Genomic DNA, 144,179 nt, shown 5'->3' on the forward strand with positions numbered 1-144,179 from the left:
AACCAAAGTAAATGCAACCTTGAACAGAGGTGAAGTCCTGCTTCTCACCAGATTTGGCTTGCCTCACATTGATCCTATAGATTTCTCAAATACATCTCAAATTTCCTTTTCCCACTTCCCTTATTAGCTCATACTCTAGCCATTTCTCTCCAAGATTTGGGCTCAACTCCTAGTTTTCTCCCTCACTCAAATCTTTTCCAACTCTTACCTATTCTCCACAATGCCCCAGGAGCTATCTTTCTAGCATGTTGTTCGTTGAAAATCCTGGAATGGTTTCCCATCTCCCCCTGAAATAGAAGTCCTCTCCCACAGGCTTCTGCTGGCCTATCCACACCTTTGCACCTGCATCCTCCACACTGTGGCTGCACTGGCCATTCCCAAGCACTGTACGCTCTGTCTCCTCTACCGAGTGCAGGTGCCTTCACTCGCCCTGGCTCTCCCCCTGCCCAACTTCCCAACTCCTCTCCAATTGAGAACCTCCCTGGGAACACTCCACAACACCATCCCCCAGAGGTTTCAGAGTTCCTTCCTACTTGCTCCCATCATTCCTCCAGGGCATAGCCTCCAGGGTAGCCAGACCTCACCATATTTTATAGCAGGTGTTTCTTGACCTCTCTCCACCATACTGAAGGCACTTAGAGGACAGGCATGGAGGCTTTTCACCTTTCTTCTGACATGTAATTTGGGGCTTAGACATAAATGTTCAAGAAGTATTTCTGAGTAAATGGATTAAATAAAATAATGAACAAACAAACCAACAAATGACTGAATGGCACTGAAGACAATAGGTGTTCACCTCTAGGGTAAAAACCTGCTTCAATAGTGCTTAGGAATCCTTGCCTTTAGAACACTGAAATTGGACAGTGATGTTAGCCCTGTGAAGTTATTTGGGTTAGGTGGAAATCAGGGGAGTTGGGATAATCCAAAGAGGAAAAGGCATAAGAGGCCGGCCTGAAGAGATTTTCAAGTTTCTGCTGTATTGGTGTTTTTCCAATAGCCGCAAGGAGATATTGCAGCTCAAATCCACCTTTTCTTAGCAAATAAGCTCCAAAAGATGATCCAGAGAAAACAAATTCCACTGAAAGCAACGTTCCATTAATCAGGGGCTCTGAGATGTGACCTGCCCAGGCAGCTATTGGCCTCTTCTGCCATTTTATATTTCCTCTTTAATCAAATCCCTGGATGCTACAGTTCTCAACTTGCAGAGATTTAAAAGGCGCTTTGATTAATGGACTTGATCAGTGTCCGCTCTTGTTTAACCATGGTGCTCTCCTCTGCGTTTCACACCCACATCACATCCCCTTTTATTACAGGAAATGAAGAATGTGATGGCCTGCCAGACAGCAGAGTAATTTATGAAAAATATATTTTTAAAGGGAGAGTGTATTAAAGCTTGAAAAGAACTCAGAGCCTGTTGCTATTTTAATTTTAAATAGGCTATGCAAATAATTAAATGTCAGGTCATATTGACACCATCAAATTTAGGAGAGTATAGATGGTATACAATCCCAGAGTCCTAGAGAATATTAAATCAGATCTATCAGGGAACTGCATCATATCCTGCTTTTGACATGAAACAACAGTATCGATTGGGTTAAAAATGAGCCAATTTTCAGAAACCTTTACCTGCTACAAATGTTTTTACATATACCACAGCTCTTTAAAAAGAGATAAAGAGAAATTGAGATGAATTCATAAATATATTTAAGCACTAAATCCCTCTTTGTTTTTTTTATTTTTCTTAAGCCTCTCCTGCCTCACAAAAGCCTATTTCAAATATTGACTTCAAGGAGAAGATGGATAAGAACAGCCAATATTCAGGGCTAAGGTAATGGATGCTGTTCAACCTACTTTAGAACAGTTTAATTTGGATATTTACCTGAACTTCGCTCATGGCTTTGTACACCTGAGTCTCAATCAGGCACACCAATACGTACTGTGTACTGCGAGCTATATACTGTGTTCTGTGGTGCAGCTCTTTCAGATTAGCAGGAAAGTTTTAAAAAATCCTCTTAAAATGACATTGAGAATGCACGAATTATCAGTGAATAAATATTTATTGTGCACCTACTATGTGCTAAGAATTCTGCAACGTTGTAGAAGTGTCATGATGAATAAGACAATGAGGAGAAGAGATAGCAGAAAATGTGCCTTTCTTCTTTTAAGTTGCCTAACTAGTGATTCAGGGAATTCTTCCTTCCAGAGTATCTAATAACTGGTTATCCCACAATGGCCCAGAATTCAATTGAATGTCAAAAGGAAACCAGTCTTGCATCTGGGATTGGTTGGTTGGCCAATAACCACCAGTGCAAAAGCTTTGCGTTGACCCTGGTAATTTGTCTCTCCATTGCCCATGGCAGACGTCACTAATCAATGACAGCATTTGGACATCTATTCCACAATTATTTATCGAGTGACTCCTACATGTCAGCACTCTAATAAGCACAGCAGACCCTTCAGTGGATGAGATAAACAAAGTCCTTGCCCTCGTGGAACTTACGTTCTTGTGGGGAAATAAGACAATACACAAGGAAAAATAATTTTAGAAAATGAGAGGTGATAGGAATACAATTAGGTAAGGAAAGGGGATAGCATGTGCCTGAGGGAATGGGGGAGAGAGGACACTTTGTAGCTAGGGTGGTCAAAGTTATCTCAATAGAGGTCACATTTGGAGAGAAACCATGAGATCTATTCCACTGGCTCCTCCTCAGGACAGCACTCCAGGCAGCCATTACCAGTCAACTGCTGATCAGACATTTCTGTGCTATTAAAGAGCCCTGAGTAAGGCATACTAGGGAATGGAGAAGAATCCAAGTTAAAAAGCATTCAATGTAGCTATGGGATACATATTTAACAAAATCAAACGTTACAAAATTGAAAGAAGTCTTGAAATACTTGGATTCTAGACTTATTTTAACGTTTTAGACTCTCAGTTTCCTCATTAATGAAATAAGAAGGTTGGATGAAATAATCTATACAATTCCTTTTAGATCCTATGGTCAATAATTCTAAGAAGTAAAGTGGGGTTTTAGACAATTGGAGAGAGGGTAGATTAAGTAGAGAAGTATTTTTGTAAAAGAGGTCATTTGAACAGTCAGAGGAGAAATGAGATGTACTATGACTTCCTGGAGGCTTCTGGATGACCAGCAGAGCCACAGTCAGCTCCTGATTTTGCAAACAGCTTCAATTACCACAATCCAAATCAGTTTTCACCTTGAATTCAGCATGTAAGCCAATTGGTGTGGTCTTCTCAGCCGTGTGCACATTCAAAATCTCCAGCATCCCAATCTGTCATCTGCTCATCTCAGAACATAAAGAGCTACACAAAGGCAAATCATCATGTTGTGAGACAAAGAAGAAAGGATTATTAGAGATTCATTGGAAAGAATCCGCCTTTCACTGCTGCCTGCGACAGGAGAGCCACAATTTCAGAAGTGTCACAGGAGAGAATTACAGGTCTGCACAGTCATGATGGGTCTGGATCAAGACTCAGGTATTTATTTTTAAAATTCTTGATTTTGCTCCACAATAGCATTAAAAACAGGACTCAAGTGCATAAAAATGTCCCCTTTTTATACAGGTAGTAGTTCAAGTTTGGGTCCTTAGCCATAACCCAGATACTTACATGTTACTGTGATACTCTGAGTTTGGATGATAAATGATTCAAATTCATTTTGTGGGTACAAAGTGCTTCATAAATACTTAATCTCCAGAGTGATTTCAACTTAGAATTTCTGACTCTATTTGTACTTCTCTTTAGCCAAGTCCCACCAGGTCCTTGTTCTATTTGTAAATATGTAATGTTCCACACCAGCTTCTGCACCACTCCCCCTGCTGCTGATGGGTGCTGACTGGGGTCCCACATCCGGGCAGCCTGAGAGATGGAAGAGAAGCCAGGAATGGTCTTTTGAGTAGCCTATGATCCCAGAATAGCCCCACTGATTTACTGTATCTCCCGTTTTCCATGCTCTGGAGCAAAGATGGAACTGTCTTTGTTACCTCTGCCAGATCACAGGGATGGATGTTTTCATGAAAGGATGCTCTCTCCAGAGAAAAGCACATGATAGCAATCCAGCATATTGGACCCACCAACTGTTCATCCACCAATCACAGTCCCCACCCTTCTGCCAAGAATGAAACAGAAGGTGATCAGGGACTTGCTTTCTCTGGGAACATACTAGAAATGGAAGTACAGATATCATCTCTTCTATTTCCCTCCTAAAATAGCACTCCTGAAGACATTCACTCAGCATGGCTTTGGCCTACACTCCAGAGAGCCTTGAGGATCAGGCTGGAGTCTACTGGCCAGAAAATGCATGGTTAGTTATAGAGCACAGCAGCAAAACTACTTAATCTCTCTGGTCTTCAGTCTTCCCATTTATAAAATGAATGTTTAAGTCTGTCTCTTAGGCATTAACCTCATGGTAGCCTATCTGGTAAATAAGCCTGGTTTGAAATCCCATCTGGCACTTACTGCTTGTGCTGCCTGGCCTCAATTTACTTGTCTGTATAATGGAAATAATACTCACTTCAAAGAGTAACTGTAAGAAAGAGATTAGTTAAGCACATGGCACAATTGTTAAACTGCACCGAGCTGTTTCATCTTATTTCTGTAGACAGAGTCCTCTTACATTACCATCCAACAGAGTTCTCTTTCCCATGGAGGTGCTTGCTAAACCTGAGCACCTCCAAATCCAATTTGACAACAAAATTGCAGTGCAGCCCAAACCCTGTTTGAATGAAGAGTTTATCTGTATTGTTTCTGTTGAAGATGAATATCCCAGGCTCATCACACCTCCCCACTTGCGAAATCTGTGAGAACAACCAGGCATGCAACACAAAATGGAGAAAGGAAAAGCAGACCCCCAGGAGAGAGTGTTAAGTGCGTATATATCTGCTCTATTATCTTAGTGGCTTAGGACAACAACCATTTTAGTTTATCTCATGATTTTGTGGGTCAGTTTCAGGCACATTTTAACTGGGTGATGGTATCAGCTGAGGTCGGTCTGTGGTATTTAGATGTTGAGTGGGCTGGACTGGAGGGTCCAAGACAGTTTCACCCATGGTTTGGGGGTGGGAATGGCTGGAGGGCTGGGCTCTGCTGGATCCGTCTACTGGAGCATCCACCCATAACTGTGCCAACATAGCGGTCTCAGGGTGTCAGACTTCTTACACGGTAAGTTGTTTCAAGAGACCAAGGCAGGAACTTCAAGGCTTCTTCTGATCTAACCTTGGAAGCCATGCACCGTCACTTCTACCACATTGTAGTGAGCAAGTCATCAAGGCTGGTCCAGACCCAAGGAGGGGAATAAGACTTCACAGTTCAACGGGACAAGTAGCACAGAACTGGCAGCCATCTTTAATCTACCTCAATACCTGAGCCTCAGTTCTGCTCTGTAGAATGAGCTATGGGTAGACCTCTCCCATCTTCGCATGCATTCCAGCGTCACTGCCAATGTCTTTAATACCTAATGAGGAAGGCAAAGGTGAGAGGTCACAGGGCAACCAAAAAACTCCAACAAGTAGGGCCTAGAGGCTCCCCTGACTTGCCACCATCTCAAAATATCTACTATGTTCAGCTGCCTTTCATCAGCCTGGAACCCGGAAAGCCAAAGACTCCTCGCGATGTCTACTTCACAGAGACCTGTACTGTGGATGGGAGGCTGTCCGGAGGCTGGCGCCCCCCCGGATGCTCTCTGTCAACTACTGTTTTCCTGACGGCGAGCCTGCTGACGTGCGGAGGGGAACTCCATTTTCTCAGGAAGGACAGGGAAATTGGGTGTCTGAAAAGGCTGTGTCCTTTTGCAGCTGATAGCTATTGTGCAAGAGGAACTCAGGCCCTGTTAGGTTTCTCAGGGTCCCCAAGCCCTCCCCATTAATTGAGAGCATCCAAGGGCTTGCAACAACAAAAGGTTAATTTTTCATGTGCTGCCTTCACTGTGGGTCAGTTATGGCTTTGCTCTGCATCATCTTTACTCTAGGACCAGGACTGAGAAAGCAGCTTCTGTCTGGGACAGTGCCAGTTGCCATCACAGAGGGGAAGGTAAACACAGTGATTCTTAATCCTTCTGCTCAGAGGCTACACCTGTCACTTACACGTGTGTGTCATTGGTTAAAGCAAGTCAAACGGTCACACTGCATTCAACAGAGCAACGATGCAGAAACTTCCCGCTGCAGGGAGAAGCCCTGCAGAGGAGGGTGACACAGTATTTGGTGAACATTCATATTGAGGTGACAGCGTGCTGGCAGTCCTCAGAGCCCTCGCTTGCTCTCGGCACCTCCTCTGCCTGGGCTCCCACTTTGGCGGCACTTGAGGAGCCCTTCAGCCCACCGCTGCACTGTGGGAGCCCCTTTCTGGGCTGGCCAAAGCCGGAGCCCACTCCCTCAGCTTGCAGGGAGGTGTGGAGGGAGAGGCGCGAGCGGGAACCGGGGCTGCGTGCGGGCGCTTGCGGGCCAGCTGGAGTTCCGGGTGGGCGTGGGCTTGGCGGGCCCCGCACTTGGAGCAGCGGGCCAGCCCTGCTGGCCCCGGGCAATGAGGGACTTAGCACCCGGGCCAGCGGCTGTGGAGGGTGTACTGGGTCCCCCAGCAGTGCCAGCCCACCGGCGCTGCGCTGGATTTCTCACTGGGCCTTAGCTGCAGCCCGCCATGCCTGAGCCTCCCACCCACTCCATGGGCTCCTGTGCAGCCTGAGCTTCCCTGACGAGCACTAGCCCCTGCTCCACAGCGCCCAGTCCCATCGACCACCCAAGGGCTGAGGAGTGCGACCGCAGGGCGCAGGACTGGCAGGCAGCTCCACCTGCAGCCCAGGTGCGGGATCCACTAGGTGAAGCCAGCTGGGCTCCTGAGTCTGGTGGGGACGTGGTGCGTCTTTATGTCTAGCCCAGGGATTGTAAACACACCAAGCAGCACCCTGTGCCTAGCTCAGGGTTTGTGAGTGCAGCAATCGACACTCTGTATCTAGCTGCTCTGGTGGGTCCTTGGAGAACCTTTATGTCTAGCTCAGGGATTGTAAATAAACCAATCGACACTGTGTCTAGCTCAATGTTTGTAAACACACCAATCAGCACCCTGTGTTTAGCTCAAGGTTTGTGAATGCACCAGTCGACACTGTATCTAGCTGCTCTGGTGGGGCCTTGGAGAACCTTTATGTCTAGCTCAGGGACTGTAAACACACCAGTCAGCACCCTGTGCCTAGCTCAGGGTTTGTGAGTGCACCAATGGACACTCTGTATCTAGCTTCTCTGGTGGGGCCTTGGGGAACCTTTGTGTCTAGCTCAGGGATTGTGAATACAACAGTCGGCACTCTGTATCTAGCTTCTCTGGTGGGGCCTTGGGGAACCTTTGTGTCTGGCTCAGGGATTGTGAATACACCAGTCGGCACTCTGTATCTAGCTCAAGTTTTGTAAACACACCAATCAGCACCCTGTGTTTAGCTCAAGGTTTGTGAATGCACCAATCGACACTCTGTATCTAGCTGCTCTGGTGGGGCCTTGGAGAACCTTTGTGTCCATACTCTGTGTCTAACTAATCTGATGGGGACGTGGAGAACCTTTATATCTAGCTCAGGGATTGTAAAGGCACCAGTCAGCACCCTGTCAAAACAGACCACTTGGCTCTACCAATCAGCAGGATGTGGGTGGGGCCAGATAAGAGAATAAAAGCAGGCTGCCCGAGCCAGCAGTGGCAACCTGCTTGAGTCCCCTCCCCCACTGTGGAAGCTTTGTTCTTTCACTCTTTGCAATAACTCTTGCTACTGCTCACTCTTTGGGTCCACACTGCTTTTATGAGCTGTAATACTCACCAGGAAGATCTGCAGTTTCTCTCCTGAAGCAAGCGAGACCACGAGCCCACCAGAAGGAACAAACAACTCCAGACGTGCTGCCTTAAGAGCTGTAACACTCACCTCAAAGGTCTGCAGCTTCACTCCTGAGCCAGCGAGACCACGAACCCACCAGAAGGAAGAAACTCCTAACACATCCGAACATCAGAAGGAACAAACTCCAGACACGCCACCTTAAGAGCTGTAACACTCACCGCGAGGGTCCGCGACTTCATTCTTGAAGTCAGTGAGACCAAGAACCCACCAATTCCGGACACAATATGATTCTCCAGAGTCTGTTCTCTGGTTACCAAATACACAGTTCTCTCCCCTTCTCTCACAGTGGAACACATTTACTGCTCCCCAAGGGACACAACCCAAAACTCTCCTCCAGGCACTGCTTGGAGCTGTGCCAAAGCACAAGCCTGTCTAGAGCAGGTTTGGACACGCCTCCTTTAGATGGGGACTCCTAAGAAATAACAAGGCAAGTCACCTGCTCCCACACACAAACCCAGTATGCAACTGGGGACAGGGACACGATAAACACTCTCACTTGGAAAAAGAAGCATGGGCGGCACACAGCAGTCACTGAGCCATGTCATTTTAAAGTCCCCCCAGGGGACATCGTAAGCAGCCCTTTTCCTAAGGGTGGGGAATATTCCTTGATCAGCCCCACTGGTTGTTTTCCCTGGGAGAAACTTCCCGCCCCATTGTTATCTCTGGCCTCAGGCTCTGCCCACTGGGAGGGCCTGTCAATTTCCTACTCGCCTGAGCTGTAGCTGAAAAGGGCCTTAAAGAATGTGCACTCCCTGGGGCGCCAAGCTGGCCTTCAGCCAGCTTCCTACCTACAGATGTTGGAGTCCAAAGGCTGTTTTAAGTCTCAGATAGGCATAGTCTCTTTACTCCAGCCACTGGCTCCTTTGCCTGTGCAATTCTCTTACAATGTAAATTGCTTTCTTCTATGTTTGAGTCTAGTCTGTATCTAGAACCACAAAATAATAATAAAATGAGGCCGGGCGCGGTGTGGCTCACGCCTGTAATCCCAGCACTTTGGGAGGCCAAGGCGGGCAGATCACGAGACCATCCTGGCTAACATGGTGAAACCCCGTTTCTACTAAAAATACAAAAATTAGCCGGGCGTGGCGGCACGCGCCTGTAGTCCTGACTACTCGGGAGGCTGAGGCAGGAGAATCGCTTGAATCCAGGAGGTGGAGATTGCAGTGAGCCGAGATCTCACCAGTGCACTCCAGCCTGGGCAACAGAGGACTCCGTCTCAAAAAAAATAAATAAATAAAATGATTACTTTTGCTCCAAGACCCTTACTTTTAGGTTAGGTTGTTATGCAGCGCTAGATAACAGAAGAACATTGTTTAAAAAATACAGATACCCAGGCCTTCTCAAGGCCTATTCAATCAAGAGTCTGGCAGAGAAGCCGCGGCAGCACTGATTAATTTCTCCAGGTGCTTCCACTGTGGTTGAGGGTTGAGAAGCTGCTGATCTTCTATAGGCGATGCCGGTGAAGAAACCCAGGGGCCTAGGCAAAAAGTCATCTTTGGATTCTCCTTACCAGAAACTACTTTTTAAATTTTTTCTCCCACTGCATTCACTTAGTGAATACAGCCTGCTACAATTCAGTTAGTATATATTACCAATGGTAAATAAATTTCTGGAAACTACATCATATGAGGAAAGTGTGGTAAAAAAAAAAATGAGGAGGCACGTAATCCTGACAAGAAAAGATAAGGGAATGCAACATTTACTTATTTTCACATATTTAAGTGGGTATGGAAAGCTTTTTTCTGCTCACTAGAAAGCAATGGTTAACCACTAGATAGAAATTACAAGGAAAAAGATTATGCTTAATACAAATTTCTGTTTTTTTCTTTTGCCTTCACCCCCACCCTCACCTCTATTTTTTTTTAATAAGATGGAGAAATCACTTTTTCCTAAGAGCAGTTATGGAAATATCTCTAACCATGGTAGTGATTTGGGCTGTTTACAAATAACCCAGTGCTCACTCCTTCTGAGCACAGGGTAGGACTTCATTTCCCCACCCCTTCCAGGTTACGAATGGCCTCCTGGCTAGCCTTGACCAAAGGCATGCGATTGGAAGTGTTGTAGATTACTCCACCCAAAAAAACTTCAAGAGCCAGTGTGCAAATTACCACATCCCCTTTCTCTCTTCTGCGATATTGACGTGTGGAGGCACCGTTAGCCTGAGTGCTGAGTGAGGACACGGAGCAGACCCCTCAGCGAGACTGTCAGCTCAAATACAGGATGCCCAGTTACATCTGAATTTTAGGAAAAAAATAATAATTTTTAGTATGCAATATTTGAGACATACCTATACTAAAAAATTTGCCGACCATCTGAAATTCAAATTTGAATGTCTTATATTTTCCTTTGCTAAATCTGGCAACCCTATCCTTAAGTGATTCACGGTAGTCGTGAAACATCAGGAAGAAATAAACCTTGTTATTTTAACCCACAGAGATTGGGGATTGTTACTGCCAATAACTTAGCCTATCCTGACTTAACTACTTCCCATCTCTGATGAGGGAATACGTTGATGAGGCCTAAGTGTAGCCCCAATATTTGAAAGGAAGAAGGCAGTTTCTGTACATAATAAAAGAGAAACTTGGGAGCCCTGGGACATAATTTAAGAAGGAAGGACGGGTAGAAAATTGGTATAACACAGCCTCAGCCATCGGGGAACTTCACGTCTACTTGGAAAATAAAAATTTAAAAAAAACGAAAAAAATAATGGTAGAGAGAAGTCTTGAGAATAAAGAAGCCATGTGGGTTTGGAGCAGGCAGGCATGGAAGGACTTCATGGGGAAAGGAGGTTTGCCTGGCCAGGAGGTAACCAAATAAGTAGGACTGGGGATGTAGAAGGGCTGAGAGCAACCATGCCCCAGGGAAATGAGTAATCATGGTTTGTCTGTGAGGTTATTGTCTAGAATTGCCAGAGTCTACAAGACCAGCTGTCCCTGCAGGGCTGGAGATAAAGTGCTAGGTGGTGTGGAAGTTGTAAGAATCAAAATGGAGTTACTAATGTTTTTTCTTAAAAAAAAAAAAAAAAAAAGCTCAACAGGCTGTGCGCAGTGGCTCACACCTGTAATCACAGCACTTTGGGAGGCTGAGGTGGGTGGATCACCTGAGGTCAGGAGTTCGAGACCAGCCTGGCCAACATGGTGAAACCCCGTCTCTACTAAAAATACAAGAATTAGCTGGGCGTGGTGGCAGGTGCCTCCCAGCTACTCAGGAGGCTGAGGTGGGAGAATCACTTGAACCCAGGAGGTGGAGGTTGCAGTGAGCCGAGATCGCGCCACTGACATTCGCCCAGCAACTGCCTGTCTAACCTTGGACTGGCAACCCCTTATTACTGATCTTTGTAGCCAAGGATAACCATTTCAAAACAATTATGAAATCCTCCTTATTTTTTCTTTGAAAACCTTTCTCTTCCTTTCTTCCTTTGCCTCCTTGAATATTCACACAGTTTACTATGACATGCGTATTACCATTGCAATGCTCTGCTCCTGAATAAATGCCTTTCTTTAGAGAGCCTCTCACTGGGTGGTTATGTAGGTTGACAGGGGCCAGCTGGACCCAAGTTTACTGCCTCTGGCAGTCAGTGATGATGAGAGGGAGTAAAAGCACCTTGGTGGGGAGTTGAAGGGAAAGATATTTCAACGCACAAACCCAGGCACTTTTACTACCTTTTGTTTGATGCATTGGTGTTACAGGAAAGCTCCTTGGCAGCCAGGGCCTGGCTCTCTTTATCTCCATGTGTCCCCACCCCACATGGGTCCCATGCTTAGCCCACGGCGGGTGTTCAAAAAGCATAGAATGTATGGCGGGAAAGGGCCCGCTGTGTATATACTGCGACGCCCCTTTAGCCGCGACAGTAACTCCCTTCGGCCACCAGGGGGAAGCATGGTGCCTCAAACTATAAACGGCTCGGGGCTTCAGAATCCGGGCGGGGAGCAGTGAGTGATTCGTAAAAGCCAGTTGGTGCCTGGATGCCAGTCTCTGCCAGCATTTTCATGGGATCACGGCAAAGGGGGGTAGAAAACAGCAAAACAGTCATTTTTCTTCCATAAAGCTATATACATCTAATGTAAAGGATTATCCTACTTGGAGATTGTCTTTTTCACTTTTTTGTCATTCAAACATCCTTTCTTTTGTGAAGGGTGGTGACTAAACGTGGTAGAGTTTATTGTTAATATTCTTATGTAAGTAAATAAATAGTGGGAACCTTTTTGCATTCCAGAATGTTTTTAGAAAACTGCTTTTTAGTCTTGTAAAATCAAAACACAGAGACCCATTAGCGTGGAATGTGGGGATCAGCTCGGCATCACGGGGGTGGGGGCAGTGACCCCATCCTGGCTCCCTAGCCTTCTCTCCTGCCACCCACGCCTCCCTCCTTTCTGCTTACTCCTCTCCTGGTCTACAGGTCACCTCAGGGTCCTGCTTCCAACCTCCTCCTCGTAGTTGAAGCCAGTTCTCAGGAAAGAACCTGCCATTCGAAGCTTACACCTCGGCAAGAATTTAAATCACTCTTTTCCCGTCCCAGGAAAACTTGCCTTTCCAGTGTTATCTCTGATTCCAGAACGCAGGTCTGTGTGGCCGGTTCAAGGAATTTCAAGCATCAGCAGGCAAAGGAAAGTACCAGAGTGGAAGGCAGCCCACAAGGTGTTGAAATCAAGCCACCCAGGGAGCCTGCAGATCCCGCCTTCTCTATTAGAGAGTTTAGTGGGGAGCACTTCCAATGCAGGGAACAGAGTCACTGCAACCTCCACCTCCTGGGTTCAAGAGATTCTCCTGCCACAGCCTCCCAAGTAGTTGGGATTACAGGCGCGTGCCAACATGCCAGGCTAATTTTTGTATTTTTAGTGGAGATGGAGTTTCACTATTCTCTTTTTCTCTCCCCAACCCGGGAATGTTGTATCTGTTTACCACATGTTCTCCCACATCTACTCGGTTTTACCTCTGTAAGGCCTGAACTCAAAAGCCAAGAAAAAACCTCTTTCTCCAGAATTTTACCTTTTCTGACATATGCCTCCCTGGCAAAATGAAGCAGGGAGATCTGCTAAGAAAATGCCAAGAATAAAATGATTAATAATGTGAAGATAGTATCTACCACCTCAAATCGCCCAGCTCATTGAAACTGTGTGAGGATCCAGCATTGTCCCTGATGTGTACAGCTCAGTGCACCAAGATGACCAACCGCCTGGGTTTGCTTTACTGTCACTGCTAAAGGCAGGAAGGCACCTGCCAAATCAGGACAAGGTGGTCACCCCATAGTGAACATCAGTTACCCTCCCTAGCCCACATAGGCAAACAACCTGGGGAGACTATGGCTCAGGGCTTAGAACCCAAAGGACTGAACAAATGAGGAAGTTTCTCCAACGAAGGCTTTCTTTGACAGAGTAACCAGTCATAATTTCTGAGCATTCCAGGAGCGCTGTGCAGACTCACAGGTATTTGGCAACTAGTGGGATAAAACAAAGGTGCCATTGAGGATGTTTACAACCAACCCCTCTCAGGAGATAACCTCAAGGTCTTTCTCTTGCACATGGCCTTTCCATGACTCATCCACAGCAGCTGCCTCCCTCCACCACACAAAGGACCCTGCAAGTTCTGTTTGGTATTCTTGAGAATAAAAACATCGTGGGTCGTTCCCTGGAACTGGTTCTCACCCATTTTCTTTCCTTTGACCATAGCCAGGGTAGGTATCTAATTCTATATCTTGTCCGTGGAATGGAAAAACAATTTGGATTTTCACAACCTGAAACCTAATTTCTGGTAGGAAGGTACCATCTGGTGGATATTTGTGAAACTGCTCACGTCCTGTGTTTGAAAATGAGCGTCTGGGGGCAGCGTGCCTCTCCGAATGTCAATGGGAACATTGCTCCAAGAGGAGGAGAGCTCCACACTCAATGTGGCTGATCCCCTTAACTAGGTGACGCTATGTATGTGACTATGTCATAAGCAGCGTCATCCCTGTTTACAGTTTGCTCAGTTTACAATGAATTCAAATAGCTACTCATTGTCTCTTCCTCTCAAGCGTACTCCTTGCTCCTCCGTGACAGGCACATTGATCTATGAGAGTTGTCTCTTGGGAAATCTAGTCATATCTCATGCAAACATTTTCTAATTGGTGCGCCCACCCCTCTGTGGGCATGTTCGCACAGTGTCATGGGCCCTTTTTGGAGGGTTGTCCCCTTTGTTCACCACAGCCCCTCTCTCTGAGACTCTGCACCCCCTATAGGAGGTCGGGGGTGTCTGCCATGTTTGTGGGACTAGCCCCCAAACAGCAGGGTGAGCAGGGTTGACCACTTGCTCAAGCTGGGCAGTCAGATTCTCACTCTCTTGAGATCTGGAACCAGTATTCAGAAACCACGAACAAGTGCGGCTGGATCTGCAGTGGGGTGGACCCCAGCGCTCAGGGGCATGCTGCTGCTGCCATGTGCACAAAGCAGCAGCCCTGCCTGGCCTGCAGAGTGAGTACCAGCCCAGAGCAGAGACAGCTGGAGAGGCCCTTCTGCCTATGCCCTGAGGCAGTCCACATCCCTGGGCTGCATTCTGGCCCTTGAACTTCATGGGTTATTCTGTTATAACAATGAATTCCCCTTGAATACTGAAGCAGGATCTGGTGGTTGCTTACATTTAGACACACACACACACACACACACACACACACACAGAAACACACACACCCCTGCTGATGAAGGTCTATCAGCAGATCCTGAAACCTGACCCAGGGAGTCTCACAGAAATTTAAAAAAAAAAATGCTTCTAATCAAAAAAATGTCAAGGGATTCCATGTTCCGTATACATCTGCTGTTAACGGGGAGATAAACCAACCTGCCCCAAGCCTGTTTGAAGGTTTCAGCAAGGGAGGCCACTAAGCCTCTGCCTCAGCTGAAGAGCAGGCTGTCTCCACAGGAAAGATCATCCCCTGTGATGTAAACGGTTTGTGGAGGAAGTGCATGGTGCAGGAGGAAGGAGGCACTCCCTAACCAAAAGAAGGAAGTTGGAGTTCTGGTGGGGAGAGATGAGGCAGCCGGAGAGAATCTCCATGACGCTGCGTGGGCTCCCCAGAAGCCGACTCTGAGCAGAGTTCAGTGGGCAGGAGATTTATTAAGGTGTGTTCTCTGATCCATACCTGTGGAAGGAAGGGAGATGAGGCAGGAGTGGGTAGAGGGAGGAGTTGAGCTGTGAGAGGGCACAGCAGGAGTCTTGGCCCACCCTACAGGGAGCTTTGGAGTTTTAATGGCCTGTCAGCCTTGCCCATGTTGGGCTAAAATGGCCTGGCTTTGTCCTTCTGTGTCAGTCAGTCACTGGATGTGGGTTGCCCCATGAAGGCTGCGACCTTGGATGAGGAGGGTCTCTGTAGCATAGAGCTGTCTGCTGTCTGCTAATGGGGTCCTATCAGTGTCTGCTGCATGCTGATGGGGCTGTCTTCTGATGGGGTCCTAGCAGTGGGGTGGCAAGTCTTTCCCTGTGGGAGTTCCTGATCTGTGAACACCAGCTGGGTTCCTCATGAGATCTGTACTACCTTGTTAAAGTCTCGTGCTCTCTAGGAGATGGCATTGCTCTTGTTCTGTTCCTTAAATGAGAAATTGACAGAAATAGATGGTTTAAATTAAACTATATCCAAAAGGCCAGGGACTAGGTGAGGAATATTGTGAAGTCATCATCAATTCTGTTCCATTTCTACTTTTGCTCCTTTGCCCTTCCCTTTACATACTATTCCTCCCCTCTTTTTTATTTTCTCCCCTCTCCATTCCTTCCTTCAGTTGTTTTTCTTTTCCCACAGGATAAGCAACAGGACAGGCTAATTCATACTGTGGAGTAAATGACTGCTAACTAATCATTCCAGTCCAGTGCCATCTTCTCCATTCCTGCTGCAGTCCAGATGTGCATCACAACTGGATTTAGATCATGTCCTACCTGGTCTCCCTTCTCCATTTCTTCTCTAGTCCACCTTAACCACTGAAGCCATATGAAGCATCACTAAATGCCACCTTCATCAGGTCACTCCTTTGTTTAGGAGAGTACCGTGTCTCCCCAATCCCTTCCAGGCCCGGTTCAAGGACAAGCAGCACTGGCCCAGGAATTAGAGGCTCAAGGGGCCATGTAGCTGAGAGGTTAGGAGCATAGGCCCTGGAGCCCAACTGCTGTGCAAGTCTCATGATTTCCAACAATTACCAGCTCCATGACTTTGGGCAAGGTACTTACCTTCTTCTGTCTCAGTTTCTTCATCTGTCAAGCGAAAATAACCTACTGTGAGGATGTGATTAATCTAGTGAGTACATCTAAAGCACTTAGAATAGGTGCTTGATCATCTTAGCCTCTGGTTATATTATTTGTACTATTCATCACCGAGTATCAAGTACCTAAGAGACCCTGACCTTGGACAAGTCACTTCACCTTGCTGGGGAGGGATCTCAGTTTCCTCATGCTTAAATTGAGGGGATTGCCTAGATCACCCCTAGGGTCCTGGCCAGCCCCAGCATTCAGTTTCTCTCATTCTTATCATGTCATTCAAGGCTCACCCATCCACACACATTTCCACATTACAGCTATAATTTTGGGCTCACTCTCGTATAAGCCTTTGTTCCTACTCCTATTCAGCCTAGCATTGTCCCTGCTCCCTTCAGTGTGTGGTCAATCCTACTATAGGACAGAAATAGGTCTCTTTTATCTTTGTGTGCACACACAGGGTCCGGAATAGCTTCTTCTACATAGGTTTTCAGGAAGTATTTATTGACCAAATTGATGCGGAGCACGGAATGCTTTTGGCCACTTTCCAGCTATTCATCTTGCCTGACTCTACCCCTCTGGAACCACTCCTCTAGCAGAAGCCCTGGAAACACTCTGGCTTTTTCAACTGCCAGTTTAATTTGCCACCATCTTTCACAGAGTATGAGTTCCTGGAGGCCTAGAGCACATCCTCTCCCAGAGGCTTAGCACAGTGCCACATCCAACCCCAGACAGAGGTAATTTATACACACAAAAAGGCCAGGGTCATTTTGGGAGAGGGAAAGGAAGGCTGAAGTTGGAAGGAGACAAACCGTTGCAGCCTTCAGTTTCCGAATTGTTCCCACTCAGTTTGCAATGACAGAATTCTAGGAATTCATTTCTAAATGTTTAGAAAAAGTAGTGTCTTTGCGTACGGTAATCTTCCAGAAAGAGGAGATCATCCTAGCTATATTGTTTATTCTTTTGTATATTAACACCTGTAGCACCCACTGTAAGTTGTTTGGGGTTAGACCACGACAAGAGAAGAAACTGACAAAAATTCTTAAGATCCACAGGAATGGGAAAAGGAGGTGGGAAGTGACACTTTTTTCTAGAGGTATCAGTGATAAAATCTGTAATACAGAATACAGAAGCCACCACAATGTGAGTGAGTGCGGCAGCTTTGGACCCATGCCTTCTCCCTAGAAGGTCAACAAATGCATTCCTATATGTTTAATAGATGTATATTTGGGCCTGTTACACTGAGCATACTGAGAACACTCACTAGAATTTCCAAGAACTGTAACATTCCTTTACAGAGTAGCCAAATTTCTAGCAACCACAGCCCTCCAGCACATAGCCAGGCCTGTGGAGGTCAGGTAGAAAACACCACAGCATCACTGCTCCCCTGTGTGTGCCACCAACGGATGTGCAGTCAAGAAGCACAGAACAATTCAAGCCTGAGCAAACCGTGTGCTTGCAAGCATCATGTTAATTGTGAAGCCAATTCAATCTGCTGGGAGTCCCTTTTGTGCTGCAGATATAATTCTGAAAACGAGTGCAAACAAGTGCCTCTGAATCCAAGGTCTGGTATTTCCCACTTTCACCTTGCCAACCTACCCAGCCAATGCTAATCTCCATTGTTAATGCTGTGTAGTTTGGCCTCTGATTAATCTGATCAAAGAACATGTGCCCAGTGTCTCTTATTAACGCTTCATAGTACGGTTCCTAACCTAGGGCTTGCTGCCATTTGCTACGAACACAATAGAGCGGTTACAGATTGACTTTTGGGGGATCATCTCTACTGTCTTGCCTGGAGCTGTTGGAAAAGGCCTCCTTTACAGGTGCTGCTTCAAAATCCTGCCTCCTGGTCCTTAAAGGGCACATTTTGTAAATCACATGTATTCAGAGTAAATACAGCAAAAAAATCTCTTGAGGGGTTGTGGTCATGCTGGAGACAACCAGAGCTGGGACTGCTCCCTCTTCATCCTGGAATGTATTACCCATCCTCTCCTCCACTGCTTTCCAAGAAGAGGACTGACCCCTCACTCTTTTCCAGAATTAATCCACTTTTCCCTCACTTTCCATCCCACCATCTGTTACCTTTTCTGGGAGCTTGAGTCAAAACCCGCCCCTTCTCACTTCTGCCTCCTTTGCCTCAGCGTACAGGTATGCTCGAGGCTTCCAGGGGAACAAACCCAAGCAACCTGTTTCCAACCTATCCTCCAGCCCTCATGCAACCACTGAGCTTTTTTCCTTCTTTAAGTGCATGTTTCTTGAAAAACAAAAAATAAAAAAAGCTGTTTCCAATGATTGGAGCTGTCTCATTATTCTCCCTCACTCCAGGTCTCCTCGCAATCCTCTTCAATTCCCATTTCCCTTCTTAAGTTGATCCCTCAGAGGCCACCAGTGATCTTCCAATTGGGAAATGTAATGACCTTTTATTCAGTCTTTATCCTTGTCATCTCTCTGTAGGCTTTGGCATTTCTGCCAGCTATTTCTTTCATGTCCTTTGCTCTCCGGGTTCCCAGGACACCCTGCTCCCACTCATAATACTGTGGCACCCCCTCCTTCCTTCTTTGGCTCCTCTTCTTCCTTGGGTCGCCTGCATGCCATTCCCCAAAGCCCTGTTCTTGGCTTATTTCCCTCCTTTACCTTTCCTTTCTCAAGGTTTCAGCATTCACCTCTTCATGTATTACTCTTCATCTTCACTTTCAGTTCTGAAGATGCTATTGAGCTAGCGATCTGTTTCTAGATAATGGATATTATCTCCCATATGCCCCTCAAAATCAACAGGTACCAAACTGCACTTACCATTTTCCCTCCTAAATATACTCCTCTTATTTTAGATATTGTACCAACATCCATCCTCACCTCTACACCAGTCACCTTAGTCACCTCCCAGGCTAAATAACTCAGGATTGGCCTTCCTCCACTGCCTTTCCCCAGGTCTAATTATGTCCTAAATCCCATGAATGCCACCACTGTACTAGCCTTCTCATAACCCTCCTCCTCCCTCTTCCCATGCTCCACCCTAATCCAGGCCTTCACAGTCTCTTCTCTGAATAAATTATGTGGCAGACCAATTGCCTGAGATACTAACTGTGTTTTTTGTGCTGCCTTTTCCCTCTTCTATTCCACGAAGAAATGAGCACCCTGTGCATCCTTGGCTTCAGGTGAAGGCTTCCTGGCTTTTATTGAAGAAAGCACATTTAGTGCTTTTGATGGCAACAAGAGGAGAGGGAAAGACTTAAAGATAAAAGAAGTGGAATACTACTCAGCAACAAAAAAGAAATACTAAACAACCAAATGGTATGAACTATTGATTTCTACAATATGGGTAAGTCTGACATATACAATGTTGGGTAAAAGGAGCAGGACGCTATAGAGTGTATCCTGAGTGATTTTATTTATATGAATTTCTAGAACAGGCAAATTAGTCCATGGGGATAAAATTTAGAAGAGTGACTGCTTTCAGGTAGGGAGGGGATGGACTGGAAGGAAGCACAGGAGAATTTCTAGAGTGATAAGAATGTTCTATATCTTGATTGGGGTGTGCTTATGTGAGTATTCAATTCCTCAGAGTACATCAAACTATAAATAAGGTCTATAAATTTCACTGAATGCAGTTTACAAAGAGGTCAGAGACTGACAGGGTGAAGGGAGCAAACTCCTAAGCCATACTGATGGCAGACCCGAACAGGCAGCACTACTTCAGAGGAGATGGCTGTGTGGTATCTCTGGAGAGCCTGGTCCCTAGAGACCAAGCTCCTATGCCCTAAGCCACAGGAGGCCTCCCAGCTTCAAAGATGTCCACGGCAACCATGATGGGATGGAAATTAGGAATCCTTCCCAGGACTCCCAGACTCCTAGTCATCTTTCCAGATTTGAGAACATACTTGTGAAAGCAGGAGTACCAAATCATGATTCAGACTGAATTTCCTACAAGCCCAGCAGAATGGAACTTGAAACACAACCTGAAGAAAATAATAGGCATTTCTTGCAAAACAGACTCAGACTCAGGTGACTGAGTCTCATACCCCCTACAAAAGTAAACACCTCAAATTTTTCTCTCAATTCTTCTCATCCACTTCCGACAAATTAATTTCCTAATTATAGCTTGGGTGATGTCTTTCTCTGGATAACACTTTCAATGATTCCATATTCTTTAGGGAACATAAAAATCTATATCCTTTAACCTAATATTCAAGGGCCTCTTCTCTCTCTCTACCTTTCCAACCTCATTAGCCACCACTCCCCAGTAGGGGAGAGAGAGAGAGAGGGACACTATATTAAAAAGATGATTAACACTAGATAGAAGGAAATAAATTTTAAATGCTTTAAGTATTAGAAAGCCACACTCTGCAAGACCATAACTAGTTCCACACACCATTTGGCCAATGTTCAAAGTGAACAAATTTTAATATTTATCTAACCCAAATATAATCTTAAGTGTAAATTGCTCAAAATTTGGGGTTTATTACAACCCTATTTTTCATAATAGCCAAACACAGTAAGCCCCCATATGTGTGTGACTTAGGGAACGAGACACGAACGCAGGTTTGAGATGAGACAGACTGGGGTTTGAATCCCTGCTCTACTCTGTGTGTAGCAGACAATGCTGGTGTGTATCCAACAATGAACATGTACATTCCCCACCTCTTCCAAACAGAGAGAACTGGTTTTGTTCTAGTAGGACACACCCTTTCACTTGGTGTCTCACTAAGCCTGTCTTTGAAATCTATTCAACCTAGACACATGGTGCAGTTCTGACCATTAAGACATAAAGAACTCTTCTGGAAGACATTTTCTTTCTCTTACAAAGGGCCACCCAGGAAGAAATCTCTTTTCTTCACATGGATTTGATTATGTCTGGGCCTGAAATAGCAACCACTGTCTGTCAACAAAGGGAGGAGACAACCTTAGGACAGAGCCTCCATGCTGAGAATGACACAACAAAAGGTGGGAAAATACTGGGCCCCTGATGATGCTGGTGGCCCACTAAATCAATCAGTCCTGGAGCCACCTACCTATAGACTGCTTTGATGTGAGAGGACATTCTTATTTAATTAATAATTGGTTGGATTTTTCTGTTACTTGTATCCAAAAGGGTCTGGGCAATACTCTCTGTAACCTTGGTCAAGTCTTTTATCCTTACAAATTGTCAATTTTCTTCTCTGTAAATGGAGTTAGCAATGCTAATTCATGAAATGGTTGCAGGATCAAATGCAAAATATCTAAAACATTGCCTGGCACATAGTAGATGCTTGATAGTAATCTTTACCTACTTGGCAGCTTTGTTTTCCGGATGTACTCCTTTAAGTACTTTCTCTTATTAATCATTTCTAAACCCGATTTATCTTAAATAAAGAATTTAACTTAATTAAATAATCTTTCATGGAAAAATGATCAAAATCAGACTTAGATCATGACTGGGAAGCTTAGTTATTTTTAATTTAACACAGTGCATTCAGGGCTTGCTGATGCGTGTAGACTGTTTCTGTCAAATGTGAGAAGAGGAGCTCGACACAGTCTGACAATCTCTGGCAATGCATCTGGTCCTGAAAACTAGACCCATTCCCCAGAGAAGGACTGGGGCAGGCAGGACTTGGCAGAAGGTGTAGAAAGAGACCCAGCCAGGAAGAAAACCATTCTGGAGACCTGGAGACGTTCTGTTTAGCATCAGCAAACTCCATCAGCAGACACATAAGATAGTGATGTATAAAACAGTAGTTCCCAACTAGGGCAATAAAGACAGCTGCAGAGGGAGAGAGCATTACCACCTCACAATAATTTTCTTCTCAAGAATGGTTCTCTCTCCTTCCCACGGTCCAAGGGAGAAATTCAGTTTGTCCCCCAACTCCCATCCACCCAAGAAAATATTTCCGGTGTTTGGAAATGTCTGCGTTTCACCCACCAGTTGGAGGTCTGGCCAGCCTCAGAGTTGAGAACCGAGGCTGTGATGAGATAGGGGTTTGCAGGCTCGTGGGGCTGCCACAGCAGAAGGGAGCGGTGTGTGCTTCAGCTGTGGCTGCCTCTCCCAGGAGGCTCATCACTGTCAGAGGAACCCAGGATGGCTCCATTGTCATCAGGGCCCAATCTTCCACCATCTAACCTTAATAAATCTATAGCATTAGGAATCAGATTGGCAGCAACAAGTCATCACAAAGAGGACAGCAAATTCCCCAACCTCTCACCCTTAATGGAGCAGGAGTAGGGAAGCAGGGAGAGAAGTCAGACCCTGGGCCTCTTAGCCCCAAGTTGCTGGAGCAGTCCCACCTAAGTCAGCTTGTAGTAAAGGATAGGAGCTCTGAAATGACTTCAGACTGCAATTTTAATATACTCATTAGAACACAAAAAAGTGGACTGCAATGGATTCAGCAGGTGAGACGGGTTCACTCCCTCCTGTTTCCTTCAATGAGTTGGGCAGGGGAGGGGCAATAAAACTCTTCCAGGCCGTTCTCAGCATGTATATCTCTGAGGTACTCATGTTTCATCAAACAAGTTAGAGCCTAGAAGGATGTAGAACAGGGACAAGGTAAGTCCCTTGTCACTAGCTCAAAATATAATATAGTGGCACTCATTAGGGAACAAATACCAGAGAACAAAGCTTCAGAACTTTGCATCAAGCAAACAAGAACTGAGGAGACATACTATGTGGTAAGAGAACAGGCTAACTTAGAATATTAACTTTATCAAATCCTTTTTCGCTACTCAAAAGCCTTTTTCTACTAATTCCCACTTCTGCAGGTTCTATGAGTAGGTGAGGCCACTGTATACCCAAGTTTCAAGTAAGGAAAAGTGCCATTGTAGGTAGGTCAATGACATAGATCCACTTCTAGCCACAGAGAGGCAGAGATTTCTGTTCTCCACTAATCCTCTACCGAAAGGGCATGGTCCACCTTGAAGGCACATCCAGTAAACCAAAGCTTTTTCTATGCTACTATATTCAGATCTATTGATTCTTCAGTGGTATGCTGAGCTATTTTTAATTTATGGTTTATTTCACTATGCCATGGCTAAGGTAGTGGATGTACAAATGTAAACATGCAAAGCTTTGAAAAACAAATTAGATTGGGGTGAAGAATTGTCCATTTACTTCTGCACACTTTCAGGTGCAAATGACATTCTGTATTTCCTTAGAGTAAAATCTGACAGCTTATGACCTCTTAGTTCCTATGCATCTATTTCATCTCTAATGACACTACTAACAAGGGTTATTTGCACTTATCACACACTATGACAAACACATCTATCCACTGACATTTAGGTGACTGCAGACAAATGGAGCTATAAAAGGCTTCAATTGCACAGCGCCTCATTGCTTAAGAGTAATTTGTGCTTTATTAGGCAGAGGTGAAACTGTGATGAGGACGTCACTGATGATCTGTTAGGTTTCAAACTTCAGGAAAGTTTCAAGGAAATAGCTAAGATGGGAAACTTCTTTGATTCAACGTGGAAAATATGTATTAAACATTTACTGTGTGTCCAATGCTGGCCAACGCAATTTTAAAAATCAGGTGGAACTGGCTGGGCACGGTGGCTCACGCCTGTAATCCCTGCACTTTGGGAGGCAGAGTTGGGTGGATCCCTTAAGGTCAGGAGTTCGAGACAAGCCTGGCCAATATGTTGAAACCCCGTCTCCAAAGTACAAAAATTAGCTGGGTGTGGTGGTGCATGCCTGTAATTCCAGCTACTCAGGAGACTGAGGCACAAGAATCACTTGAACCCAGGAGGCAGAGGTTGCAGTGGGCCAAGATCATGCCACTGCACTCGAGCCTGGGTGATAGAGCAAGACTCTGTCTCAAAAAAAGAGAAAAAAAGAAAAAAAAAAAGGAAAAAAAATACAAAACCATTAAAAGTGGAAAAAACAGGATAAAGGGATATATGTTACATATTATGTAAATATACACACATATATAATGCTAAGTTAAGAATTACTGAAATAAAAAAATCAGTAGTTTTCTTGGTCTCATGTCTGCAGTATCAAATACTGTTAACAAACCTATAGTCTGACAAAGATGACCCATTATCATGAAGGAAACTATACACAGAGGAACCACAGAAATTAAGATTTAAGGGTAGGGTAAAATTCAAATGAATCAGCATTTCCATAGGCTCAGAACAAAGCAGGGCTGTATCTAAAGGGATCAGGTGTGCAAGTGGGCCTAGGATCCTGTATCCATGGAAACTGTAGTTAAGATAGATGTGGAATGTGTGTCCAAGAAGTCCTTATCTGAAGTTCTGCATTTCCTTTGGGAATCAAGGCTGCTTCTCTGTGTCAAAGTGAATTATGTAAAAGTGGGATGTTTCATTCTTACTGATAGGACTTTCAACAGTAAAATTTCTGATAGTCTATGATTTTAGAGAACAAAGTTTCTCAGTGAGTGAGAAGGGAAATAGTCACTCAAAGGGAGTTATGACAGGTTATAGCTGTAGCAGGTCCTTGGGAGAAATACTGTCTCCTGGCTTTATCTGTGTGTGAGGAAGGACAAGACAGATTTATACTTTCTCAGTCTGAGTTAATTTTTACTTACTCACTTCCATTACAACACTAAACACACACTGTCCTGCATTTTGGTTAGTAATATTCAGGGCTGTCTCCATGCTAGGCTGTAAATACAAAGTGCACTGTATTCCCGCCAAGGTCTAGCAGTGTGTCTCTCATATGGTAGATACTTAGAAAAAAATTTTGGACTGAACCTGATTACCAAGAAGCAGCAGTATTTCAAGTTCATCAACCTAAAGAGGTTAGGTCAAGTGGCAGGTTAGGGAGCTCTTCTAAAATTAGAAGAGCTTCCCACTTGCAAAACTGAAGGCAAGCCACTTCTCCTCAGCTGGAGAAAACATTATTTTAACAGGATTTCAATAGGAATCCATTCAACAAAGTTGCTCCTACAAAGAGAACTTTTCAAAGGAAACAGCTATGCACACAGGATAGCCTTCTGTGTAAATCCTGTTTATATAAATATATTTTCAAACCTGCACCTTTTAGATTTTGCTCTTTTTATGGAAAAGACAGAAAAAGACGAGCCTCTTCTGTTTTATCTTACCTTAGGCATACATTAACTGCTTAAAAAGGCATAGCCTATTGAGTTTTTATTACTCAAATAATGTATGTTCAATCATCTCAGCTCAAATATGTCATTATTAAACAATCGCACCCATTATAGAGAACATAATGACACCATTCGGAGTGGAAAGCTGTTCTCAACCCTGCAGTACCCCTTGAGTAAAGGGTTTTTGTGTCATAGGAACACTTTCCACTTCATCTCATCATGAAATGTTAATACACTGCAAGGAGTTGTTTGTAAATTAGTCTGGTGGGTGTAAATCAGAGAACAGATAGTACAAAAAGCTGTTGTTCAGAAGCGTGAAAGACATGAAACTAGAACTTCTCTGTGTTTTTAATAATTCTAGGGTAAACTTACTGGGATTTAGTGAACATGAGACAAAACTTCCCATCTGATAAAGCAGTTCAGCTCTGCACCAAAATATAATCAAGTTCATCAATGTTTAGATTACTTAATTAAAACTAGATTAATACATGAAAACCATTCCTAAAGAGAAGTCCTTACCAAGTATTCAACCATGTCCTGTTGATCAGTCACACGTATTAGAACTGGCCCTTATCTCAGAGATGACACATAAGGTACACATTCAAAGGCAGCAGTGATGACAAGTGTCAGGAAGGCTTCTCCATGTAAGATTGCTGTTTTTACTCAATGTGTGGAGCCCCCTCTTGAGGTCAGGAGCAACATCACATATGCATTACTACAGCTGCTGCTTAGAGCCAGGTGTGTAAGACATCTTAGAGCAGGAGTCCTACTTAGCACAACGAGATGCTAAGGGAAAGGTCCCTCACGCTAAAATAACTCAAGGCTACCTAAAAGACTTTTGTACTGTCAGAACACATATTTATTCCATTTTTCAAAATATTTACAAGCCTTCATATGTATCTAACCTCAGGCAGCTTTTATCTCAATCTGAAGTGCTATCCCCAAAACTCACAACCTGGGATGAGGATCTTCTTTATAAGTGTTAGCTTTAAGCTATCAATTCTGAGTCCATTTTGCAGGTTTTATAAGGATACTCTAAAAGAATTTGGCAGCACATGGAAGAAAGCTGCTTGCTTTCTTGATAAGTGTAGCTTCAGCTCATTTGCTTACTACTTAAGCTAAAATGGCCCGCATCCACTTTCTTAAGGGACTTTACTTCCTTCTATAGTTGCTCATTTGTAAGTTTATAATAAGCCCAAGGAGGCCAGCTGCTTTGGAAAGGGTAATGATCTAGCCAAGGATGTAAGGGACCCCGAGCACATAATGCCTGGACCTCAGAACACCATACATTTTGAGTTAGTTCTTAACATAATTTTGTAACTTTGAGCATTTTTAAGTTAATGAAATTTTCTGTGGAAAATAGCCAACTTAAATTATTAGGATACAGAGGAAAGCATACTTTGAGTAAATATATTTTGGGATATAAAATCAAAATCACAATCTTCTTCCATGGTAAAGCTCACCTTAGGAAAATTATCTTGGGAGCGGGATGCCCATGGTCAGTTCTATGCTAAAATAATAAAGAGCAACTGGTTAAACCAATCCATGCTATCACTTAGGATTCAGATTGAAACATGAAAAACATACCACTTATGTAGTTCTAGATCACATGTTGCAAATATGGAAACAGTTTCTGAACTTTCTCTTCCAGGGAAGAAACCTTCATTTATAGTACATATATTTTCAATGGACAAATGTAGGGCCAGTTTATGAGTGCCTCAAATCTGCACGATGAATTAAAGCCAGTTATCATGTATGTGTAATGTAATATTAAGGGATGAACATGTCTTACGTTTCAGTAGATTATGCAATTAAATTCGCATCTTTTCACCTGGAGAAACTGTACAAAGTCTAACCTTAAAAAAAAAATGTAGAGAACACTACCAAGTACTGTAAAAAGAGAATTTTAAGGGCAAAAAAAAAAAATAATCTTAGAATGTTACTCAATCCTTTACCTCTCCTGGATTTCATTAATGCAAGAATGTAAACAATCTTATTTCTGATTTTGAAATTTTAACATTACTTTGCTGTAGCTTGAATATACTTTTAAAGTTCCAGAATGCAAAAATCACGTCTTTCATTCACCACTACCCCCAGCACCTTGAAGAGTGCTTAGCATATAGAATGTTCCACATCAATACTGCTGATAAATAAATCCCACTGCAAATTACCGTCACAGCCTAAAGAACATCTTTGGTTTTACTGAAGTCATGGGTATATTACTGAAAATGGCATGCTTTAAATGGGAAAATGAAATGCATTATTTCCATAGTCCAGATTCAATTTGATTTTAATAGCAAGCCTTATTGAAATATATTCACTTATAGATAAGGGCAGAAAAGAGCGATATCTAGTGGGTGGATGGAAGGAGTAAGCTCAGAAGCCACATCTGCCACTCCCTCCGTCTCTTGGCTAAATGTCTCAAAAAGCCGTTTGTCAACTTTGTGAAACAGGTCAAAGGCATGTTGCTACTTCAATTTAAAAAAGAATACTAGAATACTAATGACTGAATGAAAAATCTTCCACTTGGGGTTTAAGAAGTCATTTCTCCTTGAGGGGAAAATACATAACACCATTTCATTCATTGTTCTAGTACCCTGAGGAATACTGCCCACAGAGTTGCAACCTCCCATTTTATAGAGGTGAAGAAAGATAGATAAATAGAAAAAGACAGTACTGCCCAGACCAAATAATGCTATTTCTTTTGAGATATACCAGTGGCAGGGGACTCCACAGACATTCAACTCAGATGTTATCTAAAGGTGAGATCACTAGCAGATCTCTGAGCTTGAGGTCATTAAAACATATATAGACATATAAGGGCTGCTCCATTTTTTCAATGGACCATCTTAAAAGGAAGATAACTTTATTCAACAAATGTTTAAGCATCTGCCACATGCCAAGCATTGTATTTTGTAACATCATCACAAACTTCCCTTTTATTTGTAGCCTAAAAATGTTTTACCAGTCTTCAAAAGCTAAGTGAGGTACTTTCTAATTCATAAAAGATCCAGTTACGTCACTGGCAAGTTGAACTTTCAGCATTACTGAAATCAGAAACGAGGTACACAAATTTAGCACCAATGTGGAGATACATAGCCAAAATGTGAAAGACCTCAAGTATGCCCCGTGGAGAAGCTAAATTAGGCAGTCTGAAATCCCCATAGTTTTTCTGTATATGGAATGTCATTTTTAAGAGCTCATTGCCTATTCATAAAGTCCAATCCAATCTCAAATAGACTGCTGAGTTTTGGGCTCCTGCATTAGTTCAGCACATTAGCCTGGTAACTATAGTATTAGACATGACTTGGTCACCTGATACCTCCCTCTAGTAGTCTAGCACAGTAATGTTGCTATCAGCTTTCCCAATAGAATGAGTCAGAGAAGCTAAGAAATGTTGCCAAATTAATTTTGAAAAAAACATTTAACAAACCATATGCTACTCAGTAAAATATCAAAAGAATTATAACCAGTAAGTTCTATTCTGCCACTGCCTGTGTGGCCTTTGCAAAGTCACTTTTCCACAATGTTATTTATGTCAATCATGTGTGTGATTTCACCCTGAACTGCATCAACTTTTTCAGCCAATGTTTGTGTTTGAGGGTGTGTTTGAAGGTGTCAGATATCCTTCAGTCTTCTCTCCCACTCTTCTCCTAACTTCTCCTAATCACAATATTCTAATCCCTTCCCCAATTGCTGTAACTCAAGTTGCTTCTGCCATATCTAAAATATCATCCCCACCTACTCTCCATCTACTAAAACATTCATCTTTCAAGCTTTGGACTAAGAAAAATCAGTCAACTGCAGTAGAAACTACCCCACTAGTGCTTTAGTCATCTCATGAATGTATACATTATTCCAACTAATCATTATAGCATTTAAAACAAGTCTCAGATTTTCTTGTTGCTCAGGAATTTATTTGGGAAAGAACCCATGTACCCACAATAAGAAAAAGATGTGTGGTTCCAATTCCGATATCAACTTTCTAATATCATTCCAAATAAGATTAACAATTTACTGCAACCTTGAATCTTATTAATCAAAAATGGAGGAAATTTAGAATTAAGTCATCTCTAAATCAAGTGGTTTAACATGGGATCTGGACAATATCAAAATTGATCAATAAAAGCCAGAGGGAGAAATTAGGCCTGTTTCTACTGTTAATGTTGAATGTTACATTTCAGGACATGTCAATTGCCTTGTACAACAATCTGATTTAGAGCCCATGATCATTTACACTACAGAGACTTCGAAATGACTGAAGACTTAGATAATTATTTAAGACCTACTTCAGAAATGTTATGATCACTTAGTAATCCCCCATTACTTTACGCAGAATGTCACTTTTAAGGTAGAAACTAGTGGAACAGAAAAAAAGTCGTAATTCGGTCATATTTGAAAAATATGGGTATTTTGAAGGAACAAAAGTTGTATACTCATGTAATTCAAAGTTTTAACATGAAAAATAATTTTTATTTATTCATTCACTCATTCATTCAACACATCTACTAAACAACTACTATATGCCAAGCAATACGTAAGGCACTGGAAATATGAAATGAATAAAGCAGATGCTACTGTCAAATTACTTTCATCTGTTGTTGGATGTAACATTTAGGTAAAAATTTTAGGAGCAAAGTACTAATTTTTAAACCATAGATCCACTTTTATAAGCCCCACTTTCAACCTACATAGCTGGACTTCTCCCTCTAAACAACTATGACTACCATTTTTATGAAGAGAAATTCCGCACTTACTGTCTCTCAAATCTTATCTAGGCAAAATATTTGTCCCTCCTCTAAGAGTGCCTTTACTATTAGACTAAGCCAAGGACAGAATATTTATTCATCTTTATGCACAGTACTTGAACCACAGTAGACAGTCAATAAATGCTTCTGGGATTGAAGGCTCAAAACTTGATGCAATATATAGGTAATATAAGTGAATGCTTGAATAAAAGGGAAACTTTAATTCAGCATCTTAGTTTTAATGTAATTATAAAAGTCACCAAAAATTGACAGAACACTAGAAAACAAGTAATTGCTAAATCAAAATGGAGTATCGTATACTTTTAATCTTTCATTTTTTTCTTTCAGGTTTTTCAGTTGCCTTCTTTCCTAGATCACGTATTTCTATCATTGTTCCTTTTTTATTGTTCCTGTGACCACTGGAACACTAGTAATAAATCCTTAACTGAAACAGGTTACATTTAATTTCAGCACCCAAGCTCCAAATGCATCAGCTAAACTGGGTTATAGCATGAAGAATACCTCAGACGACCACAGATTTTAATTTATTTTTGTTAAGATTCTATCAAGACCAAGGCAAATTATAATAAAAGTTCTCATATAATAGAAAACAAATTACGTGGAAAAGGATAAACATTTATACAGTACTGAAGCGTTATCAACAATGAGTAGCAGAAATTCTTTTTCACTGAGTCCAAAAGCCATCCCAGCCCTCCAGCAGATCTAAAGATTCTTGCTAAAGGTCAATTCAGGATATAGACCTAATATAAGAATAAAGTATTTACTGTCAAGATTTGCTATGAAAGTTCCACATAACTTGTAACAACTCTGTCCTTGGCCAACTATATATACAAGGTGCTGTTACAAAGAAATATATTTTAAGGCACAGTATTCCAAACTGAGTAGAACATTTTGCTCCCAGAGTCTGCACAGATTTTGGATTATTTATACCAGCTAACAGAATTAGTACCAATTAACCCGAGTTGGAAATCTGGGTGCTAACAGACTTCAGAAGGCTATCCAAGGTACTCACACCTGGTGACTATGAACTACGAAAGATCAGGAAGAATGGGTCACAGGAATCAAGGTTGAGCTGGTAAGAAAAGGGGGAAAAGACTGGACTTCAGTACTGACAGATTAGCCCAGAATGAAGAGGAACAAAAACATCCTTTACTATGGTACAAATAACCTTTTATAACACAAATAATCTTCTCAATAATTTTATAAACATTCTAGTATCATCTTTAGGGTTATCTGAAAGAAGTTTCTATAGATATATTCTCTAGTACTTTTCTGTAGAAATCAAAAATAAAGATCATAATTGGCCTATTATCCCTGTATTTCAAATTATTTCTAAAAATATTCCTAGAAATATCTGCAAGAACAGTTATTTTAATCTTTTAAGTAGCTGTGAAAACAAACCAAAAAATTGTATTGGGGGTCTGAATAACCACTTTATCTCTTATAGAAAAGAAGATAGGTAAGAAGAGGGTGAGTACTTATAGTAGGTGCCATGAATTAATGTCTAAGGGTGAAGATGTGAAATTTGCTCACTTTTTGAAAAGCAGGCATCAAGTTAGATAATGATCATTGATTTTATTTGTCCATTACTATTTCCCACTTGATCAAAGCACTGCCTATTAAAAAGGATAAATCAGATAATACCTTTACTACTACAAATGAATCAATAGAAAAGGCTAGGTTTTGCAGTCAGAATCTACTACACTGCTAATATTGCTATTATTAAGCTACATTATATTCTAACAACTCAAAGAAATTGCAGGATAATCCAGTATAATGCCTTTACCTTATATATAAATTGAATCAAGGTCCAGAGAGTTCAAATAATTTGTCCAAAATAATACAAATATATTTTCCAAGTTTTAACAAAAAACAAAGTTCGAGGAGCTATATCATCAATTATCAGAATCAGAATTAAAAATTAAATCACTGGCTTCAGTTGGTGCTTTTGGTACCATGCTCACATTGCTTGATATCTAATCAGTGTTACAGACGTTTTAGTTCACCTTGGCCAACCTCTACATATTTCCAACTGAAGCTGCTTTAAGTTGAAAAAACAGTATACAATCACAGCGGAGAGATATAAAGAAACAAGAATGCTGCTACCATCCTATTAGGGTTCACTCCTCTAAAAGTAGAGCAAAAGGGATATCAGAAAATACACAAGAAGGGCTGGAGTTTTGTTTCCCCAAATAAGTTAAGTGTAAGCTTCAAGAAAGTTTTTGACCTTCATGTTTTTGTAGCAGTTAAGAACACCTCTGTATAAATATGCCTGAGATTGTTATCAAATAGCTTTATAAACACGTCTTTCTAGCTTATTCACTTACTACCCAACCATCGCCGGTGGAAAAGACATATTTATGACAATGCTAACAATATTTTATTGGGCCAGGAGCATGACATCTTTACTGCTTATCAATATAGTTCTTTATCAAAAGATCTTTAATAAAAGCAAAGTGCAGAACAGTATATACAGTAAGTTCCTATTTGTGTAAAATAAGAAAGCTACATTTATTTCTGCCTACACAGAAAATTACAATACAAGGACATCTAAGACGTTCCAAGTAGTCTGTGTAATGATGGAAAAATGAGACAGGCTAGGGAAAAAAACTTACTTTTGCTAATCTACTCTTTGGTACTGTTTGAATAGTATTTTTATAATGTTTGTGAATTACTTTTCCAAGTAAAAACAAAGGAGACTTTTGATACTGATGATGATACTACTGTAGGATATACAGTTTGTCTTTTACAATCCCATACTCAAAGAATGAAGATTCACAAAAATTATTATAGGATTTTAAATATTCAGATCCACTCTAAACAAAAACTGAAGTTTACTCCCCAATTCTATCTTTATAGTAAAAACAAAAAACTAAACACTTTATATTCTTTCACTTTTGAATAGAAGTATTCTAATCCTAACGTGTTATTTTCATGAATAATGGAGTTCAAGTGTTCACTGATATTGCTAGTAAAAAGCCTATAAAACATTTCCCATTTTCTCTTTCTATAAATAACTGGTAAAATTTTAAGGTCACAAGAAATTTTCTACCATACACATTACAGAGATTTCAATAACTCCCAAATCTCAACAGAAACAGAAATCATATCATACACATAAAAACAAAATAGAATTACATTACTTAAAAAAAAAACATTAGAAAAGGTAATTCAGTTTTAATTTATTTTCATCACTTTTTCTTCATAATCCAGATATTTTAAAATGCAAAGAAAATTAACTTTCAATGATATGTTCAGGGACTGGCACTAAAAAAAATTTTCAGACTTCAAATGAGTTATACAAATGAAAATATCAAATGGAGATCCAGTTATCAAAATGAAAGCACTCAACATATTAAAAGTTCACAAGTATTTGTATTGAGCACATTAAAAAAGTCAGCTTGCTAACTGTTGTGATTTTAAAGAACTATTGCAGAAGTTTGAAGAAAATAGATTAGTTAACTTATAAAGAGATTAAAGAGCCTGAAACAAGTATTAAAAAGAAATTTGTGCCTTTATTAGAATGTTGTTAGGCTTTAAATATGCCAATTTTGATAAATTATTGTTGTTGTTTTGTTTTTTATAAGAAATGACACTACAGAACTGCAATACTGGTCCAACACTCTTGTCTTTACTCTTCCTTTAAAGCAAGAAACAGAATGCGAGTTATCAGAAAGCACTAGCAGGCATCAGTTAATCCAAGATACTAGCTCTTAGTTCCAAAAGCACTTGCAAAGAAAACCTTTTGGGGGGAAGGGGTGGAGAGGGATGGAAGCACTCCATAATAACTGGAATCCCATGAGTGTGTATGCCAAGTCTCATGAGGCTATTTTTTGAATTTATCCTTTACTTGGTCATGGTTTTTTCCCTCAAATACAATTTTTCTTTGACTTTTTTTCCTCAAAGTATAAAAAGTATGAAATATAAACAAGCTCTTGCACTGCACACTTAGAAGTGTACAATTCAAGCATTATAGAGCTATCTACACACTGATAAATCCCATCGAATCTTGGATAATTCATTAATATACAAAATATCAGGGCACAGAAAGAACTAAAACCCACTTCTTTTTGTTACACATAAGATTCAATTATTCAATCTAAAGAAAAACACAATCACTTTCGCTCTCTTCTACATCTGCATGGTGATACACTTATTAAAATATTCCTGTATAATCATGTTTGGTGTTACTATTTCAAGTCAGGTTTAAAACCTCAAAACCAGCCATCCAGACAAAACAGGTAATCAGAAAGATTATCTCTTCCCCACCTCCCTAACCCCAATAACTATGAAGCCAATTTTACGACATGACTCCAAACACTGGATTGTGACGACAAATGCTAGGTCCAATTTCTTCATAATCCTTTTTGGTGTGGCATACTTGGTAGAACTCAGGCTGAAAACAAAAAATATATATTTTTATAAGGGTCAAAAATCTACCATCTTGAAGGTAATATTGAAATAACTTTAAGAGTGATGCTTTAAAATAGATGTTAAGTCTAAAATGTTTATTATTAATCCATTCATGGCATGAAAGCTTAGAAATTCTAGCAGCCATGACTTAAAACCAGCTATAAATCTTTATCGGAACTCCAAAAGAGCAATTAACTCCTGTCCCCAATCCTTGTCTCACACACCTGCTGCAAGGATTCTGAAATTTTGAAAAATGGAAGGTTCTCAAATGTCCAGTCTGTTCTGTTGAGACTTTCCCATACTTTCACTGCACCAATAATGTAAAGAAGCGGCATTCGCCTAACTATAGATAAACTACTCCTAGTCATGCTATGACTATTTTTCATCTAGTTCTAAGAAATGTCTAGATCATTTGCCTTCCTCACTCAAGGTCTGGAAAAGATAGACTGTTCCATGCTGTGTTACCTCATTTCTCAAGGCAAAGTCACAAACTCAACTAGGTTATATGGCCCAATTGAAGAATACTAAAATTGAGGAAGAAAATAACTTTCACCTCCTATGTTGGAAATGGTTTTAAATCCAAAGTTGTACAGTTATTCAATAATTCAGATAAAAGCTCCTTCATTTTAATATTCCACGCACTACCAGAACAAAGCACCAATTCTTCCTAGGTTAATGGTATTAGAACACTAGAACACCTTTTAAGGGGGCTTTAAAGACATTTTAATTTGGGGACAGGATTCTTAGAATAATTCCCTTTATTCAGAGTAAAACATCATACTTTCTATGCAATGAAACTTAACTTTTACCTTAATGTTTTTAAATACTTAAACAGAACAAACAAGGACCTTCTGATGACTACATTACCAGTTTTAATAGAACTTTCCCTACTGATAAACTTTAAAACATAGTATAAAATGGTCACTCTAAAAATAATGTCTAGCAAGCTAAAAAAAAAAAAAAAAATTAAATTCAAATGACTTCCAATTAAATTTAAATTACTTCCAATTTTTAAAATACTACAAACACATATACACAAAGTTTCCTATTATTTTTAGATACAATTTAAAGGAATTTGCTTTGTTCTTCTCTAAGTATTGACGGACTCTTCTATCTTAAATATATATATATAAATTTAAACATAAGCTTCAGCCAGGTGCAGTAGCTCACACCTGTAAACTCAGCGCTCTTTGGGAGGCTGAGGTGGGAGGATCACTTGAGCCCAGGAGTTTGAGACCAGCCTGGCAACACAGTAAGACCTCATCTCAATAAAAATAATAATAATAATAAAGGCCAGGAGCAGTGGCTCACACCTGTAATCCCAACACTTTGGGAGGTTGAGGTGGGCGGATCACCCAAGGTCAGGAGTTCAAGAGTAACCTAGCCAACATGATGAAACCCAGTCTCTGCTAAAAATGCAAAATTAGCCAGGTGTGGTGGCGCATGCCTGTAGTCCCGGCTACTTGGGAAGCTGAGGCAGGAGAACCAGTTTAACCCAGGAGATGGAGGTTGCAGTGAGCCAAGATCATGCCATTGCACTCCAGCCTGGGTGACAAGAGCAAAAGTCCACCTCAAAAATAAATAAATAAAATAATAATGATAAAATAAAATAAAAGTAAGCTTCATCACACTCACCGTGGAAGCCAGCATTGATCCTCCAAACCAAACTGCATATCGCTGCATGTGGTGTGTAATGACTTGTACATCAATAGGTTTTGGCTAAAGAAAGACATAGTAAGATCATCTTCATAGTAAATTCACATAACAATTTCTGTGTCATTTAACCTTAAATATACATATACAAAAATAATATTTGTACTAAATTCAGGTGGTATCTTACAAACTAGAAACAACTGAGATTGGTTGTCTCAGAGGAAAGGGGTTGGGAACACTGTGGAAGAGACAGGGAGGGAACAGAGCAGAATAAATGGAAGGGAAATAGCAATGAGCACACGTTTTATACAGTTCTGACTTTAAGAATCTAAATGTTAGTGTTTTACATATTAAAAAATAACACCTTAAAAGAAGGGGAGGTTGGGGCAAAACAAAGTACAACAAAAACAAACTAATTGTACTTTTTTCAAATATAAGCACACTAAGGTGAGGAAAGGGACTAACCCAAGCAACTTGTGAACACAGTATTTTGAATCTTATAAGCCTTCAGGCTGAAGATAAAATATAAGCAAATACTGAACTCTAGTTCTGGGTCTATTTTTCAGTGGTGTGGATTAACAGTTCTGAAACTATTATATACATATTCCAGGATTAAGCAAAAACATAAATATTATTATAGATAATAGGAGCCAGGTTTCTCACTGTCAGAGAAGGGCATTACAATATGGAAGGGCAGAAAACTAGAGTGAACCTTCTGTAACTGGAGACATCTGTAAAAATTCATGGTTTTAATTTATGTAGAGAATTAGATATAGATGTACAGACACACACACACCCCTAGCTCTAATCACTGAGAAGGCCTAGACTCAGTGATACCCCAGCAGCAATGAGCACAAAGCTTGGTTTCTTAGTAACATTCTCCACTAAAAGGAACAAGACAAGGGTGTCTTGAAGAAAGAAAAGGAGAAAAAAAGGGCTGATTCCAGGGCCAGAAAAAAGAAAGTACAAGATCAGCCTGAAACACCTTGCTGTGCCAGGAAGTACAGAAGTAGGCAAAAAAAGATGTGGCTGCATCAAAAAAAAAATCTAAGAGCCATGTGAATAACTCCCACTGGTCAAATCTGAAAAAAAAAAAAATGTGGCATTAAAATTAATGATGAGTGGTATTACTGATATTATGATATCACAGTGATATTAAAGATACAGACCACAAAATGAGAAATCAGGAGTTCATATAGATATTACTAAAAGAATAAATGAATGTGGGATAAGGGAAAACTCTTGCTTATAGTAAAACAAGACTTAAAAACATAGAAGGAATGATGGAAATTGCAAAACGCGATTTAGCAACTACCACAGTAATAACTGTTTTAGGAAAGAATCACAATGGATGCTAAAAACTAGTGACTGAAACTTCAACGAGAAACAGGATAGTCTGAAAGTGTCTCCTCATAAGGTTCTTATTAAATATAAAGGAAAACATAATAACTTTATAGTGAAAAAACCTGGCAGACACAACTTCAACCAAAAGCTCAAAATTCACACACAGGACAAATTCTATCATGTGTCTACTGATACAATGCACTAAAAATGACACAATATCAATTCTGTGGCAACACTGCCAGAAGCACATCATCTGAACCTACTCAAGCAGAAATATTAAACAAACCCAAGCTGAAGGATATGCTACAAAATAAATGACTGTACTCTTCAAAAATGTTACATTCATTCATGAAAGACAAAAAACACTGAGTATGTAACAGACTGAAGCAACACAATAAGTAAATGAAACATGCAATCCTTGATTGGATCCTGGATAAGGGGGAAAAAGGTATTTTGTTCTCCTTTTGTTATAAGGGACATTAGTGAAACAACTGGTAAAATTAGAATCAGTTCTATAACTAGATAACACTGGATCAAGGTTAATTTCATGATTTTGATAACTGTAATATGTTCTTGATTTTAGAAATATACTAAAATGGTTGGGGATAATGAACCATCATATCTACAATTTAGTGTGTGTGTGTGTACACACACATATTTATAGAAACAGAATGATATGGCTTTTTTCAAAGCTGTTTCATTGCCATTAAAAATTACAGACGGAAGGGGAATAAAGCCAGAGACAGATAGATAGATAAAGCCATGCTATTAAGACCATAAAAGTTACTAGCAAGTAAAACTAAGGTGAAGAAGGCAGAGTCCTCCAAAACACAAGGTTTTTCCTATACATGATGAGCATCCCAAGTCTGAAAATCCAAAATGCTCCAAGATCCAAAAACTTTTTGAGCACCAACATGATGTTCAAAGGAAATGCTCACGATTTCAGATTTTTGGATTAAGGATGTTGAACCAGTATATAATGCAAATACTCCAAAATCCAGAAAAACTCAAAACCTGAAACACTTCTGGTATGAAGCAATTCAAAAAAGGGACACCCAACCTGTTTCTTTCGATACATCGATACGGTACTGATCACTGGGTAAATTTATTTCTTATTTACAAGTGTAAAAAGAGCTTAAAAATGTTAAACAATCTCACTTTATTAAAATACTATACTCAAAAACATACAGCATTGTTTTGTACTTACATATCTGTAATGAGTTATTAAAAACTAAATGGCTACTTAATACATCCATAACCATACCATTAGGACAATCAACTTCAATCTTTTAAGTATTCTAACAAAAAAACCAGAACATGCACTATGTTCATTCACATAATCAATGTGGTTAGTAGGATTCTCAGTACAGAGAATTTATACTTGCAAAACCCAATGACTTCTTTTTTAGGTAGGAGGTAGGGTAGACAGATATGTGGGTAAGGGGAGTAGATGGATGGGCAAATGAATGGATGAATGGGGGTGGGCTGGTGGTTTGGTTGGTTGGGAAGGGGATACAAAACCAAACGCAACATTTTAAAAGTCTATTGAGTAGACTTCCTGAAGTGTGAAGTCATGACATTATAGGGACAGAGTTCAATATTTTGCCTTCCACCCAAAACATACACTTTGTACTGCATTCCTAGGGATAGGTTTACTCACGATCATCAAAATATAGGCGCTGAGAACAGTCAGCCATCATGCAATTTCTCGACAATCAGCAAACCCTAGAGTGTTGTGCTTTACTTTTAAGTAATTCTGAATGATTGTGGAAGTTTCAGATAAAGTCCTCATTCTTGGTAATCTTCCAAGCAGAAGGTTATTTTATTCAGCATGAAATACCTTTATTCAAAATACCTTTTTTCAAACAGCTTTGAAAAAAGCCATATCATTGCTCCAAGTCAATGTTCTGCTTCAATATTTAACAAGGATGAAAAAAATGAAGAATCTATCTCTAAATATAGAAAGTAGACATCTAAGAATTTTAAATTAATTTTTATTTTTTTTAACCTCAAGCCTAAAGGTGCAGGACATGTAATACAAAGGTTACTTTGTTAAACCACCGATTTGAGTGCACACTTTGAGGTCGCTATGTGGGAGCTAAAGTCAGTTTTTGAGAGCAGGCTTGACTACTCAACAATGGCATCAATCTCAACTCAGCTTTGTTGTCCTTCTATAGTATATAAAATTTTGTGGATCCATAATTAATTTTATTGTTGGTGTATGCAAAGAAATCTATATTAATTATCTATGAGAGACGTATTTTAAAAAAAGTCTTTCCACAGGTTTTACTAAGAATTATTTTCCAGAAATACAGACAACATCCTAAAAGAATCAAATGATCCAGAATATCAGACATAAATCTATAACATTAACCATTTCCATTAGAATACCTGACACGTTCCTCTTATTTTCCTAAATCAGAGTGAATGTTGGCAAATATTTTTCATCCCAATCAAGGAAGGCACCCTCAACCTTCTCACCAATAATCGGGAAAACCAACCTTCAATCTACCGCCACTCAATTCCTCACTTAATTTCAGCCGGGCATCTACAGTTCTTTTCAAATCTCTTTGCAAGCGACGTCCAAAGTCCCTGAACATGGTTGAACCTCCAGAGAGGACAATATTCTGGTGGAGAGAAAATAAATATAATATTTAAAAAGAGAAAAGTTTAAAGATATACAGTACTGAAATGCTATTATATCCTTTTTATGAGAGGTGTTTAAGTTTTTTTAAAGTAAGACCTTGAATAACAATTTTGCTATAAATACCTTGTAGAGAGGACGTCTGACATCAATAGGACAATTCTGAATTACTTCATCTACAACTTCTGAGATAGGTTGTGTAAAGTCTGGATTAGCAAACTGAAAAATAAGTTGGATATAAAATAGAGATCATATCACTACTGACAAGTATCACAATAAAAGGTTAAACAAAGTTTTCAGTTCAAAAACAAAAGGCCTTTTAGAAACCACTAATACTGGTCTCTAACAGATTCAGATTGAAGACGCTGAAATCAGAGAAAACTCAAAATTATGATGATCTATACCATTTTATAACTATCAGAATAGCAAACATGTAAAGTCATACATATACTATGAGCTGGCAAAAATCTGGGTAAATGGAAACTTTCATATAACGCTGTGAGACTATACACTGATGTAACCACTATGGAGAATAATTTGGCAATAATAAAATAGTGACATGGTCTGGCTCTGTGTCCCCACCCAAATCTCATCTTGAATTGTACTCCCATAATTCCACGTGTTGTGGGAGGGACCTGGTGAGAGATAATTGAATCATGAGGGTGGTTTCCCCCATACTGTTCTCATGGAGTCAATAAGTTGCACAAGGTCTGATGGTTTTATCAGGGATTTCTGCTTTTGCATCTTCCTCATTCTCTCTTTGCCTGCTGCCATCATGTAAGACAGGACTTGCTCCTCCTTGCCTTCTGCCACGATTGTGAGGCTTCCCCAGCCACGTGGAACCATAAGTCCAATTAAACCTCTTTCTTTTATAAATTGCCCAGTCTCAGGTATGTTTTTATCAGCAGTATGAAAACGGACTAATACAAATAGCTAATAAAATTTTAAATGCACATACCAGTAACTCCACTTCTTAGAACAAACCCTGAAGAAACTCCCCAAACACGTATGCTATTACATATGCATATTTACTATAGCCTTGTTTCTAAGAGGAAAAACCCATAAGTCCATCAATAGGGGATGAAATAAATAAATGTAGTCTAATCTCATTATTCATGATTCCATATTTGTGAATTTACCTAATCGCTAAAACATATTTATAACTCCCCAGATCAAAATATGGTTATTCATGGACATGCACATGCACATGTGTAGAGCAACAAAAATTTGAGTCCACTGATGTGCACATTCCTCGTTGAGGTTGAACAAGATGATACTCTGCTATCTAGTTTCAGCTCTCATACTATAAACAAGTGTCCTTTTCACAGTTCTATTTAGTGGCACAGTTTTCATATTTTTGTTAGTGATTTCATTATTTAAAATGGCCCCAAGCATACTGCTGAAGTGTTGGCTAGTAAACACAAGAAGTCTGTGATGTGTCTTACACAGAAAAAGCAAGTTAGATAGCTTTGTTCAGACATGTGTTCTAGTGCTATTGAATATAAATGAATATACTAAAATGATATACTAAACGCAGTGCCTTTAAAAAGAAACACACATGAAACAAGGGTATACGTTAATGGGATAACAAAAATGTTACCAGAGGCTCAAAGAAACCTAATACTGTATTTCCCCTAGGAGCAATAGCTAGCTCAGTGTTCACTAATTCAGTGCTCTCAAGAACTTTTTGGCACATCTACTTTGAATAACAAACATCAGCTATATATTCAAACGATGATATACCATAGTCAAAATAAACTTAATATTTCCAAACAGCTGGCACTCAAGAAAAACACACTTTTTAAAAAACTAACTTAAAAAAACAAAAACAAAAAAACAACAACTTGATGCTGGGCATGGTGGCTCACACCTATAATCCCAGTGCTTTGGGAGGCCAAGGCAGGACGATTGCTTGAGACCCAGAGTTTGACACCAGCCTGGGCAACATAGTGAGACCCTGTCTCTACAAAAAATTTAAAAACTAGCTAGGCGTGGTGGCACACACCTGTAGTTCCAGCTACTTGAGAGGCTGAGGAAGAAGGATTGCTTGACCCTAGGAATTCGAGGTTACACTGAGTTATGATCACACCACTGCACTCCAGCCTGGGTGACAGAGAGAGACTCTGTCTCTAAATAAACAATCAAAATCTAGCTCTAATTAGCCAAAAACAAACAAGTATTGTGTATCTCCTCAGCCACTCATTTTTATAATTAGGTTGTCCTAATTGAGAGACAATATTCCTTTATTTATTAAACTGAGTCTATAACTGTATTGATAATTATTAGGCCTGTGTCAATTTTTTCCCTTTTTTTTTTTTGAGACCGAGTCTCGATCTGACACCCAGGCTAGAGTGCAGTGGCGCAATCTTGGCTCACTGCAACCTCTGCCTCCTGGGTTCAAGCAATTCTCCTACCTCAGCCTCCAGAGTAGCTGGGATTACAGGCGCCCGCCACCACGCCCAGCTAATTTTTGTGTTTTTAGTAGAGACGGGGTTTCACCACGTTGGCCAGGCTGATCTCGAACTCCTGACCTCAGGTGATTCACCTGCCTCAGCCTCCCAAAGTGCTGGGATTATAGGTGTGAGCCACCATGCCCGGCCTTTTTCCAGATTTTAAGATTAGTTCTAAATTATTTACAGGCTGTGCATACAATGAAAAGAGATTTAATGTTATCAAAGTGACACATACTAATACAAAATCTTTTCATTTAGATCATGTAAAACATCACTAAGAAAGATTCTACTGACCTTTATTATCATAATAAAAGAAAAGAACATGGCAGCCAAAATCTCTTTTTGAAGCATGCTGAGGAGTGTACATAAGGAATTCTAAGAGGAATATACACTGGGTATGAAAATGTGGCTCATACTGAGCCTTTAGAACCCAACCTACAGACTAGGGTAAATTTTATCTGTCAGGGAAAACAGAATAGAGCTCAATTCAGCTGGCTCTATAAGTAATTTAAAGACAAGCTCATGTGCTGGCAGAAAATGACTTAGTTACTGATTAAGTGGAGTGAGCAGCAGAATCAGAATCCTAAAAATTTTATTTCCCATGAACACATCCATGATCTTCGACAATCATTTTCAGCTTCAGACTGTGAAATCTTCTAAAGAGCCTTCAGTTCTCAAAGCACTGTATTTTTATGATCCCATAGTGACACTTTAACCTGAGAACCTATCATTTGCTTTAACTACAAAAAATTTCCTTCTCCAAAATCTGTACAGAGAATATTAACAACCTGACAAAAATGTGTTCCATAATACTCATTTTAAAAAGTGTATCAAATTGCTAACACAGAACTTGTAAATTCTTTACATCGTCCTTCGTTGGCTATACTCTTCAGTATTTGCCTAAAACAATAACACACACACACACACACACACATTAACCTTCCCATAGTCCTTTTCCTACCTATAAGATAGTTTATCTGCTATACCATGCTCAAGCAAAAGTAACAGATAGGGTTATTCAGTACTGTGCTATATCTCTGTGTCTTTTGTTTTTTTTTAGACGGAGTCTCGCTCTGTCACCCAGGCTGGAGTGCAGTGGCGCCACCTAGGCTCACTGCAACCTCCGCCTCCCAGGTTCAAGCGATTCTCCTGCCTCAGCCTCCCGAGTACCTGGGATTACAGGCACCCGCCACCATGCCTGACTAATTTTTGTATTTTTAGTAGAGATGGAGTTTCACCATTTTGGCCAGGCTGATCTCGATCTCCTGACCTCGTGATGCACCCACCTCGGCCTCCCAAAGTGCTGGGATTACAGGCATGAGCCACCACGCCAGGCCCTGTGCCCTTTTTATAGTAGTTTTTAACCAAGAATGCACAGAAGAGGCCGGGCACGGTAATCCCAGCTACTTGGGAGGCTTAGGCAGAAGAATCGCTTGAACCCAGGAGGTGGAGGTTGCAGTGAGCCAAGATCATGCCACTGCACTCCAGCTGGGTGACAGAGCAAGACTCCGTCTCAAAGAAAAAAAAAAAAAATGCACAGAAGAAAAAAAAATACAGAACTTTCAAATATTAACATACCCTAGATCCACACACAGAAATGCCGATTTATTTAAAAAAATGAAGTCTGATTTAAGTATATATTTGAAAAATGTATAGGGACTACTGGACTACAGAACCCCAAGTGAGAACTGGTAAAATATTGAGTAAAGCAGCAAGCAATGACTATTTAGTACATAAATGAAGAAGAAAAAGAATTAACAATTTTAAAAAGTGACAATAAATTGTTAACAGTATTCAATACTTTAATACTAACAGATTCAACCTAGGGTCTCTCATAATATTTTTCAGGCCTTTTATTTCACCATCAGCAAAAGAGTCAGTTCTGCCTCTAACTGCTCCCTGGTCAAGTCTTAAGACTACTGATGTTGAGAACATTAGAAGAGACTGTCAAGGAAAGAATATCTTTTCTCTCCTCCAAAAAATACAGGGAGTAGCAAATATACCCAAGTAAACACAGTAGTCCAAATCTTTCCTATACCTGGAAACTTATTATACAAGTTTTAAAAACTTAGGATGATTTTGTTAAAAAAACAAAAAATTCCCCTTTTAAAAACAAAAGCCACATTTCAAACCCACTCTTTCTAAAAACAGTTCTTTCTAGTATTTGTGATGAACTTATAGAAGTACAAAAATAAATTTCCTTATTCTTTCATACATTTTATCTTCAGCGCTGAAGTACTGGACAGTTCAGATGCCTACACTTTCATCTAGCCGAAACAAAAAACCAAGTGAATGCTTCAAATGACAGAACTAGGACACAGAAGTATCCATTTAAAATTACAAAAAATAAAAAATAAAAAGGTGTGTATGACACACTTTATAAAATACAAAAATCAGGTCTATTTTGAGAAAACATGGTGAAGTAAACATATGTATCTAATTTTGTTCTCTTCCAAAACACTACTCAAAATACCAGTAAAGAGAATTTCTTTTCTTTTTCTTTTCTTCTTTTTGAGACAGAGTCTCATTCTGTCACCAGGCTGGAGTGCAGTGGCACCATCTCCACTCACTGCAACCTCTGCCTCCCAGATCCAAGCAATTCTCCTGCCTCAGCCTCCTGAGTAGCTGGGATTACAGGCACACGCCACCACGCCCGGCTAATTTTTTTTTTGTATTTTTAGTAGAGACAGGGTTTCACCATGTTGGTCAGGTTGGTCTCAAACTCCTGAGCTCGTGATCCACCCGCCTCAGCCTCCCAAACTGCTAAAATTACAGGCATGACCTACTGCGCCCAGCCTGAGAATTTTTTTTAAAGGCAAAATAAAAGTATTGAGAGCAAAGCAAAACCAGCAACAAATTTGCTAAGCTGGAAAGCAGATGGACAAGACTTTGCAAACACTCCAAAACACTTAATAAGTCATCAGTAAAAAACAAGTTAAGAACCAAGCTATTTTATACCACAAATTCCCTCTCCACATCCCCCAAATAACTGGCTGCCCTGGGTAGCTTTGAATTGAGGTGAAAGGAGGGCAGGAAGAAGGACGGGTTGAAAGTCTCTCTTAGAAGCTGTTAAAGGTCTAGATCCTCTCCAAAGAAGCATCAAATGCCGCCTCCTTATCCAAAGAGAAAAGTGGTTAACCCTATTCTCTCAACTGAAGAAAAGAGTTTCTAGGACTCTAATACACAGCAGAAAGTACTAAAAGGGGAGTTTTACGTGAAGGTAGGCAACTTGCAAAGTCTCTTCCTGCTTGGCTGCCAGCCTTTACTTAGCAGCCAGGAGTCTTCTCTGGGAACTAGACTACCTAAAAAGACCTAAAGTAACACATATATGGCATTCCCCCAAAGAAAAGGGCACAGTCAACAAGCCCCACCCACAAAACTCAGACATCCAATCAGGTTTTTAGTGTCTCCTTTTTTTTTTGTTTTTGTTTTTGTTTTCTGAGAAAGAGTTTTGCTCTGTCGCCCAGGCTGGAGCGCAATAGTGCGATCTCAGCTCACTGCAACCTCTGCCTCCCAGGTTCAAGTGATTCTTCTGCCTCAGCCTCCCGAATAGCTGGAATTACAGGCACCCACCACCACGCCCGGCTAATTTTTTGTATTTTTAGTAGAGACGGGGTTTTGCCATATTGGCCAGGCTGGTCTCTAACTCCTGACCTCAGGTGATTCACCCGCCTTGGCATCCCAAAGTGCTGGGATTACAGGCGTGAGCCACTGCGCCCAGCCTAGTGTCCCCTTCTTAAATGACTGGCCTGCAAAAGTCTCTAGCAGGAAAAACACAGGAATCAAAACAGAGAAAAAGCAACTCGAAAGAGACTAAGCAACTTGGAAGAGACTACAGAAAGAAGAAAACTAAAAAACCAAAAAACAAAAAACAACCCTATGATTAATATCCTTAAAGAGCCAGAAGATAGGCAACAATGAAATAGGAACAAGGTAGCATTTAAAAAAGAATATTCAAAAGCAGGGGTGGGGGAAGCTCTTGAGAATTAAAAACGTTGCCAGAAATCTTAAAAATCCAATAGAAAACTCAGTAGGTAAAGTTGAAGAAATAACCTACAGATTAAAACAAAAAGACAAAAAAAAAAACCAAAAAAACACACACACTGATGCTAGGGGACAAAGGGAAGATCCTACAAGCATTTGTACAAAGAAAAAAAAAAACCAGGTCCTATACATATAAATCAGCTTTTATTAACTTCAAGTTATAATGGAAAGCAATTAAGCAATGGCTTCAAAATGCTGAAGGAAAATTATTTCCAATCTAGAATTCTATACCCAAACTATCAACAAGTATGAAGATAAAATGAATACACTTCAGACATTTTCCCCTCTCATGCACCCTAAAAGGAACTCTATTGGAAGATGATCACCAAAATAAAGAATTGGACAGCAGGAGTGAAAAAGACATAGGATATACGAAAAAGAGATCCAACACAAGAGAGAGGGAAAGGGAATCCCTAGAATGATAGTAAAGGAATATGGCAACTCTATACTGGGTACAGACAGAAGCAAGTTCAGACTGGGATGTAACAGACACTTCAGAAAATTAAACTGATGAATAAACCCTATACATCTGAATATCCTGAGAAGAGATTTATATAACTACTGAAGAGAGTTTGGAGGTGAATGAATGGTAATTATTTTAGCACTAGGCAAACAGTTTATTAATGACTTCTTGGAAAACAAAGTTACTTATAGGAAGGGAAAAGACTTCATGGTTAACTACATGGCTCAGATATGAACAAAATTTGTGGTCACAAAAACATAAGCACGGAATTTCAACCTACTTGAAATTATAATGTAACAAATGAGATGAAAAGGGAATAGAAAGGTCCTGTCTGTGATGACAGAAGAAGGATAAAAAAGACAATCTTCCTCTTCCATAGTTGGAATTCGATAGACAATGCCTAACACAGGGCTGGGCACAGTGGCTCATTCCTATAATCCCAGCACTTTGGGAGGGCAAGATGGGTGAATTGCTCGAGCCCAGGAGTTCAAGACCAGCCTGGGTAACATGGCAAAACCCTGTTTCTACGAAAAATACAAAAATTAGCTGGAAGTGGTGGCACATACCTGTAGTCCCAGCTACTTGGGAGTCTGAGGTGAGAGGATCACCTGAGCCTGGGGAGACTGCAGTAAGCCATGACTCAGCCACTGCACTGGGTGACACAGCAAGACCCTGTTTCCAAAAGAAAACAAAAAAAGCCTAACACTGAAAAAAAATTTGAAGTTGCAATATAACCAAGCAATACATAGCTAAGGAGGCAATCAGCAAAAGAAGCAACTAAGAAGAGTTTGAAGTGGTTACCTCTAGAAATAGAAAACAGGGAAAGAAACATGCAGGGAACTCCTAGTTTTTGTTAGGATACGTAGACCAAGACTTTTAAATCATATGCATATATATAACTGATTTTTAAAAACAGCCTTTAAAAAAAAGAAAACAAAACAGGTTTTTTAAAAAGAGAAACGGGTTTCTCATAGAAGAAATTACTTATAAGGAACATAAAGCTACAGACGATAGAAAATGTTTTAAAGTTAAAAAATAAGGAAAAATTGGTGTATGAAACAACAAAGGTTATTCAAATTAATAGAAAAAATGATGTATGAAACATTAGCAGCAAGACACATTTTCATCCAGCCAACTATACCTTTCCTAAGCAATATGAAACACACTTTATTTACATATCTAAAGCTTCGGGGTTATTTATTTATGAGACAGGGTCTTGCTCTGTTGCTCAGACTGGAGTACAATGGTGCAATGCCAGCTCGTTGCAACCTCGACCTCCTGGGCTCAAGCAATACTCTCACCTCAGCCTCCCAAGTAGCTGGGACTACAAGCACAAGCCACAGCCTGGCTAATTTTTTGTATTTTTTTGGTAGAGACAGGCTCTTGCCATGTTGCCCAAGCTGGTCTTAAACTCCTGGGCTTGAGTGATTCGCCCACCTTGGCTTCCCAAAGTGCTGGGATTACAGGCGTGAGCTACCACAACCAGCCTACTTCAAGGTTTTTAAGAAAGCCAAGGCATCAGCTAAGCTCATTTGTCAAGCATATTCCATTCAAATGCTCATCTCCTATATCCCATGCTATTATCCATCTTGTGGTCATGATCCTATTCATGCAGGACATTTGCTCAGGATCTTCTGCAATTTTCTAATTCCTGTCCCCAACTTGGAGCTTTAATATTTTTCTCTAAGATTTCAACTTCAAATTAAATGACGTGCCTTAAATGAAATGAGGTCTGACACACTTCTATTAATCTACTCACATACAAATGGCCCATACAAAAATCTGTCCTAACTTCCAGCTACATGTGGTTATCTCTCCAGTCTCTTGACTCTCCGCTAAAATGACAGCAAGAGAATTAAAAGGAAAGGTAAATGACCAAGGATGACTCAGGGGGCAAAAAAACAATGAATAAAATATTTCAATCCTGTTTGGAAAAGAAACTGTTTAAATCCTCTATGTAGAATGAGACCCACCCTCCTTGGTTCCCTTCCAGACCTTGTATAACAAGAAAGTTAATTCAAACCCCAATAAATAAATGAATGAATAAATGACTGTACAAACAAAATGAAGCAAATTATACCATTCTGGACATGGGTACGGGCAAAGATTCCATGATGAAGATGGCAAAAGCAAAAAATGACAAATGGGATCCAATTAAAGAGCTTCTGCACAGCAAAAGAAACTATCAGCAGAGTAAACAGACAACCTACAGAATGGGAGAAAATCTTTACAAATTACACATCTGACAAAGGTCTAATTAATATCCAGCATCCATAAGGAACTTAAATTTACAAGGAAAAAACAACCTCATTAAAAAGTGAGCAAAGGACACGAACAATTTTCAAAAGAAGACATATATGTGGCCATCAATCTTATGAAAAAAGGCTCAACATCACCGATCATCAGAGAAATGTAAATGAAAACCACAATGAAATACCATCTCATACCAGTCAGAATGGCTATTATTAAAAACTCAAAAAATATTCTCACAACATCCCTCCTAAAAAATGAAGGAAAGAGAAAATATTTTTAAAAAATAAATACAATTTAAAAAGAAAAAAAAAGGTGCTGGCAAGGCTGGAAAGAAAAAGAAATGCTTATATTCTGTTGGTGTATATTAGGTGTAAATTAGTTCAACCATTGTGGAAAACAGTGTGGCAATTCCTCAAGAACCTAAAACATAAATATTCAACCCAGCAATCCCACATACCCAAAGGAGTATAAATTGTTCTATCATGAAGACACATGCATACGTATGTTCACTGCAGCACTTCACAAAAATAAAGACATGGAATCAACCTAAATGCCCATCAATGGTAGACTGGATAAAGAAAATGTGGTACATATACACCATGGAATACTATGCGGCTATAAAAAAGAATGAGGTCATGTTCTTTGCAGGAATATGCACGGAGTTGGGGGCCATTATCCTCAGCAAACCAATGCAAGAACAGAAAACCAATTACTGCATGTTCTCACTTTTAAGTGGAAGCTAAATGATAAGTAAACATGTACATACGGAGGGAAACAACAGACACTGGGGCCTATCAGAGGGTGGGGAGTGGGAAGAGGGAGAGGATCAGGAAAAATAGCTAACGGATGCTAGACTTAATAATACCTGGGGACAAAACAATCTGTACAACCTCCACGACAAAAGTTCACCTATATAAAAACCTGTACGTGTACCCCTGAACTTAGGGGAAAAAAAAAGAAAATGAAGCAAATGAATAAACAAGGTGAAAGTGTAGGAAAAGCTGAATTTTAAGGGAAAGGAATCACATTACACTACTTGCCTCAAAAGTGAACAACAGTCTCAGGTATAATACTATAAATATTACAATACTATTGATTTACCTAATAACAATAACCTAACAAGTGGGCAGGCTGGAAGAAAAGAGAGTCTAGAAATAACTAATCTAAAAGGAGGCTAGCATTTAAACCACTAACAGTGACATATCAAGAAACAGCTCCATCCATGTTCCTGCAATACCATCACAGTATTTAGAAATCTGGGGGTTATTACCAAGAGCAATAACTAAGAGCTAGTGGATGCTCTATAGAACACAATGGCAGCAGGAGGGTGAAGAGCTGCTAATTTTAAGTCTGTCAGTGTTATTTGACCCTTAAACCTGTGTGTATACATCCTCTTAATTTTTATGTTTTGAGGAATTACAAAGAAAATGTACCACCAAAAACCTTCACACTCCAGTATACTAGTCTGACCACAATTCCTTATCCTTCTCATGCTCACTCCTCTGCTACCAATTCACAATTATTATGTGTCAATTCACCATGATCTCCAATCCCTGTATCCCTCACTATCCCTAGGTAATTCAACTTTCAGGACTTGCTCTCTCCTCTATGCTGCAATACTTTAATCTCTGCCTTGTCAAAACCTTTTCCTCCTTTCCCACAACTGTCTGGGGGAGGCGAGGGGACACTATTGTACAATTAAAAGTTTTGGGTATCTAACCTGCTACCTTGAGTAGCGAATGGATGTCCCATACTATTAATATGTACTCACTAGTCACTCTCTCAATTCCCCTCAACAGTAAATACGAAAGTCATTATTCTTTACAAGCCCTCAATTTTTTTTTTTTTTTTTTTTGAGACGGAGTCTTGCTCTGTCGCCCAGGCTAGAGTGCAGTGGCGTGATCTCGTCTCACTGCAAGCTCCACATCCTGGGTTCATGCCATTCTCCTGCCTCAGCCTCGCGAGTAGCTGGGACTACAGGCGTCCGCCACCACGCCCAGCTAATTTTTTTTTTTTTTTTTTTTTTTTTTTAGTAGAGACGGGGTTTCACCGTGTTAGCCAGGATGGTCTCGATCTCCTGACCTCGTCATCTGCCCGCCTCGGCCTTAATTTTAGTCCAGTCCCTTCTCCCAAAACATTAGCTTGATTCCATCTCACAAAAAAATTAAAACTATGAACTATGATGATGAACTTCTTCAACTACCTACCTGTGCTTCTGCCCTTCCTAGTTCATTTTCCTGTACCTATACTTAATTCCTTTCCTCCTGTCACTGGAGTAAGCCCTCTTAAAAATTAAAACTATCTTGAGCCTTATTCTTGCAACTGAATTCTTACTAGTCCACTGTTTTTTCATAGCCATCTCTCAGAATGTCCACACTGCTGATTTCCAAACCTTCACCTCTCACTGAGGCAACAAGCTGCTCTAACATATCACTCCATTGAAACTGCTCCCCTATGATCATCAATAACCTAGATGCTGAAAAACTCCAAGTACTTCTAAGGTTTCCTCTAATGTTACTTCACTGCAGCAACTGACACTATTTACCCTCCCTTCTTGAAACATTCACTTCTCTCAATTTTATGACCATAATCCTTTAGCTTGGCTTCTACCTCTCTGTCATCTTCAGTACTCTTTGCAGGTTCTACTTACTCAGCCTGTCCCGTGTCTGTGTTCATGAAGGCCCTATTCTTCACCTTTCTACTCCACAGCCCCTTCTCAGCCAACCTCTTCCTTTGTGCCCCACATAGGGTGATGACTTTACAACACCCAAGTGTTTGTTTGTTTTTGAACCTTTTAAAAGATGCATATAATAAACTCATCTTTGTCTATTTCACCTACTCCTCCCCTTCAGTATTACAAATTTCAGTGGATGGCACGCTGGGTTGCCCAACTTACAAACCTGGGAATTATCACAGATTCCTCATATTCTTACTCCCCTCATATCTAAGCAATTACTGATTATGTTGATTCTATTTTTCTCTCACCTCCTTCCTCATTCTCACTGACCCACAAATACTATTCATCTTTCATCTAAAATACTGTAGTAAAATCACCTATTTCCAACACAATTCCCACCTCTGTTCCAACCCGTCCAAACCAATGCTGCAAGAGTAACCTTTCTAATATGGTACACAATATCTCCTATGCTTAAAATTTTTGCATGACTATAGAATCCAGCTAACTCCCTTGCATAGCATATCTGCCCTTCAAGACTGGGTCCATGAATACCTATCTGGATCCCTCTCCTACCAATCTGTCCTCTATACTTTTCTTATCTAGCACTCTCATGTCTAAGACCTCTGCCTAGCTAATCTTCTGACAGAAATACATATACTCCCCTACCACACATGACTGACAAACACCCATTCATCCTTTAAATCTCAGTTCAACCATTATCTCCCCTGAGATGTTCTCCCAAGCAGACTTAGATGCTCTTTGTTCCTGTGCCCTCACCAGATACACACACTCATTAAAGCAAATATAACCTTACGTGTTTAAATACTCATCTCTTTTATTCTTTGAGCTCAGTAAGAGCAAGATAAAATAGTTTTTCATCTTTGAATACCCAGTGCTTAAGCTGGGATCATGAAAATCCAAACCATTTAACATTTGCTGAGTGAATACACAAAATTTTAAAAATAACTATTCTTAACATTAAATAAGCAAAGTACATAATATTAGTAATTCTATTAATAAAGTTACAATTCTGATACTAAGTTACCAGAATTTTCCATTATTAAAAGTATGTATTTCTTAATTTAATAAAGCCTTTATGTTGCTAAAACTTCATAGACAGAACACTATTTTGCTACTAGTTACATATTTTAATGGTCAATTGAAGGTTCTTTGTATAACGGTCATTTTACACAAATGCGGAGGGGGGAGCTTTCTAGAACCTTTCCCAAAATATTTTATTTAAATGATTACAAAACTTTACCTGAGTCCATGACGGAGGGAAGAAAAAAAAAATTTAAGGGCTCCCCTCTTTTCATGACCCCCCTCATAAGCCACACATATTTTTTTAAAAGTTTTTTCTACATCTACAAAAAATAGCAACAATTTTGCTTATTTTAACAAAAGCAAATTTTTTCTTTAAAAAGTTCATAAAATTTTTTTATAAAACTTTTCATAAAAACTCAAACTTTTATTTTAGTATACTAATAAAAGTTTCTGAGATTAATTCTCTCTGAATATCTATTAATTCATATTTGCTGCTGAATATTTTTAAACAATTCCGTTAAAAAAAATTACCTCTGGATGAAAAAAGATTTCAGGTCCCAAAAATCTCTCATAACCAACATCGATAGAAAATTCTTTCTTTGAGATAGCATTGATTCCAGTATACTGTTTAATCCACTTTGACCCATCTGTATCATACTTGTTAAATTCTTTTACTAAATCTGGGCAGACATAACTATAGCGCTCCTGAAAAACAAAGAAACAAAAGTAACTTTTTTTGCTTATTATAGGAACAGTAAAAAAGAATGGCATGTTTTCAGTAAACTATAAGCAAATGAAAAAAAAAAAACTCTTCAGAAAATAAAATTAGGAAATTAAGCTGGAAGAAAAATTTGTTAGGATATTATCGTATGTGTAGTACAAATAAACATACTCATCTCCTACACATATTTTCTGACTTTAAATATAAACAATATTTGAGAGATTGGAGAGCTGATTTCTACTATTTCAATGTTATTTCCTGAAAATGTTCATTGATGTCATTCAACATTTTCTGTCTCAGTAATAATGAATCTTGTACTCTAGGTAAGGAGAATAAATAAAATATAGAACTGAAGAATAAGTAATAATCATGATAACCACACAAATTAATATAGATCCTTAATATCTATCTGAAACAAAACTGATTATGGTCTGAGTAAATAAATGAGCAAAGAAAAAAGGCTAAAAATATAAATTACTCTATTTTGTTGCATATTTGGTTATACGACCTAAGTAAAAGTTTTCATCAAAAACACTGAAAAATATATTATAGATTATAACATCATATTTGTAATTTATAAACTCCCAACTGCCAACCTATATTTGTTTTTTTTTTTAAAAAAAAAAACTTCCTTTTCCAGTATTTTTACACATCACAGGCACCATCCAAGATAGATGCAAATATTACTAGCAATAATCAAAATACACAAAGAGAAAAAATACTGGAAACGAAAGACATTTGATTACACTATTTGAGGTCTTCTCCAAACCTTGGAAGTGAGAATGACAAAGAAATGATATTCCTTTAAAGACATTCAGACTGACCATCAATCTTCTCTGGAATAGATTTAAATCTCTGGTGTTTTCTCGTTTTGCTTTGATTTCACAGATTTCCCAAAGATGTTGAATCAGTAGTATTCACATTAACTTTTTATATATTTAATTCTTATGCCACCAACTTTTGGTAGTCATTTACTAATTTACTACCTAGGAAGTAGTAGATAAATTTTCATTCTTAAGCTCTGATGAGCAAGGAAAATCCCATAAACATGCAAAGAGGCCCAGGCATGGTGGCTCACAGCCACAGCACTTTTGAGATTCCGAAGCAGGAGGATTGCTTAAGGCCAGGAGTTCAAGACCAGCCTGGGCAACATAGCAAGACCTCCATCTCTACAAAAACTTAGCCAGACATGGTGATATGCACATGCAGTCCTAGCTATTCAGGAGGCTGAGGCGGGAGGATCACGTGAGCCCAGGAGTTTGAGGCTGCAGAGAGCCATGACTGTGCCACTGCACTCCAGCTTGGGTAGCAGAACAAGATCCTATCTCTATAAAAAATAAATCAATAAAAATAAGAAATTAAAAATTTTAAAAATTTATAGGTAATTAAAAAAAAAAAAAAACCATGGAAAGAGAGACAAGTAAGTTACTTTTGCCATGGCAGTTTTGCTTTTCAAAACATGTGAAACCCACTGAAATTTTTTGGTTATGTGGCAAATAATAAGTTTGAAAGACGATGCTAAAGTATTTTGATAGTTTGCATGAAGCACTGATATAATACTTACATGGCAGAAAAAAATTAATAAAATACTTTAGATAGCCTTCATGTTTTTCTTCTATGTGCCCTATCACTTGAGCCAAGCACTGCTTCTATACTATAGCACAATGAATCAATTGTATCAAAATAATTTTCATGACAAAAGCTTTTAGAATTAAAATAAAGAATTCAGTGAAGAAACTGAGATGCAAGGACTTTATAGTGAAATAATTATTTTTAATAAAGAGAATAATCACAAAAATTTATGTTAATGTCATTTGGCAAAATGTTCTTATATTACTCCTCTCAAATATAAAATATGAAGAAAACAGACAAACTGCTGTAATAATAATTTTCTTTTAAGAAACACAGAGAAAATGTAAATATATTTAAGAGTAATAATTTATAACTGGTTAACAAGATTATTTTAAGTACTGTTCTTCAATTAAAAATTTATCATGTTAATGTTATAAATGTGATTTTAATTTTTAACTAAATTACACTTCTATCACACTTTTTACCTTTACTGCCTTAGCAGTTTCCAAGGATTGTTCTGGAGGGATTCCTACTTCTCGGTCTCTCAGCAGTTGCTGAATAAAATATGTTATATCTCGTCCTGCGATTGGAATGTGTTTAATACAGCTGCCAATCACATACCCTTCAGCCTAGAGGGGGGAAAAAAGATACCGAATTTACTTTAAATGTTTTGAAAATTAATATAACCTAAAAATATGAACCAATAAAGACCAATTTATTAAGTTAGTATATTTAGATTCTCAAGTACTGCTTTATCCCAGAATTTACCTTTATTTCTCAGAAACTATAACTAAGAATGGTCAGCAACTTAGATTTATTTTCCCATTGACAGTTTATAACTATGACTAAAATAACTCAACAATATAGAAATAATAAATTTCAAAATATAAATATCAAATGGTTTAGATAGCAGACTTTATATCAGACGGTACTATTTTTAAATCATTTATAATTTCAGTAAAAAATTTAGATTGCGTCATAAGAAATTTGACAAAGTGCTTATCATTTTCCTAATGAACTATGTATCCATTTCACAAACCTGAAGCTTTCCACACACCATCATAATGCCAAATAACTAAATTCTGTAGAACTGATTCACAAATTTACTGATGTGTCAGAAGTATAACAAATAATGTGGCAAAATTAAATTTCATTAGGAAAGAATATTAAGGATGCCTTCATCTGGCATGACAGAATATTAGGGATTGAACTTACCCTCTCAACTTAAAGAGAAAACAGGACAATTTATAAGAAATAAAGGTTTTCAGACATTTGACAATTGGCAGAGTAGGGCAGAGATACTTTCTAAGAAAAGGGAAACAAATAATGTGAATGTTACAAACACTCTATCCTACTGCCTAGGGAGAGCTACTAGGCCACAACAATGGGAAAGAGAACTCAAACAGAACTGGTCTCATTAAGTTAGGGATATAGAATTTAAAGGTCAGAAAGGCCAAAGTGGCTGAAGTTTCCAGGCCAAATTATTGGAGGGGGAGGAGTTGCACCAACAGAGAGCTAGGAAGATGTGAAGAGAGTACCTCTTTAACTGAATACTGATCAGCACATTCCTGTGAGGAAACCATCAAGGTGAGAGAAAGAACCTCTAGAAAAAAGTAGACAGAACAACCACCAGAGCTCACACATAGCCAGAAATAGTTCCTGATCCCACTAGCCAAAGTTGAAAGATGTTTTCAAACACAAGACATGAAGTAGAGTCCTCAGAAGAATATTGCGTCAAGAATGGGGACAAACCAGCCCTGGACAAAAACCTGTTATGGACCTGCTTAATAACATTTAAAAGGAGCCCCTGAGAGGATCAAACTAGTTCCTGGTATCTTAACTATGTCCCAGGAAAAAATCCTAAATACTTATAAAGAACTCCAAAAATACAGTACACAACAATGTATAGAGTGCCAAATCAAAAATTATAAGCATGCAAGGAAGCAGCAAAACACAACACTTAATGAGAAGAAAAATCAAACAATACAGAGGAATGACAAGGACATTAAAACAGCAACTATATACCCCATATAATGAAGAAGGTCAACAATGAGGATGAGGAAGAGAGAAATGGAAGATATAAAAAGACCTAAATGGAACTTCTAAAGAAAAACATACAGTATCTGAAATTAAAAAAATCTACCAGATGAAAAAAAAAACACTAGATGAGATTACAGTGGACTACACAGTGAAGAAAAAATAGTGAATCTGAAGACAGAGCAATAAAAACTATCCAAAAAAAAGAAAAAGATTATAAAAAAAAAATGAACAGAGCATCATGACCTTTGAGATACTGTGAAACAGCCTAATATACATGTGATTAGAGTACCTGAAGGAGAGAAAAGAGGAAGAGGAAAAAATATGTAATCAGTAACAGACAAAAACTTTCCAAATATGATGAAAATTACAAACTATATATACAAGAAGCTCAATGAACCCCAAGGAGAAGAGACATAAAGAAAACTTTACTTAGGTACATCACAATCAAATTACTAAAAACCAATGAACCAGGAATAAAAAGAAAATCTTGAAGACAGCCACCCAAATAAACATTACACTCAAAGAAACACACACAAGAATAACAGCTGACTTATTTTCAGAAACAAGATAAGCCAGAAGACAGTGGAGTGACATCTACAGGGGAAAACTGTCAACATTCTATACCAAGCAAAAATCATCTTTCAAACCTAAAGGAGAATAAAGACTTTTTCAAAGGATGTACAAAAGTTGAAAGAATTCAGAGCCAGCAGATCAGCACTATAAGAAATGTTAAAGGATGTCATTTTGACAGAAGGAAAATGATACTAGGTGGAAATCTGGACCTTCACAAAGGAACAGAAAGCACTAGATATGGTATGTGAATAAAAGAACTCTATTTCAAGGCGGGGCACAGCGGTTCACGCCTGTAATCCCAGGACTTTGGGAGGCCAAGGCAGGTGGATCACTTGAGGGCAGTTCAAGACCAGCCTGGGCAACATGGTGAAACCCCATCTCTACTAAAAATACAAAAAAATTAGCCGGGTGTGGTGGCGCACATCTGTAATCCCAGCTACTTGGGAGGCTGAGACAAGAATCGCTTAAACCCAGGAGGCAGAGGTTGAAGTGAGCTGAGATCGCACCACTGCACTCCAGCCTCGGCGACAGAGCAAGACTCTATCTCCAAAAAAGTTATCTTTTAAAGAAAACTTTTTGCTACTGGGTAAATTGTGTTTTTCCTCCCCACCAAATTCCCATGCTGAAGTTCTAATCTCTATCTCAGAATGTGACTGTTTTTTGGAGATAGGGTATTCAAAGTAGTATCTAGTCAAAATGAATTCATTAGGGTTGCTTTCTCTAATCCAATTTAAGTGGTGTCCTTAAGAAGAGGAGATTAAGACACAGACATGTATGGGGAGGACTATGTGAAGACATATAAAGAAGATGGACATCTAGAAGCCAAGAAGAAAGTCTTCAGAAGAAACCAACCCTGCCAAAATCCTGATACCTATCCTTTCCCACTCCTCACATTGTAGTTATATCACAATTTTTGGTTCTAACCTCCAGACCTGTGAGGAAATAAATTATTCTTTAGGTACCCAGTCTGTAGTACTTTATTATGGTAGTTCTAGCAAACTAATACACCACTCAAAATGAAACAAGTTAACAATGTATTATTGAGTTCACAACATATAAAAGTAAAATGAATGACAATAAAGGAACAAAGACTAGAAGGTCAAAGCTGTTGTATAATTATTATGTATGAAGTAGCAGAATGTTATTTGTAATTAAACGGTGATAAGTTAAAGATGTTTACTACAACCCATACAGCAACCACCACCGAAAACAAACAAATGACAACAGATATAGCATAGCTAATAAGTCAATAAAGAAGAGAAAATGGAATAATAAAAAATACTCCACTAATTCTAAAGAAGGTAGGAAAAGTAAACAATAAAAAGGAATACCCACCCCCACCTTTTTTTTTTGGAGACAGGGTCTCACTCTGTTGCTCAAGCTAGAGAAGCTAGAGTGCAGTGGTGAGATCATGGTTCACTGCAGCCTCAACCTCTCCAGGGTCAGGTTATCTTCCCTCCTCAGCCTCTGGAGTAGCTGGGACTACAGTCATGAACCACCACGTTCAACGAATTTTTGCATTTTCTGTAGAGACAGGGTTTCACCATGTTGCCCTGTTGGTCTTGAACTCCTAGGCTCAAGCAGTCTGCCCACCTTGGCCTCCCAAAGTGCTGGGATTACAGGCATGAGCCACCATACCAGCCAGAATACCCACTCTTAATGTCCTTACTAAAACTCATTCTTTTCCATATTGGTAACTTCTATTCTGCAAATTACCTATTCTAATTATCAACATACTGGTAGTACTGTTCAGATGTGCAGGTGTTAAGAAAAGACTGAAGAAAGGCAGAACCAGGTCAAATCCTAGCCTCACTACCTATTATTTGGTGACCTTAGGCAAGTCGATTATTTGCATTTTATTAATGAGTAAACTGAGGTACTCAAAGAAAAATACAATATTTATCACAGACTGATTTTCAGATTTAAACGATAATTTTAAGATGAACAATTATTTTATGTACCACTAAGAAAGAAAAATAAACTGCCAAGTAAACTAAAAAAAGCTATCAAATGCTGGACACATCCTAATTTCCAAGCTTACTAAAATACCTCCCAAAGGCTACATAAAATCTCATATATCCATATAATGAAATATTATTTGGCAATAAAAAATGAAATACTATACATGCCAAAACATGGATGAATCTTGAAAATGTTCGGCTAAGTGAAAGCACCCAGTTACAGAAGACCACAGTGTTTAACTCCATTTATATAAAATGGCCAGGACAGGCAAATCTAACAGACAAAAAGTAGATTCGTGGTGCCAGGGGCTGAAGGAATCAAGGGGAAATGGGTGGTGACTGTTAATAGATACAGAGTTCCCTTGTAGGGTGATGAAAATGTTCTAAAATTGTGGGGATGGATGGACTTTGTGAATATACTAAAAATCAACGAACTGTACACTCTAAACAAGTGAATTGTATGGTATATGAATTTTATCTTAAGCTATCGTTAAACAATGGCAGTTATTACTAAAACCATTATGACATATCATGAGGGTGAAAGTGGTGGAGGACCAGGAGTCTAATCCAAAGGTAGTCACCCTGAGGATGTAATCTTCACCAGACATTGCCTGATGCATTAAACACTGGAGTGAGAATAAAAAAATAAAGTTCAAAATAATGTAAATCCTTAAATGAGATTCATTATAATATAAAAATTACTTCAAAAGATAAACCTTTCTATATATACCCATTTAATAATAATCAGTATGAATTTTAGTAGTCATTTTGAATTCATTAGGCATAATTTTTTTAAAACTTGATTTATCATTAAGAACTGAAGCACAACGGCCTTGGAAGAAAAATGTTACTTCTGACAATCTAATTTGATGCATTTTTCTTAATATGCTTTATCAAATACAAACCATAAAGCATCTACTAAAGTTCATGTACTTACAACTAACTGTTATACAGTTACCCTGTATACCAGTCTGAAATCTGTTAATTATGAATAAAAGAGGTCATCAAATGGCTAACACACATCCAACTGGAAAACAGAATGAAAGCCATTAATATACTTCCATTCCAGAGATTACAATTCGTAATTTTCTTAATTGCAGTACAAACCTACAGTAAAAGAAACATTTTGAATTGTTTATCAAATTTTTAAAAGGTGAAAAAAACATAGCTATAACTGAACAAATGGCCAAATTATAGCAAAATTTTAAAGTGCAGTATTTAAAGTTTTTTAAAAGTAATATTAATTCGCATAATTTAACTTTGCCAGATGTGTTATTTCATGTTCTGTTCAGTAACTGTAAAATAGCCTTACCACAGGAATGACATGAGTGACACCATCTCCACTGTCTATTACCGTACCAGTCAACGTCCGTTCTCCTACTTGTCTTGAGGTCCAAGATGCAGCTAAGGCAAGAACAGCCTTGAGCACAAAGAAAGAAGAAAGACAAAAAAACAAAAAAAAACAAAAAAACAAAGAGTTAATCGAAAAAAAAAAAAACTAGTTTCCTGGAGTACTTTATTCAATTTTAAATGTAGTATCTGTGGAAAGAAAATACATAAAATTAATTTTGTATTATGCAATAAAATAGCTCACTCCCTACATTTTATTAAGACAAACTTACAGGTTTGCATTTGCTTTTAGGAACATGATTTATAAGATTTACATATTTTATAAAGGCTATTTCTGTCCTAAAGCTAAAAATGTGGAAGATTGCATTAAATAGTATAGAAGTAACTGCCTGTAATCCCAGCACTTTGGGAGGCCGAGGCGGGCAGATCACGAGGTCAGGAGATCGAGACCTTCCTGGCTAACACAGTGAAACCCCGTCTCTACTAAAAAATATAAAAAACTAGCCAGGGGCAGTGGCAGGCGCCTGTAGTCCCAGCTACTCAGGAGGCTGAGGCAGGAGAATGGCGTGAACCCGGGAGGCAGAGCTTGCAATGAGCCGAGATCATGCCACTGCACTCCAGCCTGAGCGACAGAGCAAGACTCCGTCTCAAAAAAAAAAAAAAAAAAAAAAAATTGTATAGAGCTAACTTGCCAGAACTTAAACTATGTCCATGTGGGCTGGCCTGTTACAAACTGCAATGTAAGGCAAAAAGTACACAACCACCCTACCTCCAGTTATTCAACACATATATGGCTATAAACAACTATTACTAAAAGATTACCTTCTTTTTTTTTTTTTCTTTGAGACAGAGTTTCTTTCTGTCACCCAGGCTGGAGTGCAATGGCGCGATCTCGGCTCACCGCAATCTCCGCCTCTTGGGTTCAAGCAATTCTCTGCCTCAGCCTCCGGAGTAGCTGGGATTACAGGTGCCCACCACCACGCCCGGCTAATTTTTGTATTTTCAGTAGAGACGGGGTTTCACCATCTCAGCCAGGCTGATCTTGAACTCCTGACCTTGTGATTCACCTGCCTCAGCCTGCCAAAGTGCTGGGATTATAGGCGTGAGCCACTGTGCCAGCCAGGCCTACCTTCAAATTTTTTTAAGGCAACATGTGTTTAGGACTATATGACATACAGAAAACGCCATCGCACACTTCCAAATACTACTATGATTTAATTACGGAGCAACGTTGATAAAATTCTTCTATGAAAAACCTTGGTACAGACAATACAACACAATTCTTTTTTAAGTGTGAGAATTAAGAAACTAACATAGTTCATTTTTTAAAAAACTAAATTTCTTACAATCCAAGCCTCAAACAAAGTATATGACTAGTAATTAAAAACAACTAAACTTATACTGGCCTTATTTTACCTACCTGGACTATAATAGCTAAAAGGGACCTAGAAAGCTATCTAGGTCACCCTCCTATCTGAACACAAGATCATATTAACACAATCACCACATAATCACTATAGGCTAACAGAACTATACATTATTTTTTGACTATCTTACAATGAAAAATTCCATCCTAATACTAGTTTTTATATATATATATACATATATATATATAGAGAGAGAGTTTAGACTTCATTATGAGATATCTTTCCTCTATAAATAAGTTCAAAATTATCATCTACAACCAAGAATTATCTCTGATCACTTTTACAAGTCTTTTGTAAATAGTTAAGGTCCCAAACTAGAATAGATATGTATCGGCACATCATGTTACAGAAATGTTATTGACTACTGAACATCAACAAAACAGAACAGAGATTAAATAATGAAATTAAGAGCACTCAGAGGCCACTAAGGAAATCACTGAAATACCAAATTACGACTCCAGAGGAATGAAACAAAGCTCATGATGCCAGTGTTTTAAAGTAAGCTTTACCTGACAATATGGTCAAACATAAGTTTATTATATTTAATATAAGATGAGAAGCAAAAACTCCCAAGTGAAAGATGAATTCTCCCAACTCCTCACTTTACTCATATTCTAAGAACTAAAAAAGGGCCTCCCACTCAAGACTGAATTCTTCTATAAAGTTCATGACAGGTGTAAGTGACTCCTTAAATATTTTTAGCAACAGAGAATTTAAAAGGCAGTTCATTAAATTTATGGATTGCATTGAACATTAAAAAGTTCTTTGCTATCCAAGTTAAAATATTCATCCATAATTATCATTTATTGATTCTGTGTACCGTGGAGCTAACAAAAACCAGTGTGATCCCAAGAAAGAGCAAAGTCAGACAGACCTCAGCTGCCTGGTATCACAGCTAACCATTTAACTCTGAATAAGGTGCCTTACAGCTTTAGTTTTCTTCCGCCACAAAAAACAGAAACAAAAATATCTACATTTAATAGAAATAATGAATTAATACACATATAAAGCATTTGTGTTGTCAGGGATTGCCTTTGCTACAAGGAAAAAAAAAAAAAATGAGGTAAGCTCTGATCCTGAGGGATGAGAGAGAAGCTGTTCCATACAGATAAATGTATAAATTAAGAGAAGTGAAATATTAGGGTGTCAAATATACCTAAGGATAAGTCAATCAAAAAAGACTATAATAAAGGACAAAAAGATTTATAAGGATAAATGATAAAGGATTATTTACAAGGATAAATATATATACAATGTTCTTGTCATGGAGTAAGCATTCCATAAATATTAGTTCCTTTATTTCTGTCCTATGAAAGCCCTTGAAATACCCAAACACCACTAACTTACTTTTTTAACACTTCTCTTTTCCTGACTAAAGATCTCCACTTCCCATAATATTACTTCTGAATTAACAATTCAGGAGAGAAGTATAACATGCTTTGACATTATGTTTAAACATTTGCAGAAAAAAAAAAAGTACGTATTTTAGGCAGCAAATTAAACTAGGTTAAAATTTAAGAATCAAACTTAGATAAATATGAACTTGCTTACCTGCACAGCAATGTACAAGCCTGGAACATTGAAGGACTCAAACATTATTTCAGCAGTATATTCCCTGTTTTCTGGAGTATTCAATGGAGGTTCAGTCTATTGAAATAAATAACATTTTAAATAGATAATATCAGATTATTTTGATAACTTTCTTGACAATTTTTAAATGAGAAGTAATTTATTTCAAACATTTTATTTAAAATGCATTAAATTTACAAGTAGAAAGACAGACACAGAGATCAAAGGAAAACTATAGAGAATTCAAACATATCCATACATATCTGAAAACAGTATGGTAATTCACATTTAAAAAAAAAAAAAAACCCTGAATGCCTGTATCATACCACTCATACAGATTAAACATTAAAAAGATATGAAGCAGGGAGAGAGAGGGTTGGAGGTAGGGAAAAGGTGGTCCAGTCAAATCATCCTTTAAATATGGTAATGACAAACCTCCAGAAAAAACATCGATGGTATTTGCCAGTGGCAGAGCCCTCATCTCTCATCTCTAAGTAATGCTTTTAGAAGAACGTCCCCGAACTATACAGGATTACAGTAAATAAGCCGAGATTCTACAGATCTAATGGTACAGCTTTCTGAAAAATGTTATATTAATTTACCTGTTAAGAACATAGAATCAAGATGTTTGCAGAGCACTCTTCTGTTTATGTGACTGCATACATCACTTAGAAACCTCATAGGTTAAGTCTGGGACAAACACACTCTAAAGAAGCAAGGAAGGACTCAGAGATCTGGCAGTCTTGGACTTCATATTTCACCTATGCCTCACGATCACTTAAATCGTTTCAATTTTTAAAGATTAACACTGGGTAAGACCTCTGATTCTTGTGAGTCTGACTGGCAACCTAATAGGTATCTCAAATACTTAAATGTAAAAGAAAAATTTTTAAATTTAAAAGATACAGAATTTTCTTTTTGACCTTAAGGTAAGGAATAACTCCTTAAATTTATGAAGCACAAAACACAAAGGGAAAAAGTGATAAAACTTGAATCCATTAAAAATTAAATATTTTTAAAATTATTATTTCAAAAGAGATATAAAGCAAAACAACTAAGTATACTGTTACCTTACATAAAACCTTTATAAGCTAAACTCCCTGAGGTGTTTAAACTTCTTTAGAAGAGTTCTGGAGCTATGTTTAAAAGTCTGGAGATAATTTACTGATGAATACATACAAAATTAAGTAAACTAAAAACCAAGGCAGTGAAATTATAAACTCCAAGAAAAAAAATCTACATAAAAGATAATCAAAGGACCCCACAAAGGAAAGTATACAAATAGCTAATAATAATAATCATACATGAAAGACTGTTCAACATAATTAGTTATCAGAAAATTAAAATTAAAATTAAAAGCAAATGAAAAATCTTACACACCCACCAGAATGGCTAAAATTTTAAAGACTGACAAGCCAGCAGCACAGTGGCTCACATCTATAATCCTAGCACTTTGGGAGGCCAAGGTGGGCAGATTACTTGAGGCTAGGAATTCAAGACCAGCCTGGCCAACATGGCAAAATCCTGTCTCTACTAAAATTACAAAAGTTAGCCAGGTGTGGCGGTGCATGCCTGTAATCCCAGCTACTCAGGAGGCTGAGGCACAAGAATCCCTTAAACCTGGGAGGCGGGGAGGTTTCGGTGAGCCAAAGATCACACCACTGCACTCCAGCCTGGGTGACAGAGCAAGACTGTCTCAAAAAAAAGTATAAAAGATAAGCCAAATCTTGAATAGAGCAACCAGATTACTAATGCATCACTGGGGGGGTGTGCAAAAAGGTTCAACATCTTGGGAAAAGTTCCCAGGAGTTTCCCTAAAAAAACCAATCAGGTACCTACCCTATGACACTGCAATTCCATACTTAGGTATTTAGACAAGAGAAATGAAAACATATGTCCACAAAAAGTCTTGTAGAAGAAGGTTCACAATGGTCAAATTATTTCATTATAACCAAAAACTAGAACTAAGCCAGGCACGGTGGCAGCATTTTGAGAGGCCATGGCGGGAGGATCACTTGGAGCCCAGGAGTTCAAGACCAGCCTGGGTGACAAAGTGAGACTCCATCTCTAAACCAGAACACATTACCCAGGTGTGGTGGCCCGGGCCTGTGTGTCCTAGCTACTCAGGAATCTGAGCTGGGAGAACTGTTTGAGCTGGGAGGTCAACACTGCAATGAGCCATGATTGGTCCACTGCATTCCAGCCTGAGCAACAGAGCAAAACCCTGTCTTAAAAAACAAAAAAAAAGAAAAAAACTAAAAATAGCCCAGGTATTCATCAACAGGAAAACGGATAAAGTGAGGCAAATTTATACAATGGAATACTACCCAGCAACAAATCACCGGTATATGCAACATGAATCAATCTCCAGATTATGCTAAGTAAAAGTGTTTCACCAAAAGGCACATATTGCATGATTCCATTATTTGACACTCAAACATGGGCAAAGCTAATCTCAGATGAAAAAGAAACAAAACAGTGGTTGTCACTAGGGCACGGGGGCAGAGATTAATTACAAAAGGGCACGCTAACAGTAATTTCTCTATATCTTGGTAAGAGTTTAGGTTACACAGATGTATGTAACTGACAAAGACTGGACAAACCACATCATGCAACCTGTAGGTCAAATAGAGCCCACCACCTGTTTTGGTAAAAAAAAAATTTATTGGAACACAGACATACCTATGAATTTAAGTATTGTCTATGGCTGCTAACATGCTACAACAGCACAGCTGAGTAGCTGTGACAGGGACCATTGTATAAAAAGTTCTCATTAAGTTTCCTCAGGGACTATAACCCCTGCAAAGCCAAAAATATTTGCTATCTGCTCCTTTAGAAAGTTTGCCAAACCCTGGTCAAAATCCACTGAATGGTGCAGACCGGTGATTTTATGATATGTAAATTTTATATGAAAAGAATAACCATACACAAATGATAGCTCCAGTTGATGAAATACGTGCTAAAGTATTTAGGGGTCAAACGACTCCCATTTGCAACTCACTTTGAAGTGATTTAAAAACTAAAATGAAGTGAAAGATGGATAGACGTCATGAAGCAATTATAGCCAAATGTTAAGGTTAATCATCGAATCTAGATTGTGGGTGTATGAGTGTCCATAGTATGGTTCTTTCAACTTTATAGTCCATCAAAATCACCGAAAGACACAGAATATTGATTTAACCAAAAATTGTGATATAAATACAATGCGAGGAGTGGGAAAGGGTAGGTATTTTGTGTCGAGGGAGAGAAAAGGAAAAAAGGGAAATTCTCATTTTTCCTATTAGGAAGTTGGTAAATAATGTATAATATTTTTAAAAACATAAGAAATAAAAAAAATGTTAAATAAAAGAAACATCTTAAAAGATTACTACCAGGGCAACCTTTATTAAAACTGAAAATGTTTGCCTCTGGGGAATATGAACCAAAGGTTGGGAGACGTAAGAAACGAAAGTGTTATTTTGTTGTTTTAAATCTTATAAAGTCATTTGATTTTTTAAGTTATGAACATGTATTGCTTTAACAAAAAGATGTTTAAAAGTTAAATTATATTGTATTTTTGTTATGAAGAAATACCAATGATATAATAATCACACTATGGTTTTTTAAGCAGAAAAGGAAGTGCCACAGGTTTCCAACATTTTTCTGAACATTACTTACTGTTCCTATCATAAAGATTAGATATTAACTACCAAAAGCACTTCTTAAGTGTTTAAAATGTGGTGCTTTGACATACTACTATTCTCCTGTAGCCATAACTAGATGGTCTTAAAGATGATACAGCTTTATTACAAAGTCATTTAGACATATGACAATTTAATAACCAAAGTATACCAAAGAAGTGTGATGAAAATGTTCTCATTAAGTGTATTCAAAAATTTCCTCAGTGAAATTATAACTTGTAACTTACCAAAAGAAAATAATGGTCTTCAGGTTCTGCCCTTAAATATTTAAAGATCACTTGCTCCATAAACCTTTCCATTAAGTCCCAATCTTCAACTATACCATGGCGGATTGGCCACTATTAAAACAAAAAGGGAAATACAAATTAAATCTTATTAATATAAAAAATAAATAAAAATACAACAAAGGAAATATTAGATCATTAGCGGGTATTAGATGAGGATATATTCATCGGTGTGATACTACAGAACATCCTTAAAAGATGTGTACTTAAGGATTTAAAGATAAATTAGTTCAACAACACATTGTCGGATGGTTCAATAAAAACAAAGTGAATATGTCAAAATGTTAAAAACTGTTAAATCTAGATGGAAGATCATTGTACTAGTCTTTCTAGATTTTAAAAGTTTTGTAATAAAAGGATAAGTTAGCCTACAAAACTTAAGCCTAAAAAACTATATTTTATCACAATTTCCTTAATTTTTAATGCATTAGGTCATTAACAAGTATTTGTTGTATGCCAAATATAAAAAGTGCACCTGGTAAGCACATACCTAGAATAATCGTAAGAATCAAGCATATAAAATGTTATAAGAAAAGTTTTATAAATGTTTAAGAGTCATGCTTCCAAAACTGTGTGCCAAGATACCTACTATGATTTGGATGTGGTGTGTTCCCACCAAAACTCATGTTAAAATTTAATTGCCAGTGTTATAGTTTCGAGGGGTGGTGGGGACTTTAAGAGGTGATCAGGTCATTAGAGGAATTAATGCAGCTCTCAGCAGGACTGAGTTAATTCTCCAGAGAGTTGAAGGCAGGCTGTTATAAAGTGAGGCTGTCCCTTGTATTTTGTCCCTTTCTTCTTCCATTCCCCAACATGTTATGAAGCAGCATGAGGTCCTTACCAGAAGTCGATCAGATGTGGCCAACTCATCTTGGACTTCCTCACCTCCAGAAGCACGAGCCAAAATAAACCTCTTTTCTTTATAAATTACTCCGTCTCAAGTATTCATTACAGCAACAGAAAATGAACTAAGACAGCACCCCAGTGTACTACCATAAATTCACAAGGGCGCCACAAAGTTATTTTAAATTTTCCAGGGAAATACAGTGTTACTCAACATCAGTTGGACACTGCATGATCTACAAGTCACAGTAATTCAGTTTCAACAATAAATCAAACTATTATATATTCCTTTCAATGACATTATTTCTTAGAGAAGTTGGTTTGTCAGCAGTTGCTGGCATAAAAACCAAGTTATCACATAAAATAACATCGATGTAAAACAAGAAATCAGGGTGGCAATGTCCCATCTGGTTCCAGGTTTGAGAAGTTGTGCAATGCCTAAGCATCCTAACAGAAATGTGATTACTCAGCAGTGAAATAATATTTCCAATTTAAGCATCGTATTTTTTTTCAAGTGGCTACTAAGTTGCCTGGACCTAGGTATTTAATAAACAGAACTATCAGACATTTCTTTTGATCTAGGTGGCACAGTGAAAAATGTTACTGAGACACTAACGGCACTGAGAAAGTTTGTGAACCTCTGCAACAGAATATAATTCCATGAACATAATACACATTCAATACTTAAAGTTAAACAAATTAATGAACAAAGAAATAAATACCTTGCAGTATCAATCCCTAACATCTACTTCTTACTCTAGTTTCCACACTACTTTTTAAGGCATTATACTTATAAAAGGACTTCTACTCCCCAGTTTGCTTTAAGGAAGGAAAAAATTGCAGTTTACTGTATCATTCAATTTTTAACATTATTGGAAGTTCACAAATTTAAATGTTTTAAGTATTATTTATTCATCAATTATTACTGTGTACCTACTGTAAGCCATTGGCACAAATGGTAAGGACACAGACATCCTGCACACAAAAAACTCAGTCTAGTAAAAGAAATATATACGAACAAATAGTACACTACAGGTTTTTAAAAAAATAAAGTTCCGACTGGGCGTGGTGGCTCATACCTGTAATCCCAGCACTTTGGGAGGCCAAGGCAGGCAGATCACCTGAGGTCAGAAGTTTGAGACCAGCCTGGCCAACATGGTGAAACCCCGTCTCCACTAAAAATACAAAAATTAGCCAGGCGTGGTGGTGCATGCCTATAATCCCAGCTACTCGGGAGGCTGAGGCAAGAGAATCACTTGAACCCAGGAGGCGGAGGTTGCGGTGAGCCAAGATCACTCCGCTGCACTCCAGCCTGGGTGACAGAGTAAGCCTCTGTCTCCAAAAAAAAAAAAAAAAAAAAAAAAAAAAAAAAAAAAAAGTCGGCACGATGGCTCACGCCTGTAATCCCAGCACTTTGGGAGGTTGAAGTGGGTGGATCATTTGAGGTCTGGAATTCAAGACCAGCCTGGCCAATATGGTGAAGCCCCATGTCCACTGAAAATACAAAAATCAGTCAGGCATGGTGGCAAGGACCTATAATCCCAGCTACTGGGGAGGCTGAGGCAGGAGAATCTCTTGAACCCAGGAGTCAGAGGTTGCAGTAGGCCAAGATCACATCACTCCACTCCAGCCTGGGCAACAGAGTAACACTCTGTCAAATAAATAAATAAATAAATAAATACATAGTTCCTTGAATAAGATGACCACCTTGTTTTGTGAGAGAAAAGGTTTCACTGAGAAGGTCATATCTAAGCTGGGTCTTAAAGTAGCAACATTCTCAGTTCTGTTTTCTGGGTTTTTTTTGGCAGGGGAATGAGAGGTATGGAGGAACTTGTGGAGAACAGAAAAAGATGTATAGAAAGACAAACACTGCATGGTATACGAAAACAAAACTGAAGTTATCAATGAGAAATGTATGTGCCAAAAGATTTGAGGTAAGGTGTGTAGAGAGATATACCAGTTCTAGATCAAAGGGACTAGATTCTTAAAAATTTGCCTTGTATTTAGGTTTTACTCTATAAGAAATAAAACAGCTGAGAAATTTTTAAGCAGGGGAATAAGAACAGCTTTAATTTTTAGGAAGACTATTATAGCAGCATTGGGAAATCTCAAATGAAGCTTAACAGAACCAAGTAAGAACAAGAGTACCAATAGTGGTATGGATGACACTGGGCCACATTGAAGATTTCTCAGTCAATAAGAATAAGAAAGGGCTGGGCATGGTGGCTCACACCTATAATCCCAGCACTTTGGGAGGCCAAGGTGAGAGGATGGCTTGAGCCCAGGAGTTTGAGACCAGCCTAGGCAATGTAGTGAGACCCTGTCTCTACAAAAAAAAAATTTAATTAGCCAGGTGTGGTGGCACACACCTGTAGTCCCCGCTACTCAGGAGGCTGAGGTGGAAGAATCACTTGAGCCCAGAGGGTCAAAGCTGCAGTGAGCCAAGATCTCACCACTGCATTCCAACAAGGGCAACAGGGCAAGACACCTGTCTCAAAAAAAAAAAAAAGAGAAAAAAGTCAGAAGATGCCAATAGGTTTCCAGCTTTGAAGTTAGGATGGGCAAGATCCATTAATCAAAACATAAAAATTGTGTTTTGTCTGATCTTGGAATAAACAAGAGTGGAATATATATAATACATTTTGTTTTAGATATACTAAAACTCAAAAGCCAGGAAATAGGTAGGTGAAGATGTAGTCAAGGAACTGAAAGTAGAGATCTAGTCTGTGGTTGCAGACAAAGGAATGGATGAGATCACCTAGAGAAAGTCTTTAATGAAAGAATAAAAGATTGAGTCACACCATTTTATGAGAAGAGAAAAAAAAGAGAACTGAAAGCAGTGCCTGGAGAAACCAACGTTTGAGTAGTAGGTAACGGAGAAATCAGTGACAATAGAAACAAAAAATAAAAACACAAAACAGGCCAGGCGCGGTAGCTCACACCTGTAATCCCAGCACTTTGGGAGGCCGAGGCGGGCAGATCACGAGGTCAGGATATCGAGACCATCCTGGCTAACACGGTGAAACCCCGTCTCTACTAAAAAATACAAAAAATTAGCCGGGCGCGGTGGTGGGCGCCTGTAGTCCCAGCTACTCGGGAGGCTGAGGCAGGAGAATGGCATGAACCCAGAAGTCGGAGGTTGCAGTGAGCTGAGATCGCACCACTGCACTCTAGCCTGGGCGACAGAGCCAGACTCCGTCTCAAAAAAAAAAAAAAAAAAATGTTTCCATGTTAGGAAGATAACCATTAGAGTAATCCTGCAAAAGAAAGACAAATCAAGAAGGATGAAAACTGTTACATATAATTGGATTTAACAAAGAGCATATCAAATATCTTGAGACTCACTAAGAACTGTCGTTTTAAAAGGAAAGAGAAAAATAGCTAAATTGCTGAGGACAGAAGGTAGGAATAAAGATTGAGAGAAGTTTTGTTCTGGTTTGTTAGTAGCACTTAGAAGACTTAAAAATGCGTTTAAAATGAGTGGACAGAACCAGTGGAAAGGAACTCTGGCCTCTCAACTGACTGACTTCATCACCTTCAATGGTATCTCTTTTCCATTTTGGCCACAGTATAGATCTTATATCATCATCACTATCACCTTTCAATCCCTGAAATGCAGGTATACCCTTCTCTGATCACAACCTCTTATTATTCTAGCATACTCAACCACCTCAAGAGATCTCTTCTGAACACCAATTAAGACTTTTGGTCCACTGATTGCTTTAATTATTCCCTAGCCATCAATATACACAGTCTAGACTTTGATCCATCACCTTTATTTCACATATGCTTTTTTCATCCCATCTACCAAAATCCAACCCAGCATATATCCCTAACATAAATTTGCCTATATCCAGAATGCTGATTATACTGCAAAAACATTTGTAACTAGGGTGCTAAAACTAAGAATTCATAATCATTATTCTCAAATGGACCTAACCTTGCCTGGCAAGCCTTTGCTCTTCTACTCTGTTCATCTTTACTCTTCACAATGATGATTTTCAATGCCGCCCCTACCACTAAGATTTCACCTTCTCCCCACATCCATTCCATGACCAGCAGATGATGCCACTACGTATTTCACAGAAGCAGCAGAAGCCAACAGTCAGGAATTCAAATCTGTAAAATGGATTCCAAATCTGTAAAATGGATTCCATACTTACTCCTTTTTCTCATTTACTTCCATTATAATGTAAGATATTCCTCATGTCAACTCAGTCATCTGTGTTCTGGATCTCATCCCTCCAGCTTTTTCAGAGACCTTGATTTTACCTTATCTTTCCTGTTACTTTAATCTCTTTCTAATAGTTCTTTCATATTAGCATTCAGACATGTCTTCCATCTTAACGTTGAAACGTGTCTCTTCATCTCTCTCTCCCTCCCAATCACAATTGAAACTCAATGAACAGTACTCTTACTGTTACTTTTTTCCTGGCCTATCACTCAAAAGACTATTTTCATCTAGCCCAACTACTCTTCTAAAACTATTCTCATTCAGGTTACAAATGACCACCTTGTAGCTAAAGATAGCAAATTATCCACGGGCTCTAGCTCATCTCAGCACCATTCTACAGTGTTTACCTCTACATATCTACCCATGCATTCTCAGTCTCTTTCGCAGACTTTTCCTCCTCTACTCAAACCTAACTGGCACACTGCTCTGTCTTAGTTCTCTTCCCCTGTGATACGTTCCCCTAGGTAATCCCATCCCCTCTAAGGTAATTGACACCTTCTGAATCTCTGTCTCCAGCTCTGCCTTGTTTCTTACCTCCAAAATCCACATATTTGACTCTATCAAAATCTCAGATGTCTCACAAGTACCTCAAACACAATGTGTTCAAAATTAAACTTATTTTCTCCTCTCTACACCACCCAGTCAAAAGTGTTTCTCCTTATGAAACAAAAACTCTAGCTCTCATCTTATACAAAAATCAACCCAAAATGAATTAAAGATTTAAATCTAAGACCCAAAACTATAAAAGTACTAGAAGAAAACTTAGGGAAAATCTCTCACAACATTGGTATGGGAAAAGACTTTACAAATAAGACCTCAGAAGCACAGGCAACAAAAGCAAAAATAGACAAATGGGATTATATTAAATTAAAACGCTTCTGTGAGGAAAACCATCAACAGAGGGAAAATACAAGTTATGGAATGGATGAAAATGCCTGCAAACTGTACATCTGACAGGGGATTAACATCCAGAATATATAAGGAACTCAATTCAACAGCAAGAAAAAAAAAAAACAAAAAAAAACACTGATTTTTTTAAAAGGGCAAAAAATCTAAATAGACATTTCTCAAAAGAAGTCACATGAACAGCCAACAAATACATGGAAAAAAATGTCCAACATGACTAATCATCAGGAAAATGCAAATCAAAACCAGAAAGAAATATCATCTCACCACAGTTAGAATGGCTATTATCCAAAAGACAAAAAATAACAAATGCTGGCAAGGATGTGCAGAAAAGGGAACTCATATATACTGTAGAGGGAATGTTAATAGGTAAAGCCACTATAAAGCATAGTACAGAGGCTCCTCAAAAAACCACAAATAGAACTACCATATGATCCAGCCATTCTGCTATTGGGTATATACCCAAAGGAAAATAAATTACTATATCAGAGATACCTGCACCCTCATGTTTATTGCAGCACTCTTCACAATAGCCAAAATATGAAATTAACCTAAGTGTCCATATGGATATGTGTAGTATATATGCACAATACTATTCAGCCATAAAAAAAGAGTGAAATCCTGTCATTCCTGGCAACACAGATGAGCCCAAAGGACATTAAGTGAAATAAGCCAGGGACTAAAAGATAAAAAATTGCATGTTCTCATTCATGTGCAAAAGCTAAAAAAATTGATTTCATGTAAGCAGAGAGTAGAAAAGTGGTTACTAGAGGCTGGAAAGGGTAGGGGAAAGAAGGGAATAGAGAGAGCTTGAATAAAGGATACAGAATTACAGCTGGATAGGAAGAATAAGTTCTAGTGTTCTATAGCACTATAGGATGACTACAGTTAATTTATTATATATTTTCAGATAGTTAGAACAGAGAATTCTGAATATTCTCAACACAAAAAAATAAATGTTTGAGGTGAATATGCTACTTACATTGACTTGATCACCACACATTGTACATATCAAAATATCACTACGTACTCCATAAATATGTACAATTATTATATGTCAAGTAAAATTTTTTTAAAAGCCTGGCACAGTGGCTCATGCCTGTAATCCCACACTTTGAGGGAGGCCAACGTGGGAGGGTCACTTGAGCCCAGGAGTTTGAGACGAGCATGGGCAACAGAAGGAGACCCTGTCTCTATAAAAAATAAAATAAAAGGCCGGACGCAGTGGCTCCACCCGTAATCCCAGCACTCTGGGAGGCCAAGGTGGGCAGATCACCTGAAGTCAGGAGTTCAAGGCCAGCCTGGCCAAATGGTGAAACCCCATCTCTACTAAAAACACAAAAATTAGTCGGGCGTGGTGGCACCTGCCTGTAATCCCAGCTACTCAGGAGGCTGAAGCAGGAAAATTGCTTGAACCCAGGAGGTGGAGGATGCAGTGAGGTGAGATCACGCCACTGCACTCCAGCCTGAGAGACAGAGCAAGACTCCATCTCAAAAATAAAAATAAAAATAAAATAAATTAGCGAAGCATGGTGGCACATGCCTGTGGCCCCAGCTACTCAGGAGAGTGAAGTGTGAGAATCTCTTGAGTCCAGAAGTTTGAGGCTGCAGTGAGCTGTGATTGTGCCACTTCACTGCAACCTAGGTGACAAAGTTGAGACCTTGTCTCAAAAAAATAAAATAAAATAATTTTTAGATGTTTTCCCTTTAACATTCTCAATTTCAGCAGATAAGGGATAAATAAGACTATCTCGGAGCTGGGAATTACCCTCAATTGATACATCTAGCTTATCACCAATATCCCATTCATCACGCCCTGTTACTCTTTAATTATCCACTTTTTCCTTGTCAAAACAAACAAAAACCTCCCATAAATCTAATCAGACTTCTATTTAACTACCATTTACAACAAAAAAAAGTAAATATAGGAAGTAGGGTACCATGTTAAAATGACCCAATGAGTATGTAATCATCAGAATCCCTAGAATATAGGAAATTTTACAAGACATCTCAAGTTTTTTTCCATAAATAAATGGCAAGAACAAAAAAGAAAAGAAATATAACACACAGGGAAAATAACCTATAGATAAAAAGAGACTTAAGAGATTTATCAACTAAATCCAGTGAGTAGACCACACTTTAATGTTGATTCAAACAGAATAACCAATATAGTAAATAATCAAAGAAATTTAAGCAATGACTAGATATCAGACAAAGAAACTGCATACTAAATTAAGGTGTCATATTTATCTTTTTTAAAAGTCTTCATATTTAAGAGTTAAGTATTTGTTAAGTGAAATAGTATGTACAATTTAAAATAATTGGAGGTTGGAGGTGGAAAGATTATAGACAAAATGAGACTGTCCATAGATTATAACCGCCAAAGTTGTGTGATAGGTACACGGGGGTTCATAATATTATTTTCTGTTCTTTGACAGGTGAAGTTTTCCACAATAAAAGTTAAATGTGTGTGTGATTGCAAATACACAATTTCCATTTCTATCCCCACTGCCATCACTAATACCTCTTGCTTAGATTATAGCAATAGTCAATTATCTGGTTTTCCCAGAATCATGCTTACCTTACCCAAATAATTTCTCTTCATTGTCTATGTGGCCTGAGTAATCTTTTCTAAGTAAAATAAGCCAACATATATTGAGTAATCATTATGTTCAAAGCACTAGAGTATAACAATTTCTTTATACACATCTCCTTAAGCCTTATAACAATACTGACCAAGGCGTGGTAACTCACATCTATAACCCCAGCACTTTGGCAGGCCAAGTGGACAAATTGCTTGAGCCCAGGAGTTCAAGACCAGCCTGGGCAACATGATGAAACTCCGTCTCTACCAAAAATACAAAAAATTAGCTGGGCATAGTGGAATGCATCTCTAGTCCAAGCTACTCGGGAGGCTGAGGTAGGAGGATCACTTGAGACTGGGATATCAAGGCTGCAGTGAGTCATGTTCATGCCACTGAACTCTATCCTGGGTAACAAAGAGAGGCTCTGTCTTAAAAAAAAAAAGAAAAGAAAAAAATTCTGAAGTACTAATAATATCTCCATTTTACAGATGAAATCAAAATTCAGAAAGGTTAAGTCACTGAATGATATCACAAAGTTAGAAATTAGCATAGACAGGATTCAAGTTCAAACAGGTAAATTCCAATATTTGCACTTTAAGCGCAAAAATTATTCCTCTAGGTATACTCATTAAAGTTGCCTATAGGATAGGGTTCAAATTCTTTAACATGGTCTAACAACACTTTCAGTGCTCTTTCCTGGCCTACCTATCCAGCCTCCTCACTTCTTTCCACCTCGTTCTCCATGCTTCAGGCATATTGGTCATGCACTTCTAGTCCCTCTCATACTGTAAAGCCTTTTCATATATTGGTTTCTCTACCTAAAACAACTCAGCCTGCCCACCTCAGCAGCTAACTCCTATCTTATTCTTCAAGCCTCAGCTTAAAGATTTATTCCTCGAGGACATTCCTGATCCCCCACACTAGGTTAGCTACTCCTGTGATACATACAGAGAGCACTGTGTGTGTGTTTCCCTTTTTCTAACCCCCAACACACTTGTAATTATTTTTGCAATGTCTTCCTTTCCACCACATTATAATAGCCTTGCAGTCAAGGGAATTTTCTTATACACCATTTTACTCACGATACTTGGCAAAGTACTTTACACATGGTAGTTGTTCATTAATGAATAAATTATGAGAAGGGAAGAAGTACAAAGGAGGATATTTGCAAATCAGACAAAGTCAATATCAAAAAATAAGATGATAAAGGTCAGAATAGCATTTATTTTTTGGTGGGACTGGAGTAGTGACTGTGTGAACAAGTACAAGGAAAGCTTCAGGGTTACTAGGTTTGTTCTGTATCTTTACCTGTTATGGTTACAGTCATAAAAATTCTTCGAACTGTATAATTAACACTTACATACTTACACCTCAATTAAAAGAGGGAGGGAAAAGGGTAGAAAAGAAAAAGGGAAAAAGAAAAAGAGGGAGAGAACAGCACTTACAGATGGCATAAACTTCAAAAAAGAGAAAAATGGTATAAGTTTGAATAAAGATGGGGAAAAAATGTTTGCAGAAGTAGCAATGTGGAAGTAAAGCTAACTTTATTGAGGGCCCTGAGATCCAGTGGGTGTGGAAAAATAAATGCTGCTCATTTGAAAGGGCTAAAATTTTCCTCTTAGGGGTTATTTAAAAAAAGAAAAAAAAAAAAGTTAAAGCAACAGGGAAGGATGCCACAGGGAAAAAGAAATTTCTACTGAGAAAAGGTTTGAGGATATTAATAAGGTCTATTATACAGTGAATTCCAGAGGGCACAAGCATTGAACAAACTATTTTTTGAAAATGTTATTTATGCAAATCATAAAAACATACCTTTGTTGCATATGTAGGTTTTTCTATTGCTTCATCACCAATGAAGAAGTCTAGGTCATCAACACCTTTCATCACCCTCCTTTGAGCTTGATCACCCACTTTTGCTGACTCCTTAATAGCAATACCTTTAAAATAAGTTAGACATGTCAAAGAATTCATTTTCTTCCAATAAGAAAAACTTTTACCTTACACTTCTCCCATTACAAAGTGCTACAAAGTAAAACATGACCTAGCCTATTTAAATTGTCAAACTAATTCACAAAAGTCATAAGAAACCAGTGACAAAATTCATTTTACACAATGAAATCTCAACTTCCACTCAGAGACAAGACCTCAAATGAAAAAAGCCAGAAAAACAACATCTGTGGGAAAGTTTCAAATATGTATTTTTTAAATTATATAAATCTTCTTTTGATTCTCAGTAAAACTGTAATCCCACCAAATCCACATATGCTTGATGAACAACTGCAAAGAAAAAAACTGAAAAACACAAATGAGAAAAAAATTTCAAGGATAATTTTTTAAACTTTCTTTACATCTCTACCCTATCACTATTGGGTCTAGTAATAGTGACTGGGTCTAGTAACAGTAATTACTATTGTGGTCTAGTAATTTAAATGTAATACAGATCTGTTAAACTACATATACAAAAGGAAATCTCAATTCATTTAGATAAAACCCACAACAATATCCTTAAATAATTGCAGAAATCCAGCATACAGTTTGAAAGCTAAAACTTGTTATGTATTTTTAGATTAAGTTATAAATGTATGAATCCATCAAGTTCAGTTCTTCATTCAAAATAATTGTCTGAATGCACTTAAATTGATCTAGCATTCAACTGTTACTTTCATTTAGTAACAGCTATATCCTTAACAAAGTGGGTAGAAAATAACTGGAAGAAAAAAAATTTTTAATCCACCATCTAGTCCTTCTAAATGCTAGAAATTCTCTCCAGCAATTTACTTACAGTGTACATAGACATCAAGGTGACTCACTATAAATTTCCTAAAAATAAATATGCAAGTATATAAAAAAAACCTTGGACCACTTGCACAGGCTTTCCATATCAAATATCAATACTCATTAGTAAAAGATAGTGGCAATGTCTCTATCTGCTAATTATAAACACTGTACCTGCAGCATTAAAACTGGGTGGGTGAGAAAAAACACTCAAAAATCAAAAACCTTCTTACAGCGGGCAAACGAATTTTTAACATACTGCAACTAATCACAGCAAAGACTTCATATTTTGGCAGAGAGATAAGATAAAAAACGGATTCAATAGTGATGAGATCCAATGCTTCAAAAAATCAAGATTATATAGGCCTCCAACAAAAAGTTAACACAGCCATTTAAGAATATAACCAAAACCAATTTTGCTAAGATGGCAGAAATAACGTTAGTAGTCTCCTGAAATATACAATCATAACAAAAGATTAAAAGTCGTCAGCACTGTTACAGGTTGAATTGTGTACCACCAAAAAGATACGATGAAGTCCTAACCGCCAGTACCTCAGAATGTAACTGTGTTTGGAAATAGGGTCTTCACAGTTAAAACGAGGTTATCAAGGTGGCCCCTAATCCAATATGACTAGTGTCCTCAAAGAAAGGGAAAATTTGAAGACCGACACACAGAAGGATGATGATGTAAAGACGCACAGCAAGAAGACAGCCATGTGACTGGACTGATGCATCTATCAGCCAAGGATCCTGAGGAAACATCAGAAGCCAGAAGACACCAGCAAGAGCATGACCCTGCTGACGCATTGATTTTGTACTTCTGGACTCCAGAATTGTAAGTGTCTGTTGTTTTCAGCCACCCAATTTTTGGTACTGTGCTACGGTAGCTTAAAGAAAACAGTAAGTACATACACAATGGTCTAACACTAAACTGAAATACAACTAAAGTCAAGTACTAGCCCAAAGAAGTACCTCTACATTAGTCAGCAATAAAGCCAACATGTATCACCGAATTCTTAAAACAGACAAAAAACAATCAACGTATTGACATATAAATGTGAGAAAAACTACAAAGAAAAGCAAACCTATTCTTCATGTTCAGTAGATAACAAACATGCATGAATAAAATATTTAAAAGGTAATAATAAAGGCCACTAGACTCACACGAATGAGCTGTTTCATCAATATCAACTAAAATCCATTCTGGGTTTTAAAAAAGTATTAGATTTAGGTAGTAGCCTAAGTTCTTACATAATCAATTCCTAGAAAAGTATATCAAAATATGAGAAATGCACAAGTCAAATAAGTTTGTTTCTAGAAAGTGAGGAGTAGATTAAAAACCCTAAAACCATTTCCCTTTTTAGGTGCAATTTTGACAGTGTATTTCTTTTCTTTTTCTTTTTCTTTTTTTTTTTTTTTTTTTGAGACGGAGTCTTGCTCTGTCACCCCCCAGCCTGGAATGCAGTGGCACGATCTCAGCTCACTGCAACCTCCACCTCCCGGGTTCAAGCGATTCTTCTGCCTCAGCCTCCTGAGCAGCTGGGACTACAGGTATGCACCACCATACCTGGCTAATTTTTGTATTTTTAGTAGAGACGGGGTTTCATCATGTTGGTCAGGCTGGTCTCGAACTCCTGACCTCGTGATCTGCCCGCCTCAGCCTCCCAAAGTGCTGGGATTACAAGCGTGAGCCACCGATCCCGGCCAGACAGTGTTATTTCTTTAATGCCACACACTTAATTTTGTTCTTACTACACAAATGACAAAACAGTTGACCTCTCGTGTCCAATGAGTGCTCAAGTGATACTAAGGATCCAGTTTTTGGCAAAGCCTAACAATTCCTATCTTATTCTCAACTTCATTGATTCTGAAACATACACTGCTTTCATTACTCTCTACATATTCATTTTTCCATTTTCTTATTTTCATAAATGAATAACAATGAAATACAAAAAATTCAGTCACATAAATAAGACTGTGAAAAATCAGTGACACTCTCAAAATTAAAATGTCTAGGAGTGAGAACCACTAAGCAATGGCTCAAAAGGTTTGACACTTGGTATGCAAAAGTTTTAATTTGGCTGTAAGACAAATAGATCAGAAGTGTTACTATATTATGTACAAAAAACGTGAACTGTTTGCAAGTCAAAAGTGTAAAAGTACGCTAATCAAGGAACAGACCTATGCTAACAAACAAGAGCACTAACAAACCAATGTCAGAATATTTTTTAAAAACTACTGAAAGTTAATGGTCAGCTTAAGCAAGATTAACAAAAATAGGATAAAACAAAAATACTCTAAAGACATACAACAGTATGGTTATGGGATATCAGAAAACAGCTGAGGTCAACATCTCTAAAGGTGAGATACTGTCCTTCCACCCTTATTTTGAAACATGGGCACTTAGTGAGGATGTCAACAGATAACGGGCCCTGCAAACAACAGTCACATCCACAAACCAAAGGACAGTCTTCATAGGTATATGATGGGGAATGGACTACTTGATAATTAGTTATACCCACACACTGTTAACTGCAATATCACCCTAAAAATTGGGGTACTGTTTCATTATCAGCTCATTTCTTTTTTTCTTTAAAAAGAGATATTTAGTAGACATGGCAAATGGGGAGCTAAACATAAAGCTGAAATGAATAGTCGGAGGTACAAAAATGAGGCCACACTTAGAACCTGGCAAATCATGTTTCAAGGACTAAATCTTATAGGATTTCAGAACTGATTACTTCTTTTACTTAAATTATTAGGGAAGGAGATCTTTTAAATCAGCTCATTTGTGGCTTAAAAGAAATACTTACAGGAAGGGATGATAAACTGTGGTTCTGTATTTCCAGCATATCCTAGTTTTGTATACCTGCAAAACAAAATAATTTATAAAGATTTCACTAATATTTTAGCAATTATACATTTCTTTCTTAGAATTTCATTTGTTATGAAGTGAGATTCCATCGTAGGTAAATAATATACCAAATTCCACAGTTTCACTTCATTTAACCACTACTTTCACAACTGTATCAAAATTATAAATGCACAGAGCTTCTGAAAAGAAATTCCACTTCAAGAAATTGACCCTTCAGGAATATATGTGAAATAATACACAACCAAGGTCATTAGCTACAATCTTGCTTCTAACAGCAAAAGACTGGAAATAACCTAAATATCAATCAAACTGGAAACTATTGAAATATGCTAAGTTTATACTATGGAATATTATGCAGCTACAAAAAATAGAATGAGGAAGCTCTTAGTATAGTGACATGAAACAATTTCCAAAATATATTACTAATTGAACAAAGATACAGAACAACGTATCAAGTATGGTATATCTGTATAAAAGTAATGGGGAGGAGTAAAAACATATGAAATATTTTGTATAGGCACAACGTATCTCTAGAAGACTACACAAGAATAATTTTGGTTGTCTCCAAAAAAGGGAACTGGGGAGGTGATGAACAGAAATGAGAAGATTTGTTTTCATTGTACACTGTTTCATACCATTCAAATTAATTACTATTCAAAAATAAATATAATATTTAATGTTTTGTCACAGATTTGGCCTATATTCTTCTAACAAAATAACAACAACATAAATAAGGATTAGAAATTATAAAAGCTGAGCTCTGACAAGTAGTATGTGGGGGCTACTTAGGAGATAGCAGGACATTTTTTAGCTATGTGGGAAAAGCTATTAACTATAAGCAGGCTTTAAGGAGAATGTAACATTTTATATTATTCCATATTCAAACTCACTGCTAAATAGCAGACAGGTAATTGCTGTGACATTCTTGGACTCTATCTGAAGAATCTTTTTTCTAAGATAAAATGAAAAAAAAAAAATCTACTGGGGGCCTGACGTGGTGGCTCACACCTGTAATACTAGCACTTTGGGAGGCTGAGGCGGGTGGATCACCTGAGGTCAGGAGTTCAAGACCAGCCTGACCAACACGGTGAAACACCCTCGCTACTAAAACTATAGAAATTAAGCTGGGAGCAGTGGCTCATGCCTGTAATCCCAGCACTTCGGGAGGCTGAGGCAGGTGGATTACTGGACCAGGACAGGAGTTCGAGATCAGCCTGACCAACATGGTGAAACCCCCAACTCTACTAAAAATACAAAATTAGCCAGGCATGGCGGTGGGCACCTGTAATCCCAGCTACTTGGGAGGCTGAGGCAAGAGAATCGCTTGAACTTAGGAGGCGGAGGTTGCAGTGAGCCGAGATCACACCACTGCACTCCACCCTGGGAGACGGAGTGAGATTCTGTCTCAAAAAATAAACAAATAGATAAATAACATCTTTGGGGAATGTTTTAGCCTCCAAATTAAGTTCAAGAACTGAGTGTGCCGAGGAGAGACGATCACTTGAGGTACGGAGTTCGAGACCAGCCTGACCAACATGGTGAAACCCCATCTCTATTAAAATACAAAAATTAGCAGGGCATGGTGGCGGGCGCCTGTAATCCCAGCTACTCAGGAGAGTGAGGCAGAAGAATTGCTTGAACCCACAAGACAAGAGGTTTCAGTGAGGCAAAATCACGCCACTGTATTCCAGCCTGGGTGATAGAGCAAGACTCCGTCTCAAAAAAAAAAAAAAAAAAAAAAAAAAGTGCCAAATAAAAGTAAATCATTAAAAATAAGGGGAAACCATAAACTGTTGAAAAAAGTGACATTAGTCTACCGACTAACCTCTTCAACAGTTCCCCACTGTTCACGTTTTAAAAAAAAAGAAAAACAAAAAATTTCCTTGTGAGGTATACAAAAAAGTCCCTTTATTATTTGGCCTCTGACCTCTCCCAGCTGCCCTGACACCACATTAACTCCCTAATCATAAAAACAGCTGACAATTTCTCAACACTCCAACTCATTTCATTGCCACCAAGCCACTATTAACGCTGCTCCTACTACATTAGATGCTCTCCTTCCCATCCAGTATAGTTTAATACCTTACCAGTGGACAAATCGAAATGACTAGTATACTATACCAAAATAAAAACTTGTTTAATACAAAGCAGTCTAAAACTGTTGAACCAAAACACTCTACCTAAAAGCCTACTACTATCTGACCAATAGTGAATTATTAATACCTAACTATTCCTTGGTCTGATCCCACATATTAATCTCTCTACTTTTATTCTTATTTGTCACCACCACAATTCAAGCTGCTATACCCAACAATACCCTAAAACAGGACAAAACAGTATTTTCAATTCTAGAACTCCTACAAAGGACAAGAGAATAATATACCTAAAAAACAATGCTCAAATTGTTTTTCCTCTGCTTTCACACCACCACCACCACAATTAACACAGAAGACTTCTGGGACCAAATGTGTGGAGGGTTTCTCCCAACAACAAAAAAGCAATCAATTCTGCAGTGGACACCAGCTGGGTGTTCTGTAATTCAATTCCAATACTATCTACCTGGAGATAACATCAGAATCCACAGGTTGAAGGCTCAGTCCCCAAGACTGCCCCCCTTCTTCAGACACCAGTCACAAGCCCCAGCCTCTGGAACTTCTGACTCACCCGCTTGAAGATGAGTTTCCCATACTCCCTCTTTGAGTTCAATTAATTTGCTAAAGTGGCTCACAAAACTCAGAGAAACACATTAGCTGGTTTATTATAAATAATATTGCAAAGCATACAGATAAAGACACACACAGGGTGAGGTGTGTAGGAAGAGACGTGGATGTTCCACACCCTCTCGAGTGTACCACCCTCCCAGAACCTCTACGTGTTCAGCTATCTGAAAGCTCTCCAAACTCTGTCCTTTGGGTTTTTATAGAGGCTTCAGTGCATAGACAGGATTGATTAAACCACTGGCCATTGGTGATCAACTTACCCTTCAGCCCCAGTGGTTGGAGGGTGGGGCTGGAAGTCCCAACTCACTAATAATCATGCTTTGGTCTTTCAAGTGACCAGCCCCATCTTGAAGTTACCTAGGGGCTGCCAGCCAACAGTCATTCCATTAGCACTCAAACAGACATCACTTTGGAGTTTCTAAGAATTTTAGGAGTTGTATGTCCGAAAACGGAGTTGAAGACCAAATACATATTTCCCAATTTCAAACGGCCTAACTCAAAAATCTTCAAATGATGCTCTACTGCCTACAAGATTAAGTACAAGCTTGTTTCCATTTCTGTAAAATTATTCATCGTAAAATTGTTCCTAAAGGCCCATCCACATGAACAATTATATCATTCTCTGATTCCTTCAGCTGAATATTGAAGTTCTCCATAATCATTTCCAACTTTTATAAGCATCTGCTATCAGTTGCTTACATAAACCCAGCTCTAAGCATACTACACCTGCTACTCTTTTTTCCCCTGTATCTTGTCTATTCCCCCCTCACATATTATCTACGCTCACACTGCACCTTCCCGAAAAAAAAAAAAAAAGCTTTTATCACAACTTAAAACTTCTCCAGGAAGTCTTTCCTGATCATTTTAACTGTCAGGCATCCTTTCTTTCGATTACTCTTCGTTTCAACCACGAGCCACACATATTTTTATGTGTGTAAATATCATCTCCGAAATATGACAGTAACATTTGAAGTACAGACCACATTACAGTAGAAATTCCCTTAAGAAACATTCATTTAACCAGCTTACCAGACTGATCAAGACCCCATTCTTGGCCAAAATCAAATTTCCTAGGCTGAGTATATTCATCAATGAATTACTTTCAAAATAAAGACCAAAAGGATCAAATGAACCTAATACAAAACAGTCAATATGTAATCAAGGGAACAAATATGCTTTTCTCAAAACACAAGAATAAATGCATATAGTATCCAACTGTATGGATATACCATAATTTAATCACTTCTAATGTATTTTAAATGCCACAGCAAAATAATCTACTACATTTTGGGGAGCAGTAACTAATGTTCTACTACCTTAGATTTAAATTTTAAATATCCCAAAAGAACTAAATCATGTAAAGTCTGTCTATATTAGTTATGCAGACTGCTAAATTACAGCATTTGATAATAATCACAGACAACAATATTTTCACCAATTCTTAAAAAATATGAGGGGAAATATTACAGTTTACTTAACTTCATAAGTTGCTTAGACTCTAAAAACTAATTTGGTTCCTGGCTCAAAAAAAATGTGGTACAGGACACAATCTAAAAAAATAAAGTTATCTCCTAAACTTGAAAAAAGGTTTGAAGGCTCAACCTTCAAAAAGTCACATTTTCTCCACCAGGGAGTAAAGTGGTGAATGACAAAAAAAATCACTCTTTAAAACCACTCGCCTTATACTATTAGCAAACTTTAAAAATTAAGATTTGAAAATAAAAAAAAAACGCAAGTCAAAGTTCAGAGAATAAGCGTACAGAAAATACACTGCAATAATTTTAAAAATAAGAACAGAACCACAGAAATCTCAGACTAAAAAAATACTTATTAATGCTCATATAAAAATACTTTAATGCTCATATATGAGATGAGAAACATTTAAGGAGAGGAAGAGATTTGAAAATTGTTATTAGAAAAAGAAAAAAATTAGAAAGTACATTAAATACTAAATTTATTTAAAACTTCAAAATAAAAGCTTTTCAAATGTAAACTAGCCTCCATTAACCTACCAATTCTATTGAGTTTTACACATGAAATAACTATAATTATCCTTGATTAAGATATTTTTATGAACTCTAAAAATTCGATAGTCACCATAAAGAAGAAATTTTGTACAAGTAGATGGTAGAAGTTTCTCTCGCTTTTTCTTTGACAAAAAAAAAAACTGCTAACAGCTAATTGGCATTTGACATATGAACTTTTTAAATTGTAATTTAAGGATATAATCACTATCTTTAAATTCAAGGCTCTTGTTTTTCAGTGACACAAAGTTCATATATTTTTGTAATAATACAAATAGGTTTCAAACGACTTTCCTATTAAGCATTTCTCTAAGCATATATACATGTTTGTTGCTTTCTAAAGAATAATGATGTTCTTCAGGATACTGACCAAGTGTATCACAGCAACCCACTTTTTTTTTTTTTTTTTTTGAGACCGAGTTTTGCTCTTGTTGCCCAGGCTGGAGTGCAATGGCAAGATCTCGGCTCACCACAACCTCCGCCTCCCGGGTTGAAGCGATTTTCCTGCCTTAGCCTCCCAGGTAGCTGGGATTACAGGCATGCGCCACCATGCCTGGCCAATTTTGTATTTTCAGTACAGACAGGGTTTCTCCATGTTGGTCAGGCTGGTCTCCAACTCCTGATCTCAGGTGATCAGCCGGCCTCAGCCTCTCAAAGTGCTGGGATTACAGCTGTGAGCCACCATGCGTGGCCAGCAACCCACTTTTAACCTCACTTTTCCAAAATAAATTTTTGCTTTGAATTTATAAATCCTATCAGTATAATTTATTTTTCCACAGCCCTTGCAATTTTCTGTAAAGATTTCCTGGATATTCAAAAAGGTCATTTATGAGCTGGGTGTGACAGCTCACGCCTGTAGTCCCAGCACTTTGGGAGGCCAAAGCAGGAAGGTCACTTGAGGACAAGAGGTGAACACCAGTCTGGGCAACAAATCGAGATCCAAATCTCTACAAAAAATTTAAAAATCAGCTGGACATAGCAGCTCACACCTGTAGTCCTAGCCACTTGGGAGGCAGGGAGGATCACTTGAGCCATGGAGGAGCTATGACTGCCCCACTGTACTCCAGTTGGGCAACAGAACAAGACCCCGTCTTTTAAAAAAGTATTATAAAACTACAATAAAAAATAAGCAAAAAAGTAATTCATAAAAGCAGCTTCTCCCCTGCTCTAAGTTACATTTAGCAAAAACTCTCTTCTGGACAGCTAGTAAACAACCTGATCTCATTGCCTCCTAATAAGCTTTAAAAATAAGTTTAAATGGCTTCATTTTTTCTTAAATTTGCCATCTGGATAATTGCATTTAGTTAAGAATTCAGATTTGGGACAAACTTTCATATCTGAAAGCTGTTTACCCAAATCGATCCACAGATTCAAGCAATTCCCATCAAAATCCTAATAACATTTTTGCAGAAATAGAAAAATCCATCCTAAAATTCATATGGATCTCAAAGGATCCTGAATAGCCAAAATAATCTTGAAAAAGAACAAAGTTGGAGATCTCACACTTTCTCATTTTAAAAGTTACTACAAAGCTATAGTGACCAAAACAGTATGGTACTGGCATAAGGACTAACAGAATCAGGAGCCCAGAAATAAATTCTCACATATATAATTAAGTGATTTTTAACAAGGATGCCATAACAACTAAGATGAAGAAAGGACAGTCTTTTGAACAAATGGTGCTGGAAAACGGGATATCCACATGCAAAAGAATGAAGTTGTACCTTTACCTTACACCATACACAAATGTTAACTCAAAGTTGATCACAGACCTAAACACAAGAGCTAAAACTATAAAACTCTTCGAAAAAAAACATACGGTGAAAAGCTTCATGATAGTAAATTTGGCTATGATCTCTTGGCTATGACACCAAAAGCACAAGTAACAAAAGAAAAAAAGAGAAAAACTTCATCAAAATTAAAAACTTTTGTGTATCAAAGGACATTATCAACAGTGGAAAGGCAATCTACAGAATGGGAGAAAATATTTGCAAATCACTATCTGTAAGGGATTAATATCCAGAATAAAGAACAACACAACAATCAAAAAAAGCCCAACTGAAAAATCAGCAAAGAACTTGTAATGACATTTCTCCAAAGAAAATATACAAATGGCCAATAAACACAAGAAAAGATGTTCAACCTTACTAATAATAAAGAAAATGCAAATCAAAACCAGAATGAAATACCCCATTACACCCATTAGGATGGCTATTATCTAAAAAACAGAAAATAACAAATGTTGGGGAAGATGTAAAGAAACTGAAACCTTGTACAATGCTGGTGAGAGTTTAAAATGGTGCAGTGCTGTGGAAAACTATACAATAGTTCCTCCAAAAAATTAAATACAGTAATTACACAACCCAACAATTCCACTTCTGGGTATATACCCAAAAGAACTGAAAGCAGGAACTTGAACAGGTACTTGTACATGCATGTTCATAGCAGCAATATCTGCAATAGCTAAAAGGTGGAAGCAACCCAAGCATCCATCAACATGTGAATGGATAAACAAAATATGATATATACTTCCAATGGAATATTATTCAGCCTTAAAAAGGAAACACATGATACGTGCTTACAACATGGATGAACCTTGAATACATTATGAGAAAAATAAACCAATCACAAAAGGACAACTATTGTACAATTCCACTTATAGAAGGTACCTAGAAAAGTCAAATTCATAAAGACGGGAAGTGGAATGGTATTTGCCTGGGACTTCGCATGTGAGGAGAGAACAGGAAGTTACTGTTTAATGGGCAGAGTTTCAGTTTGGGAAGATAAAAAAGTTATGGATCATCGAGGATGGTGATGGTTAGACAATAATGTGAATGTACTTTATGCCACTAAACTGCACACTTAGAAACAGTTAAACAGTAAATGTTATGAGTATTATACCACAAAAAAAAAATTTTTTTTTTTTTTTTTTTTTTTTTTTGAGACGGAGTCTTGCTCTGTCGCCTAGGCTGGAGTCCCGTGGTGCCATCTCGGCTCACTGCAACCTCTGCCTCCTGGGTTCAAGCGATTCTCCTGCCTCAGCCTCCCAAGTAGCTAGAACTACAGGCATCCACCACCACGCCCAGCTAATTTTTGTATTTTTAGTAGAGACAGGGTTTAACCATGTTGGCCAGGCTGGCCTTGAACTCCTGACCTCGTGACCCGCCAGCCTCAGCAGTTACCACAAAGAAAATAATACTGGATACCTACTGCACATGTTAAAACAGGATAAATCTAAATGTATCAAATATAAGGTTTAAAAGAAAATGTGATATAGTTTATAACCCTGGAGTGCAGGAGACTTTCTAACTATAACTTAAAACCCATACACTAAAAAAGGTTATTTCAACTGTGTAAAAATTAAAAACTTCTTTACAAAAACACACCCAAAATAGCCAAAAGAAAAATGAGTAACTGAGAAAAATTATCTACACAAATTATCTAAACAGATATAATCTCTTTAACATATAAAGGGTACCTAGATGTTAATGACAAGGGAGGGAAGGAGGAGGAAGAGAGGAAACAAAAAAAAGAAAGGCAAAAAGACACTAACCATTCCCAGAAAAACAGAAATGGTTATTAAATGAAAAGACACTCAACTCCATGGGATTTTTAAAATGCAAATTAAAAGCGCACTGAAGTGCTTTCAAACATTACTAGTTGGAGGGAGGGTTGTATAACAACAACAACAAAAGAAAAAACATTACTAGTTAGAATGCAAAATGACACAGCCACTTACAAAAACAATTTAACAATCACTTACCATCTGACCCAGGAATTCTACCTCTACTTAGAATCTACTAGAAACAAGAAAAATAAAAACAGTTGTCCACACAATTGTGTACATGTATGTTCACAACAGAATAGTTCATAAAGACCCAAAACTGTAAGCAAAACTAATGTTTAACAAGAGAATGAATAAACAAAAGTGTTATATTCATACAAACCAAAATTACTTCACATAGGAAGAACCAGGAAAAAACCCATTCTCCTGGGAGAAGACACTCAACAGAAGGCAATTCTAAGATGACCCTAATGCTGGAATTATCAGATAAAGACTTCCAATCAATAATGAGTATTAACATGGACCTGTAATTGATAATAAAGGAAATATCACCAGATAAATGAAAATAAAGGCCGAGCAGTAGAAATTACTCATTCTGAAATCGGGGGGGAAAAAAACAAAGAAAGAGAAAAGAACAGAGCTTCAGGGACTTATCAAGGACAATATCAAAACGGTGACACACGCGGCCAGGCGCAGTGGCTCACACCTGTAATCCCAGCACTCTGGGAGGCCGAGGCGGGTGGATCACGAGGTCAGGAGATTGAGACCATCCTGGCTAACACGGAGAAACCCAGTCTCTACTAATAATACAATAATAAAATTAGCTGGGCGCGGTGCCAGGCACCTGTGGTCCCAGCTACTCAGGAGTCTGAGGCGAGAGAATGGCATGAACCCGGGAGGCGGAACTTGCAGTGAGCTGAGATCAAACCACTGCACTCCAGCCTGGGCAACAGAGTAAGACTCTGTCTCAAAAAAAAAAAAAAAAAAAAAAGTGACACACTTCAGTCCCAGAAGGAGAAGAGAGTGTAGTAAAAATATTTTTAAAAAGAAATAGTGACGGGCCAGATGGGGTGGCTCACGCCTGTAATCCCAGCACTTAGGGAGGCCGAAGCAGGTAGATCACCTGAGGCCAGGAGTTCAAGACCAGCATGGCCAACACGGCGAGACTCCATCTCTACCAAAAATAAATTATGGGAGGCTGAGGCAGGAGAATTGCTTTAACCCAGGAGGCAGAGGTTTCAGTGAGCAGAGATCACTCTACTGCACTCTAGCCCGGCAACAGAGCGAGACTCCGTCTCAAAAAAAAAAAAAAAAAAAAAAAAAAGAAAGAAAATTAGCCGAGCATGGTGATTTAGGCCTGTAATCCCAGCTACTCAGGAAGCTGAGGCACAAGAATCGCTGAACCTGGGAGACAGAGGTTGCAGTGGGCCAAGATTGCGCCACTGCACTCCAGCCTGGGCAACAGAGCAAGACTCAGTCTCAGAAACAAACAAATAAAAAGGAATAGCAGCTAAAAATTTTCCCAATTTAGTGAAAGTCAGAAATTTAGAGACTTAAGAGGCTCAAGAACACCCAAGCAGAATAAACATAAAGAAAACCACACTTAGGCACAAATCAACTACTGAAAATCAAAGATAAGGAAAACAATGCACTCATATGGGGATCTAAAATAGAACCTGATAAATAAGTAGCATGGCAGTTGCCAGGTATTGGGAAATGGAGGAATTGGAGAGCTGTTGATCAATGTGTACAAGTTTCCAGTTATAAGATGAATAAGTACTAGAGATCTAAGCTATAGCACAGTAACTACAGTTAATAATATACAGTATTTTACAGTTGAAATTTGCCTAAAGGCGATCTTAAGTGTCATCACACAAAAAAGGTAACTATGTCAGGTAACAAATACATTAATTAGCTTGATTGTAAGACTCATGACACAAGGTTTACTTATATCAAAACCCCACGTTGTGGCCAGAAGCAGTGGCTCATGCCTGTAATCTCAGCACTTTGGGAGGCCCAGGCAGGCGATCACCTGAGGTCGGGAGTTTGAGGCCACCCTGGCCAACATGGCGAAACCCCATCTCTACTAAAAATACAAAAACTAGCCAGGCGTGGTGATGGGCCCTGTAATTTCAGCTACTCAGGAGGTTGAGGCAGGAGAATTGCTTGAACCTGGGAGACAGAGGTTGCAGTGAGCAAAGATCACGTCACTGCACTCCAGCCTGGGTGACAGAGCGAGACTCTGTCTCCAAAAAGAAAAAAAAAAACTAAACCAAAAATGTTTCTTTGTGATCTAGAGAAGCAAGTTAAATATATAGAAAAGCTCTTACTATGGCAGTAATGAAAAAAATCTACAATGCTGATTTTGGCTGGGAAAGGGAGGTGGTAAGGGACTTGAAAAACAACTTGCTATTGTACTATAATCCTGTAGCTGAGGTTTAGCTGTACTCAATTTGCTTGTATAAAATATATAATACATCATTTTACATAAAAAAAAAGAAAACTTGCTTAGAGAAAGGAATATAGAGAAAAGAATTCAAAAGCACTTTTGAAGCTATCAAAGGCTTGGTGACTAGAAGAATAATAGTAGAAATATAAGAAGGCTAGGTGAGAGGAGGCTGGACTGGCAGAAATCAACAGCAAAAGAAAGATGAGTTTTATACAAAAAAAAAAAAGGTGAGTCTGTCACAACAGTAATTGCCTCTGAGGAAAGGGGAAGTGGATTTGGGGACAGTCATCAATAATGCTCTTTCGTTCCTTAAAACAAGAAAGATAAAGTAAGTATAATTAAATGCTCATGGGTCATAATTCTAACAAATGCAGGTATCTGTTATATTATTGATTGTACTTACCTAAAAGAAATCCATTAATAGAAAGAATCTTTTTCAGTAGTAAAACAACTTATGCCTGTATTGTAAAAGCATTAACATCCTTTGCCTTGGATGTTATTTTTAATTTTACAAATTTCAAATGCTTGTACATTAAAACAAGTACAATTACACTCTCTTGCTAGGGGCTAATATAGTGGTGACTTTGAAGCCAATATTTCATTACAATTCTGAAAATTATAGGGCCCTTAAGAACGATGCTAAATCTACTCTGCCTGTGCCTCTATATACGGAACAAGTTTTAACTTTCAATAGTTCAACAAATGAAATAACAAAATAAATACAAGACCCCAGAGCTTAAGGATAGAAGAGACTTTAATGATCTAGCACAACTCTTTCCAAAACCTTAATACTGACAACCACTAAAGTTCAAATAATTCTATCCTAATATGAATGACTTGCTTATACTCTTACCATATCATAATACAGTACATCCTATATAATTTTATGTAAGATATGATTACCAAATAAATCCCAAATGAAAATAGAGTTTGCAAATTGATCCCAATGCCTACTCCCATAATATCTCAATTCTCAGCTTACCCAGTTTTCGTCATACAATACCAAAGCCCAAAAAGGTAATTTGGTGTTAGAAACTTTGTTGTTGCTGAAACAGAGTTTCGCTCTTATTGCCCAGGCTGAAGTGCGACAGCGCGATCTTGGCCCACCACAACCTCCGCCTCCCGGGTTCAAGCGATTCTCCTGACTCAGCCTCCCGAGTAGCTGGATTCAAGCGATTCTCCTGCCTCAGCCTCCCAAGTAGCTGGGATTACAGGCATGCGCCACCATGCCCAGCTAATTTTGTGTTTTTAGTAGAGATGGGGTTTCTCCATGTTGGTCAGGCTGGTCTCAAACTCCTGACCTCAGGTGATCTGCCAGCCTCGGCCTCCCAAAGTGCTGGGATTACAGGCGTGAGCCACCGTGCCCAGCCAGAAACTTTTAAAACAAGAATGCAGTGGCTAATTCACAGGGAAATTTGTCAAGTAGAGTAAAACAATATTAGCTATAAAAATAAACAGTAATGGTTTAAAAAACTTTTCCAATTCCCTCCAACATTTTTCTCACTACATGCAAGTCAACGTTTAACCTGACACAAAAATACTGATGGACTGTTGAGTGGAAGAACCTGGATGCCTACTCTATGCGTCAACAGAAACATTCTCCTGGTCCCTTCAAGCCTAAACCTTAAAATCTTAACTCCTTTTCACTAGTGGGGAGAAAATAACATGAACCTTGAAATAAAAAAGACATGAGTGAATGCTTGTTCCACCATTTACTAGCCTGTGATCCTGTGATCATAGACTATTCCTAATGCATCGGGAATAAAACTAAATTCATGAGGTTGTCATAAGGATTAAAGGACCTAACAGTGAACAGAACTCACTAAATATTTGGCAAACATTTCCTTCCCAAGATGATTTTCCTTTATCCATAGGCCTTCCTTTATCCCTCTACCCATTCGTTTAATTTTGCTTTTAAAGATTCTCAACGTTTTCCCAATCTCTTTGCTACACGTCCAACTATCACCACTGAAGACAACGACTACAGCAGTTAGCACTTGCCCCACGAAAGAAATCAGTCACAAAAAGCCACAAATTGTATAATTCCATTTACATGAAATGGCCAAAATAGGCAAATCCATAAAGACAGAAAGTAAATTAGTGTTTGCTAAGGGTTGAGGGTAGAGGTAATGAAGAGTGACTGCTACTGGGGGTGGGGTTTTTTGGGGTCATGAAAATGTTCTAAAATTGACTGGATTCCAATAAGTGGCATGCAGGCATTTAAAAAAATTGACTGGAAATAGTTGCACAACCTTGTGACTATACTAAAAACTACTCAATTACACACTTTAAAAGAGTAAACTTTATGGTATGTGAATTATAACTCAATAAAGCTGTATAAAATAAAATACTAGACCCAGACTAATACTGCATAAATTTACCTTTTATCACTCTTTTGCTTAATGATCTACACAATCTACTACTGTCTATCAAATAAATTGCAAACCATTTTGCCCCATTTAAAATCCTTCTGATATAAGGCAAGATGAATAAATAAACTACTTGCTGTCCCACAGCTCCCAACAGAAATATCTGAATTCCAGGTAGGGCAATTTCCTAACTGACCCATCCCCCAAATACTTTGAAACTCCTTCATGACTTCCCTTCATCAGTAAAATATTTACTGGGCATTATTAAATACCATGCAGGAGGCTATCACTTGAATAGAGAATGAACAAAAAAGAAATAATCCCTGCCATTATGGAGCTTTCAATTTAGCTCACATCCTAGATTTGAAGTCCTTCTTCCCATATATCTATCACATCCTATTTATGCTTTTCCAAGGATCTGATCAAGTTCAGCTTCTTCATAAATCATCCTCCAAATACTACAGCCCTTATTTATCTGCCCAAACAATTAAATGCTAGTAAGCCATCCATAATTATTTCACACATATTAGTTTCATCTTTGAAACTAAAGTGTAAACCTCAAGTATAAAATCATGCCTTAGTTTTCTTGTATATACCATAGTGTTCAGCACAGAACTGAGATTGAAATAAATACTTGATTACTTTCTTAAGTTCTTCTATATTTTTACTTTCATTTGTGTTTTGTGCAGTCATTAATGAGCACACAATACACAGTGAGTAAAATAATTACAGTAAGTAATGCATCAGTAGAGATTATTCATTTTCAAATTGCAGCTTCAGAAATATGTATGCCTTCCTTTTGAAGATTTATGTAATTAGTATCATTTCCTTGAGCTGTCCTGAATTTATCAGCAATTATCAGTCCTTGCAATACTCAAATAAGCAGTAAGCAGATCCATATTTCACTTTAATGTGTTACAGGTTAATCAAATCAGTGAACTGGTCACTAAGACCTCCCTATATGTTTCATATTTGTACTAAAAATTAGTAGCTTTGGGTTTAAGTATGTATAAAATGGACACTCTTAAAAACTGGACTAATAATTTGACCACTCTCCTTGGATGTATCTCAATTAGGGAACAGCAGAGCAGTGAGCTCTGGAATGAGACTACCCCAGCGCTAAAATTCTAAATCTACTACTTATCTTTGAAATGGGATTATATATAATAGTAACTACCTCACAGGGTTTCTGAAAAGGTAATAACATCCAAAACAAAACGTGCAAAGGGCCTTGAAATGGCTGATTGGTACACATCCCATTTAATACATCTTTAATAACTAAAATCCAAAGATATAAATCTCTGAAACCATAAAAAAAATTTTTTTAAAAAGAGCATTCATTTTATGGAAGTCATCTGTCCTGGCACCTACAGAGTACAACTTTAAAAAAATCTCTAAACTTGGTTTAAAACATTATTATTGGGAAACATAAAATTAGTTTCTCATGTGTGCCATACAGTATGCCTCCGCATTACAACGAAACACTGAAGAATTCTGATGCAGGCCTCAACTAAAACTACTTTAACTATAAATAAAATACATTATGTTATTCCAACTACTTAATTTCAACTACTGTAACTCATAAATGTGAACTCACAAGAAAATTTAAGAGAACTCAACAATACTATCAATTAATAATTAGGAACACTCCCAAAAGACATTTCTCAACTCTGAGCCTCTGTTTCATTTGTAAATGAAGAGTGGATTAAATTATCTCTCAAAATCCCTTTTCAGCTCTATAATTCTGTGTGAGTCATTAGGCATTTCCCTTAATTTACTAAAGCAAGTTTCACAAATACACATTAAATGCTATATTTGTACCCTTGAGTAACTGAATTTTAAAAATGCTTATAGCAGAAGCACACTAGATTTAATTAAAATAATCTCTATAACTAGGCAAACACTTGTGTCCTGTCATACACTAATACTAAAAACATGGTTTACATGTTTACAGTAGATTAAGCCAACCCTAAACTACAAGGTCTTCTGCACCCTAATTCTCTCTCTAGGACTTTTATCCTCCTCATTGTAACCTCTCCTTTACACTAAATACTGAAGCATAGAAACCCTTCCCAACAGTATTGCATTTTCACAAATGACACAAAGTCTTAAAGCAAGGACAAAATGTTTAAAAATAAAATGTTTAGGTAGTGTCCTTGGTCAGGAGGAAAAGATGGCATGTTGAGTATCTGAACAGATGAATATTCTTCTCAGGTATGTATTAGGGTTGGGGAGCAGAAGGAAAGCTGAAAGAATACATCTGGCTGAGACAGGCGGATCACTTGAGCTCAGGAGTTCAATATCATCAGCCTGGCCAGTATGGTGAAACCCCGTCTCTACTAAAAACACAAAAATTAGCCAGGCGTCGTGGTGGGTGCCTGTAATTTCACCTACTCGGGAGGCTGAGGCAGAAGAATAGCTTGAACCCTGGAGACGGAGGTTTCAGTGAGCCAAGATCACGCCACTGCACTCTAGCCTGGGTGACAGAGCAACACTCTGCCTCAAAAAAAAAAAAAAAAGAACACATCTGGCTACACAAATTCAAGCTATTCCTTTCCTGGTTCCAAGGAGTATGTAAGAATGGCTTGAGTTTAAATCGACAGTTTGGAAAGAATTTTGAAAATTCTGAAACAAAATTATTATTAAAATTCTGCAAAATCGTCCTTTAAAAAAACTAGAATTTTTTTTCTTTTTTTTGCTCTGGTATTAGCCAATTATGTAGGTTGTTTCCTGATATAAAGGCCCATATAAAGTTATAAAATCAGCACACAAACTAGTATTAGTCACTATCCTATTTCAAAGAACTAAATTTAAAACAATCCAATAACATCACCTTGTCTCCTATCTAATAATTCATAAATTCTGTGTTCGGTAAGCTACAGCACACATTTTTGTAGTGCTATTATTACTTAATTGCTTTGCTCTTGCTTCTTTATGCTACTGTCTATCATTGATTATGGTTGTGTCATAAAAAAGGCTACAAGCTCTAACAGAATTACAAGGGAGCATTCAAATGCTTTTTTATTATAGTGGAATTTTGTTTCAGGAAACACATGTTGGTACATTTTAACCATTCCAAACTTCTGCTCCTAGTCCAATCCTTTAGCTGTTTCCACAAGTTGGGGGAGCGAGAGCATGCTGGACAAGGGAAATTTAGCTAGAGCTAAACTCTCCTCCTGATTAAGGATTTTGCCTCTCAGAAAATTGAATAAGATAGGTGGAGATAAGATTTTCAGCATAGCAATCAATTACCATGAGCCAATCAGTCACTGTGATGCTCAAGAAGCTAGATCACATATCCACAATTTTTTTAAAGAAGGGAAACTGATATTCAATCTTTCCATTCTTTTCTCTCTGAATGCTCTCATTTTATTAGCTTCAGTTAACAAATTATGATTCCCAAATAACCACCTTCATTCCCAAAGGTCCTGTATTTTTAATTTCCTCTAGAATGTTTCCAATTATAAATCATCATTCCAAATTCAACAACAAATTCCAATTTTACTCAGTTTCTTAAAACTAACTCCCTTATTGTCCCAATCACTCAGGCTTACAATCTTGAAATATTCATTGATGCCTATTTACAATCCACTGGAATCAACTGCCAAGTCCTAGCTATACCTCCCCTTCAATCTCTCAAATCAGGAAAAACATTTTGACTGTGCAGAACTGTGTGTGGTAGGCAGGCCAAGGCCTGCAGGAGATAAGAAAATAAGCATAACACACTGTATTCCTTTCTTTAAGAAATTAAACTCAAAAAAAAAGAAAGCCAACTGATTATTATATTTAAAATATATTGTGCCCTTACTGTGTGCCAGGCACTGTGCTGAACCATTTTCATACATTATCAAAAAACAAAACAAAACAAAACAAAACTGGGCATGGTGGCTCACTCCTGTAATCTCAACACTTTAAGAGGCCAGGACAAGAGGATTACTTGTGCTAGAAGTTTGAGACCAACCTGGGGCAACACAGTGAGACCCCATCTCTACAAAAAATTTTTAAAAGTAGCTGCACATGGTGGCATGTGCCTGTAGTCCCAGCTCTCGGGGGACTGAGGCAGGAAGACAGCTTGAACATAGGAGTTTGAGGATGCAGTGAGCCATGATCTTGCCATTGAACTCCAGTTTGGGCAACAGAGACCCAGTCTCAAAAACAAACAAAAAAAAACTATAAGGTATATACTATCATCTCTAAATTACAGATGGGAAGAAATAAGACCTGCAGAGGTTGAAGTGTATAAAGTCATATAGCTATTAAGTGATAGAGCTTGAACTCAAAAACAGATGACTACAAAGCCTTTGCTACCCATAAATAAAATAACACAAAATATAACTGCCAGAAGAAACAGAAAAAAAAAAAGAAAAAAACAATCTTTTCCTAACTTATCTCTTCTGCTCCATTTCCACTGCCAATACCAGGTTTCAGAATTTCTGCAAAGTTGGCCCTTGAATGGGCTGCTGAAGAATCATCTAGGAAGCCTATGTAAATGAATATTCATAGTCCAACCCTTGAGATTCTGAGTCACTGGGTATGGGGTGTTTCTGATGCATAGTTTTTTTTAAAAACCATACTCCTAATTCTTGTTCATTCATTCATACAACAAAGATTTGAATTCCTACTACGCACCAAGCCATGTCAAAGGTTCATCTTCTATAGAAGGAAGATCTATGTAGTGGCTCTGCCATACTTACTTGCTACAGTATCTTGGGTAAGTAGCTTAACCTCTCTTAAGTCTAAATTTTCTAGCCTATAAAACAAAGATAATACTTTCCAGGTTGTTGTGAAAGTTAATGAGATAATATAAAGCATTTAGCACAGGGGCTGACATACAATTCTTGATAAATGCTAGCTATTATTATTTCCTGAGAAACACAACCTAGAGAGTAATTTTTTTCTAGAGATTAAATTTAAGCAAAGTTACAAGGAAATAGTCTAGGCATTCACATATCGGTGGGGTGGGGGGGGGGGTGGAATCTAAACCAAGTAACAAAGATTACACAGAGGGTTTTCTCTAGGTGAATCAAATTCATAAGGCTGAGATTTTTGTTTTTTTGTAAGATTTCTTTAAACAGAAATACACTTAACTTTACTAACAAAAACGAAGCAACACATAAAGTTCTGAAAAGGCAGTCAGGAGTCCCCAGAGCGTTAACAGAAAGAACACGGGACTTAAATACAGAAGAACTCAGGTTCAAATAGCAGATCGAACCACCTGCCAGGTAGACGGCAACAAAAAAGTAATTTAAATTCTCTAATTCTGTTTTTTCACTTATAAAATTAAGTTAAAAAATAGCTGTCACAGAAAGCATGGCCAGCAGGTCCTCCACAGGACCTTTCCCTTCTGTGCCTAAAATTCTGAACTGTGTTTTACAATAAGCCTGAAAGTTCATTCACCGCAATATAGTATTTGCAATCCAAAGTCAATATTTCAACACAAAATTGGCAGGCAGGAAAGGAGGGAGAGTCTTTCGCTAAGTCTAAGTAAGAATCTGACTTCTCACTAGGAGCATGTCTGTTGTACTTACTTCAAACAGCATGCAAAGCATGACTCATCAAGGAATAAGAATTTCAATGAGTGCTTTTTGGTTAAGAAGATATTGTGAATATTTCTGCCTTTGGAGATGGCTAAAGAAATAGCATTATTAAGCCGGTGCAGTGGCTCACGTCTGTAATCTCAGCACTCTGGGAGGGATGAGGTGGGTGGATCACCTGAGGTCAGGAGTTCAACAACAGCCTGGCCAACATGATGAAACTCCGTCTCTACTAAAAATACAAAATTTAGCTGGGCGTGGTGGTGGGCGCCTGTAATCCCAGCTACTTGGGAGGCTGAGGCAGAAAATCACCTGAACCCAGGAGGCAGAAAGAGGTTGCAGTGAGCCGAGATCGTGCCACTGCACTCCAGCCTGGGCGATGAGAGCAAAAATCCATCTCAAAAAAAAAAAAAGAAACAGCATTATTATTAAACAATATGCACAGAATTCATGGAAGAAACATGAACTTCCCACATATACCTTCCTTCATTTACCCAGCTTTTCCCCACTGCTCTTCAAACAAGATCATTCTTATCTGCACTAATTGCTGAATTGTGGCCACAAGATGAACATGCTCCTCTTTCACTGACTCCTACAAGATATTTAAGCTTACACTTTACGATTGCTAAGAAGTTGAAGTCACTTAGCAAAATTCCTTAATCCGCTCCAGATATGAATATATCCAAGACTTTGACCACAGGGCTATATTAACCTCTGCTATCATAATCAGTGGAACTAATTTACCAGTATTTTATTTACCAGGGGGAAAAAAAGACATAAAAGGGAAAAGGAAATTCACAATGCAGCTCTGTAACCAAGCTACGATATAACAAGGAGTTAATAAGGAGCCCCCTCATTTGGCTTGAATGATGGAGAAACCTGAGTAAAAACATGCATTTAAAAAAAATATTTAAGGCCAGGCGCGGTGGCTCACGCCTGTAATCCCAGCACTTTGGGAGGTTGAGGCAGGTGGATCACGAGGTCAGGAGATGGAGAACACCTGGTCAACATGTTGAAACCCCATCTCTACTAAAAATACAAAAATTAACTGGGTGTGGTGGCACATGACTATAGTCCCAGCTACTCGGGAGGCTGAGGCAGGAGAATCGCTTGAACCTGGGAGGTGGAGGCTGCAGTGAGCTGAGATCCTGCCACTGCACTCCAGCCTGGCGACAGAGCGAGACTCCATCTCAAAAAAAAAAAGCAAAAAACACATTTAAAAAACGATCCCCTCCACCGCCCAGAAAAAAAAACCTTAGGATGATCGTACAAGTGTTACAATGTTTTTTTAAAAAATGTTTGTGAATGCCTTTAAAAAAAAATGCTTTCCTCACCACTAATAGCAGGTTTGAGTTCTGTTATTTAGTTTTTAAGCCACCAATGGGAATCTATGTGCCCAAACTGTATTTTACAATGCTTTCCAATACAGACCAAAAAAGTGTGTAGATAAGGGTATCAATGTGAATGAAGTATTTCTTTTCAAATTCTTTTCAAAATAAGTATTCTCTTTTATGACCTGAATCTAGATGATTCATATGTTGAGTTTTGCTGGACGATCCCTAAAAGTTTTGGGATTAAGTTTCAAGTTTCCTAACTCTTAACAGCTTTCTTATCTAAGACGATCAAGTTTTATAGATGGCCACTTTTTTTCAGCCACCTTTTCCCTAATTTATATAATGAATGAAATGAGCAGCCTGATTCAGGTTATAACTTTTTACTTAAACTAAGTGAGTAATTGTAATTTAGAGACCTAAGAGCTGAATGCATTCTCTAAAGCATAAAGAAATTAGACAAATTATAGGTGCACAATTTGCATTCGGGGACCATAGAATTTTGAAATGTAAAAGCTCCCTGTTAAAGGCCATAGAGATGTTTATCTCAGGGTCCTCAACCTCAAGGACTTATCCTCCATGTGCAAATAAAGCTGAAGGTGTAACTTCCCAGGAGGCACCACTGGCAACTTGTAAGACCAAAAACCCTTTTGAGAACCAAAATAACTGAAACTCTAAAGGGGGAATTTCAGATTGTGACAAATGGTAAAAGAGAGTGAGGTGGCAATGGGACTCCTAATCAGTTCCATTCAAATCATCAATGTGCAGTTAATAACCTCTCCTTATTGGAGAAACCAATGTAATAACTTAAAAATATACTATTGTAATAATCGTAATTTTAAAACAGAAATAGCCTAGGTTAAATTGAACCCCTCTCCCCGATCCTACTGGTCATTCAGCATGTTTTAAATTCAAGGTTGCCCTTCAGGAAAGGAGGCCACTTAAGGACAGTTTACCTCAATGAGACATCTTGTATACTAATTCGAAACTATTTCAAAAGGGGGAAAATGGAGATTAGAAAAGTAACATACTACTTGAGATGTTACCATATTATTTCTCAGGGCCACAATTATTTACCCTATTTTTTTTGAAAACTCGGTAATTTCTAAAGCATTAATTATGTAGCAATATTCGTCACTTTAACAAAACATTTGAAAAGTCCTATCCTACTGACTCAGGCCAAATCTAATTTTAAAACTGAACCTAGACATAAAAATACTCACCAATTAGACTAAGAAGGGAGAAAGAAAAAAAATTATTGGTTCAGAGAAATGAGACTGGATTAAGGAAAAATTTTTAAATAAAGTGTTCATCAAAAAAATACATAGAAGTTCCAAGGCTAGTGTTTTCCTAGGGAGAATATTAAGAAGTTGGTTGTTTCTCTCTACCTAACTGGGATTTTAGAAACTGCCACACTAGCTAGTTATGAGAATGAAGATTAAAGAAATTTCCCATAAAGAGTGAAGGACACACAATCTTTTAAGTAACATAATGAAATCAATAATTATAATTAATAACAAAAAAACAAGCTTGGCAGTCCACCCCTCACTGACTTCCCCCTCCAAAAAAAAAAAAGAAAAAACTAGGAGTGTTCTGGGAATTGGAGAGATGTAATCAGCACAGAAAAAAAAAACTTTCCTACATGTCATCGTGAAGCAGTGATTCTACATAAAAATAAGGGTAGTCTATTCTCTATGTAGTTATGAGTGTGGTACAACTCTCTAAAACGTCTATTAACTATTAATACAAAGTGAGCGACCACACTTTAAGGCCATTCTACATTTTCGCAAACTACCCTACATATCTAGGAGTAACTATTTGCAACTTAAAACACATTCCTATATACCTCTATACCTTCCTGCTTCCTTCAAGATACCATCACCGAATGAACGAATACAACTTAAATTAGTTTATTCTCCAGGGTGCTTCCTTTCCCCCTCTCCATGAAACATAAGTACATTTTTTAAAGTCATATAAATGGACACCAAGTACCGGTAATTCAGTCTCTTTAAAACCTGCTTAATTTTAAAAGTTCTAGTAAGATGTGCTCAGGTTGGAAACTAAAAACTACCTTATAAGGGTATAAAAGACTGAAAGCAGGAAGCGGCTTTGACAAAACTAAGGAAGTTGCAGCGCGCTTGCTCACTGGGGGACTTTTTTGAGGCTACAGAAGTAACACATGACATCTTTCTCCCTCGAATTAAAATGTGACTTGGTTCACCAGTTCAAACGCAGAGGGAGATGGAAATGACCGGGAGTCGAAAGGAGAAGGTGGGTGGTCAAATGAAAGCCCCACTGTAGGTTCCCATTTTCAGAGTCCGATTCTTCCCTTTCCCCACCCACACCCTGGGCAGAATGTTGTCACAGCGATCTTGCAAAACCTACCAGAAGCGCTTCTCTTTTCTAGCACCCCTGCCAGGCCAGTCCCCGAGCTCGGCCCCTGGGTCCCCAAACCGCCTGGCAAAAAGGGGCGCGGAGGGAAAGGAAAGCCGGATGGGTCGGGCCCGGGGACCACCCCCAAGACGACCGTCCCCAGCACTCTTTGGGCAGCACTGCCCACCGTAGTGGGGGAAGGGCCGGGAAGGGTCGCGCGGAGAAAGCCGCTGGGAGGGTTGGGGTTTGAATCTCGGGCCCGCGCCCCCGCCCCAGTCCTAGGAGGGAGAAACGAGGGGACCCGCGAGGCCCTGGCTCCGGGCCCCACCCCTCGCTGGCCGGCGGGTCTAGGACTGACAGCCGGCGGCGGCACCTCGCCTCACCATTCATTTCCAGGCCTCCTCCCTCCCCCGCCATTTTCCTTCCTCCGCCTCAGTTTCCCCACCCCCGCCCGTAAGCCCCCTTACCCCGTGCCACAGTCCACCACACAGGCCGGCAGCCGTCCCGCCATCTTCCTCCTCGCCTGCTGCTGCTGCTGCCGCCGTCTGCTCCGTGCTGCTGGGGGCCAGAGATTGGCGGCGGGAGACAAGGGCTATCTGACCATCCACAGCCGGGCCGCCTTCACCGTCCGAGGGGTAGCCGGGAAGCCGAAGCAGTAGCAAGAAAGCAGCAGGCTCGGTCAGCGGCTATCACTTCCGCAACTCAGGCAAGCAGGCAGTCCCCGCCCTGCCCCGCCGCGGCCTCCTCCCCCTCTCTCTTCCCTCCTCCTCACTGCTGCCCCCACCCTACAACTTCTTCCCCTCACGCCGCCTTTCCCCGGGAAGCCAAGATGGCCGCCGGTGCCGACGCCCCGGCCAGGCCAGGCCCAGGCCCCCAGCGCTCCCCCTTCCGCTCCGAGCGGGAGGGGCTAGCGAGCATGCGCAATAAGGTGCGTTCGCCTGCCGGGGCTCCGATCCTGAAGTTAGTGAAATCCACTGCGGGTTTTCCAGGAGTGTAGAGGCGGAGAAGTCTATCCGAGCTTCTAGTTCTGCTTCTGAACCTGGAAGGGGCTTTTCGGTTGTAACCCTTGGGTTAGTTTCAGCTACTTCTTTGCTAGGTTGAGGAAAGGTTGGAAGCGCCTCCTGCAGCCACGAATATCCTCCAGTGCCTGGGAGAAAACGGCTAATCGAAAACGTCCGCGGCATACATCCATTCTTAAAACTTGAGTGGCTGCTTTTCTGGGTGGAAAAGAGCGGTATCAGACAGGGTGAGCAGTCGGGGAACGGATGAACAAAGACTTGCACCGTGGCCCTGATGCCTTTGTTCCGAGTTTTATTCAGTTGTACTTGTGCGTTGTTACAGGACTTTAGAATGTAGCCCTGCCCCCCAACCCCCACCTCCCAGGGCCGACCTGTGCTCCTAAGGAAAGCAAACCTCCCAGGAATATATTCTGCATAACTATACAAATAGGCCTTTATTCATGGCTTTTGGATTATGACAAAGATTACCCTCAGGAGTAGTAAGATTCTACTAGCAGGATAATAGAAAGGATTAACGCTCCCCCCCAAAAAAAAAATTTTTTTAAGTTAAAAACGGAGGCAGGCCGCAGTGGGTCATACCTGTAATTTCAATGCTTTGGAAGGCCGAGGTGGGAGGATAGGGTAGCTTGAGGCTAGGAGTTTGAGACCAGCCTGGGCAACATGGGGAGCACCCCCCCCCCCCATCCCTCCAAAAAAGAAAAGAAAACTGGAAAGCCTTAAAGAAACCTTTCAAACTTCAGTGTGTATCAGAATCACCTGAAAGGTTTGTTAAAACAGATTGCTGGTCCACACCCCCAGAATTCTCTGACTGGGCTGTCTGAAATAATGCCTGAGTATTTGCATATCTAATAAGTTCCTAGTTCCACTTTAGGACCCTAGAAGGTTAATATTTTCCTCTCTACCAGGCTTATCTTACGATAAACTATTCTGGGTTTGCTAATTTGTAGCTAAAATAAAAATATTCTTTAAAAGGAAGGATGTCTTATTCAGTCCATAAGATCATCTAATGTGGTATTAAACTGGCCTGGGGGATGAATCGGGTGTTTCATTCATTCATTTGACCGGTAAGTATTGCTTACCTACTCTATTATGACAGGGTCTGTGCTGACTCCGAATATTCGGTGGGATGCAAAATAGTTAACTTCTTTTGTAGAGTTTACAGATCAGCGGAAAACAGACAAATTGTGTTAAGAGCAATAGAAAGAAGAGAGCGGAGGACTCTGAGAAATGAGGGCGAGGAGTGGGACAATGAGAGGAAGGTGGAAGGCAGGAAGGAGTCTGACCAGCTGGTATTTAAAAGCTGAGATAGGGGGAAGAGTCTCCCAGGAGAGTGAACAGCAAGTGTCAAGGATCTGAGGCAGGAACAAGCTTGGCTTCTTCCACAAATTGAAAGAAGATCCATATGAAAGAGTCAGAGAAGATGCAATGGGAGATGAAGCCTGAGAGATAAGGAAGAGTCAAACAGTGCAAGAATTTGTAGACTGCTCTAAGCATTTTAAAGTTTATCTTAAAAGCAGCTTGATAAATTAGATTTATGGTAATTAGTTTAAAAATAAAAATAAAGCAACTTGAAAGGATTTAGGCACGAAAAAGTTGTGGCTGCTTTGTAGAGAATGGTTCCAGCAGAGTCCAGATGGAATCATACATTGTATGATATGCTGTGTTCCGGAGTTCGCAGATAGAAGTATGTGAGGGCCAACATCCAGATGGAATCAGGTATGTGCAGAGGAGACTCACTAAAGGGCATCATCATCAATTAGTGCCCAGCATGTCTGCAGCTATTCACGAGAAAAGGCTTTTCTTAGAGGTTGTTTTCAAAGAAGTCAAACAACTGATTGTCTCAGATTCGTTGTCGTTGGTTTCTCCACTATATTTTAGAAGATGCTAGATGGGGATTCTTTGCTGCCGCTTCTACTATCTGGTAATTAAAGTCCTTTGAGGAAGCATATGCTTGAAGATTGGCTCTGACAGAGAAGACAGATATGGCTTAGTAGGGGTACAATAAATGGTTGTTTCAGCAGTTACAAGTAGTAAGTCAGGAGTGAAGAGATCCTACCAAAGAAGTTTCGAGAGCAGAGGTTAGTGCCCTCGGTCACTTGGGCAGCCCATGCCGGTGGCCCTCAAGGTAGCTGCCCACACTCTGGCCTTGCACAGTTGTCATGGAAGTAGTTAAGCGGGGCTGGGAACTAGTGCTTCGAGGTCTAGGCAGGTACTGTTATGAGTGAAGGGGGCCATGAGGAGGGTATGGCAATGTGAGAGCCCACAACCCAACAGAAGGCAACAGACAACAGTTGCCATGTGGAAATACAGCCCTGGTATTGCCAGAGCCTTTTTTCTTCCCCAAGAGAAATCTGAAATCCGCATTTTTATCTTTGGTAACTGTAACAGCTTGAACATGTTCCCCAAAGTTCATGTGTGAGAAATATAATTTCCAGTGCAACAGTGCTGAGAGGTGGGAGCTTTAAGAGATGATTAGGCCAGGAGGACACTGTCTTAATGAATGAATCACAGGACTGGGTGCCTGATACAAAGGAGTTTGCCCCCCCTTCCCTCTCTCTCTTGCCCATGTGATACCTTCCACCATGTTTTGACACAGCAGGGACGCCTTCACCAGATGATGGCCCTTTGATCTTGGACTTCCCAGCCTCTAAAACTATGAAAAATAATTTCTGTCCTCTATAAATTACCCAGTCTCTGATATTCTGTAAGCAGCACAAACTAGACTAAGATAGTAACTAATTTTTTTCTGCATGTCATATCTGACCTGTGGCCTGCCAGTTTGCATCTTTTGATTTCAGAAGCTACATGTGGTTCAGTAGTTTGCTGCCTTCAAATATGAAGCTCATGTCAGTGCTAAGTACTATCTCTCATTTCATAGGCATGAGGAAACTGTCACAGTCTCACATAGTCAAGACTGTCCTGTGTTTGTAAAGGCAGTAACTGTTAGAAGCATTTGGAAGCTTTCAGTGCTTGTTGGAAATGTCATTGGTGCTCATTCCTCATAATCTGGTCTACCCAAACATTTTGCTTGCTTAAGATCCCTTCTACTTCCTGTTTGCTGCATGCCAAATTGGCCAGCCTCTCTGCTACTGTGGTGGCCCAGCCTTCCTCAGCTGCACATAGCCTTCAGTCACACATCCGGCCAAAGTATTTCTGACCACCCTGTGTGCATATGCACCCCCTCCCTGCTTACTCATCTCCAAACACAGAAGCAAAGGATGTCAGAGACAGTTCATCCTTCATTTCATATTTGTCCCTAATAGCACCTCAATTTCCTTTCAGTTCAGGTCAACCCGGTCCTTGGTTCTTACCCATTTCCAAACCTGTTCCCAAACTTTCAAGCATTTGTGAGTCTTGCAGTATCCCTCTTCTGTGACTCAAGTTAGCCACAGCAAGTTCCCATTACTTGCATCAAATTTGAGAAGCCTTAGTGGTACAGAAGCCCATAGAGTTTAAGTGAGTTTTCCCAATATCTTTTTTTTTTTTTTTTTCTGACATGGAGTCTCGCTCTGTCGCCCAGGCTGGAGTGCAGTGTGGTGCGATCTCGGCTCACTGCAAGCTCTGCCTCCTGGGTTCACGCCATTCTCCTACCTCAGCCTCCCAAGTAGCTGGGACTATAGGCGCCTGCCACCATACCCGGCTAATTTTTTTTTTTTTTTTTTTTTTTTTTGTAGAGATGGGGTTTCATCGTGTTAGCCAGGATGGTCTCGATTTCCTGACCTCGTGATCTGCCAGCCTCGGCCTCCCAAAGTGCTGGGATTACAGGCATGAGCCACCACTCCCGGCCCCCAATATCTTAAAGAAACTAAGGAACAGAGTCCAAACCAAAATCTAGTTCTTACGCCTTTTGGGGGGCTCTATAATTGAAATGACAAATTAGCAAATTGTCTTTGGATCTTAAAAAGTGTCCAGGAAATTCATGTCACTCAATTTCCATTATTTTAAGATGAAAAATAGTATTTTAAAAATCAACTTAGGTACGTACTACAGGGCTGACTGTTTGCAAATTGGCAGATGAATCAGATTCACAGAGAGCATTAATTCAGAGCAGATAAGTGGTCAAAGTACCCCAAGCAGCCTAGTGGTCAGAGGGGAGGGACTGTGAAAACTGTCTTCTTCTTTCTCAAGTTGATCTTAGCAACTAACTTATTGTGTAGAGAGAGCACTGATTTTAGACTCAAGAGACTTGAATTGAGTATAAACTATTTCACTTACTCTGTTTCTTCATCTGTAAATTGACAGGAATATTTAACCTATAGGGTTGTTGTAAAGCTTGAATTGGTAAGAAGCCTATTATAAATTACAGAGTGACCTTATTATGGACAGATCAAGAGGAATATGGTTTAATTATAAAGTAATGACTGACTTATTACTTAAACATTCAAAATGAAACACGCACTTGTCCTCCTCTTCACAGATGTTATCTTGGGGCCCGTGTGCCTACTCTTTTAATGCTACCATTGTGCAAAATATTTTTAGAAGCTCTTCTTTAGACTTGCCTTCAAAGCCTACAGCACATTGTTTTAAATGTCTTCACTGGTGGCAGATCTTGCCCTCTGTGAGTAGATTTCATTTTGAGGATTAGCCAAAAATTATTTCTTCAGAGCCAAGTCCAGTAAATAAATGGCTTATCAACTAGGGTTGTTTTTTATCAAAAGTTTCATGTGACTATAAGTAAAACTGGTTTTCTTAAGTGACTTATAAACTGCCTCTAGATGAAGTTATAGATTATTTTATTCAGTGGCTGCATCCCTGGGGGCTATAGACTGAATGTCTATGTTCTCTCACCCCCCAACCAATTCCTATGTTGAAAGTCTAACTCCCAGGGTGATGGTATTAGGAAGTGGGGCCTTTGGAAAATGATTAGGTCATGAGGGCAGACCCCCTCATGAATGGGATTAGTTCTCTTTTAAAAGAGACCTCAAAAAACTGCCTCACCCTTTCCACCGTTGTGAGGACACAAGAAGACAGCCATCTATCAAATGGAAAGCTAGCCCTTCACCAAAGGTAGATCTGCTCACATCTTGATCTTGGACTTCTCAGCTTGCAGAACTATGAGAAATAAATTTCTATTGTGTTTGTTTGCTTGTTTGTTTGTTTGTTTTTTGAGGTGGAGTCTCACTTGTCGCCCAGGCTGGAGTGCAGTGGCTCAATCTTTGCTCACTGCAACCTCTGCCTTCCGGGTTCAAGCAATTCTCCTGCCTCAACCTCCCGAGTAGCTGGGACAACAGGCGCATGCCACGAAGCCCTGCTAATTTTTATATTTTTGGTAGAGACAAGGTTTCACCATGTTGACCAGACTGGTCTCAAACTCCTGAGCTCAAGTGATCTGCTCGCCTCGGCCTCCCAAAGTGCTGGGATTACAAGCTTGAGCCACCACACCCGGCCAAATTTCTATTTTTTTACAAAGCCTAAATTTGTGTTGTTTATAAATAAATTGTTTTTTGATAAGGGATTGAATATCCCTTATCTAAAATGCTTAGGACTACAGATAATTTGGATTTTTTCAGATTTGGGAATATGCACATATACAAAATGAAACATCTTGGGGATGAGACCCAAGCGTAAACACCAAATTCATTTATATTTCATATGTGCCTTATACACATAGTCTGAAGGTAATTTTATACAATATTTTTAATTTGTGCATGAAACAAAGTTTGTATTTACATGTATTTACTTGAAGAATTTTCCATTTGTGGTGTCATGTCAGTGCTCAGAAGGTTTCAGATTTTGGGTTTTGGATTTTCAGATTAGGGATGCTTCACTAGGGATGCTTTGTTATGGCAGCCTGAACAAGCCAAGACGCTGGGATAAAAATAGTCATTATATGCTTGATTTCATTGAAAATATATTTCGCTTTTTTTTTTTTTTTTTTTTTTTTGAGATGGAGTCTTGCCCTGTCGCCCAGGCTGGAGTGCAGTGGCGTGATCTCGGCTCACTGCAAGCTCCACCTCCTGGATTCAAGCAATTCTCCTGCCTCAGCCTCCCAAGTAGCTGGGATTATAGACATGTACCACCACACCCGGCTAATTTTTGTATTTTTAGTAGAGATGGAGTTTCACCATGTTGGCCAGGATGGTCTTGAACTCCTGACCTCAAATGATCCACCCGCCTCGGCTTCCCAAAGTGCTGAGATTACAGGTGTGAGCCACCGTACCCAGCCTGAAAATATATTCCATAGATAATATCTGTACAACATTTGAAATGAGGTGAGATTCTGTGGGATAAGATCCTAATCCCCTCACTGCCTGTAAAGAATGAATAGTTTAATTAAATTTTGACTCTAATTTAAAGAAAAGTTACGCCCTGTCTGCCCCCACCCTGACCCCCAAACACACACACACACACTTGCGCAAACATATACACCTCCTGTTATATATAAAAACAGATTCTAGATGGATGACAAATCTCCAGTATACAATAAAATCCATACTCCTTATTGGGACCTACAAAGCCCTCCATATTCTGGTGCCCACCTCAGTGTTCAGCTTGTCTCATCTTCACCTGGTTCCATTGAGCCACATTAACCTTCTTGTTGCTGTTCACACCCACCAGGCTGTTCCCACCTGCGTCCACTCCCCGGACTTCTCCACCAGTCATCAATTAATCCTGAATCACTTGCCTCCTCACAGAAGCCTTTCCTGACCTGCCAATGTAAAGTAGCCTGTCTCACTGTCTTCCCCATCACCAAGTATTAATTATCTGGGGGAAATGTCTTATTTACTTATTGGTTTGTTTGTTTCTTATCAACTAGGGTTGTCTCTCCCAGTTAGAAAGGACTCCCACCAGAGTTGGAAGAGAGCCTGGCATATAATAAGTGCTCAATAAATATCTGTTGAGAGAATAAATGAATCAAATAACAAAAATAAAACTATAAATTATAAGAAATTAGAAGGGAATTTAGAAAAAAATGTTTATATAATCTCAAGGTGGGGAGGACTTTCTGAAGTAAAAGAAGAAACCCATAGCCATTAATAGGAAGATTTGGTTACATGAACAATTAAATTCCTACTAAGTTACATTTTTAAATTATAGATCAGAAGAAGATATTTTAAAATAGAAAAAATATCCAGAGCTGTATGGAAAATGAACATGCTGATCACTGGTGGAGATGTGAATTGCCACACCCTTCTGGAAAGTTATCTAGCAGTATCTTCTAAAACAACATTCACATATATTAGACTTAGGAATTTCATTTTGTTGAATTCTAAAGACATACAAATACTGATGTCGGAGAGACCGTGATTATGAAAGATTTTAAAATTAGAAGATTTAGAAATACATTGTTCGTTCCCAGTGCCATTACGGCCAGGTAAATCTCAGGGGCTTTCTTAGCCCAGAAGGCAAGGCTGGATCTTGAGGGGCAACTAGCAATCTCTTCCATCTGTCTGTATCAACCTAGAGAGATATGGAGCAGAGATTGACACTTACTCCTTCTTCCTTAGTAACAACACCTGGATTTTATTCAGATGCTGTGTACCCAGCCAAAAGACTACATTTCTCAATCTCCATTGTAGCTGGATGTGGCTGTGTGATCAAGTTATGACCAATGAGATATAAGTAGAAGTAGCTTGGCCAGGCACAGTGGCTCACACCTGTAATCCCAGCACTTTGGGAGGCCAAAGCAGGAGGATCACTTGCACTCAGGAGTTGGAAACTGCAGACCAGCCTGGAGAACATAGTGACACCTTGTCTCTACACAAAATGAAAAAATTAGCTGGCTATAGTGGCATGTGCCTGTGGTCCCAGCTACTTCCAGCTACTTAGGAGGCTGAGATGGGAGGATCGCTTGAGGCTGGGAGATTGAGGCCTCAGTGAGCCATGATCATGCCGCTGTACTCCAGCCTGGGTGACAAGAGCAAGACCCTGTCTCTCAAAAAAAAACGTAGCTGGGTGGAACATCTGGAAAACATCTTTAAAGAAGACTGACTCAATTAGGAGGAGTGCCATTTTGTTTCTTGCCCTCCACCCTTCTTCCTGCCTGAAACAGGTAAGGTGACTGCCGCTCTTTGGCCATTGTGGATGACAAACTGAACTTGAGACTGAAAGCCACGTCCTATAAAAGATAAATAGGGCTGGGCGCGGTGGCTCACACCTGTAATCCCAGCACTTTGGGAGGCCGAGACGAGCGGATCACAAGGTCAGGAGATCGAGACCATCCCGGCTAACATGGTGTAAACCTCATCTCTACTAAAAATACAAAAAAATTAGCCGGGCATGGTGGCGGGCGCCTGTAGTCCCAGCTACTCCGGAGGCTGAGGCAGGAGAATGGTGTGAACCCGGGAGGCGGAGCTTGCAGTGAGCCAAGATTGCGCCACTGCACTCCAGCCTGGGCTACAGAGCAAGACTGTCTCAAAAAAAAAAAAAAGAGATAAATAGAAGGAGCCCAGGTACCTTGTGACACTGGAGTGTCATATTAGCCCTGGACTACTCACCTCCAGACTTGTTTTATATGACAGAAAAATAAACCCTTAGTGTTTAAGCCACTATAATTTGGCATTTTTGGTTATATGCAACTGAATCGAATACTAATTGATAAGACCATGTTATAATGTTAAATATAAAAGGTAAGTTGCTAAGTAAAGCCAGAAGAATATAAACTCAAACGTGTATAGGTGATAGGCCAGTAATACAGAAAGGTGGATGAGTGACAGTATAAATAGTAGGGATGCAGAGGACATGTTGAATTGGAAAGCCCCTGCAACATTAATGATATTACCATGTGGCCGTGTGGATTGAGATCTTCTGGTTTTTCATGTTAAATTTCCCCAGTGTTCTACAAACAAAACATATTCCCAGCTGTATCTACATTGCAGCCTATCAGTTTGTGACTTTTGATTTGTAGTATGGTCTAATATTTAGAAAAATGGAATAAAAGGGAGAAGGATGGAAGGGAGAAAAGAAGGAAGGGTGGACCAGCACTTCAGGAGGCCGAGATGGCTGGACTATGAGGTCAGGAGTTCGAGACCAGCCTGGCTAATCTGGTGAAACCCTGCCTCTGGTAAAAATACAAAAATTAGCTGGCCATGGTGGCAGGTGCCTGTAATCTCAGCTACTTGGGAGGCTGAGGCAGGAGAATCGCTTGAACTCAGGAAGCGGAGGTTGCAGTCAGCCGAGATTGTGCCATTGCACTCCAGCCTGGGTGATAGAGCGAGATTCAATCTCAAAAAAAAAAGTTATTGTCTGCTGTGTGTTTAACTGGGAGTCTAATATGCAAACATGTGACCTTGCCAGTTTGGAGAAAATCCAGGAAATGGTACAAATGGTACCTTGATTTTTTTTTTTTCTTTTTTTTCCTTTTGAGACAGAATCTCTTGCTCTGTCACCCAGGCTGGAGCGCAATGGCACAATCTTGGCTGACTGCAACCTCCGCTTCCGAAGTTCAAGTGATTCTCCTGCCTCAGCCCCCCGAGCAGCTGGTATTACAGGCATATGCCACCCCACCCAGCTAATTTTTGTATTTTTAGTAGAGATGGGGTTTCACCATGTTGTCCAGGCTGGTCTTGAACTCCTGACCTCATGATCCACCCACCTTGGCCTCCCAAAGTGCTGGGATTACAGGCATGAGCCACCACGCCCGCCACCTTGATTATTGTTTAAATAAAAGATGAATAAAAGTACATTCTTATTTTAGATTATAATGTGGCCCAATATATACATTTCACTTAGTGTAGCACATCACATTGTTCTTATTAAAACTATTTCTAGTTTTACACCAGCTCAGATTTTTAAATATTCATTGCTTTTTTCTACTTCTGTCTCAGGCATTGCCATTCTCTTCAAAACATATTTGAAAAATGTCCAGGCTTCTCATCTCAGTGTAGAACTGTTCAGTTTGTTCCAGTGTGACAAGAAGAAATTGGACTGAGAATACTGTTTTTTATGAGACATCCATTTTCTTCCTGTGATGAATTTGACAACTTGTGACAATTCTCACATTTTGGAACAAGTCTCCTAATTATAGAAGAAGCTAATAATGATAATATAATAAATTATAAATTATTTGACTGTTTTCAATTTATCCAAAAGGAAGCTTATCAAACTTTCTCCTCCTACTTTCTGCTCCACCCCACCCCCCAGCCCCTGATGCACACGCTGTGCCATCACCGCACTTATGCCTAGAGAATTATGATCCTTAAATAGCAGTCAGTTGTTCTAGCAGTGTATCAGTTAGACATCCTAGAATATTTCACAAAATAATAATTTTGCAGAAGGAACATTATAGCTCCCTAGTCTAGCAAATGAGGGAACTAGGGTACAGAGAAATTAAGTGACTTAAGATCTCACAACAAACTAGTGGAGTACTTCTACTTAAATATATCTCTAGATACTCATAGAAGGTAAAAGCTACATTGAAAATTCACACAACTCTTCTGGAAAATGGCAAATTCAATGATGCTATAAAGTCTGGCATAATATTCTAGTGGTCAAGACACTTTGGGTAGTAAATGAGAGAGGCCAAATTCAAATCAGGCTATGAATAAAAAGAAATGTTTTCTTTCAAGTGGGTGGAGCTCAAGTAAGTGTAAATTCCAGGGGATAAATTGGATTCAGACATAGCTGGATGCAAAGGCTCAAAAATGTCATCAGAATCTGCCTCTCTTTCTCTCTTGGTGTTGCTTGCCACTGTGTTGTCCTCATTCTCAGGTAGCTTGACTCACACAGTGACAACAATGGCTTATATCCTAATGGTTGATCAACCACAGGGCAGAGTACACTTTTCCTCAGTGGTCCAAGCAAAAGTCCTGGGGCTGACTCTCATTGGCTGACTTGGATCAGGTGTCATTCTAGAGCACAACACTGTGACTCCACGTGGCCAAGCTTGAATCTCATGCCACATCCCTACCACTAAAAAGAACCACATCCAGCCACTAAAAAGAACCACATGGACAGAAGGGGAGGAGTGGTTACAAAGGGAAAAATAAATGTTTATTACCCAGAAAGGGATAATTAATATAAGGCAAGCAAAACAGGGAAAAAAAAAAAGTCCATTAAAAATTCAATTTACACTATTTACACTCACATTGCACTGTAAACTAATGCAATTAAGAGTCTCATTTCTTGCTTAGTGGTTAGGGATTTATATTTCATAAAAAAAATACTACCAACATTAAGGGGATACTGTAAAAGAAGAAAACAAAGATATGCAATGAAAAAAACTGGGCTTTGCAAAAAAAAAAAAAATGTACTGTGAGTGTGTGTTTATTATATTGTTAGTCCATAAATGAACACAAAGGCAAATGAAAAATAAAGACACTGGACATCTGCCAAACATTACATTAATCTCAATATTTGATGATTCCATCAGTCTTGCACTGGGGAAAGCAGTCATTATGTTTTTGTGGTAGCATTTGTTTATTTTGGTTTCCATATCATCTCAAATGCTGATGAGCTTGTGCTAGCTACACGTAATAGTATTTTATTAAAAGGCATATAATTATTTTGTTCATAAAGAGAAGTAGTCTCATACATGGCCAATTCTTTATCATAACTAGCATTCTCTTCATTCATTTGTCCGTTCATTCATTCGATTATATTATGTGCCAGTTAGGAACTAGGAACAAGGCTGGACTCTAAGGAGATGACTAATTTGCAGCCCCACCCTTTGAAGTCAAAGTACAGTAAAGGGAAACAGACAAGTAAAAATTAAAGTACACCATGACAAGTGATTAACATAGGGCTTTAGAAGGAGAGGAGGATTCTAAGTTAGAGATCAAAGAAAGCTTCAAAGATGGCTTAGGGAATGCTTTCCAGGGTGGAAAGGAGGTTAAAGGCAATTCTAGAGAAAATAACATGCAATGACACACAGACTTAAAAGAACCCTGGGTGTTTAAGAAATGGGTTACAACTCTGGCTATGACATAGGGTGTGTACAGGGGAACAGTTGATGTTAATGACTTTGTGTGCTAAGTTTGGACTTTGCCTTGTAATTCTAAAACTGCCTCAGCTAGAACCAGAGTGACAGTAAAGAGCCATCTGGATAACTTGTTAAAAATACAGATTGCTCAGACCTCACTTCTAGAAATTTTGATTCAGAGGAATCTGTGTTTTAAAAAAAAAATTCCAGCTGGGCTCAGTGGCATGCACCTATAATCTCAGCTACTTGGGAGACTGAGGCCGGAGGATCACACGAGGTCAAGAGTTTGAGACCAAACTGAGAAACATAGCAAGACCTCATCTAAAAAAATGAAAAATTTCCTATGTAATTCTGGAGTACATCCAAGTTTGAGAACCACTGTGTGTAGGAAATGAGGATTCATCAAAGGGTCTTGGGAAAAGTAATAACATACTTTGGAAAGAGAAGCCGGGCATGATGGCTCACGCCTGAAATCCCAGCACTTTGGGAGGCTGAGGCAGGTGGATCACCTGAGGTCAGGAGTTTGAGACCAGCTTGGCCAATATGGTGAAACCCCACATCTACTAAAAATACAAAAATTAGTCGGGCTTGGTGGCGTGCACCTGTAATCCCAGACTCTAGGGAGGCCGAGGCAGGAGAATCACTTGAACTTGGGAGGCAGAGGTTGCAGTGAGCCGAGATCATGCCATTGCACTCCAGACTGGGCAGCAGAGCGAGACGCCATCTCAAAAAAAAAAAGAGAGAGCCCTTTTTTCCCAGTGGCAAAGTGTTTTACAGCATGTCAAAACAGGAGATGGGGAGACCTGATAAGAGAGTGTGTGACAGAACAAATCAGAAATGGTGAGCACCTGCACTGTAGCAGAGGCAGTGGGGGTGGAGAGAAGGCGAATGTTCAGAGGCATTTCTGAGAAATGTATTCCACAGGACCAGATGAGCTGTTTGATGTGAAAAGGGATGGATTTTAATTTGAAAAGGGTGCCTTTGAGAACCGGAAGTGACAGGTAAGCAGGAAGCGTGGCTGTGTCTACAACAGCTGAATGTTAGCTCAAGGTGGGAGACCAGGCTGGAGCTTGCCATGGCAGGAGGCCAAGGCTTGGGGCTTGGCTAGCCAAGAGCCAGAGGCTCAGATCCCGGAACCCTGAGGTTGCAGGCTTGCTCACTACCCTTTGCCTGGGGACACATCCCCTTTGTTCTACCTGTGGTTCCTTGCCAGTAGTCATCTCTCATAGCCCTGTAGTTAGGTTTGGTTTTTTTGTTGGTTTTGTTTTGTGTTTGAGACAGGGTCTCACTCTCTCGCCCAGACTGGAGTGTAGTGTCGTGATCTCAGCTCACCACAACCTCTGCCCCAGGCTCAGATTCTCCTGCCTCAGCCTCCTGAGTAGGTGGGATTACAGGTGCACACACTACCTCCCAGCTAATTTTTGTATTTTTAGTAGAGACAGGATTTTACCATGTTGGCCAGGCTGGTCTCAAACTCCTTGACCTCAGGTGATCCACCCGCCTCGGCCTCCCAAAGTGGTGGGATTACAGGTGTGAGCTACCGTGCCCAGCCCCTGTAGTTAGGTTTTATCTCTAGTCTGTATAACTGCCTGAAGCCAGAACTATGATTTATCTGTATGTTCTCAGACCCTAAACTAGTGCTGACACATATTTGATGCTCACTAATAATTTCTAGGTGATGAATTTTATTAATTTCCTAGATAATTACAGCTACCATAGCCTGATTATATCTGAATAGTCCTTTGGCCTCATTTTTTGTGATAATTATATACATTTGTCTTTCTGTAATTCTACATGCTTCCATTATTACTTTCCAAAATTCGCATTTTTGTGAAGAAGAGAGTAAGCAAAAGACATTCCTTCCTCCCAAACATTAATTACTACAAGATGCCTGTATGATTAGTGAAACAGGCATCTCCTACATGTGTTAATTTAGATTCCACCAAAAAGTGCTTGACTAACAAAAAAAATTAAAAATTTTCCATTGAATTACTTTAAAACAAGGAATAATTTTCAGTTTAGTTATCCAGACTATTTGTATGGATCCAGAGAGATTATTTTTAAATAAGGTGTTATGGGCCAGGCATGGTGGCTCACACCTATAATCCCAGCACTTTGGGAGACCAAGGTGGGTGGATCACCTGAGGTCAGGAGTTTGAGGCCAGCCTGGCCAACATGGAGAAACCCTGTCTCTACTAAAATTACAAAAAAATAGCTGGGTGTGGTGATGCGTGCCTGTAATCCCAGCTACTTGGGAGGCTGAGTCAGGAGAATCGCTTGAACCCAGGAGACAGAGGTTGCAGTGAGCCGAGATCGCACCATTGCACTCCAGCCTGGGCAACAAGAGCAAAACTCTGTCTCAAAATAAACAAATAAATAAAAAATAAAGTGTTATGATCATGTCTAAAGTATCTATTTGTCTTTTTCACATATGATGCTACATGGAATAAGTTAGAGAAGCTTTACTCAAGCCCCAAAGTAGTCACTACCATGAATGATAAGTAATATAAGGACGAAAATGTAAGACAAGTAAGTTTCTTCACTGTGTATGTGGTTTCATTCTGTTCATGGATTGGATGATTCCTCTTTCATTAACTTTTCCATTTTCTTTGCCTTTCTTGCAGATAAGTACCCTCTGAGTACCAAAAAGGAATATGCTGTTTATAGAGATTTCAAATCAGCAGAAAACTCAAATAGTTATAACTTTTCTTTATAATCCATCATGAAAAAGAGTAACGACAAGTAAGCAAACTAATATCAGCTATTTCAATAGTTTCTTTTCGTTTTTTTTCTTTTTGAGACAGAGTCTCGACAGGCTGGAGTGCAGTGGCGCGATCTCAGCTCACTGCAACCTCCGCCTCCTGGGTTCAAGCGATTCTCCTGCCTCAGCCTCCCGAATAGCTGGGACTACAGGTACATGCCACCATGCCCAGCTAATTTTTGTATTTTTGGTAGAGATGGGGTTTCACCATGTTGGCCAGGATGGTCTCTGTCTCTTGACTCGTGATCCTCCCGCCTCGACCTCCCAAAGTGCTGGGATTACAGGCGTGAGCCACTGCGCCCGACTTTTTTTTTTTTTTTTTTTAAATAGGATTTTGTTCTGTCACCCAGACTGGAATGCAATGGTGCAGTTATAGCTCACTGCAGCCTCTAACTCCTGGGCTCAAGGGATCCTCCTGCCTCAGCCACCCCAAGCGCTGGGATTACAGGCGTGAGACACTGCACCTGCCCTAAATACAATTTCCAAGCAGATATGAATGTTAACTTACTTTGTTGAACAAAAAAAGCGTAGCTAAGATACTGGCAAAAACTAAGAAAACATCTTTTTTGGATTCTCATGTCTACATTTCAGCCTATTATTTGGAATGAATTCCTACATGTGCATAATGAATTGTACCACTCTAAGCCTATTCACTCTTTGTTACTTCGCTGTGTGTGTTGATGTTCTGTTTCCTGGATATGGCTGAATTATCCTGAAAATCTATAATTTCCTGTTTCCCTGATCTCCAGGAGACTGTTTTATGCTTCTCTACTAATATTTATGATGTGTATATGCTAGTCTCCTGTATTGACTCCACTCCTGTTTATGAACCTCTTCCTGTATACAATACCCGTCATACCTCATTGGCCTTGCCCACCCCCTAGTTGTGGCTTCTCTGACCTGCCTTCATCTTTTGCTACCCCAAACCCCATATAACATACTGTGTGCCAGGCTTAATGTGCTGGTCATTTGCCTGCTTGCTCTCAGATTCATTCATTTTTGTCCTTCTCTTACTCTGTCTGTGTCACAGGAGACTGATTCCTGCCAACTGCATTTCCTGGGCTCACTTAACCATGCCCAGAAGGAATTAGGACAATGAAAGATAAAAAGATAAAGAAGGAGCACTGGTAGAATAAGAGGAGGAGCCAATATATCCTCTCCCCTTTGATTCAGACCACTTCTCCACCATCACCTTCTTCACAATGGCCACTTTTCCTCTGCAATTGCGGTTCTTCTCTGGCAATGGGTCCAGGTCTCTGTTAACTCAGCTCCTCCCCAGTCCTAGAGGTAGATGGTAGAGGCTTCCTGCTATTGTTACTCTCTGGGGTTCCCCTTCTTCTCCAGTTTGGCTTTCCAGCCCTTCCAACTCCTTTGTAAGTAGTTACTGGTATTAAATTCACTTAACTGAACTACCTGACTTGGGCCCTGATGTTTGAGTGGACCCCATCTCACACACAGAGGCTGACAATATTTGGCAAGTTGTTAGGCAAAGAGCAAAACAATGATCATAATCATAGAAGCATTCATGTAGGTATTGCAAGGCTCACATCTCCAAAATGTCCAGTGGAGACATGAAATAATGAATATGTTACATAGTGACAGTCATTTAAAATTTTTTAAAAGCCACTTTCATTTTGTTCTTATCTTCATTCTTTAGTAATCCCCCATCAATAGAGAAACTATGGGGGAAAGGAGCAGAGTGTACAAAGAATGATGCCCACAGTAAGCCCAAAATAGCTCCAAGTGGATTTGCCTGCACAAAAGAAAGATGTAATCAGCACCCAGAGTAGGTAGTGAAACACAGTCAACACTGCTGTTCCTCTCAAGACCCCTGCTGCTCTCCCACCAGAAACGTAGTCGCTCTCTGCATTAATTTGATCTTCCCATGACGTGAAAGCATCAATTATAAGTCGTATAATAAGTCAAGCTTATTACATGTAAGAGTCCAGGCCAGGTGTGGTGGCTCACACCTGTAATCCCAGCGCTTTGGGAGGCCGAGGCAGGTGGATCACAAGGTCAGGAGACTGAGACCATCCTGGCTAACACGGTGAAACCCCGTCTCTACTAAACAAAATACAAAAAATTAGCCGGGCATGGTGGCGGGAGCCTGTAGTCCCAGCTGCTTGGGAGGCCAAGGCAGGAGAATGGCTTGAACCCGGGAGGCGGAGCTTGCAGTGAGCTGAGATCACGCCACTGCACTCAGCCTGGGCGACAGAGTGAGACTCTGTCTCAAAATAAATAAATAAATGAATAAATAAATAAGGAGTCCAGGGCAGTTGTCAGTGGCCTAAATGACTACGGAGTGACCCATCTTTTGAGACAAGCTTTGAAAAATCAGACTTTTGTGCTCTGTAAAGGGTTTTGTGGTTTTATGACCTTGGGCAAGATCCAGTTCATCATGTCTAGCTTCTGAACAAATATTTTTTCTGGTTTTTTTGAAATGAAACAGAACTATAAGCCACAAGGGGGATTTGTTTTGTGATTTAAACCAAATAAATGCATGGAAATGCATGGTTCCAGTGAGGAACCATGCATTTGCTAAGACTGCTGTAACAAAGTGCCACACACTGGATGATGGCTTAATGAGAGAAGCTCATTGACCCCAGCTCTGGAGGCTAGAAGTCTGAAATCCAGGTGTCAGGAGAGTTGGTTCTTTCGGGGGACTGTGAAGGAGAATCTGTTCCATGTGGCTCTCCTAGCTTCTGGTGGTTTGCTGGCAATCTTTGGCATTCCTAGGCTTCTGCTACATCGTTCCAATCTCTGACTTCACCTTCACTAGCACTCTCCCTGTGTGTGTGTCTGTATCTGTGGTTAAATTTCCCCTTTTTTATAAGGATACCAGTCGTATTGAATTAGGACCCACTATAGTGATCTCATTTTAACTTGCTTACGTCTGTAAATATCATATCTCCGAATAAGGCCACATTCTGAGGTACTGGGGGTTACGACTCCAACGTATCTTTTTGCAGGGAGGAGAACACAGCTCAACCCATAACGAGCCATTTGTAGAGATTAGCTCACTATCTGTTTCTGACTCTTCTTTCCATACCTGCCTACCCATTTCTCTCCACGTTGTCTCTTGACAGAACCTGTGGTCTGGAAAACAGATGGTCAACTTAGTCACACTGAGGAGTAAGTGGCCAAAGCTGCCTTTGTCTATCTGTAGTATACGGTGGTTCCAAAGGATAAAAATAATGATAGGGAACTGTTAAATTTTATGTGTTATCCTTCCTGGAAATATCTGCATTTTAACGAATCACAAAGAATTATACCCATTTCTCATTATAAGTCACAAAACTTGGAGTTATGAGTAAAAACTTGCTAAGCAACCCTTGATTTTCATTGTAATTAACAGAAAAACTGCATTGTCTGTTAACAGAAAGATAAAATTGAGTCTCAGTGGTGATACAATGATATGCACTCATAAGTCTCTACTTAAGATTACCATAAACCGGGTGCAGTGGTTCATGCCTGTAATTTCAGCACTTTGGGAGGCCAGAGTAGGAGGATTGCTTGAGCCCAGAAGTTTGAGACCAGCCTGGAAAACATAGTAAGACCCTATCTCTACAAAACATAAAAAAATTAGCTGTGTGTGGTGATGCATGTGTGGGGGCCCTAGTTACTGGGGAGGCTACAGCGGGAGAGCCTGGGAGAACGAGGCTGCAGTAAACCATGATCAAGCCGCTGCAATCCAGCCTAGGCAACAGAGTGAGACTCTATCTCAAAAAAAAAAAAAAAAAAAAAAATCTATTGCTATAAATTTCTTCTTTACCAGTAGTAAAAGATATAAGCATTCCTGAAGGAGCTGCAAACATAGCTACTGACATATCATCAATATTATTTCATAAGTGGTTCAGAGGCTATGAAATTAGCAATACATTTAAACCACTTGAGCCAACCATGGCTTCCTCAGCGGTCCGGCCCCTCCAAAAATGCACGCAGGAGCCATTTCTGTACCCAATAAAAGATTAATTTTTTTATCTCAAGAATGTGGGATATGATAGCACAGCTATCATATTTTTAAAAAGCTTATATGGACTCTAAGAACTAAAAACCATGATGGAAAACTTCACTTCAGGTATTAAGATCTAAAATACAGTCAATTCTCATTATTCATGGTAGTTATAGTTTATAAAGTTGCTGTAAACATTGAATTAGTGAATAATGAACCATTGCTCTTAAGGGAAATACAGGGTTAGGTTTCTGCAAGCTTCTGGTTATAACATTTTTGCCAACCAAACATATAACCTTGTTTTATGTGTGTTTCTGTTTAAAGACACTTTAGCATATATTGTTGATTTGTTAACATTGAACTCACAGCTAATAGCACCATAACTCATGCTTGAGTGAAACTGATCCAACACACATATTTTCTCCATAAGGTACATCATAGCCTGCTCGTGCTTAAGAACCCTAGGCAGCACTTAGCACTATACTTGTTGGCCATTTTAAACAGCAAAATCACCACCAAAAAGAACAAAAGGGTGAAAAACATGGTACTAAATAAACAGAAAAGGGACACACATATAGTAAGAAAGCTGAAGTGGGAAGGCAGAGTGTTGCTTTGTTGAAATTCAGCTGGGAATGTGCAATCAACAACTCAATTTTTTTTTCTTTTCTGCACTTGTCTGCCAATGATCACAAAAGTGCTGTGGGTATTGTTTTGGGGGTTACAAATAAATTTTAATGAGTAGGAGAATTTGCAGATATGAAAGCCATGAGAAATGAGGTTTGACTGTACGTCTCCCTGGCTTCTATTGCCCATAAGCCAAAAATAATTTTTTTTTTGAAAAGAGGGCTTTTTTTGCCTAGCAAAGTGGGTTACATTTACACTCTATATTTGTAATTTGTCATGTGAGACCTCTAAGGATGTTGGATAACTGTAATTAATGTCCAAGCCCTGCTGCTGATTATCTGAGTGAACTTGGTCAAAGGGACTGGTTTTCCATGGGTCTCCTCTTATTATTCATAAACTGATAGTCTTGGACTACTACACACACACACAAATATACCCAAATTATCATAAAACTTTTTAAATCCAACGCTCATATCCAACACTCACATTTTAAAATACTCAAAAATCAGGAAAATATATAAGAAATAGTACTCTAGGCAGCGATATGATAGGAAATTTTTTACTGTATTTCTTTTTATACCTTTTGGTTTTTGAACTATGAAAATGTATTACCTTTTTAGAAATTATTATTATTATTATTATTATTATTTATCTTGAGACAGAGTCTCCCTCTGTCACCCAGGATGGAGTGCAGTGGAACAATCTTGGCTCACTGCAACCTCTGCATCTCGGGTTCAAGTGATTCTCCTGTCTCAGCCTCCCGGGTAGCTGGAATTACAGGAGCCTGCCACCACGCCTGGGTAATTTTTGTATTTTTAGTAGGGATGGGGTTTTGCCATGTTGACCAGGCTGGTTTCAAACTCCTGGCCTCAGGTGATCTGCCCGCTGCAGCTTCCCAGAGTGCTGGGATTACAGCATGAGCCACCGTGCTCAGCCCCTTTTTATACATTAATAAGGGGAAGAAGAAAGAGGAGGATGAGGAGGAGTCAAGGTGAGGAGGAAAAAGAAGGAGAGGGTGAAGAAAGAAAACCCCTAATAGGCATTTTGCCTTCTGTATGGTAGGTAGCAGGGATATTAAGCTCAGATTATTAAATCTTAGCTTTTTATAAATCTTTTTATAAATCTTTTTATAAATCATGTACTTTATATAAATCATATCTTTTTATAAATCATATCTTTTTATAAATCATGTACTTACAAATATCTTTCACATATCTTCTTTATAAATCATGTATTTGTTAAGTCCTTACTCCAGGGACAGTTGTTAGTATGTTATTCTATTTTTTTCCTTATGCCTGTGAAGTAAGTATTCAGTTGAATCACATGAAAATGCAAATATTCAACCATTTTTGACCTGCAGAAATGTCCATTTCTTATACTCAACCCAACGTTAATGTCCCCATTTTAATAATGAAGAACCCAGGATTCACAAAAGCTGAGCAACTGCTCAGTGGTGCCACAGTTGGCAAAAGAGACTCTTGACCAGAACCCAGATCTCCTGTTTCTACTAAATAGTGGGATGAATTTCACAGTAAATGCATAACTTTCTTTACCTATGTGTGAACTTAAATGCCACCAGGTGGCATTTCTTTAATCTTGACATCAATTAAGTCAAGATTTTCTCCCATCACCACTTGCCCTCCATTGCCAATAACTGTGTCTGGGAGGTGGCACAGGCCTGGCTGCCCTGTTCCCCCCCACACCTTCCTTCTGCTGCTGCTGCTGCTGTGGCTGGCAGGCCTCTAGAACTCTGGTATCTTTCTGTCTGCCTCAGCTTTGGAGGCACACATCCTGACTGCTCCTTTTCTTTTCTTTTCTTTTCTTTTTTTTTTTTTTTTTTTTTGTGGGATGGAGTTTCACTCTTGTTGCCCAGGCTGGAGTGCATGTGCCACCATGCCTGGCTAATTTTTTGTATTTTTAGTAGAGACGGGGTTTCTCCATGTTGGGCAGGCTTGTCTCGAACTCCTGACCTCAGGTGATCCGCCCACCTTACAGGCGTGAGCCACGGCACCCGGCCTCCTGACTGCACTTAAGCAGAAGGTCTGCCTCACAGACCACTTGACCACTTCCTCTGAAATCATGAAAACTGTCTTGGATTCAGACCGTTATCTAGTCTCAGGAAGGAGAAAAATCCAGCTCTGACATACTGTACACACTCCAAGCCTGGAGTCTCTTCAAGGCAGTGACTTTGAAATTTCAAAACCTTCATTTTTGGCTTTGGAAAGACTCTTAAACACCTCTTTGCTTATGGTTTCAAAGTCCATTTTAAAATGCAAAAAAAAAAAAAAAATCAGAAAGCAATTCTGTTTACTTTTGTTCCTTTCTTGAGGAAATAAAGGCAAAATAACCGTTGCTTGAATAATGAGACTGAGCGGAGGGGTAGGGATAATGGAAGAGAACAGATGGGAGAAGAGGAAAAGGGAAGTTAATGTTCAATATTCTGTCCTGCCACATTCATTGGTTGTTCTTTTCTCCAACGCAGCTTTTCAGGTAGTTCTCAAATTTGAGAAAGCCCATGAATTTGTTCAGGGGAGTTGCTTAAAATGCACAGACCCTGCTTTATTTGGAGAATACTCTGGACCAATGAAAACAGGCTAATCTATTAGGCTATGTTAACGTTCACTTGTGAACAAGTCCAGATTGAAGTAAGAACATACAATCCTACAAAATAGAAGGCAATATTTTAGGTGAATGAAACTGAAATTTATTTTTCAACCAAGCGTTGAATAGAAATCTGGTGCTGTTTGAATAGCAACGCCCATTGTGACTTCGGATCCATGGGCTTTTTGATTTGCCTGTGAAGCAGTTCTTTTAAATACAGGTGGGGTGCTGGGCCATTATTTAACCAAGACTCTTGGACAATAGAACCACATCAAAACAGCGTGACAGTTCAGAGGACAGTCAAGCAAAATGTACTTCTGTGCTATATCTAAATTGCAAAGGAGAGGAAGGACTCGGGAAAACAGTGTAATTACAGGCAATTTAAGCTCCCTAGTAGGAGGAAAAGCAAAATAGTCTGTATTTAAAATTGTAGTGGGAACTTGAAGTTCTAAGGTCGTAAAGGTAAGGCTCAGGGAACAAGGAGAAGGGAGGGCTAAAAGGAAGAAGGCACAGTGTGTACTCAGACACCTTAAAGAACCAGAGAAACAGTTATGGGAGAAAAGAATAGTAACATAACATTTCTCTTAAGCAGTACAATGAGAGACATCAGGCTGGAGAGAAAAAGAATAGGAAATGTGGGGAGAGGTTTGACAAGGTAGGAAGAACTGAGATGAAAGCAGATTGAATATTTGTAAGAAAGAAAACAAAATTTGATTTTTCAGGTAGAAATATTTTTCTAGTACAAAGTCTCCAGGCATGCAAGTCATGTTTAATTATACAGCTTTATTGTGCTCACTATATATTTTTCTTTCTTTCTTTTTTTTTTTTTGAGATGGAATCCTGCTCTGTCACCCAGGCTGGAGTGCAGTGGCACAATCTCAGCTCACTGCAACATCCGCCTCCCAGGTTCAAGCAATTCTCCTGCCTCAGCCTCCTGAGTAGCTGGGACTACAAGCACACGCCACCACACCTGGCTAATTTTTGTATTTTTAGTAGAGATGGAGTTTCACCATATTGGTCAGGCTGGTCTCAAACTCCTGACCTCAGGTGATCCACTCGCCTCAGCCTCCCAAAGTGCTGGGATGACAGTCATGAGCCACCATGCACAGCCTATTTTTCTTAAACTACCTTAAAAAGTGCTACCCAATCTTGTTGGCCACAGTTCAGAGGAGAGTTATGGAGCCTCATATAGTGTCAGAGAATTTGCTCTCCTGAGGGCTAATTTTGCTTTCATACATGGTCCTGCCATACTGGGAAAATAAACATGGGTTGTTTCTTTGACAAGAAACAACTCCCAAAATGACTCTAGTTGTTAAAAAGGAGGCAAAAATACCAATGTTTCAAGTTTTCCTGTAAAAGCTTTCTTCTTGCACAAATAATCCCTCATGACTGCGTAATACTTTAACTTTTAAAAGTAATGCCCTTGGCCGAGTTCAGTGGCTCATGCCTATAATCCCAGCACTTTGGGAGACCAAGGCAGGTGGATCACCTGAGGTCAGGAGTTCGAGACTGGCCTGGCCAACATGGTGAAACCCTGTCTCTACTAAAAATACAAAAAATTAGCTGGGTGTCATGGTGGGTGCCTGTAATCCTGGCTACCGGGGGAGCTGAGACAGGAGAATCGCTTGAACCCAGGAGGCAGAGGTTGCAGTGAGCCGAGATCGTGCCATTGCACTCCAGCCTGAACAACAGAGTGAGACTCTGTCTCAAAAAAAAAAAAAAAAGTAATGCAGTAACTCATTTAAATTTCAGTACAGTCTAGCATAAAAGGCATTTTCTATACCATGTGTTTTTTACATACTGCTTTTTCCACTATCAAAACCAATGTAAGGTTAACATAGTTAGTTTTTTGTAACCTCAATACTTCAACCTTTCACAGTTTTCTCTTTATTGTTTCCTTTCTCTTTCCTCCTGACTAGAGAGCATTTTATGCTGCTGGGCAGTTCTCTTGACTCTGGCCAATTGCTAGTTCTTCGCTTAGTGAACTAACCAGGACTTGTAAGACCTAGAAGTCTGGGTTGGGATACATATCTGGCCTCCTGTGTCATAGCCAGCTGCCCGGTCACTCATTGGTAGTGGGAGAGCCACTGTGGCCTATTGAGGCTGTTGAAGGACATCCAGGGCTATCACTCAAAGTTTGAAAGCCAGACTAGACTTGGCTTTGAACCCTACATTTACCATTTAATAGCTCTGTGGTGTCCTCTGTAAATGGTGATATCCACTTAATGTTGTTTGTAAGTTTCTGAGTGCGGTAGAGTTCCTGCTATATAGTAGGCATTGAAGGAGTTTCATTCCTCTCCCTTGTCTCATCAAAGGAGCACTGCCAAAGAGAGTAGTCAACTACCGCTTAGGAGACAAGGGTAGGATGTGATCTCCATAGAAATAGAGAGGTGAGGCCCGGTGTGGTGGCTCATGCCTGTAATCCCAGCACTTTGGGAGGCTGAGGCAGGCAGATCACCTGAGGTCCACCTGGATACCATAATCCCAAGATGGCCCCAACAGTGCACAGTGACCAGCCCAATGAGCCCCAGAATTATGTAACAACAAACCCAGATCTCGCCAGCCAATCAACATCACCCAGACATTTTACTTTCATAATGTGGGATAGAGACAGTTTTAGTGTTTCTGTTTGAAAGACCCTCATCCCTGAAGGTCTCCTAGACTGTTGCCTCTGTTTGTGCCAGGTTCCCCACTTGGCAGTAAAACTTTTCCTTTCAGTCACAATCTTAGGTCCCTAATAGTCTTTTTTGTTTTTTAATAGCACATTGGAAAAATTTGTATCTTAGCCTTGGAGGAAGAGGGATGGTAGTTAGTCCCCCATGGGAGAAAATATAAGAAAACCCCTGTGAATTAGATACCATAGTGTTGATTGTCTGCTTAAAGAAGAGAACAAAGCTGCAAGGGCTGCACAAGATGGTAGCAAGAAGTTGCTTCAACAGCACAACCCATCTCTCTGTGACTGGCAGTGGATGTGCTGACTCAGTGAGGATGTGCTGAGTATATACATTGGCCAAATACCACATCAGGTGCCAGAGATGGGAAGGTAAGAACATGGTTCTTATCCTAAAGACTTCAAAGCCTAGTGGGAAAGGACAAATGAAGTATTAACACATTATGATTATGGTTCATGCTAAAATGTGAGCCAAGATGAAAATCCTCTGTGGTTATCAGAGCGGGTATGGTTAGTTCTAGCTAGGGGGTAAAGAGAAAGTGTCACACAATGGGGAATACAGATGCTAATTAGGGTCTTCATGTTGGATCTAGCCAGCAGTTACTATGTGAAAATGAAATAAGTTATGGAGTTTTTTGAAAGCTCGGGTTTGTCCTTATTCTATTTTCTTTTGAGGCAGGGTCTCACTCTGTCACCCAGGCTGGAGTACAGTGGCATGATGTCACCTCACTGCAACTTCTGCCTCCAGGGCTCAAGTGATCCTCCCATCTCAGCCTCCCAAATAGCTGGGATTACAAGCACATGCCACCATGCCTGGCTAATTTTTTTGTAGTTTTTGTAGAGATGGGGTTTTGTCATGTTGCCCAGGCTAATCTTGAACTGAGATCAAGCTATTTGCCTGCCTCGGCCTCTCAAAGTGTTGGGATTACAGGCGTGAGCCACCATGCCTGGCTGATTTTTTCAGTTTATACATAAATGTTTATTTCACAAATGTGTGTATATATATGTATACATATGTGTATATATGTGTGTGAATGTATGCATACTTACATATATGTATGCATATGTGTGTCAGGGATATGTATATATTAGAAATACTGGGCTTTCTCAAAGGAACAAAGCTGGAGGCATCACGCTACCTGACTTCAAACTATACTACAAGGCTACAGTAACCAAAACAGCATGGTACTGGTACCAAAACAGATACATTGACCAATGGAACAGAACAGAGCCCTCAGAAATAATACCACACATCTACAACCATCTGATCTTTGCAAACCTGACAAAAACAAGAAATGGGGAAAGGAATCCCTATTCAATAAATGGTGCTGGGAAAACTGGCTAGCCATATGTAGAAAGCTGAAACTGGATCCCTTCCTTACACCTCATACAAAAATTAATTCAAGATGGATTAAAGACTTACATGTTAGACCTAAAACCATAAAAACTCAAGAAGAAAACCTAGGCAATACCATTGAGGCCATAGGCATGGGCAAGGACTTCATGTCTGAAACACCAAAAGCAATGGCAACAAAAGCCAAAATTGACAAATGGGATCTAATTAAACTAAAGAGCTTCTGCACAGCAAAAGAAACTACCATCAGAGTGAACAGGCAACCTACAGAATGGGAGAAAATTTTTGCAATCTACCCATCTGACAAAGGGCTAATATCCAGAATCTACAAAGAACTTAAGTTTACAAGAAAAAATCGAACAACCCCATCAACAAGTGGGCAAAGGATATGAACAGACACTTCTCAAAAGAAGACATTTATGCAGCCAACAGACACATGAAAAAATGCTCATCATCACTCGCCGTCAGAGAAATGCAAATCAAAACCACAATGAGATACCATCTCACGCCAGTTAGAATGGCAGTCATTAAAAAGTCAGGAAACAACAGGTGCTGGAGAGGATGTGGAGAAATAGGAACACTTTTACACTGTTGGTGGGACTGTAAACTAGTTCAACCATTGTGGAAGACAGTGTGGCAATTCCTCAAGGATCTAGAACTAGAAATACCATTTGACCCAGCCATTCCATTACTGGGTATATACCCAAAGGATTAGAAATCATGCTGCTATAAAGACACATGCACATGTATGTTTATTGCAGCACTATTCACAATAGCAAAGACTTGGAACCAACCCAAATGTCCATCAATGATAGACTGAATTAAGAAAATGTGGCACATATACACCATGGAATACTATGCAGCCATAAAAAAGGATGAGTTCATGTCCTTTGTAGGGACATGGATGAAGCTGGAAACCATCATTCTGAGCAAACTATCACAAGGACAGAAAACCAAACACTGCATGTTCTCACTCATAGGTGGGAATTGAACAATGAGAACACTTGGACACAGGATGGGGAACATCACACACCCGGGCCTGTTGTGGGTTGGGGGGAGGGGAGAGGGATAGCATTAGGAGATATACCTAATGTAAATGATGAGTTAACGAGTGCAGCACACCAACATGGCACATGTATACATATGTAACAAATCTGCACATGGTGCACATGTACCCTAGAACTTAAAGTATAATAATAATAATAATAAAATAAAATAAAATAAAAAGAAATACTGGGCTTTCTTTTGTGACTATTCTTGCTTCTCTAGCTTAAATGTTCAAGGGCTTGAAGCCATGCTTCTTCTGTTATACATTGTAGATATAATTGGTGATTTCCCCTGAATAAGCTGAAACTGGGGTCACCTTACTGTACAGTTATTATTATATATATGTATGTATATGATGCATACATACACACACACTCCTTTGACTTTAATTCTAAAAATATCTTTCTTCTTTTTTAAGACTTCCATCTTTACTTTTCACCACGTATTTTCTTCTCCATGCTTGTCTTATAGTTCGCCAGCATCAATCAGCCTGGGACCCAGCAATGTGCACCTGGATCCCTGGAAAAGTGGGAGCTGAGCAAGCCCAGTATTATCGTATGATATGTAGCCCCTGTTTCTATTTTCAAAGCTCCATTTGATTCAGCAACTTTCAAATCGGCTTGCACTTTAGAAAGTGCCGCCTTCTTTATTTGGAGGAGATGCTCCATGCCCAGCATTGCTCTCTTGTTAGCCCTTAGGAGTCTTTTCTCCTAATAGTACATATGCTAAGGCCGGGCGCGGTGGCTCATGCCTGTAATCCCAGCACTTTGGGAGGCCGAGGCAGGTGGATTATGAGGTCAGGAGATCGAGACCATCCTGGCTAACATGGTGAAACCTCGTCTCTACTAAAAATACAAAAAAATTAGCTGGGCCTGGTGGTGGGCGCCTGTAGTCCCAGCTACTAGGGAGGCTGAGGAAGGAGAATGGTGTGAACCTGGGAGGTGGAGCTTGCAGTGAGCCGAGATCGCGCCACTGCACTCCAGCCTGGGCGACAGAGTGAGACTCCATCTCAAAAAAAAAAAAAAAGTACATATGCTGGAGCTCTCTGTTTCAACCTGCCTAAAGCTGTCTCTCCTCCAGCTGTTTCAGAGTCACACTGATCCAAGGAACAGGGATTTATTCCTCTCACATTTAACAGGAGGAAAGCTTGAAGTAGCATAACCTGGTAAAGATTCCCCAACTGGGCCAAAGACTCTGTTTTCTATGCTGTTCCAGTAAGTTCCCTCCCTAGCTAAGAAACTAAGAGGCAGAGATTGACCTATTCATCATTGTGTATCCACTCTTGGATAGTGGGGCAGCCGTGGTTGAAACTTACCTCACAACCTCTCTATTACGGAGGACACAAAAGCACTTTGAAAACTATAATGCATTATAGCAACATAGGGTACTGTTGCAATTATGTTAGAAGCAGCAACCTATTAAAGAGTAAAGGTTTTTTGCATAGATCACACCCACCCCTCATTCCTTTATCACCGTTTATGTGAGCTACTTTGGGACTAACTTGTCTTGCTCCTTGGTGTCATTAAGAGGCTATTCATGTTATCACAGAGGGGTACAAAGAAGACTTCAGCGTTTCAGGAGTATTCCTTTATTTTTAAAAAAATGTCCGTCTGGGCACCATGACTCATGCCTGTACTCCCAGCACTTTGGGAGGCCAAGGCAGGAGGAGCTCTTGAGCCCAGGAGTTTAAGACCAGCCTGGGCAACACAGCAAGACTTCATCTCTACCAAAAAATTTTAAAAATAGCCAGGTGTGGTGGCCCATATCTGTAGTCTCAGCTACTAAGAAGGCTCAGGCGGGAGGATTGCTTGAGCCCAGGAGTTCAAGACCAGCCTGTGCAGGAATCCAGCCCGCAGACCCTGAACTAGTGATGGATGAGAGACGTACACTGTCACAGATATTTTGCCTGTCAGTCCGGCTAAGGGGCTCTGCTCTGCATATGGAGCATCACCTCAATAAGCTAGCAAAGTTCACATTTATTTAATACAGATTAAATGACAAAGGTCTCGAGTAAACACCACTAGAGGGTAATTAACATTGCTCACCCCCCAAGTAGAAAGCAATTATGCACCCGAGGTTGATCAAAGTTTGGTTTTAGGACTACATGAGTAAACAAGCTATTTAGATAAACTTCCTCACATTCCCTTGTTATTTTCATTTTTGCTATCAGCTAAAGGTAGAGAGGATTAGGCTGCCTTCAGCCAAATCTGTTACTGAAGTGATGTAAACCCCCTCCAGCCTTACAAGAAGGTTTGTGTCTATTTCTTATAACTATCTTTAAAATTTTTTCCACCAGCCTGACTGAACTCCCACAAGTCTGGTCAACATAGCAAGACTTCATCTCTACTAAAAAAAATTAAAAATTAGCCAGGTGTGGTGGCCCATATCTGTAGTCTCAGCTACTCAGAAGGCTCAGGCAGGAGGATTGCCAGAGCCCAGGAGTTCAAGGCTGCAGTGAGCCATGATCACAGCACTGCACTCCAGCCTGGGTGACGGAGCAAGACCCTGCCTCTAAAAAAAAAAAAAAAATTGTGATGAACATTGATTAATTGTAGGTACATGTATATTTTTTATTATCATCTATGCTTTTTCTCATTTATAAATGTCTCCAGATTTTTTTTTTTTTAATTCTGTGAGCAGAACTTCATAGCTACTAGGTTAGGCTAAAACATAATTAATGTATAAGAAACAGGATCCAGTTCCATTGAATCCAAAGGTAAATTCTAAATCTCCCACATATATCTTTTTTCTTTTAAAAATTTATTTCCTAATTTTTCTTAGCATTCCCTTTCCCCATTTATGCTAATAATACCCAATGTACTTATAGCAGCATCATTTATAATAGTAAGCAATTAGGATGATAGGCACACTATCAAATGATATTTGGAATGGTAAGTGTAATGAATGAAATTGTGTCAATAAAAATGTTAAATTTTAAGTGTGACATGCAAAATTGAATATTATACTTTCTTTCTTTCTTTTTTTTTTTTTTGAGACAGAGTCTCTCTCTGTCACCCAGGCTGGAGTGCAATGGCATGATCTCGGCTCACTGCAACTTCCGCTTCCCGAGTTCAAGTGATTCTCCTGCCTCAGCCTCCCGAGTAGCTGGGATTACAGGTGTGCACCACCATGTCCAGCTGGTTTTTGTATTTTTGGTAGAGATAAGGTCTCACCATGTCACCTAGGCTGGTCCCAAACTCCTGAGCTCAAGCTATCCACCCACCTCAGCCTCCCAAAATGCTAGGATTACAGGCGTGAGCCATCATTCTCAGCCTAATATATAATGTTTATGGATGCCAAAGTATGTGTCAAAAGTATAAAATCAAGTGGTAGAATGGTAAATGCTGAGTTAATAAGAGTGATTTTGATATAATGATGAACACTGAGGTAGAAGAGAAATACAATCAATAGTACATGGGGCCTCAGTGGATTGACAATGCTTTCTCTTTTTAAAGGGAAGCAAATATGTGATAATGTTAAGATTTGAAAAAGCTGAATGATGGATGGATGTGTGTTCCTATATTAGTTTCTTGCTTATGTGCGTGAACGACTTCACAGTTTTTTGAATGTCATTGTTAAAACTTCATATTCCATTGTGTTGCTCCTTTGAACTTTTTCACTTATTCTATTGAAATCTTATAGAAAACAACATGCAGACAGAATTTTGGAAGTAGAAGGGAAGAAGACCCACACAAAGTGGGGACTTGAGAGATACAAGTTACAGTTAGCAGAACAGGAAGCAAATATTCATATATTAAGAAAATTACAAAGAGGAACTCAAGTAAGTAAGTTACCTAAAATTACAATAGAGGAACTAAAAATAATGAGACATCCATATTGGGAGGGAGGAGGGTGTGAGTGAACTAAATTCTCATCTATCAGAATAGGAAGGAAGTCCACAGATAAAGCCTGTCTGTCTGATAAATAAAGAAGTGGTGATATAACTGTATTATTTAGAGATAGGGAAGTAACCACCCAGAATAATTTTTAAAACTGTAGCCGTTAAAAAGTCAGTCTTGTTCTAGGGCTTGAGTGGAAGGCAACGGGGTGGGTTGGGGGCAGGATGGAGTGGCAAAGCTTTCTTACCTCTTACAATAAGCTCTTCAGCATTGTTGACTTTTTTGTAAATATGTGCATGTACTGCTTTGGTTAAAAAATTTTTTTGAAGACAACACAATAGTAAAACCATCAGACCCAAGAAAATGTCCCTTTCTTCAATAATCTAACCTAGTGCTGTTTCACCTTTTTTTTTTTTTTTTTTTTTGGAGACGGAGTTTTCACTCTTGTTGCCCAGGCTGGAGTGCAATGGCACAATCTCGGCTCACTGCAACCTCCACCTCCTGGGTTCAAGGGATTCTCCTGCCACAGCCTCCTGAGTAGCTGGGATTACAGGCGCCCACCACCATGCCTGGCTAATTTTTTGTATTTTCAGTAGAGACAGGGTTTCACCATATTGGCCAGGCTGGTCTTGAACTCCTGACCTCAGATAATCCACCTGCCTTGGCCTCCCAAAGTGCTAGGATTACAGGCATGAGCCACCGTGCCTGGCTCTATTTATTTATTTTATTTTATTTTATTTTATTTTTAGTGAAAGCAAGTTTACTAAGCAAGTGAAAGAATCAAAGAATCCCTATTCACTTCTTGACCTGTGTTGCATACTTGCTAGTAAATTGTGTACATTTTCATCTTTTAATTGGTATCCTAGAATGACCCTTTTTCTTTCTGTTTTTCTTCCTTTTATTTTTTGCCCTCTGCAAACATTTTAGAGTTGACTTTTCTATACAAAAGATTGAAGACTATTCACTTATGGAAAGCTTGTTTCTGACAGACAGTTAAACAGAAGTTTATAGAAGTTTATAGAAGTTAAACAGAAGTTTATAGAAGTTTATAGAAGTTAAACAGAAGTTTATAGAAGACAGAAGTCTTCTATAATTCAAATGGGTTAAAACATGCCTATGACAAACAGAGACAGAAAGTAGATTTGGGCTGAGGGAGGGTGGATGAACAGTAACTGCTAATGGGTTGCCATCATGTTTTCTGGGGCGGGGGATGAAAACATTTTGGAATTAAAGAGTGGTGATGCTTACACATCTTTGTGAATATACTAAAATCCACTGAATTGTACACTCTAAAGGAGTGGATTTTATGGCATGTGAAATATCTTAACAAAAAAATGCCTATGAAAAATATTGCAAGGGAGTAAACAAAAATGACAGTCATTGTGTTATACTCAGGGGATGTTTTTTCTATTTTCTATTTCCCTAACGTTTTGGTAATGTGATAAAGGTTTCATAATTTAAGAAATATTTTATTTATTTTATTTTTGAGACAGGGTCTCACTCTATTGCCCAGGCTGGAGTACGGTGGTGCGATCACTGCAGCCTCAACCTCCTGGGTTCAAGTGACTCTCCCATTTCAACCTCCTGAGCCGCTGGGACCACAGGTGCATGGCACCATGCCTGACTAATTTTTTATTTTTCATAGAGACGGGTTCTCACTGTGTTGCTCAGGCTGGTCTCGAACACCTGGGCTCAAGCAATTCGCCCACCTCAGTCTCCCAAAGTGCTGGGATTACAGGCGTGAGCCACTGTGACAGGCATAAGAAATATTTTAAAGTAACATCATTAGCCTGGATGTATGGTACTATCTTCAATTGTCCAAGTTTTCCTCTTAATTCCATAACACTTTTTATTTTCTTCTGCACTCTAATGCACATAATTGTTCATACTCTAATCTGTTTTATTTATAGTTTTGGCTTTGGTGTTACTCTTTTTTAAAATATTGTTTTGAGACATGGTCTCTTTTTGTCACCCAGATTAGAGTACAGTGGTGCAGTCATGGCTTACTGCAGCGTCTGCCTCCTAGACTCGAAGAATCCTCCTGCCTCAGCCTCCCAAGTAGCTAGGACCACAGGTGTGTACCACCACACCCAGTTATTTTTTTTTCATAGAGACAGGGTCTCACTACGTTGCCCAGGCTGGTCTCCAACTCCTAGGCTCAAGTGATCTACCTACCTCAGCTGCCCAAAGTGCTGGGATTACAGGTGTGAGCCACTGTGCCTAGCCTGGCATTACTCTTATAAAGGGTTCACCATGGTAAGGTTATAAAAACATTTCTATGAATTTGTGAATTTTGTTCCTAGAAATTTCATACTTTGCTTTTTTTTTGAGACAGTCTTGCTCTGTCACCCAGGCTGCAGTGCAGTGGTGCAATCTCAGCTCACTGCAACCTCCAACTCCCAACTTCAAGTGATTCTCATTCCTCAGCCTCCTGAGTAGTAGCTGGGATTACAGGTGTGTGCCACCATGCCCGGCTAATTTTTGTATTTTTAGTAGAGATGGGGTTTTGCCATGTTTACCAGGCTGGTCTCAAACTCCTGGCCTCAAGAAATCCACCCACCTCGGCCTCCCAAGGTGCTGGGATTACAGACATGAGCCACCATGCCCGACTATACTTTGCTTTTTTATTAAAAAATGTCCAAGTCCTTGAGCTATCTGGAATTTAGCTTTGTATATGGCTTGAGAGGGAATTAATATTATTTATCCTAATCAATGGCCAGATGTCATAAACCAATTCATTTTATATTATATACTGATGTTGTTTAAAATACTAAGTGTGTGTGTGTGTGTGTGTGTGTGTGTGTGTGTATACAAAGTCTATCTCTACATTTTCTAGTCTATTCCTTTGACTTATTGCCTGTTCCTAAACCAGTACCATGGCTGCTAGGTTTTATGTCTAGTAGAACAAATTCCATCTCCTTGCAGTATCTTTTAAAAAACAAAAATCTCACAAATAAGTAAATAAAACTTGCATCCAAATATGCTAAATGACTTGGTCATATATCATTTAGAGATACAATTCAGAGAATAATCTCAGTCTTCTGAGTTCAGTCATTTATTTGTTCTGTTTAACAGATTTTTATTGAGTATCTACTATATAACAGAGTCTGTTCCAGCTTCTAAGGATCCAGTAGTGAAGGAAACACAAAAATCTATGCCTTTATGGAGCAAACACATATTCAACATTATTATTTATTTTTAAATAGCTACATCTCTGCTAAATTTTCCAGTTTTTGAGAAATAAATTTTAGTTATTAATTCAGCATAATTAGAAGAGTTGAAATCTTACACTTCATATCTCACAGCTTATTTTTCTTACACATACATTTTTTATTTTATTTATTTATTTTGAGATGGAGTCTCGCTCTGTTGCTCAGGCTGGAGTGCAGTGGTGCAATCTCAGTCACTGAAACCTCCACCTCCTGGGTTCAAGCAATTCTCCTGTCTCAGCCTCCTGAGTAGCTGGGACTAGAGGCACATGCCACCACACACAGCTAATTTTTGTGCATTTAGTAGAGAAAGGGTTTCACCATGTTGGCCAGGCTAGTCTTGAACTCTTGACCTCAGATGATCCACCTGTCTCAGCCTCCCAAAGTGCTGGGATTATAGGCATGAGCCACCGTCCCTGCTCACAGTTTTTTTTTTTAAACTCTACAGTTTCATTTCTCTTTTTTTAATGCAAAGTAGTCTCTTCTCTATACCCATGGTTGATTTCTAAAAACCCCTTTGTAGGAAAATTCCCTGTCAAGAGCATAAGACTTTATGAAGCAAATGAGGAAAATTGAGGCCACTATTAAATTACAAAGAATACATATTTTCCTTAGCCATTTGTTCAAATAGGACAATACATCTGGCACATATTATGTATCTAAAATTAGTAATTAATTCCCATTCACCACTTCTTGCTTTGGGATAACTTTCTAGAACTTCTCTTTTATGAAGTTTCAGCAAGACGCATGATTATTTTACAACACATGATATTCATGATGAGTCTTTTTTCCCCTGTTAGTTCTGGTTGCTACATTTCTTGTTTTATGACTTACAGTTAAATTACTTCCACTCTCTACACCCAAAATGATCCCAAGAGAACTGAGTAACTTGAGAGAAGTTAAATATAATTACATGTTTGAACTCCAGAGTTATACAGATCTGCTTCAGACTTAGCTCCCCCACAGAAGATGTGACTTGGATAAGCAAGGTAACCTCTCTAAGTTAGGTTTCTCCATCCGTAAATTGATAAGAATAATATGTACCTGCCTCATAGGATTGTTGAGAAAATTAAGTGAGGTACAATATGTAAAATTAATATCTCAGTGCTTGGCACATAATACATGTTAAATAAGTGTTAGCCAATGTTATTATTGGTATGTTTGTTAAGACCATTTCACTACAAAGAACAGTGGTTCCTCTGGGTGATGGGAGCAGGAGTATCGTGATGGTATTTACGGAAATAAGGACTTTAAGAACCTTCTGGCATATCAAGAAAAGCTGTCGAGCTGGGCCTCTTGAACTCTGGAAGTCACTCAGGAACTAGAAGCATCCAGTGGAAGAGTCACTGATCTGAATCATCTTCTTGCTGCCTTGGCAAGTTCTGGGATCCCATAAATGCAGTGACTCAGCATCCCTCCATCTGTACTGCTACCATTCCCATTTCTACTAATTTTTCAACTCTCCTATAAATACCTTTTGATTTTGGCTTACCTATAGCTTCTGCTTGTTCGTAACTGCTCACTCATCCTTTCTGATAACTCACAACTTCAACTTATTCACAACTTGTCAGTTCCACATGAAATTTCTAGGCAATAATGTCTGTTTGACTCAATAGTATCCCTATTGAAACAGAGGTTCTACGCTAAACCTCCTTGTGGGCCATAAACCCATAGAAAAATTGATGGCCTTTGGATCATAAGCACATTCCTGATTCTAGTCAGCTGAGCTGGGAGAACTGGGGGTTGAGGGGTTCTGGAAGCGGGGTAGAGAACATGGCATAGAACGTGGCGACCTTCTTAGTAGGACCTACAGGCTCTGCAGTTCCCCCCAGAAATGGGCTGTGCGGTGACTGGCTTGTCTGTAAACTACACTTCGGGTAAATTATATCTCATCTATTCAACATAGCCAAAAAGAAATGTCTCACTCCTCCTCCATTTATAGTTTTTATTACTTTGGTTGGTTGATTTTAAAGGGCAGTAACCTAACTTGAACTAACTTAGACAAAAAGAGGAATTTATTGGCTCACAGAATCCAGGAAAGGTTTAAAGAGTTGATGTCCAAGTCCAGTCTTCCCATATAACTTTGTTTCTTATTTTATTTTTATTTTTATTCTTATTTTTATTTTTTGAGATGGAGTCTTGCTCTGTCACCCAGGCTGGAGTGCATTGGCACGATCTCAGCTCACTGCACCCTCCGCCTCCTGGGTTCAAATGATTCTCCTGCCTCAGCCTCCTAAGTAGCTGGGACTACAGGCTCGTGCCACCATGCCCGGCTAATTTTTGTATTCTTAGTAGAGATGGGGTTTCACCATGTCGGTCAGGCTGATCTCGAACTCCTGACCTCACGATCTGCCCGCCTCAACCTCCCAAAGTGCTGAGATTACAGGCGTGAGCCACTGCACCCAGCCTGTTTCTTATTTTAAATTTAAACCCTATTTCCTTTTTTTTTCTGATCCCCATAAACTGTGACTCCAAGCTTGAATGATCTAATGCTATCTCAATGACCTGTTTCTCACTTATATAACACTTGGCCCATATGTGTATGGCTCGTTTTTAGCTCCTCCAGTTTTCTTTCAAACTCCTTTTACTCTCTCACATTCTTCATGTTTTACTTTCTTTAGTCTTGGGATTCATGTTACTTCCCCTTCCTGTATTCTGTCTTGAGTAGCTGAGGTATCTCCATAGTGCTTCTCATTTCCTTTTAGTTTCATTCCATTCACTTCCCTAAAGTTCTCTCCTGCTTCTTCCTTGCCTTTTTCTCATTGAGCTCATGAAGTTCTCTCCACTGTCTCAAGACAAAGGTATAACTGTTGGAGTAAGTAACCTTGATTTTCTCTCCTCAGCAAAAGTTCATGTTGGGGATCCCTGGTGCACTTTTTCTTATCCTCTTATTGCTATCTCCACTATTTCCTGAAATTCATCTTCTTGTTTTTATCCAGTGTCTTCTATTGTTCCCTTTATCTCCTCTTTCCCTTATAGAATCAGTTAATTCTCTATATTCAAAAGAGTAAATGTTACCAGGTATTTCCCGTATTGCTTTGCTAGGGCTGCTATAATGGAGTATACCACAGAGTGGGTGACTTACACTACAGAAGTTGTTCTCACAATTCTGAAGGCTGTAATCCAAGGCCGATGTGTCCACAAGGTTCATCTCTTTTGAGGCCTCTCTTTGGCTTGTACATGGCCATCTTCACCCTGTATCCTCTTAGGGTCTTTCCTCTCTGTGTGTCTGTCTTAATTTGTGCTTTTCATGAGGACACCAGTCATATTAGATGGGGCCCGCCCTAATGACCTCATTTTAACCTAATTATCCCTTTATAGACCCTGTCTTTGTTTGTGCTGCTATAACAGAATACCACAGACTGGATAATTTGTGAAAAAAACAAAAAACCAGAAACTTATTTTTAGCATTCTGGAGACTGGGCTAAGATCAAGGCATAGGAAGATTCATTTTCTGATAAGGGTCCTATCTCTGCTTCCAAGATGGTGCTTTGAATGCCATGACCTCCAGAGGGGAGGAATGCTGTGTCCTCACATGGCAGAAGGCAGAAGGACAAAAAGGGACAAACTCCCTTCATCAGGCAGAAGGCAGAAGGACAAAAAGGGACAAACTCCCTTCATCAAGCCCTTTTATGAGGGCACCTCATTCCATTCATGACGAAGGAGCCCTCTTGGCCTAATCACCTCTTAAAAGCCCCACCTCTTAATGCGATAACATTGGCAACATTTAAATTTTGGAAGGGACAAATTCAAACCATAGCAGATTTTATCTCAAAATATACAAAATACAGTCAGTCATATTTGGCATACTAGGGGTTAGGACTTCAACATCTAAATTTGGGGGTGGGGGCAATATTCAGCCCATAGCATTGCCTATACTTTAAAATCCAAATCAAAATTTTACTTCTTACCCGGCACAAAGGCACACACCTACCATCCCAGGCTACTGAGGAGGATGAGGCAGGAGGACTGCTTGAGCCTAGGCATTCACCTCCAGCCTGAGCAACATAGTGAGACTGTGTCTCTTTAAAAAAATTTTTTTTTTTTAATTTCTTTTCTTCTTCTCCAGGAAGTTTCCTGATCCAAAGAACTCACAGTGATTAGGTCCTTGTAGAACTTGTATCAAAGTTTTTATTCTTATCATTCATTGGTAATCAGCCTGTTGTTTTGCCATATTAAATTATTATGTGTGGTTTGTGTTGTTAATTTCTTAACCAAACAAGATGAGATGAAGATAAACCACACCTTCCACTTTCTGAATCTCCATAGTATGTTATGTAGCACTTTGCTTGTTGTATGTCCTCAATATGTAATTTTAATAATTTAGTCAATGTTCTACCACTTCAGATTCTCCTAAGTTCAAACCATATGAAAGCTGTCCACCCATTAATTGTTTTCAGTCAATTCCTAAAAAATGTATTCTTTTTGAAAAGGGTCCTATTCCGTCACATTAATAAGAATTCAGTTTGGTGAAATCAGAACAGTTGTGGATAGTGTTTGAGGTTGACCCTATCTAGATCAAAACCAGCAGAAATTAGTGGTAAGGCTTCGATGGGGTCAGTTCAGGAAGAGGTTTTTAATAAGATAATGGTCAGA

At 39.3% G+C, this 144,179-nt stretch overlaps 1 protein-coding gene across 1 annotated transcript; it reads right to left on the reverse strand.

Moving 5' to 3' along the window:
* Window positions 1-33,064: 33,064 nt before the first annotated feature.
* ACTR3 (actin related protein 3) lies at window positions 33,065-105,451 on the reverse strand. The gene is given in 12 exon segments (NM_001132599.1): window positions 33,065-34,294; window positions 35,947-36,030; window positions 39,810-39,935; window positions 40,079-40,171; window positions 53,418-53,591; window positions 55,665-55,808; window positions 61,066-61,173; window positions 64,082-64,177; window positions 68,007-68,117; window positions 78,444-78,568; window positions 82,220-82,275; window positions 105,114-105,451. Coding segments are annotated over 12 exon segments (1,257 nt in total). The 5' UTR covers window positions 105,158-105,451; the 3' UTR covers window positions 33,065-34,198.
* Window positions 105,452-144,179: the final 38,728 nt, after the last annotated feature.

This window comes from Pongo abelii, chromosome 11, assembly GCF_028885655.2.
Source record: "Pongo abelii isolate AG06213 chromosome 11, NHGRI_mPonAbe1-v2.0_pri, whole genome shotgun sequence".
Lineage (NCBI taxonomy): Eukaryota > Metazoa > Chordata > Mammalia > Primates > Hominidae > Pongo > Pongo abelii.